Consider the following 118,037-nt stretch of genomic DNA (forward strand, 5'->3'; position numbering starts at 1 on the left):
ACATCCTTCACAAGAGCATCAGCCTTGTCGGCATGCAGGGAATACTGTATTAAATCCTTCAAAAGATTAGGATTAGTGTCTTTGATTGCAGGATCAGCAGTGCCAATCAAGTTTGTGGAGAATTTTATCATCTCAGCAGATATTTGATCATATGTTTCCAGCCTATTACCATTTTCGTCAACGAGGATGCGAATAGTGTCTTTTTGTTTTAAGAGTGATACTTCAATGTTTCAGCTTCTTCCAGATTTTTTAACTCATTTTGAATGAGCAACTCCTTTGCAATAATATCCTCTCCTTTTAAAGATTTAAGTTTATGTTGCTATAAATCTAATTTCTTTTGTTTAACCCTTGCAGGAAGGTCACTGTACCAAGACTGGTTAAGATTTTTAAGGTTGATTTGCAGTCTCTTTAACTTGGTGAAAAGTATTTGCATTGGGTGCCCTTGAGCTGGTCCAAGCCATGACTGTTTGACCACTTCCATAAAACTAGGGTGTTGAGTCCAATAATTGAAGAATTTAAACGGCTTTGGTCAGTCAACTTGAGCTTCTTTTATGAGCCATACTTGAGCAAGACAATGATCGGAGATGCCAAGGGCTTGGAATTCAACATGCGAGTCCTTGTAAGTGGTCACCCATTTAGGATTAACTAAAACTCTATCGAGCTTCCTTACAAGATAGGAACTCTGTTGTTTGTTGCTCCATGTGAAAGAAGGGCCAAAGAAAGGGTGATCAATCAGATCAAGATCAGCGAGAACTTCTTGAAAGTCTCTCATGTCAGAAGTATATAAAGGGCCAATTAGATCATAGTCAGAACTTTCATTTGAGTGAACAATTATGTTAAAGTCTCCACCAATAATCCAGGGAGAAGTGTCAACAGTAGTTTCGAGATCTCGTAATTGCTTCCAGAGAAGTCTTCTTGCAATACCATCATTGCTTCCATAGACTGCATTGATGACTAGGTGAGCATTCTGATATAACCCTTTGATTGTCATGCACTGGTTTGAAGAATGAACAATCGAGAAGTCCAAGCCTTTTTTCCAAAGGATCCATATTCGACCGTTTAAGGCGTAGTCGTAGTTGGTATATTCATTCCAGGTAGAAAATTTACTGCCAAGAATAGTTACAGACTTTTCTTCCTTTATTCTTGTTTCCAACAAACAAAACACATCTACTTTATTTTGGTTTGCTCTTCTAATTATTATGTCTTGCTTTTGAGGATTGTTGAGTCCTCTAACATTCCAAAAAGCTAGGATCATTTTGATGGAGTATCCACTTTGCCCCCTACACCTTCAACACACTTTGTTTTTTCAAGTACTTCTTTCTTTTTTGACTTAAGTTCCTTAATTAAGGCAGTCACTCCTTGTGAAGAAGCACGTGGTTTTCTTTGGATTTCCACTTGAGTATAAGGAATTTCCTCAGAGTCGTTAAGAACTTGAAACCTGTTTGTGGAACCAGTTATCCACTTTTAATTTATCTTTGGCAGCCTTCCACGTCCTCTGTTAGGAATTAAAAAAGATTCACCTCTGTTCTTAATGGATGTCATATTTGAGTCTGAACAGGTATTCTCCAAAATAGAAAGGTCTTGTTGAACCTCATTTTATTTTTTGTTTTCCTTTGCTTGAACATCAACATTTTCTTGATCATCTTTTCCAGTAGTTACAGGTTTTCCTAGTTGTTCTTCTTTTTTACATTATTTCCATTGGCATGCTCCTCAGCAGCAGTGTTGGCTTCATTAAATTCCTCGAATGAGCGGGCTTTTTTTTTCTTGCATCAATTCAATACAACCGACTGGAGGTTCAGACTCTACTGTTGTATGGTAATTCTCTCTTTTCCTCCAAACTTGAGTTTTTGCAGAAACAAGATTATTGGACTGCATACAGCTTTTCTCGTTACGGCCGAATGTTTTACAGTGATTACACCTAGCATGCATCCAAGGTACGTCAACCTTGATTGAGACCTTTGCTCCATCTTTTAGCTCCACTTCAACGTATTTAGGAATAGTGTCGTTTGCTCCTATTTCAATACAGAGCTTAGTATATTCGAGATGAGTTTTAGTTGCAGTTACTGTATCCATAGAGAGTGGAATTCCTATTGCACTTCCTATGTAACTAAGGCCTAACCGAGAGTATAACTCTAGAGGAACATTATGTAAATGGACCCAAATAGGCAAGCTTGAAAGATCAAAGTTCAATTTTTGAAGGTTCGGTTCCAATCTCTTTAAGATAAGCGGTTTGTTCAAGACATGTCAGGGGTCATTTTCACGGACCCAATCACGAGCAGTGACCAAAGAGAATGAGAAAACATATAAGTTTTTTCCAGTGATACTTACCTGGACTCGTGCGCCTGCCGTTGCTTTCCTCCATAGGCTGTCGACCAGTTTTTGCATTGAAGAAAAGCTCGGGGCAAGACCAAGGAATTGGCCCACAAGTGAAAGATTCCACTCATTGATTCATGCTTCTAGCACTTCTTGTGGGGGTTGAACTGTTGTGGTTCCATCGCAAACCCTAGGTTGATAAAATTCTAAATTTTGGCCTTCATAACACCCAAATAACCTTCTCCAATCCATAGGTTTTCCGCGCGTTTTGGCAAGGAAAATATGTTTACTATCTTTACGAAGGAAGATCACCGGAAGAAGAGGGAGAGCACCGGAGACACGACTGAGAACCCAGATTCCGTTAGTCCTACTAACGTGCACCTAGAGAACACTCTTATCAAGAAGATATAAAAAGCGTGTAGGAAAACTAAAAAAAACTCTTTTACCATTTAGATTAAAATTTAATAAATTGGATTTCTGATGCCAAAGCTAAAAGAATATAGGTAATGACGTCGTGGAATTTTATTATTATAAATAGTGAAATGACGGTGTTCAAGTACATGTACATCATAACAAATAGAAACAAATTTTGTCGTCATTGCACGAAATTAGACCAGATTGGTTGCATAAGAAATCTTATTCGTTAAGAATTACAAGTCAAACAAAATAAATGAGAGGGGATCTTCAACTATTTTACAAGTCAAATAAATTTTTTTGACTAACAAAATTTATCATTAACCATTATAATTTAACATGATCATTAAGTTCATTAACATAAACGGCTGGCATAACAGTCCACTGTCATGTAACATTATATTGGGGTTTACTTTTTAAAATAAATAAACAAATAAAATTTTATTTAATTCTAAAAATTATAGATTTTTTTAAAAGATTAAGTTATGTAAAAATAAATATTGAATTTTTAAAAATCAAAACATTGACTATAGAGTAGAAAGTGTTAAATTTTAATTAAATTAAAAGTATTAAAAAACGATACTAAGTTTTAGAGTTTTTGAAGTCTATGAATATACATTTTTGTTATATATATGGAGGAATAAAAAGAAGTCATACAAAGCATTATAATCTAAAAAAAATAAGAGTAATAAAGGAGATTTTTTTGTTTAGAGGTACTTTCCTTTTTTATTTATTTGTGTGTTTGTTGTTTCGATTTATCTCGTATGTTAAAATCAGGGTAATAAGTAAATAATTCTAAAACTTAGGGGTTGTTTGGTTCGGGGAATGTGAGATTCTCATGGGAATAGAATCCACATTTTCCCGTTTGGTTGGCCGGGAATCTCATTTCCGGTAATGTTTTATTACCAATAGTAGATTTTTAGGGTATATTATCAGGAATGTCATTACCCTTTTTCCCTTAGGTATTGTTGGATTATCGGCGTTTTGGACTAAAATGTCCTTAATTTTTTTTTTCAAAAATATCCTTCTTCTGTCATTGAATAATAAAAATGCTACGAAGGTTAAATTATAAATTTAACATTAAACTATTTTAGATTTACAAAAAAGTCTATAATTAAAATTTTATATGAAGTTCAGGGGTTAAAATAAAATTTTACCCTTTTATTAAACCTTTTTATATTTTCAATTTTGTAAAAAATTATATAAATTTTATGAATTTAAATTTTTAAAGGAAATATATAAATATCTTATAGTAATATTATAGTAGAATTCAACTTGTTAAAAAATAAATATATAATAAGGATAATTTGGTCAAATATACATTCCAATAATTTTTTATTCCTTTAATCAAACACGGTAATCTTACATTCCTGTTAAACCAACCAAACATCAAATATAACATTCCTAGTAATCATATTCTCTGATAATCTTTTATTCCCACTGATAATCTTACATTCTGTAAACCAAACGTACCTTAGGATAATAAACTATAAAGAAAGTAGAAAACCATTGGTATCGACCATTTAGCATCTTTTCAAGGTTAGATTAATCAAACCAATTATTCGACAAATTTGTAGGATGAAAAATTCCGATTTCCATCCCTGTGGAGTTCTATGTTGAACATTTAAAAATATATGAATAAATATTAAATTTTATTATATTGTTTTATGTAAAATATGCAACTATAATAATAAATGATCGTAGATGAATGTTGAAAGATTAATATGTAAATTTAGTAATTACGTGTTTAATTCTTTAAAACTTTATATTTTTCTATGTTTTATTAACTGAATTGATGTTATTGAATTTGGTGACATTAAAATTAATCAAGAATTTAAATATGTGTATAAATATAAATACATATGTTTTAACATGAATTTAATCAACATAACCATTTGAAAGTTACTTTATATCCTATTCTTGGTAGTTCATTTCATAAGCCTCTAACATGTAAAAATCACATAGTATTAGAAAAGGAGTGATACACATCATTACATTTCATGTACCAAAAACAAGTTGAAGACAAATAATCATACCTACCGACTAGTACCGAGTACCGACCCAGATTTCAAAATGTATGCAATTCCAAATTTCCAACCAAAAAGAAAATAGAAAAAGAATAAAGGCATGTCACGTGTGATTCAGTTATATATCTCTCAAAGTCAATTTATGATGTAAAATGGAATATATATAGAGAGAGAATTACATAAGATTTTAAGTTATAAGACGAATTTATAATATTTAAAGGATATATTTATAAAATTTTAAGAAATAAAAATGTATTACTAATAAAAAAATATTTAAAAATTTTAAAATATATAAAATTTTATAATTTTAAGAGGAGACTATTGCTCTTGCCAATCATCCATCCTTTACATACACGTTTATAGATAGTGCAAACTATAGCGTAAAGCACTTTATCCACTTAAGCTGTCCTGCAACAACGACAGAGCTTCAGAGCATTTTGCAAGGCATTTGATTTGGTATTGTCGTGGAACTATTGTGGATTTGGTTGACTTTACAGCATCTTGGACCCTACTGCTTCATCTCTATGTGTCCATGACGACCGAGTTACGACAGAGAAGAGTAAAGGACAATTGAAATCAATCACCTGCTTAAGGGAATTTTGATTTGGGCATTTTCTATGGGCTTTGCTTAGGGTTTTTAGTTTTTTTTCTTCTCATAATGTTAACTATGCTATGGCCTTTCTTTTAACTCAATTCACGGTCTTCCAAATCCCAAGTAGTTCATTTATGATCCACTCCCTAGTCTATTCACTCTGATACTCTCAATAAGGCCCAATTCACCCCGATTCCACGCTTTTTTTCAGGATATATCATATTTGGTACCTACTCTAACAAAATTTTGCAACGATTAAAATAATTTTATAAATTTTAATTAAATATTTATAATTTAATATTAAAGTTTAATTTCTTGAAAGAACAATATCACAAGAATGATTTTAGTAAAATGTGAATTCAGATACTCTTATAGTCCTCCAACCAAAGATTGTCATCTTACATTCCTATAAAAAAATCAAACAAGATAAATAACATTCCTAGAGTAAGATTACATTCTGGTAATCTTATTCCTGAAGATAATCTTATATTTTGTGAACCAAATTCTCCCTTAGATTTCATTGGTTCCTTAACCTTTTTGATAGAGCAAAGGATCATGTATTACTAGTCATATAACGAGACATCTCATTCAAGGATATCTCTATTGAATGGATGAAGGTATCTCACTTAGAGACATCCTTACGATATCTTTAGCACCAATCTAGTTGTTGAGGAATCCAAGAGGCATACATGTTTGTATAGATAGAGATATCTCACTATAAGGATAAATGGTGATTCACTTTTTCTTGATTCGAGTGAAAATTCATATATCTCATTAGTTGGCATCCTAATATATGAAGGTTTTAATATTATCTTAATGCTTTTGATAGCAAAAGAATTACAGAGTGGTTCATCATTTACTGATTCGGACAGAAAACCACATAAATTAATCAACTTATCATACCTTACGGGTTAACGACTCTAGTTAAGAAACTTCTATTACTGCATGGATGGAGGGTTCCCCCCCCCCCCCCCCCCCAATTTGAGACATCCACATATGTCAATAGCAGTGATCTAGCAATAAAGGATTTATTGACATTTTCGTGGTTCAAGTGTAGATCTTTGAGTAGATGATTTACGACACTATGGTTATCAATGCTTCTTTGGAGAGTTATGCAATTCTTTATTTTTTATTTAGGTGAAGAGCTGTAAATTTTAAAGTTATGACTAGAGATGAGTATAGATTGGGTTGGGTCAGGCTTCTGGTCAACTTAACTTAACTCGAAAAATTTACATCATCCATCTGAAACTTGATCTGATTCGGGTTTATGGTGACTTTACCCGACCCAAATCAAACTCGACCTTTTTTTTGACATAAAACTCGAATTTGACATGACATGACCCGAAATAAATAAATTTATAAAATATTAATTTTATTCGATAAAAATAGAGATTTAATTGGAAAAAATAATATAGAGAAGGGTGCTATTGATAAAAATATTAAATTTATATAAGGTATAATCACATTAATTTTTGGGTTGGGTCATTCCAGAATCTCAAACCCAATCCGACCCGAACATATTTTCTAAAATTCTAACCTGACCCGAATATATATATATGTTTTTTAAAAACATGACCCAATAGAGTCAAGTCAGACCCCGTCAATTTCGAATCACATACTCATACCTAATTATAACTTTTTAATATTTCAAACTTAATTTATTTCAGGATAAATTTACTATATTATCTCTAATAAACCGTTTCAACATTGATTCATCATTTCTTATTTGGATGGAGAGAGATATGTATTTACAATTTCAATTTCACATGGACTTAATACAAGGATTTGCAGTTTTCACACATTTGCAATCATTCGAAGTTTCAAAATTATTGCAACTGTAATTTTTATGCATGCGATGATCTAGTAGTTCATTCTTTCTGAATTAAATATTGGATTACGAATCTCATTTGATCGAGAGCGCGAGTGCTACAGTCGTAGGCGTTCGACCTATCCAGCTAAATTTATATAGTTGAGGAATCTCAACCCTACAATCATGGGACCCATCTTAACCTTTAATAAAACATATATACTATTATTTTTTAACATACAATTACAACATTCTCGTAATAATAATTGTTGTTATATTAAGTTATGTGCTTTTTATAAGGACTTATTGATGTGTGTTTGAGAACAAAAATCTTCAGCCCCTTTTGTGTCTCTCTTTATACTCCTCCAATCAAATTTTTACACGTGTAATTTTTTTTATTTCTTGGCAAAACTTCTGTAATTCTAAAAAGATTTATTTTCCTGTTTTACTTCATCTTCAACCTCCAAATCCATTAGAGGCAGAATTATTTTAACTTTTTTTTTTCTCACCGTTGGTAAGTTAACTAAATGGCAGTTCTCTATGAAGGAATTAAAGTTAACAATGCCTATCAACATTCTTACGCATTCGCTCCTCTCACTCTTGTCTCTAACCGAGGCGAAATCACCCTCAATTATGAAGCTTACGTTCTAGGGAGATTTCAACTCAGTTCATCCCAATATAAAATTTGTTAGGATAGAACGTAAGGTGCAAATTCACTTGATAAGCAAGTAGCGAAACATGCCAAAGACGATTCTCAAACCGGGGAAGCTCCTAAAGAGAATTACATCCATGTTAGGGAAAGAAGGGGCCAGGCTACTATTACTAAAAGTCACAACCTGGAAGAAAGATTAACTTATTACTGTTTCCATATCGAAAGAACAACGTTTCGCGTTCTTAACTCCGTATCGAGTCCGGTAATCTTCATGATTGCAGGTAAGAACTGAGAAGGAAAAGATAAGTTAGAGATTGCAGCAAGGTAACTATAGGATCATGGTTTCATAGTAGACTCTTTCTTTAAAACGAGAAAGGATCTCGATTATTCGATGCGGTTTCGTTGTTTCAGATTACTAGGAAAGATCTGATGCTTGATGAGATTATCAACTATGTCCAGACACTGCAAAACAGGTTGAGGTTGGAAAGCATGACTGTTACTTGGATCCAGATATGCTATATTTCAGTGACTTACCCCTTTCTTATTTGCAGATATGGTGGGGGGGGGGAAAGTTCACATAGTTCTGTGTTGAAGATGAAGTAAAATAGGAAATTAAATCTTTTTGGAAGATTACATAAGTTTTGCCAAGAAATAAAAATTACACGTGTAAAAAATTGATTGGAGGGGTATAAAGAGGACACACAAAGGGGTAGAGGATTTTTGTTCTGTGTTTGAGGTTGCATGTCTCATCTTATGTCTTTTTGTTGTATTGTTGAGGAGGCATTCACCCATTTTACGCTCCTCTAAATTGGATTGGGGTTACATGTACACATCTCGCCGTCCTCTAGGTTGGTGCCTTTCTTAATTGACATTCTCTGCTTATCCTCTCCCTATTACAATGCTTGCATGTCGATTTTGTATGTTCTCCTTCGTGCCTCTCATCGGTTCTTACCTTATTCGAATGACATATTCCTTTCAGTTGCCTAATTGATCTCATTAGCTCGAAAATAGCCTCTTGTCCTTGCACTAATTGATTTTACTTTTAGCTTAAAACGAGGGTGTTGTGTGTTTGAGTTGTATCGTGACTGATTCCTTGAACTATAAGTGTTCTCATGTTCACCTTACCAAATATTGATGAACAATATATAGGGTGATGATTCATTATGGTTTAAAAGGTGGGAAATGTAGAGATCAGTCAATTATTTAATGATTTATCTCTTTTAATTTTGACGAAGAACAACTAATCAATCAATGTTTGTTCTGAGAGTTTTCTTTTCTTTCTTTTCTCTCGTTACTCTCTATCATATAAGAATTTATTTTATATACTTCAAGTATATAAAAATCATGTGACATAATGATGCCAGAAAGAAACAGATTTCATTTGGCATGTCTTGTGTAGCTTATGATAGTCTAATCCTCCAAACATATTAATAGTCTTGTAAAAAGACGGTTGCTCTAGAATGACCCCTCTCGAAAAAAAGGTAGCATGTATGTTAATCAAGTTAATAATATTTTTGAACCTAGACAACCCTTTCTTCGATTAAAGAAGTGATAGTATTATATAAAAAATAATCTTATAATAAAAGGACCTAACGTTGCATAAATAATCAGTATGAAATAAAGAAAAAAATGGCAAAGAAAGGGCCAACCCCAACGATCACTGCCCTGCAACAAGATTTGGATATTGTAACATGCATCTTCCCTTTGTAATGTATACAAACAATGGATATTATCGGATATCACTATTTTAAATACCTCACACCAAACTTTGTTGTAGGCTTTGCCTTGACGTTCAAATTTAGAAGACAAGTCTATCCAATGGAAGTTGTGTGTGTAATATATAATTGTAGGTCTGAGGTGGCTTTTTCTGATACGTACACTATTATGATTTTCTTATCAGTAGGACAAATTTCAATTTCCAGCTCACCGTCACTATCATTCAGTCAACATAATAAAAGTAGTTCATTTATTATTCTTTTTATTTTTATATAAACGATACTCACACACCTAATATTAGTTTCAATTATTATTTTTTTATCGTCTTTCTAGTTTCAGGATTCCGCCTTGATTAGTCAAAATCAACTCATATCGTACACTTAGTTTTAATGGATGTATCTTTCAACATAGATTTTCTGTATACACAAGACCTCAAACTTGAGACCTACTTAAGTAATATCAAACTACTTACATTCGAATCAACCTCATCAATAGTTTCATTTATTATTTAATTATTAAATACATTTACTTGTACATCGAGTTCCATCGGTTTAAAGTTTAACATTAGTAAAATATTTGAATTGATCAACTTTATTAATATTTATATAATAAAAAAATAAAGTATATAAATAGTCTCCTATTATAAGACATTGTTTTAATAAGTTTTGACTACTAAAAGTTATAAAATTATTCTTTGACTATAGGATGTTGTTTTGTTGAGTCTCCTGACTATTAAAAATTATAAAATAGTTAATTGACTATTCATATATTCCAAACTCACTATTTATTGTTGAAAATTGACGGTCGTCTTGAAATATGATAAAATTATATTTTAATGATATCTACTGGCATCGCCGTTATTTCGAGCACTGACTCTATGACATAATATTTCAAGCACTAACTCGATGATATAATATAAACATATATTCGATCCATAAAATATAACTCAAATAGTTATGGAATCAAATTTTCATCATATCCTAGTGAACATGTTAACGTTTAACTCAGACGACAACCAATTTTTTAACAGAGAAATACGAGTTTAGAACATATGAATAATCAGGTGATTATTTTATAACTTTTTTATAGTAAGGGGACTCAATAAAATGATATCTTACAATCAGTGAATTAATTTATAACTTTTAATAGTCAATAAATTTAATAAAATAATAACATATAATCGAGAAAAAATTTACATAAATATTTAAATTTTCTGCAAAAATATAAACCTAACATTTTGAATTTATATAAAAACCAATTGATGTACGATATCCAATTATTCTTCTCGGCACTAATTATTTTTGCGACCAATCAGTTCTGTAATTGAAAAAGTGCATGGTTTACTTTATCGGTAGTAAAGTAATTTATTTCATTTATTCTGAACCAATAGTTGTGGATATGGCGCCATGCAATGATTGGTTTGCGAAGATAAAGAACCTGCGGTTCCTGGATTCCTCAAGCAGTTTCTTACAAATGGCGAACGTTGTTCCCCACTAACGTAAAAAACAACATTGGACGAAGAAACTACCCCACGGTAGAAATCAGCTGTCTCTCAACAATCCCCTCAATCTCAGACCACTGTTCTGTCTCCTTTGCAAATTAGTAGAAGCTTCTTCTGAGATGGAAGATGATGATCCTTTTCTCTGCCTCCAGTCAAAACCTCAACTTCGGTCCATCCTTGAAGACGACCACCATGGCTTATGCTTCAAACGCACACAATCAGAAATCCAAGACCACCCACAAACTCTTCCCCCTTCTCACCTCGCCTGGTCGAAGAACCACGGTTCTCTCCACCGCTGTAAAACGGCTCCGGCCATGGCCGTCATGCGTGACCTGAAGCCGAAAACACCCCAAGTTCCGAAACCTCAATCAGAGTCCAGCACCATTATCAGCAAGCCGTATTCTATCCATTTACTTGTTACTCGGTGTCGCTATCTACTCTTTCAACACGGATGAATTCTCCGGCATCGAGACTCACCCAGTTGTCGATGCTCTTTACTTCTGTATAGTCACCATGTGTACGATCGGTTACGGTGATAACCCCCGTAACCCCCGCTACCAAGATTTTCGCCTGTGTTTTTGTACTGGTCGGTTTCGGTTTCATAGACATATTGTTGAGTGGGGTTGTCAGTTACGTTCTCGACTTGCAAGAGAACATGATTTTAACTGGGATTCACATGAAGAAATCGCAGCAAGGGTTTTCGGCTAGGAATTACATTGTGGATGTGGATAAAGGACGGATGAGGATAAGGCTTAAGGTTGGGTGGCACTTGGGGTCGTGGTGTTCTGTATTGGAATTGGAACCTCGATGTTGTACTTTGTGGAAGGCTTAGACTGGATTGATTCGGTTTACTTGTCAGTCATGTCGGTTACCACAGTCGGGTACGGGGATAGGGCGTTTAAGACTCTGACCGGAAGGTTGTTTGCCGTGTTTGGCTTCTGATCTCAACGCTGGCTGTGGCTAGGGCATTTTTGTATTTGGCTGAAGCAAGGGTCGACAAGAGGCATCGGAGGATCGCCAAGTGGGTGTTGCATAGAGAGGTCACTATTGAAGATTTGCTAGCTGCCGGCATCAATAACAACAATGGTTTTATAAGGTTGGATTTCAATCTTTCTAGCTAAGATTCATGACAATTACTCTCTGTTATCAATCACTTGATTTGTGGTTCTTTCTGGTTGCAGTAAATCGGAGTATGTGATATACAAGCTAAAGAGATGGGAAAGATCGGGGAGAAAGATATATTGCAGATATGCGATCAGTTCAGCAAGCTCGACCCAATAACTCTGGGAAAATAACTCTTCCCGACCTCTTGGAAAATCGCTTGTGATATTCTGCAGATAAGCTTAGGAGCTTCATTGGATGGGGAAATGTATATAAAGTGAAGCTAGAATATCTCAGTTGTATATTTTTTTCTAGCTGCTATTATGTGAACAGAAAATGGAATTAGCTAATGACAGAAAGGGCAGCAACATGTTTCTGATTTCATTAGTGTCTCAAATCTGAATTGTGAAGTAATTCTTTGTTGCTAATGTAATCGTTATCCATAAGTAAAAACAGAAAGAGCAGCGGTCACATTATTTAATATTGGCCCTCTTCTTACAAAGGTTGTTCCAGCATTTAATCAGCGAGGATGTCTGGACATGCTGCAGGAGGACGAACTATGTAATGCATTTCTGGTTCTTTACCAAACCACACTAACAAAGAGCATCTATCCGTCACTTTGCTTCACGAAAGGAATATGTTATTTGGGTCTCCCATTGCCTATTACTGAGCTCCAAAATACTTCGAGAGTCCATACATGTTTACTAACTTAGAAGTATCGTTTAAGAGTTGAACGGCACAAATTATCACATTCAGCCTGACCTTTCCGGTAGCCAAAATCCCAGACTAGAATTAAGCATAAATCTCCCAAAGTACTGCTTGTAGAGCAAGGAGCAATTCTTTTTATTTAATACATATCAAAGCCATCGGTTAAGTAGGAATCGTTCTCTCCTTCCTGATCTGCTCCATTACATAATTTGGAGGTGAATCAAATCTCATCTCCCCAATCAGACCATCGCAGCTAGCTCTTGCTAAGCTATTTGCAACCTTTTTTGATTTTGTCCCTCATGTCGAATCTTAACCTCCAATGCATGTTGTAGCAGTTTATGAATAACTTCAACTATTTTATTCTCTCGAGTTCCATCAGTTAACGCTCTAAATGCATTCAGGCAAACAGTTTCCACTATGAGCTTCATGATCCTTGACCTCCATGCATGTTCCAGGACATCATGTATAGCCCAAATCTCTGCAATAAGAACCGAGCATTTTCCAAAGCTGCGTGTAAATCCATAAAGCCATCATCCATGCTCATTTTTTATTACGCCACCGCCTACCGTTGCCTCATCCTCAGCTCGTATTGCACGATCAGCGTTCGCTTTAGTCTATCCTAGGAGACGTCTACTCGTTTCCATTAAATTTTCCTTCTCCACAAAACAATCATTCAACAGGGATCCACAGTGTTCTTAGAGTAGGCACGTACTCTCCCTAAAATCCGAACTTTCTTCGATTATTTATTTTATTGATGGTACTTATCCTGTACAAAAATTTTGTATTATTAACATAGGTGTGTCCACCTTAAAAAAACATTTCGCAATCTGTCACAATTCAACGGTCATTTGTTCCTTCTTTTCCACATGTTCCAACATATGATAAGAAAAATACACCCAGTTATTTCCATCCTCTAAGAACACTTCCGGCTTTGTTAAACTATTCTTCGGCCAATCTTCCACCTCAAGGATATAGAATTCACCTCTCTTTTATGATTTATATCGGATTTCAAGTTCTTCTAGCTCACGTGCATTGCCTTAGAACATAATGGGCATCCTCACATCATTGCGATAATATGGCAGCCTTCATCTCTTGTCATGTATCTACGCACTCTCTCCTTATTCAAGTAACTGATCATGCAGAATCATTCAAAGGAATACTCGAATTCGTTTCTATATTCATTTTCATATATTAGCATTTTATATGCAGAGCGCTTTTTATCCCACCGCCAACAAGGTCTATACTCTCCTAGACAGGTATTTGGTGGGGCAATCTTATTAACAACCGAATAAGGAAAAGCTAGATTAGGAATATGAGTACACCAGCATATGAAGTGTAGTACATTTCGTCCTATGAGAACTTGAGAAGTACTCACAAACTTGTATTTTCAACCGGCACTCAAATTGCTAGTACAGTTCAGTTTAGTACGTGTAGTACTGTTTTCCGCCGATCCTGTTGGACTTGTTACATAAATACCGCTAATAACAACATAGACTCAGACCAGTTTCCTGGTTCACTAAAAAAGGCCTTGTGGCTCATGAGTTTGTCACAAAGATAGATTGGGACCTTAGCCCCAGCCCGAGGTCAATTGTGCAGTGCCGGTTCGGTTTGGGGTTTGAACGAGACAAGGTGAGGTTGCGAGATAGAAAAGGAAGGGAACAGGCTGAGCATGGATGGCTCTAACCAACAGCTTTCTGTTGTTTCTCCGCCCATGCATTGCCTTTCCCTGGCTCTGCCTCCTCCTGGCTCTGCCTCCTCCATTTTCTCTGATCCCTCTTTTCTTCTTTTTATTTTGTCTGGGATTATTTTATAGCTTTCATTATAATAGCCAACTGATTGAATTTGGATCCAGATTCCATAACAGCTACCTCTTCTGAATCTGATTGCACCTTCATGGGAATGTTGTAATATCTACTAAAAAAACGAGCATGTTAATCAGTTGTCATGATTGTCATCGACGAGACAGAATCAGGTGTGCAGAATTGGGAAACCAATTGGAGATTAATTCTTTTAGATGCAATTTGATCGTTAAATTAGTTTATCCGTAATTAGGTAAATGTGAATTATTGTTGAATTTTTTTTATTAATTTAGGTAAGTACAATGTAATATATGTTCAAAGATAACTCTCAACTATTTGATATTAAATGCTCGTACTCCTGAGATTCCTGGGACCTCAAGGAATAACAACAATTCCTTTACCACGAGGTTGCTAAGGTTCGTGCATTATTTTAATCCCTTTATTATTAAAAGAAACATTTTAGTCTCTATTAGGGATGGGCACGAGTCAGGTTGGGTTGGGTATCCGGTCAACCTGGTCCGACCCAAAATATATTCTTCACCCGACTTGTCTTTTTGAGACAAAACTCAAATCCGACCCGATCCGAAATAATATTTATAAAATAAATATTAATTTATTAAAAAATAGATATTTATTTGAAAAAATAATAAATAAAGAGGTATTATTGCAATTATCTATAAATATATAAGGTGGAATTATTTTTTTCGGGTCGGGTCAGGTTTGATAATTTTCACTCTAAACTCGAACCCGACACGACCCAGATATAACTTCTAAAAAATTTACCCAACTCGAACTCATTTTTTTCTAAAACTCGATCTAATAAAATTAAATCAGATCAAACTCGTGGAGTTCAAATCCATGCCGAACCCTAATCTCCATACATTTGAAAATGTGAACAATTTAGTCTAACAATGTAAATCTACTCTTAGTTGAACTGAAAACATTGACTTTAATATATATCGGGTCTAGCTACTTTTTAAATCGAGTAAAGTAATCATTTTCAAAAACAAAATAATGGAATTTATATGTATTTTAAAAGTAAGCAAATAAAATCTAGCATGGTGTTAACTTTTTATTATTATTAGTATATGACATATGTACAATTTTGAACGAATACTTTTTAAAAAGAAAATCGATAAATTTATCATATGATCAAAATAATATAAAACTTTAAAAATATTAAAATCCAATAAAATTTATAATTTGGAGAAAAATATAAAAAGGAAAATTAAAAAATCAAATATTATCCAAACTTTAGTAAATATAATTTTAAAAAATTTAAAAATAAAATAATCTTCCAAAATATTTTTTTTTAATTAATCTTAGATAGTACAAAATAGTATATGTTCAAAGATAACTCTCAATTTGATATAATGCTTATACCTCTGACATTCATGGTGCTCGAACTTAAAACTTCAAGGAATAACAACAATTTATTTATTACTAAGGTCATTGGTTCGTGCAAAATAAAATAATAAATAAAAATAATCTAACGTTGAACTAGGAGGATTGTAAAAGTTTTTTTCAAATAATTACAATAAATAAAAGTAGACGAACACAATTTATAATCTTAAAGGTATGTTTTATTTTTATTTTATAAATATCTTTTCTTTTAAAAAATAGAAATTATTCAATATGATTCATTCTTTGAATATTTTTTTTGAATTTATTTCTTTTATATTTTTATAATCTATTTTATATTTATTTTAATAATCTTTAGTATTTTTTAATTTTAATAGTTTTAATAATTATTTTAAATATTATACAAACTTTTAAATTTGATAAAGGTATCTAATCATAATTGTGTACCTACTAAAAATATTGATGTCATAATGATCGTTCTTGTTTTTGTTCTAATTTCGAAATATAAAAATCAAATGATTCTTTAATGATCAATTTATTTAATTTATAATTTAATAAGGATCTAAAAATATTTAAAATTATTATTTTAATTAAAATTTTAAACTAAAATGTTATTTTTTTCAAGTGTTCATGAATCAAACTATCTCTTTTAATAATAATCATAGATGGACTAAATGAGTTTTTTTTAATAAAACAGAACTTAAAAACTTCAACCGCAAAGTTTGTCTACGTTTGAGAATTAAGGTTGAAGCAATAAAGTAAAACAGATATACAAAACCTGTTCTCTTTTTAAGATTATTATATATTTTAAACTTTTTTTATATAAAAATCTATTTTCGTCGTTTATAGTTTTATAAATTTATTTCCTTAATATAAATTGTGTATATGACCTTAATTCGATCCATCAGTCGATTATTTTAAATTAAAATTACAAACCCATTATACTACTTTCGAGAATAAGCTTAAACCAATAAAAATAAATTAATTTACCCTTATTCCTATATATAATTGGGTAAGGGGGAGATAAGATAGTAGGTTGTCCTCAATGCCAGGTTGAGAGCAGCTTCCGTGGGAGACCTCCAAATTATAAATTACCTTCCGTTAGACTCGATCCTACGACCACAAAATTAAAAGTTTTGTGCTCTACCAACTGAGATGGACGGTCAATTTATTAAACCAATAAAGTAAAACAGATATACAAAACATGTTCTCTTTTTTTTAATTATTAATATGTCTAATCTATTGATAGAATATTCTGAATTATAAGGACGATCTTAAAAAGAAAAACGGATCTCTTTGTTGATCTTGCGTGTCCTTTCCAAGCATTAATGCCAAAATCTTAGCGTTATAAAAAGCTTAAATGAATACAGTAGATAAGATAAGATGAGCGTTATAAAAAGTTTTAAATCTATTTGCAGACTCTGAATCATTAAGGAGATTGATTACATCAACTTAGCATTCATACATTAATCAAAAACACCGCCACCAATAACAATCTGCTACCATAAACGAACACTGCCCCGGTGATCAATTTATGTCCAATCGTACCGGTAGTCTGTAAGCCAAAATACATCAGAAAAATGAAAAAGGATTAGAGCATATTAAGAAATCGCAGAAAAGAATACTGCATGTCATGTACTTGTTATCTTCATTGGTCCAGCATACGGATCGATCTTCTTCGCCGAGACTATGGTCAAGTTTGCCCGACTCTATAAACTGCAAATCCTCCAAAAGAATGACATAATGTTTTTGCACATCTTCTGCACTTTTTTGCCCTCCTACCATGGCTGCAACCGCTTCCCAACGATGCGGGTGTTGCTCGTCGACCACCGCTAGAGCCAGCTCAAACAACTTGTTCTCCTCCCAGCTCCACCCACAAAATACCTTGGGAAAGTTATTCATTTTGTCACCTCTCACAATACCCTGTTTTTTTTTTCTTTGATTGATGGGGAATAAGGAAGAGTTCAACTTAACAATTGATTCGCATTCCAGGATTCATCGAAGAAGAAGACCTGAAGATGAATCTTTTGCAGGAAAAACTTAAATACAGCACAGCATGCAATTTTCAAGGTAATTAACGCCAGCAATGGGGAAAATCTAATGATTTTTTTTATTATCTTAACCTAATCAGCCATCCATTTTCACGTTTTTCCAAATTTCTACCTTGAAAGAGACTTTTGCGGGGAAGATCAGATATTGCATGATATTTTTCCAAGTTCCCAAGCAATTGTGGACATATTTTAATGGACAGAAAGACTTGGTTTTGGTTAAAAAAGAGAAAATTATGTCATTTTCAGTTGATTGGACACGATCCCAACCAACTCTTGCTTTCCTAATTTGTGTTTTTGATTTATCAAGTTTCTTAGCGAAAGGGTAAGGATTTGCTCTTCCTTTTAATACATAACGTTCACCTCTCTCCTTCACTTCGTACAACAAGGGATATGAATTTCGTCCATCCTTAACCATATCAACACCCCTTTGTCCATTGTCTTACAATACTTTCTCTTAAAGATGACAGAAGTAGTTAAAATTTTCATATAATTTAAATATTTATTTTATATTTTTAATGATAATTTAATTTTGAATAAATTATGTTTTTTGTCAATTAATTATTTTTGTGGTTATATTGTTTAAATTTATATTTTAATTTGATTTTAATCATTCATCGTTAAGAAATAAATAGAATTGATAATATGATAATTTTTTATTTTTTCAATGTTGATGTGGAACTATCTTACGATTATACTTCAGTATCACCGTTAATTTTTTAATGACGTATGATCAAAACGTAAGTTTATATATGATTTTAAAAAGAAAATAGTTGGACGATGAATACGAAATTGCCTTTTTAATTATTTTAAAATTTTAATTTTTTAATAATTTTTTTTATAAAAAATCAGGCTTTTAATATAAAATCCAATGAATAAATATATATTATAGTGGTTAATAAAATCTCTTGTTTTAATGGAAAAAATAGCCAACGTTTCTCATCTAGTCATATTCGTTTATGTTTCTGTTTGATAAATTGAATATAAAATTTAGAAAAAAAAACGAAATATTAAGTAATAAATATTTAAACATTGAGCTTATGATATAATAAATTTTATTTTGTGATGTCATTAAAATTTAAATATTTATTTTTTAAAAATAACTATTATTCTTTTATAAAAAGGAATACATTTTATATTGTTTTAAGTAATAAAATATAGAAATATATAATTAAAATAAAGCAATATTAATATTAATGTAAGTAAGCAATATAATTTCTTTAATAAAATTTGATTAATCTACTAAGCAAAAGATAGTACAAATTTTCTCATATTTTTTTGGTAATTCATCATGTGATTTTATAATTTTAGGAGTTGGGGGATCGCAATCAATGATATTATGTCTACACTATTTAAAAATTGAATTGTTTTCTGTACTGTAATGAAATTATATATGATTGATTTGTAACTGTTGGTTACTTCTGTTAGTGATTATTGCACAAGATTATTTTGTCAATCAAATTAATTACATCAACTTTATAAAAATACTTTGCTTTATAATATAAATTATAACATCTGTCAATATATATTAATTTCGTTAAAAATAATTATAATTTATGTTCAATTATAATTATATATAATTTGAAAATGACATACATACCATCGTCTTTCATGTTATTTTTGTAAAATTAATATATTTTAATTGATGTTAAAACTTATGTTGTAATTTTTAATATGATGTTTTTTATATTAAAACATTACAAAATATTTTAAATAAAAAATGGTATATGAATATGAAATTTTGATATAAAATAGAAGATGAGTAAATTTTACCCATTTCCTAAAAACAATTTCAAATTAGAAGAGAGATGAAGATTTTTTTTTCCTAATGGATATTGAACCTATAACTTAAGAAAGATGAGAGATATAATCTTAAAACTTTTAACTATTTACTCCCAAAATGATTGACTACTCGTATATTTTTTAACAAAAGAGATTTTGAACGAATTCAAATTTGAAAACCAAATAAATCAATGGTCTTGTCCAACGAAGCCCAATGCATAGCTGTTCCGACAGAGCTCTTTCAATGAGATGGTAAGTAATAAAATCATCAATTGGATGTTAATGTTACAACTCTGCCCTTATGCTACTGATTCTCTTCGAACATTCTATATACATTAATGTAAACAGCCCCGTTGAATCCCGAGGATGCAGGCACATTAAACAGCACCATTTTTTATTTTCTGCCACTCTAATTTATCCAATCCGAAGTTGCAAGAGTCTTTTATTAGTCGGTCTGATTTTCAATTGTTGGAAGAATAAGGGGAAAATAAGTAGTGATCCAAGTGTTCATTCACATAGCATGATGCAACTAAATACATTGTCAAATAAAAAATAAAGTATTTATATGAGGATGATTTGTTGCTTAAAATGCCATCATTATAAGAAAATTTCTCATACATTTTTTTTTTTGCAAAACGACCTGAAAAAAGAAAGAAAAGGGAAACTAATAGGAGGGAATCATGTGTATGAGATTAGAGACATTTGGGGAATTTGCTCATAGTTATAAGGAGGCAAGCCAAAGCTGGGTTTATTAAGACCGAGGCTTCTCCCATTTGAGAGGCTTCACAACTTCCCAGGTGAAGTCTGGGTCGTCCCTTCCAAAGTGTCCATAAGCAGCTGTCTTCAAAAACCGCCCATTGCCACCCCTCTTGAGATCAAGGTTGATGGTGATCATTCCAGGCCTGAAGTCGAAGTTCTCCTTCACAATTTGGAGGATTTCCTTGTCTGGAATCTTTCCAGTTCCGTAGCTGTCTACGAAGACAGACTAGGGCTCAGGAACACCAATAGCATAAGAGACTTGGACGATGCACCTCCGTGCAAGTCCATTGGATACAATGCTCTTGGCAGCCTGCCTAACAATGTAAGCACCACTCCTGTCCACCTTGGTAGGGTCCTTTCCAGAGAAAGCACCCCCGCCATGGGCTCCCCAGCCACCATACGTGTCAATAATGATCTTACGCCCGGTGAGACCTGCATCACCGTGAGGACCACCAATGACAAAGCGGCCAGATGGGTTAAGGTGGAAGATTGTCTTCTCATCAAGGTACTTCTCAGGGATGACAGGCTTGATAACATGCTCTTTGAGGTCAGCAGCAATTTCATCATTTGTAACAGTTTCGTCATGCTGGGTGGAAATGAGGACGGTGTGGACACAAACCGTAACCATGGCACCCTTATCATCATTGTAGTACTCAACAGTCACTTGGGTTTTACCATCAGGCCTTAGCCAGGGGCAGGTGCCATTCTTCCTAACCTCAGTAAGACGTGCCCCAAGTTTAGTTGCAAGGACATGGCTAAGGGGCATAAATTCCGGGGTTTCATCAGTGGCATAGCCAAACATATGACCCTGGTCACCGGCTCCAATTTCTTCTGGGCGCTTGGTAAAGTGGCCATGCACACCCTGGGCAATGTCAGGACTCTGCTGCTCAATATTGACTAGGACCTTGCAGTTGTCGGCATCAAGACCCACATCATCAGAAACAAATCCAATAGAGCGGCATGTGTCACGGACAATCTTCTCATAGTCTACATTGGCTTTGGTGGGTAATCTCTCCGAAGACCATGACCATGTTGGTCTTGGTGCATGTTTCACAAGCAACCTTGCTGTCAGGGTCCTGGGCAAGGCAAGCGTCGAGCACTGCATCAGAGATCTGGTCACAAAGCTTGTCGGGGTGACCCTCATTTACGGATTCAGATGTGAATAGAAAGGTCTCCATTCCAACAAGCTGCATATTGCAAGAACACCAAAGAATCTTAATTAGCTTGGTAGGCCAAGCGAAAATGCTGCTGCTAATAACAGAGGAATTAAAGATCAAAAATAAAAAAATAAGAAACCACTGATTCTTCATGCTTTCCTGGAACAGCACCAAAACGGTAGAATTAGGCATTAAACAAAATAGCACCATGCTTTCTAGGAAGATTATATTCTTAGGAAAGTCAGCACCGTGAACAATAATTTAGAAATATCATACTTTTAAAACCATGAACGTTGTTGCAATTTCACAGTTATGTATCTCACTGCAATATCTCACTTTCAGAAACAAGTCAAGTATTTATGGAATTATCGAACAAGTTTAGCAGACGTGTGATCGGAAAAAGACAACTACCGACAGACTAAAAAAAACTTGGCAAATAAAAAGGCCACCGGAGTTTTAGCTTGCACAGAAATGATTGACAGACGCATCTCACCGTTCATAAGTTTTAAACTCAATTTGAAGATCGAAAATAATGTAAAATTTGCAGATCCAGTCGATCCAACTCAAAACCGAATCATCCAAAAACAATCAAAGCTTTACTCTAAAACGAAATGTACATTAACTTCCACAAACAATCTGTATTCAAAATCTCGTATCTTTAAGAAAATATACATACACACTAAAAATCGATAACAAACAGAAAAACCGCACAGATCTGAAAACAATTCACCATAACATCAGCAGAAAACGATACAGACACAGATAATACAAAATTAAAACACTCATTTTCCTTTGCCACTACAAGCAACAAAGCGAAATCCCCGAAACAAATACGACAGATGAAACCAACAGACAATAGAAACAAAACCTCCAGAAAAATAGTGGAAGAGGCAACCTGTGATGGAGAATTACCGCGTACCTGAATTTTAGGCCTAGAGAGATGGAGACTGTTGAGCTGAGCAGAGAACTAATGCAGCGGAACTCAACGGCACAATGAATCTAGCCTCGAACGCGGCGATTTATAGAGAAAACGAATTTATCTTACCGGTTACCAGTTTAGTCAGTGTGGATTATTTTTTATATTTTTCGTGTTGGGTAGGAATTTTGGTAATATCAGCATCTGGCGGCTGATAGGAGAGTGTTGGAAGACCAAATGTAGCCGTTGGATGTCGAGGGATTGTTTGAGTGTAACTTGGGAGGGGATTTGGTTTTGGGGTTGGTGGAAGAAAAAAACATTTGGTTCTTTATAGTGAAATTATTTAGCATAGTTTTAATTGTATTTTAAATTTTACAAATAAAATTAATAGGATGATTAAATGATTTATAAATTTATTAAAAAAAATCTAAAAATAGTATACAACGTAGTTATCATATATTTCGCCAATAGATCTGTGTATTACAATTTGAATTATAATTTTAGGTCTTAAGGGTGTTTAAAAAAGATTTTAAAATTTAAATTATTTAAAATTTATTAAAAGTTCTAGTGTGAGATGAATCGTGGTGTTACGACATCATAAATTCTTATAGAAAAAATCAATTATCTTAAAGTGCTATAGATTTCTCTTATGAAGAATTATTGAGCATAATATTATAGGTCTATTTATTTGAAGACTTTTTCAAGATATTTATGGAATTTTTTAAAATAAATCTCAAAATTTTAGTAATATTTTAAAAATTGGGTCAATCACCTTCCGGTGATTGGATTGGATGGGCTTGTTTTGAGGCGTTTGCCTTGACTGAGCCTAATTGTTTCTGTTAAGTGTTTATCATCTATAATTATTTGTATTTATATCCTTTAGTTTATTTGGGTGGTGCGATTAACTCCTCCCTTTTATTAATTAAAGCAAAACTACTACTTGTTACTGTAGGTTTCTGCTCCCGAAGAGTAGAGTTAATTACTTGTTTGATTTTTAGTTGATCCTTTGGGATCTTTTCTTTTGGAGATAGAAAAGTGTCATGTGATGTAATGATTTTAGCAACGTTTTTCCAATGTTAAATAAATTAAGGAGTAAGGTGGGGGGATTGGGGTTGGTAAGTTTTCAACATTTGAATACTAATCACCTTCTTTTATTCCACATTGGTTCACCAACCAAAATGAGCAATGCATTGGCCCACTAAATGACGTGGCAACTTAGTTGGTGCAGGTGGGACATGGCATCCTACGTCACCTAGAAACTACCAACCAACTCTCCGAAGGGTTCTCCGTCAACATATATCCACCATACAATTATTTGTTTCGTCCCATTAAAATCTTCTTAAGCTTTGATAATAATTTGAATGGAGTGACTACTTTTTCTTGTGTTTTATAGAGTTCACGATATTATTATCTCGTTCATTTACTTTCGCACCTCCCCACTATCTTAGCTGCAAACACCCACCTAAGCTAGGCTAAGGTTTATCTTCGAAGAATGGTTGGACCAAGTAGACAAGAAATGCCAAGGATAGTGGTGATTGCTTGCCATTTGCCTACACTCGTAGCTGACAGATGCATCACATTTTGCGAAATAATTTTTGACAATGGAACCACCACTCGCTGAGTATCCCCCGCAGCAGTCAAAACAAGAAAGGCTTCGTTTCTCATATTGTGGGCATTGGAAAAGGGTAGTAGACTTTGCCCATTCTCAGATGATTAGCCGAATCCATAAACAACGATGAATACAATGGTTTTGGTTTTGATAAACGATATTGGGCTTTGGAGCAAGTCTACACTTTGTTATTGCTCATAGTTAGCCCACTTCAGACACGGAGAAAAGGAAAATAAAATCCAAATTGTGATGGGCATGACAACCTTTAAATCTTCAGTCTGACACTCTCCCAATTGAGTTATTCTGTACCTTGATTTTTCTTTCAACATAATATTTATATATTTTTTGAAACTCGATCTTAATTTGTTTCCGTTATCAGAAGATTTAATACCTTTTCGGATTTGATGAACTTTAACCAATTTTTGTGACAAGAAGATAATTCATGGTTCACACACCCCTTAAGCTATCAATATCTATGAACTATCATGCAAATGTGTAACATGTGGTTAAACTTCTAGTTTTTCCAGCTGTTACTCAGAAATCTTACATCTTTTTGGGCATTGTAATAGTAAAAGAAACATGTATCAAACCCATAATCTTCAAACTTTGTAAATAGGGGCTAATTAACCCTTTCTGATTTTGAGTATCAAGGCAGATATTTCTTTAAAGGTAGTGTATGTTTTTCCTTCATGATATTTAAGAGTAGCTCAGCACCTTCTTGGCCAAAGATTTGTTGGTTGTATGAACTTCTTGTACAATCCTTAGAACCCGGCTTCTCGAGGACGGCTTCTGCCTGTGTGTTGCAGGAACATTTGATTCTGATTCCAAGTATCCACCATTAGCAAGATTTGGAGTTGATGAAGACTGGCTTATCCTACTTGCATTGCCTGAGCTCGTTTGAGAACTAGATTTTATTAATATACCCTCTGTTGCGGGTTGAGTCGGAGCCTTTGCATGATTTGAACTCATGTAGCTCGTTTGTGCAGCTTCATTACCGGTAACGACCGATGAAGCATCTGCAATGTTTGTTGTTTTACCATTCTGGCTTGAACTACTTGATGCTTCCATGGGCCTGCAACTTGTTGCTACCCATGCTTGAGATGAATTCTTTTTCTTCCTATTCTTCTGGCACCGTTGGTGAGCTTCCTCGGTGTTATTTTCGGGAACCATGGGGAGATAAGAAAAAGATGATTCTTGAAAAGGTGCACCCCTAGAGCCTGCCCCCATTGCTCGAAGATACGTTGACGATGATTCAGAATACATAGTAGATAATGATTCAAAAGGCTGAACAAGTGGATCAATATTATTTGTGCCACCTTGAGTACAGACCACCTGCACAGTAGATGATGCCGAGGGAACATTGGCTGTCCCCAAACTTGCCTCAGTGACCATTGAAAGTTGATAGCCATTATCATACAGTTGAGGCCGAAAATTTGTCTCCCTTCCGTAACCATTATCTTCATTACTCAAACGATTCTTAAAGCTAGTTGGTAGCTAAAAGAAAGTACGATCAATTAACAAAACAACAAAGAAGTAAACAAGGCATGTACAAATGAAAGCATACCAGTGAATGAATTAGGATTAAATTAACTAGTCTAGACTAGAGTCTATTCATTAGAAGTATGATCATGCTACATACTTGTAAAGCATCATTACGCTGTGCACGAGACATGCGACCTCCATGTGCAATGGTATTATGCCTCTGAAAGGATAAAAATGAAAAATATAAGGTAACTTTATATGAGAAAAGATAAGAGGTGAGCTACACCAAGGAAAAACAAAATTTAAACGCCCCAAGAAGTTACCTTTAGTTCAGCTACAGACAGAAAGACAATAAACTTTTTGGCAAGGCAAGCCTCATCCTCACATCGGTAATGATCTTGGCGAAAATGAATCTGTGGCAGACATTTTACAGAATTCCATTTAACCATAAAACTAAAACAAAAGTACAAAAAAAGCATAAGATGATCACATAGAAGTCGTCTTGCCTCGAGGTTGTCGTATTTCTTGTAATATTTATGTTGTCCTGGATGCAGCCTGCATTGAAAAAGAATGTGCAACAATAAGTCCACTTATAGTTGTGTCCTAAAAATCGAATACCTCAGTACCTTTGGCATATATGACATGTATAATGCTCTGTGGACAGGTGGAGGCATAACTCACTTTCCCCATAGAATGGGGTCTTGCAGAACTCACAGTTTGGATGCCCCATGAATCCACCTCTCTCACTCTCGGTTCCATCCACCTCAGAGTCACCATTTTTTATATGTCGGTCCAACTGAGCTCTAGAATATAGCTTTTGTTCAGATATAAACACCTACAATTACATCGCCCAAAGGAAACAAGTGAGCAAATCGATGCATGCAAACAAACTATATATAATGCCACACAATGATCACATTTTCATTCATTAGGAAAGTGACCTTACCTTCCGTCCTTCCAAACACAGGCTGCACATAATCAGTCTGTGCATATGAAACAAATGACCTTTCAAATGTTCGATGTTCCTAAAGTTCCCCTGCCGTTTCACTCTATCCCGGGACTGATCGCATACATTACATGAAAGCCTGCACATTGCCTTGATCACTTTGTAGTGATCGACATCATCGAAAAAGGCTTGCGTATCTTCATGGTACCAGTATAAACCTGTCCGCCCTTCTCGTGCTTGAGATGGAAATACAGACAAGTCACTGATGTTTCTCGTGTAATCCCCTAAAGCCTGAACCACAAGAGATTTCCTGATCATCATTCTCGAATAAAGAATCAAAAGAATAGCTAATTAAACAGAAAGAGGGATGCTCCAAGTATAACCTTGGTAACGAAGATGACATTGGATTCAGTCTTGCAGATACAGAAGCTGCGTTCGTTGCAGAGGAAGCGGAGACGAGCAACGCACGTGGAACACACATCCCGATGACCGCAGGTGCCGAAGGCAACCCATTCTAAATTGTCAGCACACACTGCGCAGCTGTCGTCCATTTTATGTTCTTGCCTTCTTGGATTGGATAATGCCGTGAAGAAAAGAATGAAAATAGAAAACACCACGCTTTGTTTTTGCAAAGAGAGAAATAATTCAGCTTTATTAAGAGAAAGAAGAAGAAAAACATAATAACTTGAATAAGTTAGAAGTAGCTAGATTTCGTTATAACAAGGCTTATTTTCGCTTGTTAAATGTAACAAACAATTAATCAATATTTACTTTAAATAAAAGAAGTATCAATTAGAAAACAGATAGCTTTAATGAAGAATTTAATATTAAAAGGAAATAACATTTTATTAAGAGAAATTAATAATTAATCTGCTGAAGTTGGTACAATGGTATGGCGAAATTAAATATCAAATAAGGTCAGACGGTCCAAAAATAATGAATTAGTACAATATCCCCTCCCCTTCTTCATATACAAAGAAAGAAAGAAAGAATGATCTCACAAAAGCATAAGGGAACAATTTTGGGAGGATTGAATTTTTAGCTTTTACAATAAGTGCATACATGCCATAGCAGGGGATATGGACCACAGCAAGGGAAAAGTACCTGCAAATGGCCATTCATCAGATTCTTGCATAAACAGGGAGAGAAAACTTAATTGAACTGTGTTTGCTTCCCACATTACCATAAAAGAGCCTATGGCGTATTAAGCTCGAGGAAAGGATACAGCCACCTGGGAAAGTAGCGGCATCTGTTAGGTTTCGAAACCCAAACTTAGTGAAACAGATAGAGAAAAGGAGCATACTTACCATGTAAAACCGCAGGCATGAAGAACCCGTTGCAAAACAACATACAGACAGCTCCATTGAACAAAATATGCAAGCCGGAACCAAGGAAATGGCTAGCACAAAAGAGACCAGATTTGTTTAATTCCAGGTCCCCTGACTACACTGAATTTATTTATTGGAATGTTGTAATACTTACAAGGCTATTGAGAAGGGTGTCAAGGATAAGAAAAACAACGTTCAAAGAATGCATGGAACCCATTAACTGTCCAGGAAGAAATAAACAAAAAGCTTGCGATCAAATTAAGACTTTTCCATAAATGTAGCATAGATAATCTACATGAAGTCTAATCTTCATACTTACCATGTGAGTCCAATAAAACTGGAACAAGAACACACGAAAATACGATATCTGTCAGAACGACAGCACCTGCACAAGCATGCAATGAAGCAAAGCAAGTGATCAGCTGACTACAGTGAAAGAAAGACACTACTCGTATTGAAACACGTCATGGAAGTGTTATCTATGGAAATTATAAGCTTTTCAACTGACCTGATATATAGTTTGCATAAGATGTCCCCCAAAATCCTGCACTTTCCTGAATCTCCTCCTGAGCATAGCGACTCTGCAACTTGATTTTGTCCCTCGCATCATTTTCCCTAACAGTCGCAGAGTTTTGAATTACATTTTCTTCCACATCCCTTTTCAGAAACTCGTCACTTGCACCATTTTCAGGAAGAGGTGTATTTAAGCACACACAACATCCGTAAGCAGAGAAGACGGTCCCCAGCTACATAAAGAAAGTGCATTCGTTAAGATCTATGAAGGTGCTACCCTACACCACAAGAAAATGGGATTCAAGATCTTTAATCCTTAAGTACCGCAAAATAGACCATAACCAATGCGAATATCCACCTGCAGATTTGTTGCATCACCAGATTAGCTATCACATACGCTTATGACTTTACTAAAGGAAATGAAATTAAGATGAAGGTGAAGCCTTCTAGTACTGTTAATGCAAGGAATGCAGCCAAGAAAGAAATTTGTGAGCATATAGCATTCTTAGAGAAACAAAAACATGAGAGCAAGTTTGGAGATGATCTTACTAAGTGTAGAAATAGAAAGCAAAAGCTCCTCTCTCTCTAAGACAACAACCTCAAACAGTATCCGAGCCAGCATATGAAAACAAAAGCTCTACAATATAGAAGGCAGCAGGGATTGAGCTTTCTCCACTGTGGCTTCCATAAATCATTGAAAAACAACGGCTCTGTTTTAACTTTGCTGATGACATATAAAGCTAAAACAGATGGAGCGACGATGATAAGTGCACACACCGGAACTTGCCATCTAAGCCAGTACCCCAGTCCTTCATCGTTCGAATTCATCATTTATTGAACTGTAAATTGGGAATATGGAAAAATAATCGGAGTTTGGTGTTCAAGGTTTTCTCAGATCTCTCTCAGACAAGGAAGATTAGATGTTGGTTAATGGTCATTAGTCAAAGGCAGCAAAGGCAGCAATGGCAGGTAGCTTTAAGTTATGGCAGTTGACTATTGGATTTCTAAGTTTGCTTCGAGAAATCAATAAAGGCCCAGTTCATTTCTTTCAGATTATAAGGCCCATCCAATTGGACTGTAGGAAAAGGAAAACGCAGAACTTGGATTCGGCTAGACGATTGATATGTTAAATATTGTGTAGAAAGACGGGCATGGGAAAGAAAACAAATACGCTATCAGTTGCATAAAAAGTCAACGTAAAGGAACTCCCTCGGTGTAGTAAACAAAAATGGAAGCATCCCATACGAGTGTGTTCCACGACAAGAATGCTGTCATGATTACAAAAGAAGCAAAACGAGTCACCAATAGCCACCCAGGGTGCACCCCTGTTCAACAACTGCTCCATAGCTGGTTTGAGCCAAAGTGAGCCCTTGGTGTGCACGTACGAAACCATTAGCATCTGATCGAACCTCTATCAGACACTCCTTCCCCCGTGAAACCCATAAGGAGCCAATGAAGACAGCGGCCACAGTGCCAAAACAAACGCAATAGTACCAATATACGACTAGTGCTGCCATGGTCAAGACCCGGACTTTGGCCTTTCTAGATCAGTTTCTTGCCCTTTTGCAAATGAAGACAATTGATGTTACTCATGTTAGAGCTTCGGGGAAGAAGTGTATCTAGTGATTTTCACCGCAAGCCGTCGAAGACTAGAAATTTGTTTAGTAATTTAAAGGAGATTTAGCTATTGGGCTTTGATGGAGAAGGTAGTTTTGACTCTGGTTAGAGACACGTTTTGATTAAAAAAAAGTTTGCAAATACAATGAATAGTTCAAATTTGACAACAAGGGGAATCTGATGAATAAAAAAAGGAAATTCAAACAGTTTTCATCGATATGTCAAGTTTGATTAAGAAACCTGTGATATTCGGTCAGTTTCTGAAGATCAAAATTGCTAATCACCCATCAGTTTTCATGGTTTTGACTTGATCGAGCTAGTGTTCAAATGAATGGGAACTTGTTTGTTGCACTGAATGAATCCAGACACATAGTGTGAAGATGATGATGATGATGACTGTTTTTAGTCTGGTTAGATTCTTTAGCCTAAATGATGTCTTTTGGTGTACAGGCAAATTGAAGTGGTGGTGAATCCCGACGGTGATTGCAGTGGCTTAGATGTTTGGCAGCACCTTTCTCATCATCAATTCTTTTAAACGACAAACTTCAACTCAAATCCTTGTCAATCCAGCAAAGACCATTATTGCCAACCTACCCAAAAGCTCATTAAATGGCAATAATTACTTGTCACCGCATGCCCCATCCCTCAAATCTACGCTCGACCGTACCCAACCATGATTGAAATGTCAAATACTGGAAAATTGATTGAATGAATGAAACCGCCTCCACATGGTCACATTTTGTGGGTGCTGACCTTTGTGTTCATATATTTCAAAGGGATTAATGGACTTCCAAACGTGATTCCGATGGGTTTGAAGTTTTAACTGTACCCTAAAATTTTTAATCTTCAAAGGAACGAATTTTTAAAATTAAAAATAAAATTATAAAAATGGAGATGTGCCAGTAAAAATACAAAGGCATGCATCTTTGTCCAATTCCAGGCGACATGGGTTGTTGGAATCTAATTAATTATAAGGTTTTGTCTTTGGATGAAGCAAGATGGGAGACATCTTTATCTCATTTCCAATCTCAATGTGTTTAGGTTTTGATGATTACTTGTTTACTGTTGCCCACACCCTCCCTTTTTCCTTCTCATTTCAGAATTATGAAATATTCAAGTTCAATAATAGATCCAAAAATAATTTTGAGGTAATCATACATATTTATTTGCATGCATAAATAAAATTTTAGAATGAATATAATTAATATAACAAATAATTACCAAATAAAATTTTAATTTTAAGATGGATTAGTATTCACTCTCACACCTTAATAGATTCGCTACTTTTGAGGCTTTAATTATTTGTAATCATTTAAGGTTAACGTGTAAAAATGGTTCCCCAATTATAGGGTGTTGCTTTGTTGACTCCCCTAACTATTAAAGGTTACAAAATGATCCAATGAGTATAGTACATTATTTTGTTGAGTCCGCCGACTATTAAAAGTTACAAAATGGTCTTCCCAACTATTCATATATTTCAAACTCGTCTTTTTATGTTAAAAATTGATAGTGTTTGAGTTGGACGATAAACTGCTGATTGTGATGTGATAAAATTTGATCTCATAATCTCAAACGACTATACAACTCAAACGATTTTGGGATCAAGTTTTATCATATCTTAGTCAGCAAGTTAACGTTCAAACCATACGACAACCAATTTATTAACGAAAAAAAGATGAATTTGAAACATACGAAAAGTCACGTGACCATTTCATAACTTTTAATAGTTGAGGGACTCAACAAGACAATGTCTTATAATCGAGAGATCATTTTATAACTTTTAATATTCAACAAACTCAACAAAGACAACATCTTGTAATCAAGGGACTATTTTTATACTTTACTTTAACCATTTTTCCATTTCTTTATTTCTACATTCACAAGTTAAATTATGTTAATAATCTCTATACTATGCGTCATATTCTAATTTTTTAGTTTTAGCTTCTATATTTTTATAATTTAAAATTTTTATTTTAAAACTAAAATATGTAAATAATATAATTAAATTATAAAAATAAATTAATAAATTGAATTATAAAAATTAAATATATAACTTAGGTATATTAAGATAGAGTAATAGTAAAATTTAACTTCAGATATTTAATGACTATTATTTGTGTTAGGACCAAACTTTTAAATTTTGAATATTACAAACACTACAATATCATATCAAAATTAAAAAAATGAAATTGTAACTTATATCTAATACAATGTCTAATAATAAAATTTAAATAATAATTAGGTTTTACTACGCTCTTTCTCATGTGAAAATAAATTATATTAAAATATAGAAAAAAATACTTCAGATACCACTAGACTTTGTCTGCCTACTTGTTTATACCACTAAACTTTCAATTTATCAATTCTAACACTGAATTTTAGTTTTACATTTAGTTACATCATTTTGCCGTTAAGTCAACAATAGGACAATGACAAGGCTAAAGATTACTGACATGACATGCCACAACGCAGCATCATTTTGGCCCGACTAGTCTGATGCCTAAAACAATGTTGTTTTAGACATTAAAATTTAAGAGTGTATTGATTTTGCCACCGATCATTTAAACCATTTTATTTTTTAGCACTGCACTTTCTTGTCACTGCTGACGGCCAAGCATTATCCTTCATTAGTCATATTTTGTGGCAAGATCAATATGAAAACGTTTGAATTTCATTCCTTTTTTTTTATCCCTATAATTGGTTTTTCATTAAACTCACTCAAAATCGACGAAAATATATTTAAAAGTTTGACGTATTAATACTCCGGCCTCTTTTAATGATCACTTGATGAAGCTAATTTTGATGTATGTAGTTCGTCGTTCAAATTTTATCGTGAAAGACGGTCAGTGACGGACAATAATTAGCTATCAACGACGATAAAAAAATGTAGTGCCAAAAAGTAAATTATTTAAAAGTTTAATGGCAAAATCGATATAAGCCTAAAGTTTAGTGTCTAAAAGGACATCGTTTTAGGCATCAAAACAATTACATCAAAATTACGTTGTTTTGGTGTGACATACTACGTCAGCAATCGTTAGTCATGTAATCGTCTTGTTAGTGACTTAACAACGGAGTGACATAATTGAATGTAAAATTAAAATTCAATTATAATTGATAAAATTGAAAGTTTAGTTGTATAAACGAGTCAACAAGCAAAGTTCAATGATATATGAATTAGTTTTCTCAAAATATATTTATCAAAATTTTCTTAAAAATCATAGGTAAAATGATAAATGTTTTGTATTCAAATATATTAACTAGTAATTTTTAATTTATTATATTTAAATATTATATATAAAAAATAAAAACAAAGATGACATTAACATAATTTATGTTATACCCTTATTGCTTAAAAGATTATATTATAATATTCAATAATAATAATAAATTAATAATTTTAAACTCTTTAATTTCTAATAGTTTAATGCAGATGAATCGGCAACACTAAATTCAGTCGAACTTAAAATATATACTGCGTGGAAAACGGGAAAAAAAGGCGTGCCTTGAATAACGGTAAGGTGGTGTTTGTTTTCACTGTGCAAGCTCTTCAAACTACTTATGTCTGTGTCGCGCAGACCACGCGCAGACATTAGGCTTCGCAGACTGTTTGTTTTTTAGAAGACAGAAGCTCTTTAAACGTCTACACGAGCTCTTCTCGGTGCAGACTTAGTTTTATGTCTTCAAAGGTCTTCAAACCTCTTCAAGAACAATTATAAAATATAGTTATTTATTAAAATAATTTTAAATAATTTAATAAGGTTATTTATTTTAAAATAATTTATTATAAAATAATTACTTTAAAATAAATTATTATAAAATATGGATTGATTTATTTTAAAATAATTTATTTTAAATAATTTATTAGTATGAATTGATTTATTTTAAATAATTTATTAGTATTGATTGATTTATTTTAAAATATGGATTGATTTATTATTGTAGTTGTGTGGATTGATTTATTTTAAATAATTTATTAGTATAGATTGATTTATTTTAAAATATGGATTGATTTATTTTAAATAATTTATTAGTATGAATTGATTTATTTTAAAATATGAATTGATTTATTTTAAAATATGGATTGATTTATTTTAAATAATTTATTAGTATAGATTGATTTATTTAAAATATGGATTGATTATTTTAAAATATGGATTGATTTATTTTAAATAATTTATTAGTATGGATTGATTTATTTTAAATAATTTATTTGTATGGATTGATTTATTTTAAAATATAGATTGATTTATTATTGTAGTTGTATGGATTGATTATTTTAAATAATTATTAATATGGATTGATTTATTTTAAAATATGGATTGATTTATTTTAAATAATTTATTAGTATGGATTGATTTATTTTAAAATATGAATGATTTATTTTAAAATATGGATTGATTTATTTAAATAATTTATTAGTATAGATTGATTTATTTTAAATAGTTTATTTGTATGGATTGATTTATTTTAAAATATGGATTGATTTATTATTGTAGTTGTATGAATTGATTTATTTTAAATAATTTATTAGTATGGATTGATTTATTTTAAAATATGGATTGATTTATTATTGTAGTTGTATCGATTGATTTATTTTAAATAATTTATTAGTATGGATTGATTTATTTTAAAATATGGATTGATTTATTTTAAATAATTTATTATTGTAGTTATATGGATTATTTAAATTTCAGTATTGTAAAACTAAAATTATTTAAATCTCAGTATTGCAAAACTCTTTTTAAGTTTAAAAAATCAGTTTATTTATATTTCAGTTTATTTATATTTAGTTCATTTTAGCAGTCTGCAACGTTAAAAAACAAACATTCTTCTTCTTGCAGACTGCAGACTTTTGGTCAACCTCTTCTGCAGATGCCTGCAGGTGTGGTCCGCAGACTGCAGACCTTTTACCTCTGCAAAAACAAACACCACCTAAGTGAAATTCCAGTAAAGTCCAATCATCATAGGGGCACCAACTTAGGTGGTGTTTGTTTTCACTGTGCAAGCTCTTCAAACCACTTATGTCTGCGTCGAGCAGACTACGCGCAGACATTAGGCTTCGCAGACTGTTTATTTTTTAGAAGACAGAAGCTCTTCAAACGTCTGCGCGAGCTCTTCTTGGTGCAGACTTGGTTTTATGTCTTTAAAGGTCTTCAAACCTCTTCAAGAACAATATAAAATAGTTATTTATTAAAATAATTTTAAATAATTTAATAAGGTTATTTATTTTAAAATAATTTATTTTAAAATAATTTATTTTAAAATAATTATAAAATAATTTACTTTAAAATAAATTATTATAAAATATGGATTGATTTATTTTAAAATAATTTATTTTAAATAATTTATTAGTATGAATTGATTTATTTAAATAATTATTAGTATTGATTTATTTTAAAATATGGATTGATTTATTTTAAATAATTATTAGTATGGATTGATTTATTTTAAATAATTTATTTGTATAGATTGATTTATTTTAAAATATGGATTGATTTATTATTGTAGTTGTATAGATGATTTATTTTAAATAATTATTAATATGGATTGATTATTTTAAATAATTTGTTAGTATGGATTGATTTATTTTAAAATATGAATTGATTTATTTTAAAATATGGATTGATTTATTTTAAATAATTTATTAGTATAGATTGATTTATTTTAAATAATTTATTTGTATGGATTGATTTATTTTAAAATATGGATTGATTATTATTGTAGTTGTATGGATTGATTTATTTAAATAATTTATTAGTATGTATTGATTTATTTTAAAATATGGATTGATTTATTATTGTAGTTGTATGGATTGATTTATTTTAAATAATTTATTAGTATGGATTGATTTATTTTAAAATATGGATTGATTTATTTTAAATAATTTATATTGTAGTTGTATGGATTATTTAAATTTCAGTATTGTAAAACTAAAATTATTTAAATCTCAGTATTGCAAAACTCTTTTAAGTTTAAAAAATCAGTTTATTTATATTTCAGTTTATTTATATCTTAGTTCATTTTAGCAATCTGTAGACGTTAAAAAACAAACAATCTTCTTCTTTCAGACTGCAGACTTTAAATAAAACTTTAAAAAATATTGTTGAATATGTATTTTGATATAACATTAAATTGTACAATTGATTTTGGACTTAATTGAATTTTGTCAAAAATTTATAAAAATAATTTAAAGTTTAAATTAACTTGAAAAATATGTTTTTCAACTTAGTCAAATATTTTCAAAAATATACTCAATTGTTTTCGCACTTTAAAGTTGTGTTTTCAAGTTTTTTTTTTGGCTCGAATGATCAATGCATTGGTAAAATGATCAATACCTTTGACCAAAGGATCAATCTCCTTGTAAAAGGTTTGATCCTTGGATTCCAGAAAGTTTGGGATCGATCCCTTCACAAAAGGATTGATCCCTCAAGAAAAATGATTGATCCCTCGATGAAAAGGATCGATTCCCTCCCATAAAGAATTTATCCCTCACCAAAAGGATTGACCCTTCCCTTAAATGATTGATCCCTTTCTTGCAAAGGTCGAAATATTTTAAAAAAAAAATTAATCCCTTTCATAAAATGATTGATTACTTATGCATTAAATGTTATTTTTGGTTGTAGGTAACGACTATAATGATCCCCAACCAGTGGCGGATGCACTAAGCCCCCATAGGGGCCAAGTGCATCCCATTATTTTAGAAAAGTAGTTAAATTTAACTTAATGTGTTAAGGAAAAAAGAAAAAAAAATACAAATTTTGTATACCTATTATTTTAGAAAAAGAAAATTAAAATTTTGGACCACATTCTTAAATTTCTGGATCCGCCACTGTCCCCAATGGCTCCAAACGGCTAGAATTGATAGATAATGTATAGATTGAAGGTTAAAGCATCCCAAGGTTAACAAGAACCATATTGAACAAATATACCGACATCAAAGAAGTCATTTGTGCTTAATTTATCAATCTTTTCATTGTAATACTTTGCCTTGTGAGATTTTCATTTGTTTGCTAAATTTGTAATTACTATTTGAGAGGGTGTGTATTCAAGATTTTGGGTATAAACCTCGAAGTGTATTCAAGTTTTTGAGTATAAACCTTGAAGTGTTGCAAGGTTACAAATTATCCTTAAAGGTAAGCAAATCTAGTGGATTTGATAAATTTTTAGTGTGGAAGATAATGTAGTAGAAATAAATTATTTTTCGAATTGCTTCCACTAAATTATTTGAAAAGTCAATTCATCTCCCTTGGCGTATTTCGGTTGATCGATAAACAAATATTAATATTTAAAAAAACTCAAAATTCTTAAAAAATCATAAAAAATGAAATTTCTTAATTTAAGCTCCTATTATCATCGTCAATTATCTACGACCATAGTTGTTGTTGTCGATCACCTACCCACTCATCGTCGACCACTAATTGACCACACATCTACTTTGTCATCTTTTAACCCCTATAATCTCAAATCCTAAACCTTAATTATAGTACGAATCAAACGACCTCAATTGTTAAAGAATTTATTATCCCTTGAGATATTGAGTTTGAGCTCCGCGTATATCAAAGATATTATACTTTATTGTTAAATGATTAGGAACAAATACTACTATGTATTTATATATATAAAAAAAACCCTAATTATAATAATCGCCGACTGTGTTCTTACACTTGAATTTTTCGTTGATTTAGATATCACATCAATGATGCAAGCGTTGGTGGCTTAATTTTAAAATAGTGCGCCAAAAAGCACGTGGATGCATAAAAAAAATGCTTCTTGAGTAAAAGACGGAACGATGACCCAAAAGTTCATATAGGCACATCTTTTTATAATTTTTTTAAAGAGGTGCAAGGTAAATAACTCCGTACGACATTTTAATATACTATTAAGATGTTATTAAAAGTATTAATTTCGTAACTTAATTTCTAGTAGAAGAAATAATATCTTAGCTAATGTTTAATATTAATATTTTTTTATAGAAAAATTAATATTTTATGTAATTATTTATCAAAAATATTAAAATTTCCGATAATAATTTTATTTGAGCGTATATTAAACTGCTACCTTAGACATCGCTAATAACATTTGACGACTTAAGTGTCCCGAATTCTTTTATTCAGTTTTATGGTGGACACGTTGTTCCACGTGGCAATCATCTATGATTGTAGAGGCAAAAATAGGTGTAGGATCTGTCAACTGTCCATGGCCTTTGTAGCAACAAGATTCATTGAATCACCGCTTTGAACTTCGTATAGAGATAGGGACGTCTATGAGTGTCCGTTATTCTTTTGTTCAGTTGTGTGATGGACAAATTATTCTGCATGGCAGCCATCTATGGTTGTTGAGGAAAAGACAGGTGCAGAGTCTGCCAAATATCCGTAGCCTAGTTAAGCCAAGAGCTTCCTTAAGAGTCTACAAGGATTATTGTTCCAAATTCATCAATGCTTTTGTAGAGTGCTAAGCATTATTAGTTTTCTTAACTATCAGACGATACACATAGATCAATGATATATATATAAAGTCATGAGAGGTAAAATGAATATTAGGATATAACTGCGTTTTATCTATAAAAGGAATGCTGCTTCACCTGCACTTAGGCTCTGAATATTCTTTTCGTTTCAATATGTATTGTTCTTAAATTCCAGGGACCCTTTGCGTCTCTGTGTCTTGCATCTTTTAAAACTAATGTTGGTGGCGCAAAACTGACCAAAGATGCTTAAACGCAAGGGTGAAACGGATTGAAGTACCGAACACAAACGTGAATAGGCTTGAACATAAGGATGGCGCAAGGGTTCTTGTTTCGACCGACATCGTTAGGGTTTCTGTCAAACAACGACATTGGGATTTTGGCCAATCGGCGGTGTAAGTGGTGCCCAATTAACGAAAATATTTTAAACACTAAAATGAACAAAAAAAATTGGACACTTATCATTTTTTAAGATTTTAATATAATTATATTGTTTAATAATGATAATAAATATTACCTTTATGTTAAAGTATTTCATAATTTTAATTTCGTTAATGTATCATTTCATTTTCACTGTAAGATAATAAAATAACATATTTTAAACATTATTTTTTGGAAAATAAAATCAACATGTATTTTTAATATTGAAAGATTGTTTATTAAGGCCCAACAAGAATTTAATTAAGATAGATCACTAATATTTTCTTTGTTATCATTTAAAGTGTCTGACCACTAATGACAGTTAAAAAAATCATTAACTATTTAAAATATGACACTTAGCAAGTTTTATAATTTGTTGATTTTTTTAAAAGACATTTAAATTTGAATTTTATTCTCCATGTTTCACTAAATGTCCATTATTAATTTTAAAAAGTAAATTTTTTTAAATTTAGACTATAATTATTTTAAATATTTTAAACATTGAATTTTATAAAATATATATTTAAAAAATACTTGATTTAAAGTTTTTAAAATATACTTTTATATTTTTTTCAATTATAAATTATAAATTATAAATAATAATAAATTAAAGTTAAAAAATTGATAAAATCAACAATAAATAGATTTAATGTGATAAACTGAATAACATTTTTTTAACTTCTTAAGTAACATTATTAGTAATAAGAAATTTCAAATTTTAAATAAAGTACATATAATAAAAAAGGGAAAGTCACAACTAAAGAGAAATTGATTCAAGTTATAAGTTACTTATTATCACTTAAGTAATATTTTAAATTAGAATTTTTGTGTGTACAGAAATTTTTTATTGAAAGACTAATTCATTAAAGTTAAATATTTGACGTGGATAAATTCAGATTAGTAAATACGCATTCTGAAAACCAGAAGAAAAAAGATTCATGAATAAATCCACCGGAATTACAGACCTGTGAAGGGTAGGGAAAAAAACAAATTCAAAACTTGATGGACCACCCCAGGTTTGAACAGTCAAAAAGAAAGGCTTTACCTACTGTTGAAATCAGAGCATATTTAAAATAAAAAAATCTTAAAATACGCATAAATGTCAGGGCTCATCACTTTGACCGTCCGTCATTAACAGCTCCCACTGCTACAAGCCTCCCCGCAGGAAAAGAAAGCTCAAACTTATCTCCTCCGAGAAAAATTAAAAAACGCCGCTTCGCCGTTAAAGATCCATTTCGAGATCCGATTCATATGCCCGTATTATTCATCTCATGCTTCCCACTCACCTAACTTTTTTTCTTCCCAATCGGTAATTACTCTCTTTCGTTGTTTTTTTTTTTTGGTTGCGAATCTAATAGTTTCCGTTTTTGGCTTTTCGATCAATATTTTTCCCGTTAGATTTGTTTACTTTTTGTTTCATTTTTCATCACCTTAGATCCTTCTTTCCTTCTAAGTTTTCGGATTTTATTTCCTCGTGTATAACTTTTATTCTCTGAGTAGAGTGTTTTATTCTATAACTTCATGTGAAAAATAAACTATGATGAACTTAGTGCACTAAGGAAGAAAAGGATCTGTGCTTGATCTGACTTCGTGTAACTTTTTGGTTTAAATGTGTTTTTCTATATATGTTAGCTTATTATGATCTTCATAGGATTGTAGCTGTTTTTTTTTTGTTGCCATGCTATTTGAATGTTAGAGACGTTGCTGATTTCTTTTGAGGGAGTACCGTTGACATTGTTTTATATGTTTTACAAGTAATTTATTGAGTTGCTTTGCTGGTTTAAATAGGTGTTTTTCAACAGAGGATCTGTGAGATTCTCGTTTTGATTTTAGTTTAGTCCAATGGCATCGGTTAGCATAGCACCTACTTCTGGAGTAAGAGAACATAGTGGAAATACAGTTGGTTTTGAGAGATTGCCTAATGAAATGAATGATATGAAAATTAGGGATGACAAGGTATGCTGATAATTTTTCTAGTTTGTTTCGGTAATTGATTGTCGATCTTTCAGATCGATTTTACGAAACCTGTTACTATGCCGCAGGAAATGGAAGCAACTGTAGTTGATGGGAATGGAACCGAGACAGGGCATATAATTGTCACCACTATTGGTGGTAAAAATGGCCAGCCAAAGCAGGTTAGTTCAATTTTATAAGTTTCTCCTCAATAACCGGGTTTTTTTGTCTTGTTGTTTTTGTTTTTTTAACTTAAGCTGCCTCTCGTTTCAGACAATAAGCTATATGGCTGAGCGTGTCGTTGGGAACGGATCATTTGGGGTTGTCTTCCAGGTGCAGATTGACTTCATCCTCGTTATTCATTTATGTGAGAGAAGTTCAGATTCATATTCTAAGTTGAATTTTATTTATGTTGTGCTTCAGGCTAAATGTTTAGAGACAGGCGAAACTGTTGCTATAAAGAAGGTTCTTCAAGATAAGAGATATAAGAACCGTGAATTGCAAACCATGCGCCTCCTTGACCACCCTAATGTTGTCTCTTTGAAGCATTGTTTCTTCTCCACAACTGAAAAAGATGAGCTCTATCTTAATCTGGTGCTCGAGTATGTTCCGGAAACTGCCCATCGTGTTATCAAACATTACAATAAGATGAATCAAAGGATGCCACTGATATATGTGAAACTCTATTTTTACCAGGCATGATATTGGTTAAATATTCACCCTTTTTTATCTTATTTCTATATGACAAACAAGAAATCCATGTTAATGTGTAATCCAAATAATGAATTGGAATTGTCCTTGTCTTGATGCAGATTTGCAGAGCGCTTGCTTACATTCATGATAGTATTGGTGTTTGCCACAGGGACATAAAACCTCAAAACTTATTGGTATGTTGTTATTCACCTTGTTAAATTCGTTCTATTGGTGTTTTAGTACAGCGCTATCAGTTCTTAAATCTGATTATTAGTTGAGAAACATTACCCAGAAACAATGGTATTTCACCTTAATGATCTAAAAGGAGCACCAGGAGTTTGGCGAGGGAAAAACAATCTAGCATTCTAGTGTATGCATACTAATATGTTATAGTGTAAAATCTGAAACTTATGTTAAGGAGCTTTGCTGTTGCAAAAATTTAATCGTAATGGGTCTTTTAAGATTATATAAGCACTATTATCACCTTTACTTAATGTTTTCATATTTCCACTTGATTTCCCTTGTTGTCGAGTGAAAAAGTGTTGTTATTCACTTTGAGGAATTACTTAATTTTCCCATCTTATCTTTGTTTGCATATGAGGTTGGGTTTATCACTATGTAGTATTAACTCCTATTTTATGAATACACTCTCATTCATTCAATGGTTTCTTGTGACAGGTCAATCCACACACCCACCAGCTAAAACTTTGTGATTTTGGAAGTGCAAAAGTTTTGGTATGTACAAATTAAAATGTTAAATCTTTTCTTTTGGTTAGAAGCAATCTAGGTGTTCATATGTCTAATTTTTTGGTCTTACTTTTCCAGTTAAAAGGGGAACCAAATATATCTTACATCTGTTCTCGGTACTATCGAGCACCTGAATTGATATTTGGTGCAACTGAATACACACAGCCATTGACGTCTGGTCTGCTGGCTGTGTTTTAGCTGAGCTGTTGCTTGGACAGGTAGATCATTTTCTTGCCTGTATTTTTGTTATAAATATGTATTTCTCCTTATATTAATTAACTAATTTCCCATTTCAGCCCCTGTTTCCCGGTGAAAGTGGAGTAGACCAGCTAGTTGAAATTATTAAGGTAATTTTTTGTTCAAAATACCATTAACTGCTTTAACAATATCATTATTGTAAAATTGTAAAGTAATCGTGAAGGATGGAAGATATTAACCAATCCAAGTTCTTTCCTTATTCGCGGCACTTACATCCAGCATTCTAGATACTGGATTTCGGATTTATCCTACCATTCTTTCCGGTTTGATTACCTTTTCTTTTTAATTTTTTTCCTGATTTGTTTGATTGTGATGCAGGTTTTAGGTACCCCAACGAGAGAAGAAATAAAGTGCATGAATCCTAACTACACAGAGTTCAAATTTCCCCAAATTAAAGCACACCCATGGCACAAGGTAGTGGCGTTGAGATGGCATGTCATTTCTTAACTTTGTGAAATAGTTGATGTCTAATATGATATTGATCAATGTATCAACTAGATATTCCATAAGCGTATGCCTCCAGAGGCTGTGGATCTTGTTTCACGATTATTGCAGTACTCACCTAACCTTCGAAGTACAGCTGTAAGTATCAAATTGGTTACCAAATCTCTTATTCTTTTCTCTCTGTGGTCTGTATTCTTCATTTTAAATTGAAAAAAAGAATCAATTATGAGATTCCCTTAGAAGTTGTATTTCATATTTAGGTAATTATTTGTGGGGCTTAGATCTGACATGTCATAGATTCTGCATTTGATCTTTTTCTTCTGTTAACTTTAGTGTATTTGAAGTTGCTAGATATTTCCTATATGTGTACCATGTTATGATAATTGTTTTGTTTTCCTATACAGATTGAGGCTTTGATCCATCCTTTCTTTGATGAGCTACGGCATCCCAACACCCGCCTACCCAATGGACGCTTTCTTCCTCCGCTATTTAACTTCAAGCCTCATGGTAAGAAACAGACCAATACTCTGCTTTGATGCTCCGTCCATTTTAAAAATTTGTTATTGAATCATGCAACTGATGATTGTTGCTGTCCCGCCATATCATTTTCAGAACTGAAGGGAGTGCCTGTGGATATGCTAGTGAAGCTGATCCCCGAGCATGCAAGAAAGCAATGTGGCTTCCTTGGATTGTGAGGCAAGTTATTCCTTTTCTTGATATTTGCATCTTGCAGAAATGGCGTCTATTGTAATATCATATGGGAGCCATGTTATTGCATTTTCACCCTCAATGTTTATTTGGTCCCTCATTATTTTTTGTTACCAATATTTGTGTACTTTCGTTTTACTTATTGTATAAAGGAGACTTGAGATCGTCTGCTATTATAATTCAAAATGTTGTGAATACTATTCTAAGCGTTACCTAGAAACTGCATTTTGTTCATGTTCGTCAACAATTACGGTTTTCTCTTTTGCTTTTTCTTTTCTACTTTATCGATGGAGTTTCTTTTTCCTGTTTTACCGAATGATAACAACCCTTTGTCCCTCTCCCAATCCCATTACATACAAAGAACATCAAATAGTCATTATTTATTTATTCAAATAATGACCCAAAACAATGACCCAGAAGTTAGTTATACATACCTAAACGTGTTGTATGTTTTTAGAGATTGTGCAACTATCAATTTACCAAAAATGATCATCCAATCTATAATCTTTAATTGACTATTTATTTCTTGTGTATTATCTATCTTTAATTGACTAGCCATTGCTAATGCCATATTTTGCAACAATCAATTTACCAATAGTGATCATCCAATCAATATTTTGGTAAAATGATTAAAATAATATATTCCTATAGTTAGAGATTTCCCCCATTAATGCTGAGGTTTGTAATCTAGAAGATTGAAATAACACTATTACATTAAAACGAAGTCAAAATATTAGTTTGAGGAGGTTGAAGTACTTTATTTGAAAACTTAAGATTACTATAATATTATAATTTTTTGAATTTATTATGTAAATCGAAGATAAAATTAAAGATTTGGTAGAGGTGGGCTAGAGCCCCTCCACCATATAGAATAGCCCCGTCTCTTAGGCTTGAATACACTTACAAATACGTTTACTTTTACATTCAACTTGTCATATCATTATTCGTCTATTTTGCTTGATGATGTCTGTTTTTTTTTTCTTTCTAAATTCAGATCATACATGATAAAATATTGCAGTGCAGGAGTTGCTATCACAGTTTTCATTTCAACGGAGATTGTGTTACATTCTTGAAGGAATTGTGTAGATGCAATCACAAACTTCTTTTCAATGCTAAGTAGAGGCCATAATTATGCCATTCACTTTTCTGAATGTGCAGATACTAATTCTCATACTTTTCTTTCATTTTATAATTCATTTAAACCATAAATTGACTGAGGTAAGCTTAATTGTTTTCATGGTATGAATAGACGTTGATGGGATCTGCCGTTTCCTTTTCCTTTTATGTTACTTGAGTCTCTTAAATGTTCTTGCCAACCCAAAAAGGAAGAGTTTTCAGTAATCACAGCATTGTTCATGATTGAATTCATGTGGTTCATATAAAAGCAGTTCTTTTTGGTGTAAAACTACTGGTATTCGACTCATCGATCGATTAATTTAGATCATTTTGTTTCATTGAGAGTTTTCTCGCTTTGTTATCAACCACATGCTGCATTGACCACGCTTGGTTCATGGTCAACTGATGCGTCCAATCTTAAAACTCATATCACTTATGGGTTTTCTTCAACATTCATGATGTTTTTGGAAAATGGATCAAAAGCCGAATGATTCAAATAGTAAAATCATATTTGGAACTATTGAATGAAGTCATGAAACTGTACTCAAAAGACAAAGATACTGAAATCATTCCCATTGTCCATCAAAGTCAATGCTTTTGAAAACAACACCACCATCCACATTTTCCCCTTCTGCATTTGAGAATGTATGAGTAGGACCACCATATCTGCCGTTTGGTTCAATGCTTCCTTGGAAACAAATTCTGGCCTTTGCTTTTTCTTCTTTCAAAACTATTCCTGAAAAACCCATCTTTTCATCTCTATTCTGTGTTTTAAAATTGTTAGACCGGAGATAGCCTTTCGAAAATTGTTAGTTCTCTCCGCTTGCCAGAATTTTTAAAAAACCCGCATCTCCTAGGCACATGAGTACACAGTGTATAGACAAGATAATACTTTTAGCATGTTTGATGAGTGCTCAGAATCGTTAATATCTGTTCGTTATTTCTTTGATTTTGTGAAGTTATTGCTGCTGATTTGGTTGTGTTATGTCTATTTTCGTGCAGGTCTTTACTTTCCAGAATTGGTGATAAAACGGGCGAATTATGTATTTTTTTTATTATTTGGTCACGGCTGGAGACTTGGGCACGACTCTGGGTACGACGTGGTCTGACGTGGCAGTTTCTAGAAGGTCCAGTCAGCGGCGATTTCTAGAAGACTTCGTCTGCACGCCTTCTGGAAGATTGACGAACATAGTTGCATTAGGAGACTAGTTTAAGTTTGAATTTAAATTTAAAAACAATTATCTTTTGTATTATTTTATTATTTTATTTGTTTATTCTTTAGGCTTTGAGAGGTTATAAATACCCACTTGAGATAAGCCTAAACTCATCATTCGCAATACATTCTTCTTTTCTCTCTTGGTTTTATAAAAGCTTTTCTTTTTACTTTTCAAGTTCTTTTCATTTTTCTTATTTTCAAGTTTTGTTTTTATGTTAAGTATGACTTTTGTCATGCTTAGCTAAACTTTTCATAAGCCGAGAGCTGTCGCGATGATTCAATTCCAACGGGAGAATTGAAACGGTCCTTTAATATCTTCGGAATATCTCTCTCAATCTCTGCGTTTATTTTTCAAAATCAAAACAGTTTTCAAAATCAAAGATTGACTTTAGTCAAGAGGTTGTTGCGATTAAACGTGTGGGAAGAAGATTCGACTTATAGAAAGCAATTCGACTTCCTGGGAACACACTTGGCGAGATAGCTTCGCCAAGAGGGATTTGAGATCGGAATTGACGGTTATAGAAGCAACAATCCGAGTCGGACGCCACGAACTTAAACGGTAATTGATCTACAACAATTGATGTTGTTAGAATCAATTACCGAAGCCGGAATCAAAGATTGCCTTGGGTATTCGGTATACAAGATAGAGTCACAAAGATAGCCCTTGTAGACAAAGTAACCGACGTGAATCCCGAAGAGAAAATCTTATTCGATGATCTACGGAAATTGAGTCAAAGCGAAGCTTGAGGCTATTTTCACAGTATTTATTCACAACCTTATTTCTCCTATTTTTACTTCAATTGCTTTATTTAATCGTCTTTATTACTATTTAAATCTCATTCTACCCAAAACCCCCCATTCTACTATCTTTCACGCATGCCATAGACCAATCAAACATTAAATTAAGAATTTTCCAAGTCCCTGTGGATTCGACCCTACTTCTCTACGCTACGAATTTTCTTTTAATTATTATCCGAGAAGAAAGAATTTATTTTGACATCAAAACGACAGTTGTCAATGTCCATATAATTTATCAGAATAAAATTCAAGAGTTGACGATCAAATTTATTTAATTTGGTGATATATTAATAACCATAATGATTCTATAATTGATACCATCAATTAAAGTCACTATAAATACTCCTTAGTCTCGACTAAGAGGTCCATCTCACTTCCATTCTTCGGACTCTTATATCCCCTCAACATGCCTTCAACTCTATTATAAAAAAATATCAGCCGACAACTATTTTTCACTGACCATGGCTCTTCACCTAAATCGAAAATGAATGAGATAAATCAACTAAATTTGTTCCCATCAACAAAAATGTTGTGTTCTGTTTTTGTTTTTCTCGTGCTTTCATAATTGTACCGAAAAGTGGACCTATTCTGTTGCGTTTACTTTAGTGGGAATGACAATGAAATACAGTTCTTTGTTAAGGAATGGCGATTATGGATGCTTTATGATCTGGGCTCAGTAAACACAAAATGTTAACTATTATGTATAATTGTGGCAAGAACAACAAAAGGAATCTCTTGTTACATATAAAGTTGGGATTTAAAGAAGGAATAGGGGAACTTTTTACAACAGCGCCTAATCCAAGCCCATCGACAAACTGAAAATAAAGACGGGGAAATGGAAAAAAACCATTTAAAACACACACATTAAGAAATATTATCGAAATATTCAATAATATTCACATTAACACGATCCAGGGTTAAGAGGACTCCTCCCCAGGTTAGATGGTTTCAGTTCCCCAGTCCTTGGACTGTGTGACTGTGACCCCTTTCCATTGGCACTAGGGCTTCTTTCTCCTCTCAGCTCACTTAGACGTGGGCTATGACACGAGAGGTGCGGGCTTTGACGGCTTCTCGGGTCATTTGCTGGCGTAGCGGTCGAGCTTGTGATCTTAGGCTGCAAGTATGCCTGAATTCACCTCGGCTTCTTGTAATAACTTCATCTAATATCTCACTGTCCACTGCATGGGATGCTCCATGTCCCAGGTCTGTCTCCTGTAAGGCAAAGTTTAAATGATTAATACAGCAATGGAAAATGAGGAAAGTTTGATTGTAGGAGACAAGTATCTTACTGTGGCAAGATTATATGGCAGAGCAGGTGCCTCTTCATACTCCGCGGCGTCCAAATCATAAAGATGCGCCCCTTTGAAAAACTTGGGCAGGATGTATTGTCTTACTGGAACTAAAAGCATGATCATCAAGGGAAACATGACACCGGCAATCGGAACCCAGGTTAAGCCGAAACATACGAGCAGATATGCAGTTTGGAAGATGGTAAACATTGCAATTGTCTTGAATGGGACAGTCTCCACAAACGTTGTTGCTGCTCAAGGACTCTGCAGGGAATAGAAAAACATCTCTTTGTTTATATAAGATGGACAATGGATACTTTAAATTAAAAGTGTAAATGTGTTTTGAGTATCTTACTTGTATCTTCTGCTTGGTGCAGTGAAGAGCAATAAGATCCTTTCCCAAAATTGGTACCGGTAAGCTCTCGATAGCCATGAAGGCGAAGTAACCCCAGAGGACTGAAGTGGGGATCATTTTAAGGATTGGCATTGCTGCAACACATCCTCCTACCATGGTCGACTGAAGCAAGTTGCTGAGACGCTGCTCTTTTACTTCAACTGGTAATAGATCATCAATCTCTTTCTCGATATCAAATAAAGTCTCGTCGATAGGGGCATCGATGTTGCCTGTACATGTAGCAGCTTGAACGGTCGATTCTTTTAGTTCATGTAGTCTGCTCACAAAAGTACAGTTGGTGAACTCATAATCTTAATTTTTTTACTTCATTAGTTAATCATGGATGCAATCTTACCCGAGCTGCAGGCTCCTGGTGAACTAAAGGTGTCTGCATTGTTGATAGGCTTCTTGCATATTTCCATACAATTGCCCCAAGCTAGCATTCTCTTATACTGTTGCGAGCTGTTGCAACCAGTCGATTACGAAGCAGCTGCACCATAAACCGAAAATCAGTCTCTGTTGCTCATTATATAAAAAGTTTTAAAAAATCTCCAATTTCGCCTATTCCGAGGGATTAAAGAAGAACTATACTTGATATTTTAGAGTAGCCAAGCTCTTGGTATGCATTGGAGATTGTGGAATGACTCCATTTGCCGGAGGGATGCCAATAAGACCACATAACAATGTCTGCCACCAAGAAACAAGCAAATAAACGAAGTGTTTGAAGGGCAAATTTTAGATTAAGGAAAGAAATTAGGAAGAACTGCTTACCAAGAATCCCAGAAGAAGTAAGTCATAATGGTAACAAGATGGCTTTCTCAGATTAAACTCTTTCTGCTGCGCAAGTTGAGATGCTACACTATGGTCAAAGTAATAGAGCACTGCAATCATTGTGGCCGGAATGAAGGCTCCGATAATATAGACAACCGGAACATTTACCATGTCCTGTCATTTTTTTATGTCAAGTTCTTTGTGTTAGTTCATTAGTCCTGTAAGAAGACAGATTGTAGATTGTGCAGTATTGATTGGCAATTGTACTTGGTTAAACGTGCCTTGATAACTGTCCAATTTGTATAAGCACCAGGGGACCATGGATTCGGGCTGAAGAGACGACGTGGGACTCCTTTCGGAACACTTCCGGAAGGTATGTAAGACACAGCTGTCCACACAAGTACCATAAGTGGCACACCATAGTCTGCTATAAAGCTTCTAAGCCAACCTGTCAAAACCAAAATCTTCTTTTAAGTTCTCAAAAGCAAATGATGCCATATTTAAGAAGCAAAAGGCGGTCTAGGAGAATTAACTTACCTGTCCCATAGCGCCATGACCGTGCTTTTCGGCTTCTTAAACCGGAGAAAAGAAGGCCAAATGACAAGACCAAAGCAAACATCCCATTGGCAAATCTCCATGAAGGTAAAATTCTGTCAATTTGGAGTTTTCATGTCGCGGAATGCGGAATTCTTCCACGATACCCTGTATATGAGATTTGTTACAAGTAAAACAACTTTAATCTGGTGTGATTTACAGTAGAAAAGTATCAGCAGATGAAGAAAATTGTTCTTACTTTGATAGCTTGCTGCATAAACAACATAGCTATAAGCAGACCAAACAGTTCGCCCGCCACACGGGTAAACCTGTTGATAATGGAACAAGCTCCCAAGATAGACAGTAACAGCAAGCCTGCAGTCCACACACACCCTACAAAAAGAAAAAAAACCCAACAGACAACTTTGTCAAATATAGCAGCAAATGCATAAAATATAATTGAAGAATCTTGTTGTTGGAGTGCAGACAAATATGTTCACATGGTATGGCTAATTGTTGAAGAAATGAAAATAGTTTGCAGCTCACCATCCAGTCCATGCTAGAACAGGTCCCGACCCAAATCTGGTATGTCTTTAGCAAAGTTGAACATAAATGTATCATAATGACAGTTGGCTCGGCAACTCCTAATATCAGCAAAGGTTGACCTCCGATTATCGAGTGTATGATCCCGCAAAGCGCCGTGGATGCCAAGGTTTGAACTGCGGTGAGAACACCATCTGCAGATTGCAAAAGAGAAGATATGAATTCACATTCAACAAAAGCGGAGATTTAAGATTATTATTGTTGGCAGTGTTTAGAATACCAGTATTTCTCTCAAGTTGTTCACCGAATGAAATGACGGGGATCGCAGAAAGAAAATGTAAGTGGTGGGAGCCAAATCCTGTAATAGAAAACACAGTTTGTTTGATCCGTCAACCTCAAATGCAAGGCGAATATTATATTTATGTGTATATATATATATATACCTGAAGCCTGCTTTAAAACCACCAGTCCAATCTTGCTTGTAACACATTAATCTGCCCCTCAAGTCATTTTTTATGCCTTTTAAAGGCACAAAGGTCTCCTCCATGGTTAGTTTTATCTATATGAAAATCTAAGCAATTGGCTCTTTAGTTCCCTCTCCTTCAATAATCTTCCACTTCAGAATAAAAGGAAACAAGATTGAAAGACAGTTGAGAATATTCAGGAATATCTGGTAAATTACATGACTTTGAGAGCTCGAGAGTAAAGATCAAAGCTTTAGCGGAGATAGGCGATGTTCATGGTTTTCCCGGGAAGAAGAAGAAGAAGAAGCACCGTGTGGGTTTGAAGAGCTTCTGAGATTCAATGTTTGGAGTAGGAAGAGGAAAGGAAGGATCCAAATATATAGGGCCTTGAATAGTGGAGGTGCATTTGGTGCAGCAGACAACCATGTTGGTGGACATGACGATATCAGATAAATTATTAAATAAAATTTATATAACAATTGTAATCATAGAAACAAAAACATGAAAGGGATAGATATTCATATGGAGAAAATTAGAGTGAAGTTGAGTGCCATTCTTTTGACAGGACGGTGCTCCTCTGTTACGCTAAGGTCGTCCATTTTTTATGGGTCTAGTCATTTCATTAGTCTCGGCTGGACCCAGTAACTGTTTTGCTGTCAAGTGTCAACAATCTGAATTACAAAGGATAATTAGCTTTCGAGAAATTATTTACGTGCACGATTTCAGTACACCATATCCATAATCAACTACGTATAGTTTGATGAAGAAAAAAGACGATATGTTACAAAACTACAAAAAGAAAAAATTTGTGTTACGCTAATATCATATTTCACTTTTTCTGGTATAAATGATGAATAACAATTAATAGCCTCTTCTATATTTAGTTATTTTATCTACTCAGACCGTCACCTCTCAAATTCCAGTGCTGAAAGAAATATTTAAAAGATGTGGGATTTTGTACAATTTGATTTGTTGCTTTGAGACTAGAGCAAGGCTCGCAATTTAATTAGTCAAACACTCGAAACTCAAATATGCATAGGAACTCATAAACATAAAAAAATAATTAACAACTTGTAATATAATATACTAAATTTATGTACCCATGAACTACATTCGATCTTAGGGAGCGTTTGGATGGGGGAATGTAGGATTTCCATGGGAATGAAATCCACATTCTCCCGTTTGGTTAGCCCGGGAATTTCATTCCCGGTAATATAAGATTACCAATAGTGGATTTTTTAGGGTATATTACCGAGAATGTCATTACATTAATTTCCTTAGGTATTGTTGGATTATCGGTGTTTTGGACTAAAATACCTTATTTTTTTTCAAAAATATCATTCTTCTGTCATTGAATAACAAAAATTCTACAAATATTAAATTACAAATTTATCCTTAAACTATTTTAGATTTACAAAAAAAATCTATAATTAAAATTTTATATGAAGTTCAGCGGTTAAAATAAAAATTTACTCTTTCATTAAACCTTTTTATATTGTCAATTTTGTAAAAAAAAGTATATAAATTTTATGAATTTAAATTTTTTAAAGAAAATATATAAATATTTTTCAACTTGTTAAAAAAATAAATATATAATAAGGACAATTTGGTCAAATATACATTCCAATAATCTTTTATTCCTTTAACCAAACATGGTAATCTTACATTCCTGCTAAACCAACCAAACACAAAATACATTCCAAATAATTCTATTTCCTGATAATCTTACATATTCTCTGATAATCTTACATTCTTACTGATAATCTATATTTCGTGAACCAAACACACCTTTATTGTTTATCTGTTTATCGTCTCTGTCGTCCATGTGCTTTTGAACAACTAATTTGTCAAATAAACTTAGAAAAGGTCAAATGTCTATGTAATATTTCTCTCATAAATTAAAATGGGGTAACCAATTTCATGCATAATCCAACATGTTAAACTACTTTATCATTATAATTTTTTTATTAATATGATATCATCATAACTAACAATCAGTTAGTCTAATGAGATGAGACACTAGATTTTTTAAGGTCAGGATTTCGAATCTTAACATTTTTTAATGAAACAAACTAGATTAGAAATGTTGTCCTTGTTAGCCAATCAATAAATTGGATACTAATGATTAAAGCATGTAAAATTATTAATATAGAGTACTTTATTCCAAATAAAAACAACCAATACTAATGATGAATTATTTTTATAATTTAATAATTAATATTCAAACATCACTAACAAAAAATTAATTTTCCCATCCTATAGAATTATGAAATTAAAGTCAACATTGGAAGGTGATGAGACTTTAATTTGCAACGAATGAAATGAGTTTGATGGATGGTGATTTTAATATATTTTTCAAAAAAAAATCTCTGTCTTAGTTCTCATAATCAAACTTGCTAGAATGTATTCCCCCTTTTGCTTCTACCCACTTATAGTCATTATAATAAAAAAAATTGTTGCACTGCTCTTTCACCTTTACCTTGAACCATCTTATAATTTTTTAATTTTTTTTGCAATAAATACAGAATTTTTAATTGTTTATTTATTATCTTATTGTTGGATACTTTTATTTTAGCTTTTGAGGGTTGCAAACACAGTTGTCGATGCTGTTTTGATGTGCTCTTATGGGTTGGTACTCTTGGTCCTATCATAAATTAGTCATAAAATTTATATTTCATTTCATTTCAAATTTTGAGCTATTCCGTATATTTATATTAATATGTATCGTTTTATAAGATTTCATATTTTAAAATAATTTTTAAATTTTTACATATTTTTAGAGTCTCGTTAAAATAAAATATAATAATAATTATATTATTAAACATATTTAAAATCTTTAAACTAAATTTATACTTTTCTAAAAAAATATACTATGTAGCACTTGAGATATATTTACAAATACATATCATTTATTTTTAAAAAATAAAAATTAAGTTATAAATATATATGTACAATAATTAAAAAATAATAACTTAAAATGATATTGTATATATACAAAGAGTGGCAGTTTTGATACTTGTAAGTCAAAGATAGACATTTTTCTTCCCTAATTTATTTGATTATTCATTTGAGTCGTGTCGTGTCAATTATTATTTGCATTGTATGGTACTGTATCGTAATTGGACCATTGAGAGTATAAGTTATAAAGCATTTAGCCCTGTGGAATATTTCTTTATTAGGTACGAATATGATAAACACTCGATACAGATATACAATGGTGTGTATTTATATATAATTTATTAAGATTAATTGATTGACATTATTATCAGTTTAATATAAAAGAGGAAGTGAGATTGAACTGTTTAAACATTTAATATTATTTAATTTATAGATAAAAAAATTTGAGGAGTCTAGACATTATATTAGAAAAATTGGAGAAGCTCAAATTGTTTAGGCATTTTAATATATATATATATATATATACTATTTTTGTCTAACCCGAACTTAAGACTCCAAAAACCATTTATTTAACTCTCGTCACGACCTAAACTCGAAATCTATTTAGCATAGAACCTTTTCTAACTAGTTTGGAGACTAAACCTGTTCAAAGGCTCAAACTAAAGCCTAAACAGTCGAAAACTCAAACGATCAGAAATTTTAATCTCATCCAACCGCCACTCATATCTAATCTATCAATAACTCCGGTCAAACCTTCACCCCCACTCATTTGCCCTTCAACCTTTGATCCCTAAAAATCTGACTGAAATCTCTAAAAAATTAATCGATATCCTATTCAAACAGAGAATGAATCAGGAACAGACGTAAATTAAACAACACAGTCATAATTTACGAAAGTTACACCCGACTACCAAATATTTGACGTTAAAGCTACGCTATACTACCACGAAGAAACACACAATATTCAACACAAGTCCCTACATAGTTACCGAAAATCAAGAAAAGACAAGTAAAAAAAATCTTTTGGCCGCAGCTACGCTGAGATAGGGGCATCTCGAAGATTCGAATGGTGGAAGTGACCTCCAAGACGAGAGAACGACATACTTGAAAGGCATCTGATGACGACGACAGACGATGTCATATCGGAAGAAGGTAGCTCGAACATTTTATCTCGGCTATATAGAGCTTGGAGGTTTTGCCAACGAAACAAATTTTAGGGTCAGACTCTGGGCGTTAAAACTAGCATTCCTATGAATTTAGAGTTTGAGTATTCATTATTCGGTTTTAATTGAATTAATTATTTTAATCAAAATTTAATTTGATTAAGCAGTTGGTTAATTAGATGTTATATCAATTAATAATTATTTTTTCAAAATTTAATTCAAAATCGATTAATTGTCCGTCCAGCTCAGTTGGTAAGAGCACAAGGCTCCTAACCTTGTGGTCGTGGGATCGAGTCCCACGGTGGGCAATTCATAATTCTGACTGCATAAGGTCTCCCACAGAAGTTGCTCTCAACCTGGTGTTGGGGGCAGCCTACTATTATACCTCCCCTTATCCCATTACAAATGGTAATAATGTATATTTTAAGCACAAACTCATTAATAATTAAGATCCGAATATTTTTTTAACCATACTAGACTCATTAAATTTTAAAGATCTAATCGAGTTTAACCCAAATAAAGTAATCTTTTTTTTAGATGAATGTATCATTATATTCCAAAAGCATTCAAACTGCAACACAATAACTACATCAACAAGCAGAACAAATCAACTCAAAGAAAAAAAGTATACCAGCTGCCAAGCTATATATATATCTCTATTACACGACTCTCCCTATCAATTTGCTTACTCCACAGCTTCAACTTCCCATTTCCTTTACACAATCTACCAAATCTACGACAGTGACCACTCTCCCAGTAAATAACCTCTGATCCTTGCTTTTCAAATCACAGCAATAAAGCCATTCCAAGCCAATTTTAGCACCCAATAGTGTAAAGCCAATTTTCAAATCCTAGTCCATTACCGGCTTATTTGCTTGGCAAAGGCACAAAATACTACGCCAAACCATCCGAGAGATCTCACACTCAAAAAATAAGTCATTCCTGTCTCACTACACCTCAAGCACAATCCGGCAAGACCAAAAGAAATGAGTCTGCTCCTGGTGGACAACCTGTCCAAAATAGCCATCCAAGAAATAATAGAGTTCTTGGGAACGTGCCTCGAGTGCCAATCGAGTCTCTCCCAATGAACCTTCCCCTTTTTACTCCGAATTTCCTTCCAAATCATAGAAATAGTAGACAAAGATAAGAACTCTTGAACAGAAGTTGCTTTGCCTCGAAGCCGCAGCAAAGCCCTCCAAATCCAACAGCATTGCTGAGGACAAGTAATACTTCAAAAAGAATTGTCATTAATTAATTCAGTTTTAACTAATTCGGTTTCGATCAATGGCTGAATTAATCATTTGAATATCCCTAATTTTAAATGAGATCAGCAATCGAAAGGAGATGATACACATTGACGGCGGATGAACATTTATCGAACGACAACCGAGTTACAGAGATGAATAAGGGAGAATTTTGTTAGATAATGGGGAAAAATGTTTTTTCTTTCTTTCTTTATTTTGATTTTTGAGTTATATAGTTACAGTGGGTGGGTCGTGCCAACCCGAGAAGGATCTACGTCTTGACTCGCAGGTAGATCCGACCTGAGTCATATTTTTTGGTCTGTTTTCAGTTTTGGTTTATTTACATGTTTAGTCCCTTGGATTCGCATGTAATTTGATTTATTCCATGTTTACATATTTTCTTAGTTCATTTAGGTCCAACCATATTTATGAAACTCCAAATTAGGTCCTTATATAATTAATTTATTTAGTATTTGAACTTGAGAAATTAGTTTCATTCAGTTAGGTCGTTAATTAGTTAAATTGTAATAATTGAGCCTAATAAGTATAGTTACTTGCAGCTAAGTCTTTAATTAACTAAATTAATTAATAATTGAGTCATAATATGTATAGTTTCCTGCAATTAGGTCCCAGATTTATAACTTGGTTATGGATTCTGTAGTTCTGATTCTTTTCAATTAGGTCCTAAAATTGAAATTAGTTATTAAATTTTGGCCAACAATTTCTAAAATTACCTAAAATTGAAATTAGTTATTTTACACATTCACGACTTTCCAGTTCAGCATAAGAAACTTTGATACTTACATACAATTTCATAAAACTCCATTCAGTGTATACAAATGCAATGTATATGCACACACACGTACTTATTTCATATATGGTCATAATTAAAAAACAAAAATCGTAGCACCGACGTTGTCATTATAAGGGAGAAAAAAAGGATAACACAGTATACACACAAAAGAGTATGCTATGCGATATAAAATATATTACTTTTGGATTCATATGTTCCTTTTTTTAATAGAAAAATATATTACATGGAATCAAAAAAAAAAAAAGCTTGAATTTCAAATCAAAAGCATCTCTGTCAGCAACTATTTCTCTTTAATCAATAAGGTTGAGATTAATATTATATAATAAAATTCAGATTCTGCACTACTAAATACTAATCATGGAGTTGGAAAACATTTGGCCAATTGCGGTCACTGTACGTGCATATAATATTGATAGTGGTGGTTTGAAATGGTGGGTCTAATCCTAAATAAATTTTTGGTCAATGAAAATACCTAAGCAATTTGTCTTCGCAAACTGAATTTGCTTAATTAATTAAAAGCCCAATAAATACACTTTTGATTTTTGTATTATTTGTTTTCCCCCTTTTATATGAATCAACACTCGTCTCTTTTCCCTTTTGGAATGCAACACTTCAAAGGCTCTTTCATGACACGTTCGGCATGTTTAAGGAAAAGAAATCAAATTATAAAAGCCCGCTTAAGCTTCTTCAAATTTAACTACAAAACAGCTCCATTGGTCGTAACCTCTCCTGTCTATAAATACATTTGAAACAACATTATTGAGACCTCTAAATAAATTATAGATGCTGCATTTCTAGACAAATTTAAGTGAAAACAAAACAAATTAGGAAATGGTTTTATGAGAAACCTTTTAGGGGATTGAGATTTTTTTTATGTAAATTTTTTTATAGGTAATTTAATTAAAATGCGGTGATTTTATTATTGTACATCAAGTAAATAACACTATGTTCATGCATGCACATCAAGTAAATCATAAGGATGCTTCAATCTTTACATCGCTTAGTTTTTAAGTATTTAAATATAATATTTTAAACATATATTCATTGAGTGATTGAAGACAAGATTCATACATACACGTCTATAGTTTAATAATATGTTTAAGTTATTTTATAGTTTTATTGCAACTAAATAAGATTAATATATAATATTTTAATTTATATCTTAATTTTTAGTTTTTTTCTCTAGTAGAATTAGTTGATTTTTACCTATAATGATTAGAAGGTTATTTGTCGACCCCTTCCATTCCTTCATAGTCCTTCAAACACCTTATCTTCTTTCTTTTATTCTCTTTCTCATCTATCCGACTTTTTTTTTTTGCAAATATATTTTTTATATTTGTGTTTTTTTTATATTTTCTATAAAAATGATAAATAATTTGTTTCTTCGTGTAATATGTTCTAATCATATTTTTTTGTAAGTTTTTTTAATATATATTCTAAACAAATTATTATTTAATTTACAAACTGTACCTACTTTATTTTCAAATAAACATTTAATTTATATTAAAATAAATTTTTAACATATAATATAAAAAATAAGGGTTTACTTTAAAAATAAATTAGTATTTTTAAATATTATTATTTACCTTTAATATATATATTAAAAATTTTATTCCCTCTCTTTTTCCCTTTAATATTCATACAAGGGTCAAGGGAGTATTCCTTTAAAAAAAACCCTTAAAAAAGGGTCAAGGGAGTGCTGCTAACTAATGATTTTGTCTACTTTATTTGGCTCTCATAATTGAAAATTGTGAGGCAGAGACAAAACCACATAGCAACAAAAGTTTAATCAATCATTTCTCTATATTAACCCATCAAATTAAGAAGTGGTAGCTCCATTAATGCTGCTGCTGCTCTTGTCTTTTGCAATCCCAAACCAAACATCTCTATGGTTATTCTGAAACAATGGGTCCTTATTAATATATAGTGGGTAAAGTATTTAAAAGACATCTAATCGTATTTAAATATTAAATTTATTATAGATTATAAAATTATTATTAAATTTTATTGAAATATTATAAAATAATTACTAAATTTATTTAATTTTTAAAATTATTATCATTTAACCATTTAACTGTTACAAAGTGATAGTATTTTTTTCTTGAGGAATTACAAAGTGATAGTAAGATATAGATTTAGGAGTTAAAATATCATTTAATCATCATATTTATTATCATTTAAAAAGAATTGTATTTTCTCTTCCGCCACCAATCGAATTGGTGCTATGATTGCTCCTTCATGTAATATCATTTTAAGGTTCGAATATGAATTCTTTCTTTAAAAATATAATATACTAGATTAGTGAATTGGTTTATTTAAAATTTAATAATTCAAGTTAAGTCATTTTAATATAAAACTTTGACTTTTATTTTTTTTATCTCGACGTTGTAATACAAGATTCCAGAATGTGTCAGTTCAGTCACTTTTAACCGATCATAATTCGTTGCATCCACTCGTAACATTGCTACTTTTTATCACTATGATCAGGCACTGTTTTCTAGAGACAAGTCTTAAATTGATATTCATCTTCCACTGCCACTAGAGTCTCGTATATCTTTTTCAAAGCAACCGGCCACTGAGTCGAATCACACAACTCGATGTTTGGATTCCACAAGTTCAAAAAAGTACATGTTATGATTGCTTCTCAACTACAAAACACCACCTTGCCTTTCACACCAGTGATTTGTTCTTAACATGATTAAACAGACTATTATTCAAGCTCTCCACCTTCATTTGTGGCGTAGAATAATGGCCTGGTCGAAACCACCCGGTTCGAAGCTTCACTGTCACGAACTCCTCCTTCCCATTGTTGCAGATGGTTGAACAAGGCTGGCCGCACCTTCTTTTTTATTATTATTGAAAATATTTGGAGGCCCCTCCATAGCCACAACAAGCCAAAAGAAAATGAAAACCACTAAGCCAAAAGAAAATGGATCCTCAATCTAAATCATGACTTGTAGCAAAAGAAAATGAAAACCACTAAGCCAAAAGGAAAAGGCCAAAACTTTAACATATTTTTTATACTTTCTCAAGAGTTTGTACTTTATGGCGTATGCATCTACGAAGACAATGGTTGCATCTTTAAGAGCAGTTCTCGTTTCTTTTTAGATACTATGTAATCCCTTTTTTTTAAATAGTATGGGGTAATTATAAAGTAATATATGTTCATAATTTTTTTTAATCATTGATAACGTACACACCATGTAGACATAATTACTCGAATATAAGAATTCTAACGAGAATAACGCTTTCTTTAACCGTGGCCGTCATTGCAACACTAGTCTGAAAATGAGGTATTTCATCACCTAACCGTCTAGTGCTTCTATGGAAAAATGTGATGCCATGAGGAAGGCCGATAGGGAGGCCGGTGCCATCTTATACTCCTCCGGTGTCCGAATTCAAATCAGCGAAATGGATAGTAAGGGGTCTGCCAGGGCTGCACTCTGGAATACCAATAAGAACAAGGAAAATCCAAATAAAGACTGCAGTTTGCCGGCATTGACTTTCTGTCCGGATTGCCTAGATCGATCCATCAGTGCATAGAGTCAAATAAATTTGCAAATGGAAATTTTTAATAAAGAAATGCTTGCTTCCAACAGTTTCCCATGTGCTTTGAGTACACATTACACTGTACGATTAGACTTCACATCACATGGATGAAGGTAGCCATGCTGATCAAGCGCAGTAGGATTTACAAGATTTTAGAGGCAATGTCCAGTATTCAAGTTTTCAACTCGAAGGTAACCGTTATGAGCACAAATTTCTCAGTACATTATTGTTAGGCACATAGACAAAACCTGAATTTCCTCGAAGAAGCAGGGACTGAATCTTGGGCCGTCCGTTTGATTTGGTAGTATAAATTTGGAGATATATAGCCATCCGATTGATTCAAAAACGTGGGTTAATTATCAGTTCCAAACATTCCTTTTATGGGCTTCGTTTCCCTTAACGTAGATCTGCTGACCCATTTAATGCTTCTTCTGTCTTCAACATGAAGCGATTTCTGAACAATACAAAGATTCCTATTTACATCATCCCTCTTATCAATACTCTTATGAGCAAACTTAACTCTCGCAATTCCACAAATGTAGTCAAGAATAACCCCCAATCTCTAGCAACATTCGTGAATTGTCTGCTATTTTTTTCCTCCTAAACACAGTAAACAAGTGTATTCCTAGCAATCCCAAGGATAAATGGGATTAGAGATTTACCCTTAAGAAATAAGGAAGCTATTTTCAGTTTCTTATCTCAGATCATCACGTTCTTGGAGAGATTACATAAGGCCAGTATAACCTTCCAATTTTTTTGAGCGAGGCAACGTTAAAAAATAAGTGATTTCTGGTTTCTAACCGATCACAGAACACACATTTTCCATCCACATCAATTCCAAATTTTAAAATTTTTATTTAGAGAATTTTGTGAAAAGTAATTAAATGAATAATCACCTATTCATATATATATGTCACTTCACAGCAATTCATAAAATTAATCTTAATTTTATTGTGAATATAAATTTCATCAATCAATTTTCTTTTTATCCTTACTTTAGTCACTAAAATTTAGAAATATTTAATTTTTTTATTGAACTTTTAATTTGTACCTATTTAGTTCACTCAAGTATTAAATTAAAAATAGAAGGATGATATGACAATCATGCCATGTGTATTGATATAAAATAATTTTTGTTGATATGAAATTCATATCATTTTCTCCGAAGATAAAAGTTTGGGTAAACTACATCATTCATCATTTAACTATCTTTTAATTCTTGTTTTGGTCTCTAAAGTTTCAAAAATTTCAATTTATCCACTCAACTTTCAAATTTTTACTATTTTGATCACTCTACCTTTAAATAATTAACGGTGTTACATAGAAACCAACACCAAAACGATGCCATATTGAATCCCTAAAAAAATCAAATATGAACCAAGACGACATAGTTTTAGTTCTTTATAAAATGCTATTTGTTTTTTCTCCCTCTCTTTTTCCTTCTCTCTCATTCTTGTTCTCCCTCTCATTCTTCTCCCTTTCTCTCCCTAGCAGTACGAGACGAGAAAGAAACTACGTGCTAGGGATATCGATCGTGGCTCCACCTTCCGACAAAAGGAGTAGGTGGTGGTTGCTCGTCAGATCATTTCAAGACCCAAAATCATAGTTGACCATCAATCCATTGAGACCATGGCTGGCTTCTGCCTTTGTCTGCTGGTTGGGGTTTTAACAACCAATCCTAAACCTCTGAATCAAGAATACCGACTCTTTAACTCCTTTTTTATTGGGCTTTTATTGGATCACGCCTTTTTTACTTTTGACCCTTCATCTAAGGCCAATGATAATACTTTCAAATTGTTGCATTGTTCATGGAACCTGCAAGTTTTTTAATATAACTCCTCCAAACTTATGAGTCACAAAGCAAGAGAGATAGAGAGAAGAAGATGACGCCTCTATACAACAAGCAGCAATAATAATTTGTTGGGTTTTTCTCTTTCGCCCCACATGAAGATGGAGCTATCAATTGATCCCCAACACCATACACCATCATCATCACAACCCTCATCATAGTCAAGCTTCTACAGCTGAAGCTGATATATCTGACGTTGTTCCTACAAGCTTCTATTTGTCTTCTCACATCAATGGTTCTGGAATCTGCTATGGAGTTGGGGATAGTGAAGGTTTTCAAGCATCTTTATTTGTTAATATCACTTTAGTCAAATGGGTCACCATGCACCTTGTATACTCTCTGCATATTATTTGTATGAAGGTTTGTTATTATAAATATAAGAGGAATTGATTGACCCAAAATTTGATTTGATTTTTGAAGAAAAAATTACACTTGATCTGACTCGATCTAAATATATATAAAATTTCATTTTTATTAAGTAAAATAATTACCTCATTAAAAAATAATATAAAGAGATTTATTATTTCAATTACTTCTAAGTATATAAAAAGTATAATATTATCTTAGGGTCGGGTGAAGGTTTTTTTTTCCAATCCCAAACCCGGCCCAACACCATTCATCAAAAACCTGATCCAAATGTGAATTCTAAAAAATTAAGGGTAAACTACATAAATAGTCACTCGTATTTGAGTAAATTTGTTTTTATCCATTGGTGTTTCAAAACTAATGATTTGGTCACTAACGTTATAATTTATAACAAATCAATAACTCGACGTTAACAACTATTATTGTGAATGACTAAATACTAATGTTAAATGATTTACATTTTATCTAAATCCTCTTATATAATAATATAAAAACTCAAAATTCAAAAAAAAGTAATTTATGATAGGTCAATTGTTAGATAATTCATGATAAGTTAACTATCTTATATTTTTATTGACGTAATGAGAATAACTATGTATCATATACTAACTAAAAATACTCTAAATTAATTGAAGCCTATAAGAATAAATTGTTAGAGAAAATAAATGTAAATAATATCTAAAGCATGATAGCTGTGTTGATTTCAAAGATACAATCTTTTGTAAGAAAAAGTTAATAAAATAACATAGATGATTATATAATAGAGGCGAGTACTTCTGTAGAGACTCGAAACATAACTAATAATACAACTAAATGAGATTTAAGTATTTAAAAATTAAAGAAATAAAAGAATCTCAATAAATTATGTTAATACAAGAAAATAATGAAACTATAATAAAAAAATTATTGATAATGTTTTGTATATATAACTTGCATTGAAATAATGAATGGAGTTAAGGATTTTGAATATAAGTATACGGAAGGGTATATATATTGAAATGGTTGATTAATATAGAAAGATGATATTCAAGTAAAATTAACTTTTAGAATGTGATATTTTTAATCGTTTAGTTCGAACATATACAAGTGTAAAACAAATGAGATACGAATAAATAATTTTATGAAACAAAATGCTTCAGATGAAAATGTAAGGTATAAAGCACAATTTGAGTCGTAATCCTTTTGAAACTACTTTGTAGTGAATGTAATTACTTTTATTTACTAATATGTTTTTATTAATTTAGGGTAAATACAATATAATATATGTTTAAAGATAATTAACTCTTTGATATTGAACGTTCATACCTCTAACATTCTTGGTGCTCGAACCCTGAACCTAAAAAAATAACAACAATTCATTTTATCACTGAAGCCACTGGGGTTTGTGCTTATATATAAAGGAAATAATAAATACGAAGAATTAGGTACATGTCTAATAATTATAGAGATCCCTATGTAATAAAATTTGTCCATAAAAGATTTAAAATATTTAAAGAAAATGTAAATTTAAGATGAGAGAATTTATTAATTTTTTTAAAGAGATTTGAAAATAATAAAATTTAAAAATTAAAATAAATCATCCTACAAAACATATCTCCTTAAAGCTTCCTTCCTTTTTCGTTTTATTTATAACAAGTAAAAAATAATTGGTGTTTGGAAAAATTATGAAAGTTGCCATTTATTCAAAGATAAGGTCAACTAAATCGATTCTCATGCTTTTAGTTCCATTAACATTTGACTGTTTGCCCTGCCAAATACCCATTAATATTCAATGATATGCCTTTTAAATCAGCTATATTTTAGGCCGTTGCCCACTTTATTTTTTTTCCTTTTTTGGGCTGAAATTACATGAAAATCAAACAAAATAAGAAGATATTAAAGTAAAGCAGTAGTAATTTTATTCATTAATATTAAACATTTTTTATTAACAAACAGTTGAATTTTACTTAAATTGATGAGTGGAAGTAACAGTATAAGAATGAAAAATAGGTTGGATAAGATTGAAGTGTGCAAGTCTGCCATCAATTTTTTTTTACAGAAAAGAAAAAACTTATAATATATATGAATAGTTGAATGATAAGTTTTTAATTTTTAATTGTCGGTGGATTCAATAAAATAACGTCATATATTTATAAAATTATTTTATAATTTTTAATAATCGAAAGCTCAATAAAACAATATCTTATAATTGAAAGATCGTTGATGTATGTTAGGGTATAAGAATAATAAATAGTTTGGATAAGATTGAGGTGTGTGTAAGACTAAACGCAATGGTGCGAACATTCTGGAATAAATTAATAAAAAAATGTGGTTTGACACTTGACTCCCATCTTAGGGACAAAAAGAAATTCGCAAAACATTACTTGGTAATCAAGCTTTCCTTTTTACCCTTTTGACCTGATGCTTATCTTTGATAGTTCATCTATTTTAATAGATTTTTTTATATTATATTTTTTTAATTAACTATTTTTTTAATTATTCTTACATTGCAATCAAATAATAAATTTTATATTATATTTAATAGATATACATATTTATTAATAGGAATAAATTGATATCATTGGTCGTTGATAGTTCATCTATTTTAATTTGGACGAAAATTGTAATTGAAGAGAGAATTGATGTTTTTGTAGGTGAGAGAATTGATATAAAGACGAAGAAAAATAATCTTATACAGAGATCGTGGAAGTTCCAACCTCTCTCTTAACCGTCTTGAGAAATATATATAATGACCATCATTTAATGGTGTCAGACATATAATAATTATGAATATTTATACGTAAGAATGATTTTTTTTTTTGTGATTAAAGTGTTTTTTCGCCCATAAGTATTGTAAAGTTAAAAGTGTGTTTTTCCACCCAACTACAAAAAGTTAAAATTTTCAACTTTTACTGTAGACGAACACTTTTGAAATGAAATTACATTTTTTTATCCTTAATCAATTTTAATTAGTTTTTAAACTAATACAAATGTACACTTATATATTGATTTTTTCCATTAATTTTAATATTAATTGTTAGATATAAGTTTTTTCCTAAAATTTTGAGTGGTTATAAGATAATATATGTTTATAATATTTTTTTAATCATTTAATATTGATTGTTAGATAACATTCTTTTAACCACTAATATCATTCAATAATTCTATAGTTAGATATAAGTTAATGTAACTTTAAAGATTTTTTTATACATAATCATCTAAAGTTTTTTATTAGATAAAAAATAATATTTTATCAATACTTATGTTAGTATATAATTATTTTATTTTAAATTTTTTATGAACATGTAATGATTATATTTTTATATAATTTTAATATCTAACATATATTTTATGTATTTAATTAAATTTTACAAATAATTTAAGCTTAAATGAAAAAATAATTAACTTACGTCAGTGTAAATAAATATTGAGAACTTGTTGAGATCAAATATTTTATAAGCATAATTTATAATTCAAGACATATCAACTATTTAAAATTATGTAGACATATTTTATTGATGTAAAAAAAACATAATTCGAAGACTACTTGTTCGTTTAAGACAATAATTTATATTAATTACTTAAAAATATTTAAAATTTATATTTTATATATCAAAATATTATTAATGAATTGCCATAAGTTTTTATATTTTTATTATAATTTAAATTGTTTTATTTTATATATAATAATGTTAGTAAATTTAGTTATCATTAAATTAACTTATTTTTAATTTAGAATATTAGGTCTAAATTTGATATTTTTTTCAAAAGTACTTTTTGATAATAATATCAAACACAAAAATTTTAGGCTTTACTTTTTCAAAGTCACTTTTTAAATGCACTTTCTAGAAATTTTTTTGAAGGTAATTTCATATTTACCTAGTTTTCAGATTTTATATTTTGTTTTGATAAATCATGTGAACATGTCAGATGTCTTATCTTTATATTAAGTTCGACGTGAGAGTATATGTTCAGAAGATGTCAGTTCCTTGATAGTTTCGATAAACAGAAAGATCTGTTTGAAGACTTTGTTTGATGGAAAACTGACAACTTCTGTAGATCATGTCCGACAAAACCTTAATAATTTCTTAATGTTATCTCTAAAGGCATAAAATATTCTAAATCATAAATAATTTTATTACAAAAAGCATTATATTTCGTAATTCAAACAACCTTAATATATTTAATCGTTAGTGGAGTAATGCTTAGCCCGTAAAAAGGGGGTTAGATGAACCTAAAAAGGTTTAAGGAAAGTGATGGGTATTGGCCCATTAATTTCACACGTTGTAAACCGCAGCTTAATACGATGAAACTATAGGATGTGTCATAATAAACAAACACAACTTGTCGTCATCATCATCCTTTGAAAAAAACACACTGGGTTTTATACTCCATATTAAAAATGTTTTGCCCAGTTGCGTGAGTGTAAGAAGGGGGTGGAAAAGTCAGACGGTCAACTTCAAGTCAAATCAGAAACTAATGAGTCGTTGCGCGTTCTAATTACGAGAATAAAAAAAATACGCACTGCTCTCTCTCTATATAATCGCTCTACCCTTAATATCCTATAGTAAGTAAGCTTTAATCTCTTAGATTCTTACCCTTATTTGATCTAACCATTTCTCAGTTCACAAATGGATATTTATGAGGGAGGTTTAATATCTGAAACTCCACACATTGACATGGATGTACGGAAAGGTCCATGGACCGAAGAAGAAGACTTCATGCTCAAATCACATGTCTATATTCACGGCGAAGGTCGCTGGAATTCAGTTGCTAGTTTATCAGGTTAATCGATATACAGTGTTATAACCCCATCATTTTTAAGTTATTTTCATATGATTTGTTGTGATACTGAGATGATATATGTGCATAGGATTAAAAAGAAGCGGCAAAAGCTGCAGATTGAGATGGATGAACTATTTGCGACCGGAACTGAGACGTGGGAACATTACTCTCCAAGAGCAGCTACTGATACTTCAACTCCATTCTCGATGGGGCAACAGGTTTTTACTTTGACTCCCATTTTTGCTTTCATTTCAAATTCAACAAACATATGACCGAGACTTATTGGCTGGTTTTAATCATGAAGATGGTCCAAAATCGCACAACAACTGCCTGGAAGGACCGACAATGAGATTAAGAACTATTGGAGAACAAGAGTCCAGAAACTGGCGAAGCAGCTTAAATGTGAAGTTAACAGCAAACAGTTCAGGGACGCCATGCGTTCCGTTTGGATTCCCCGTCTAATTGAACGAATCTGTGCTTCATCCCAACCCCCCTCAGTTCAACCTTACACCACCACCGCAACTTGCATGGATAGTATCAGCAGCACCAGCACCTGTCAAATCATCAGCCATGCAGATACAACAATCGGGCCGGTCCAAGTTGACCCGAGTATCTTGCCCGAGTTATCAGGCACTTCATCAGACTCCCAGGATGCCCAAGTCTCTTCCGTTTCAGACCTGGCATATTGTTGCAATCCACTGAGCGTTTCAGACTATGCTTACAACTTAGAAAAGGGGTCGGGTTTATGGTCCGAATATTTAGCGGGCACATGGAATATAGATGATTGGGTTGGATTAGAGGCGACAGATGTGGAGATTCGATGACGAGTGTGTGGAATGAAGAGAATATTTGGTTCTTAAGACAGCAGCTTTATGATGACGATAATACGAATAAGTTCAGTGACGCATAAGGTTTTATATATTAAAAACAATTTCTCGACCCTGTTACTAAAGTTGTACGGCACCCAAGAATTTTTGTAAATCCTTGTACTTGTATGTATAAAATTATATATATCTTAATTTAAATAAGAGTTTCATGCTTTTTTATAATTGAATTTTATGAGTTACAAATCTTATAAAAAGATTGAAATTTTATTTTCTATTTTAGATATTTAGTTGAATTTCACTTTTGAAGATTACGTTGTTCCTATGTATGGGACAAGGTGTATAAATGGTTATTAAATTATTTTAAGATCAATTTTTAAAAATTATAAAATAAATATAAAATTCTTGTCAAAAGATTCACCTATCAAAGTTAGATGCGCGATGTGGGTCAAACTCATTTCCTCAAACTCAGGACTTCTAGCGAGAATAATTTTCTCTTTTACAATTGAAGTCACTTGATGAGTTCCCATTAACCACTCTTAATTATTTTAAGGAGCACGAACCCCAATGACCTATGTGGTAATTAATGAATTGATTTTATACCTCGAGGTCTCAAAATCGAGTACCAAGAATGACAGGGTACGAAATATTTAAATAAATTATAATTTTGATTTGTTTTTTTACAAAACATAAGAATTAAACAACAATATAAACCAAAATATAATGAACAATTTTGGACCATAAATGAATTTCTTCAACAACCAGGAAATTGCTAGCTGCTAGTTCAAAGGAGATGAGAGTTGAGTAGAGAAAGTGCAATAGTTCCCAAAGATGGGGTGGGGTTACAACTGAGCCGAAGTTGATATATGCCGAAGAGTATATGAAGACAACAGTTGCCTCTGGGAGAACTTGGCCCATTTTGTGCAGCATGCGCGAGAAGAATGATTCCAAGTTCCCAAAGACAAATGCGTTAGACATTGCAGGAACGACGTTGAGGGTTTTATCGTCTCGCCCAGTATGTTTAAGGGTTCAGAAGATAAATTGTGGTCTTAGCTTTGAAGCCATTGAATGGAACATCTACCCACTCAAGTTAGATCATTTTTTTTAAAACTTTCTACGGCAACACCAAAATTAATGTAATCATATACAATATATATGTTGCGAAAGACGACTATCGGATAGAGCAAAATCGCAACTGATAATTTGAGAAAATAAAAATGAAGATAAAAGAGACACAAAATTTACGTGGAAAACCCCTAATAATTTAGGGTAAAAACCACGGGCAACGGTAGAAGAATTTCACTATGAGAAAATAGGAATTATAACCTCTCTCGATCTACCAAGGAGAAAACAATGATAATTCTCTCTAGATAAAAAGGAGAAAACAACTCTCAAGAAACTCTCTAAAATCTCTCTAGTATTGGAAGAAAGCTAGAATGCTTTGGGATGATTTTGAAGCTAAATGAGCTAGGGTATTTATAGTTGAAACTTAAGGACTAATCTTATAAATACCCTAGCTCATTTAGCTTCAAAATTATAGCTTCAAAATCCAGCAATGTCTGGTCTTGTGCATATCATAGCGAACATTAAACTTCCCACTGCTGATGCATACGATACTCGAGACATCTTCATCCTCTCTTCTTCACTGCTAGGACTCATACTGGAGGATAATTTGAAGTTAATAGGAAGAGGGGTAGAAATTGGCTTACAATCTTGCATGTTGAATCGTGACAAGATCTTCTTCAAGTAATTCTTTTGTGAAAGCCAAATCTTCCTATTACTTCTGTCTCGGTGAATTTGCATCCCTAGAATCTTGTTTGCTGATCCCAAGTCCTTCATTTCAAATTCCCTAGCCAGTTGTGCCTTCAATTCTTCAATATGATCTTTGTTGGGTCCTGCAACCAACATGTCATCCACATACAACAGTAATATAACAAAATTGTTATCACCAGACCTCTTGAAATAAGCACAAGGGTATGCATTAAGTCTGTTGTATCCAAGGCACATAATGAAGGAATCAAATCTCTTATACCAACACCTCGGCGCCTGCTTTAGACCGTACAGAGATTTGTTCAACCTGCAAACCAAGTTCTTCTTTTCTTTTTCTTCAAAACCTTCAGGCTGGAGCATGTAAATCTCTTCTTCAAGATTTCCATGAAGAAAAGATGTTTTAACATCTAGCTGCTCTAGATGTAAGTTCAATGTAGCACACATTGCCAATACTACTCAAACTGTTGTTAGTCGAACTACAGGAGAAAATATTTCATTGAAATCAATACCTTCTTTTTGAGCATATCCTTTGACCACCAGTCTTGCACGATACCTCTCAACTTGATCGTCACCATTTCGCTTGATTTTGAAGACCCATTTGTTACCAATTGGCTTCCTTCCTTGTGGTAGTGGCACAAGGTCCCATGTATTATTTTTATTAAGGGCTTCAATTTCTTCTTGCATCGCCATAATCCACAGTGAAGCATCTGAGCTGTTTATTGCCTCATGGTATGTTGATGGCTCACCGTCCTCTGTTAAAAGGCAGTATGCAATATTACCTTCTATAACATAATCTGAGTGCCAATTGGGACGTCTTCTCACACGATCTGATTGACGAGTTGTTGGAGCTTCAGAACTCTCTGGTTCTTGTTCATCATGTGCTGGTTCTGCTTCAGAAGAATCTCCTTCTTCAAACTCTTTTTCCACATGTATCTGAGTAGTCTCTGACTTTTCAGCACTATCATCGTCTTCTTTTCTTTGTAGTTTATCTTCTAAAAAGATAACATCTCTACTAATGATCACTTTGCGGGCAGTGAGATCCCACAAGCGATACCCCTTTACTCCATCAGCATACCCCAAGAATTTGCATTTCCTGGATTTTGGATCCAACTTTGAAATTTCTTGGGAGTTGTACATCACGTACACTATACTTCCAAATATATGGAGGTTTGAATAATCAGCTGGTTTTCCAGTCCACATCTCCATTGGTGTCTTCAGCTCTATTGCAGTTGATGGAGCTCGATTCACCAAATAACAGGCGGTATTGACTGCTTCTGCCATGAATGATTTTTCTAGGCCTGCATCCCTCAACATTGCTCTTGTTCTTTCTAACAAGGTTCTGTTCATCCGCTCTGTCACTCCATTTTGTTGAGGAGTGTTCGCCACTGTGAACTGTCTTTTTGATGCCTTCTTTCCTGCAAAAGTCATCAAATTCTTCGCTTGTGTATTCTCCTCCATTATTTGTTCTGAAACACTTGATCTTATTTCCAGAATCAAGTTCCACCCGTGCTTTGAAGTTTTTGAAAGTTGAAAACACGTCTGACTTCTTCTTAATAGGGTGCACCTAACATCTCCTGGAGTAGTCATCAATAAATGAGACAAAGTATTTTTCTCCACCTAGGGACGTTACTGGTGCTTGCCATACGTCAGAGTGAACCAATTCTATAACACTTTTGCCTCTAGAATTTGATGTGTTGAATTTCAACCGGTGCTGCTTACTTGTTATGCAATGCTCACACAAAGTAAGTGATACCTTTGTTAAGCCTGGAAGTAGATTTTGCTCCACAAGGACTTTCATTCCTTGTTCTGACATGTGTCCAAGTTTCTTATGCCATAACATTGCAAAATCTGAACTACATGAGGCAACAGAGGCTTCTGCTTCTAGCAATGTCTCTCCCTTCAGCATGTACAAGTTTGCAACTATCTTTTCACCTTTCAGCACCACAAGCGCTCCACGGAACACCTTCATTATTCCTTTCCGTGTTTCAATCTTGCTAGCATTATTATCCAACAATCCGTAGGATAATAAATTTTTCTTCAGGCCTTTCACGTGCCGCACATCTCAAACAACTTTAATTGTTCCGTCATACATCTTCAATTTGATGGTTCCCACGCCAACGATCTCTAAGGCATGATCATTGCAACTATAAACAGATCCTCCTGAGACAGGTTCATAATGATGGAACCATTCTCTTCTTGAGGTCATGTGATATGTTGCTCCCGAATCAATGAGCCATATATCTGCAAATCGTTTTCTTCCTTCCACGGTGGTTGACGCTTCACAGCATAGAGCATCTCCATCATCTGAAGTGTTTGCGGTATTGCCTTGTGGATTGGAGTTTTTATTTAGACTCCAACAATCCTTCTTCAAATGACCATTCTTTCCACAGTTGTAACACTTTAAATTCTTCTTGCTCCTCGACTTCGATCTACCATGTTTGTGACTGCTGCTTTGGCCACGTTCTGTTGATCTTCCTCTCATCGTTGTCATCGTTGTCAACGCTTCTGCTTGTTGCAGATTTACTTGTCTGTCTTCCTTGTTCTTGCGCCGATTTTCTTCTTGTAGAACAGCAGCTGCAACATCATCAAATATTAGACTAGTGACATTACTGTTTGTCAAGTTGATGATGAGTTGATCATACGAATCCGGTAGACTTTGAAGTAGAAGTTCAGCACGTTCTTGTTCTCCTATTTTACAACTTAAGGATGTAAGCTGAGAAAATAAAGTATTCAGTGTATTTAAGTGCTCCGTCACTGAAGTAGATTCTGGCATACGGAGAGTGTACAATTTTGTCTTAAGGAAAATTTTATTGTGCAGCGATGTGGCCTCGTACAATTTGGTGAGATGGTCCCATATCTCCTTAGCTGTCTTCTTCTCCTCGATGCTTGACAATACTTCATCTGCTAATGTTAGATGAAAGTTTGCCATAGCATTCCCGTCCATTTCGATCCATTTGTTGTCATCTGTGAAATCCACTGGCTTTTCACTGATAGTTGCTAGACAACCGTCTTTCCTCAGGATGGCCTTCATCTTCAATTTCCACAATGAGAAATTTCTCCCATTGAATTTTTCAATATCAAATTTCGTTGACATAGCTTCTATTATTGATAGCTCCCACTATTTCACTATCGTGAATATTTTTTTAGAACCTCAAAGAATGGGTAATACCTTCTTATTTTCTTATGTTGGAGGATCCACCTTTTGGTGGCAACCACAAAGACAATAAGCAGATATTACACACTCAAATCTGGCTCGGATACCAATTGTTGCGGAAGACGGCTATCGGATAGAGCAAAATCGCAACTGATAATTTAAGAAAATAAAAATGAAGATAAAAGAGACACAAAATTTACGTGGAAAACCCCTAAAAATTTAGGGTAAAAACCACGGGCAACGGTAGAAGAATTTCACTATGAGAAAATAGGAATTACAACCTCTCTCGATCTACGAAGGAGAAAACAATGATAATTATCTCTAGATAAAAAGAGAAAACAACTCTCAAGAAACTCTCTAAAATCTCTCTAGTATTGGAAAAAGCTAGAATGCTTTGGGATGATTTTGAAGCTAAATGAGCTAGGGTATTTATAGTTGAAACTTAAGGACTAATCTTATAAATACCCTAAATTACAATGACTAAAATTAATTATCCCATTACCCAATTTCAACAAAAATTAGGTGCCTAATTTTTGACTTGACAAACCACCATTTGGTGCCTAAATTATTTGACTTTTAACAATATACCCAAATATCAAATTATTCTTTTCCAAATTGCCAATTTTCAACGCAAACTGCTCTCGACTTACACCGAGTTGCAATTGGCGTAACAAATAGCTGACTGACAACATTAGCAGTGATGCCAATGTTGACATCTTAATTAGACAACAAATGTAAGTATTTTGATTTGTAATGCAAAATTAGATTATAGAGAATTCTTATTTAATGGGACTTGATCTTTCTCTTTTATAAAGATACTTTGTTTAATTAAAGGGATATGTTTTTATCATCTTTATCATGAAGATTTGGAAGCTGATTCTCATGAAATTTATCAGCTGCATTAAAGAGTTGCAATCCTTCATGAAGTTCAAGCACTTTGAAATAAAGCTATACTGAAAAGGAATCTCTATGAGCGGAGAGATATATATATATATATATATATATATATATATATATATATTGTTAATGTTTTACTGCAAATACGTTTTAAAACAGAAGAAAAGAAGACATGAAAAAGAAGAAAGGAATACAAACAGTTTTTGAAAATATGATGGAGAGGCTCCATGCAGTACACTCTCATCATTCTAACATTTTCATTAAATGGATTACAAAATACAATATAGCTTGAAATAATAGATCTGTCAAACATTAGTGTAAAAGAAACACTTAAAACAGACTCGAAAACAACTAAAAGACATCATTACAACTAATACACAACACGTATTTGTTTTCCAATATCATACTCAAAATACATCAACATATACTGCATAAAGACTATTGTCCTTTATGTAATTATTTGTTTATTACTTCTTGTAAGAGGTGTTTTGTTCTTTAATAGTAAGGTGTTTATGAGAGCTTACTTATCCTGTTCTTTATGGTAGTTGTTAAAACCTTAGTAGGTTACAAAATTTGAGAGATTTGGTTGGGTTTGAATCATGTCTTGTACTAAGAGTTTGATAGTGGATTTATCTTCAAGTAAGGCTCCGTAAATGCACGAATTGTTCTAAACCACGCAAACAAATTTTCTCTGCATTTTGCTCACCTGTTGTTGTTCCAATTCTACATCCAGTTACAGACCGCCTTGCAACTCAAGTAACAACTAAGCAATAACCAACATATTTTCTCCAGTAAAAGGCCAAACATATCGTCCATTTACTTCAGTGATAAGTCCTTAAGCTTGTTCTCTTAGTTACATGATTTTCTTTCAATTTCAACTACTGTTGTATGGAATAGAAAACTGATGCAAGGGAACTCTTTTATTCTTTTCTTTCACCTGTCCGGTTTCGGGAATAAAATAGCTGTTTGACCAAAGTTAAGACCCAATTTTTTTTAATACTGTGGCTCAGGCCTAAGATGGATTTCGAATAGTTTAACGCAAGGTTTATTATTAGCCTAACAGCAAAGGCCCCAGTCCCCAGCAGGGTCCAATTTGTTGAAAAACTAACAACATTTCCTGCAAGAACCAGGGAAATTTTATAGGAGCGAGAAGGGTCAAAGGATAGACTCTGACCCTTCCTTTAAGCTTGTTCTCTTAGTTACATGATTTTCTTCCAATTCCAACTACTGTTATAAGGAATAGAAAACTACTGTTAGTTTTGATGCCGTTATAGGATGCTAAAGAGTGATAGAGTTATTAATATACATCATGGCAGTCATAGTGTTATATTAATATACATCTCTGGTGCTGGGCAGCTATTTCTCAGCAGCAGTTAATACCATTTCTATGCTCTTAAAAGCTGGTTTTTCTTTTTCCTCTGTAAATTCAGATGCAGGAACAAGATTCAAGCATTTGCCTCTAGGACCATTGCTACTCGTTTTTCATATACAATACCGTCAGCATTCAGCTTGGTGTAAGTTGTCTAAGTTGCAACATATTTTATCAAATCTGATGGATTTCTTAACTTCAAGTTACTGAAAAAACTAATTGATTATGTAGTTTTCTTTTTACTTGTAGGAAAAAGGAAAAGAAATTAGAAATATGTATTCTCCCTGAGTTACTGTAATATTTATAATGTAATAAATTTCATATCATCAATCGGTACAACAGATGCAAACCACGGCAGTAAGTAACAATAAAACAAAGACAACTTGCCTGGGAGAAAACTTCTTTATTTCTCTCGTGGACTAATGTTCGGTCTTCATAGTTCATATTCAAATATTTTGTCCAATTTGTGCGTGTACGCGACCAATATAAGATTATGGAAAAGTCGGACAGTCAAAAGCCGAAGAGAAAATTCACAAAATGGGTCGTTGCCAATTCTACTTTTGATCACATACATGCCCCCTTTTCCCCTTGTTTATTATGATAAACAAGAATAAAAAGAAATAATTGTTTACTTTTTGTAGTCAATCCCATCTTTGCCGCTTTCTGTATAATATCCCCTCTGCTCTCACATTCCTGTAAGTTCATCCTTTGTATCGTCAACAATAAACACAAAGTCATAAATTTCTTCATCTTCTCCAAATGGATGTTTACGAGAGTGGTTTCGTATCCGAAACTCCACAAAGTGAAGAAGTGATGGACGTAAGGAAAGGTCCATGGACAGAAGAAGAAGACTTCACGCTCAAGGCGTATGTTCGTGTTCATGGTGAAGGTCAATGGAATTCGGTTGCTCGCTTATCAGGTTTAAAAAGAACCGGAAAAAGCTGCAGATTAAGATGGCTGAACTATTTGAGACCAGAAGTGAGACGTGGGAACATCAGTCTCCAAGAACAGCTATTGATTCTTCAACTCCATTATCGATGGGGCAACAGGTTTTTACATTTTGAGTTTTGACTCCCATTTTCAATAAACTTTGTGAAGAGTTTAGCTAAACTTATTGTTGTCTGGTTTTGATCTTGAAGATGGTCGAAAATCGCACAACACTTGCCTGGGAGGACCGACAACGAGATAAAGAACTATTGGAGAACACGAGTCCAGAAACAGGCAAAGCAGCTTAAATGTGACGTTAACAGCAAACAGTTCAGGGACACCATGCGTTACGTTTGGATTCCCCGTCTAATTGAACGAATCTGTGCTTCATCTGAATCACCCTCGGGTCAACCCTCCACCACCGCCTACAGCAACATAACCACCGATCAGATCACCTATGAAAATACAAGTGGATCGGTCCAAGTCGACCCGAGTGTCTTGCCCGAGTTATCAGGCACTTCATCAGACGTTTCGAACAACCGAATAGCTTGCAAACCAGGTCCGGTTTATGCTCGGAAATTTTGTGGAATATTGATGGTGGAGACTACATGGAGAGTGTGTGGAATGAAGAGAATATTTGGTTCCTAAGACGGCAGCTTTATGACGATGATTTGAATTAGCTTACCTGACGCATCATTATATCAAGCTTTATATTTTAAACCTTTTTCACCATTTTGTTGGCATCATATAGAGTATCCAACAGTAAACACCACAAAATCTGAAGATTTTGGAACGTAAATGTTTCACGCTACAATATCCAGGTTGACATAGAGCTATAACATTACTGTATATGCTGAAAATAATACCATTTGCATTGCTCAATTATGTTTCTTTTTTCCCTTTTATTTACTTCTTAAAAAATATATTAATATAAACAATCACGGGATAGTGGTGTGATAACACCGAAATTTTATATTCAATCAAAATTGATTCTTTAATCAAATTTTGAGTGATCAATCGTTTTGGTTATATTTCAAATTTAATAAATGTAATTTAACTTCATTAAATTCAAGTATAGAAAATGTTTAATTAAAAATAAGTATATATTTTCTATATTCAATCGTTTTCGTTAATTATTAACCATATGAGAAAAGGTAAAATAATTTTCAATCTTCTACATTTACAGCTTTCGTCGCCTAACCCTTAAAAAGTTATAAATATAGATGATTATAAAATTATATTGTTTAGTTAAAAATATTGTATTTATTTTTAAAGATTAAGAGTCAAATTGATCAAAACCATAAACATAGTGATTGAAAATTTATTTTATCTTTATAGCTATCAGATCAACAATTAATAGTAAAACTGAACACAAACTAATAAAGAGCAAAACTTTTGAATAAAAAATAATACAAAGATTCAGATCTGCAAAAATATAATATAATGACTAAAAATATTTATAATAATATTTGAAATTTTTTAAGTCGATTCGAGTTTATAAAATTCGAGTTAGTCGAGTTGTTCGAGTTTATGTTTAAATTTATTGTAAATATTTATAATAATATGATACTATTTGATTATAATTTAAACGATTTCCTATAATCAAATACAATACATATATTTTTTCATATTTTTTTCATGTGATAAATATATATCATACAGAGATGAGGAATCCGACTCAAACTTAAAATATTCAATTAATTACTAAAAAAATTGGAGTTATTTGAGCTCTATTTTATAACTTAACTCGAAATTTAAATTTTTTAAGTCAAGTAAGTTTATAAAATTATGAATTGAGTCAATTTAAATAGAATATTTTTTAATTGATTTAAACCAAAAAAAATTAATTTTTTTAATCAAATCGAATAGCGTTTACTTTCGTATTTGGTTATTGTTTATCTCATTTTTGGTACAGCGTTGAAATTGAAGAATGTTCTTTGGGCTAAAAGGATTTTCAGACCTGCAATAAAAACATGATAATTCATGGATTTTATATATTGAGATAATTTCCCCATATTTAAGTTAATCTAAGATAATAAATAATATGGAGACTTGGAGGAATACCTCTTTATTTATTGTTGATCCAGAGAGTACTTTTATATTGTATTCAATTAAGATAATAATATGATGTAAAAATATTTATTATCTTTATAATCCTATTTGAATTTAAGATATTTATTTATGTTTAAATCATATGTTAAATAAATAAACATATAATTTACATAAAAATTAAAATAAAATATTTGATAATTGGCTTTAATATGATTATGGTATACCAATTATCATTGTTCTTTTAAAACAAATGAAATACAAGAGCCAAGTGTGTTAAGCCTACCAAGTAAACGTTTGATTTTTTCTTTGAAGGACTTGTTTCTCTATCACCAATGCCGTCACCGCTTACGTTAGCAATGATGATTTTATTGTCTTAATTAAGATATACATATATTATTTTTTAAAATATTTGTTATATTAAATTATTTTATTTAAAAATTTAAATTCGAAGAATCATATCTACAAGGTGTACACTTGTTGTCAATAATTAAAAAAATTACGAACATATAATTACCTCAAACCGTTTAAATATATATATATATAGTTTCAAACCTATTATGAAAATTGGAAAACCATTGCTCGAGTCTGTGCAATTCATAAAAATAAATAAACATTATATACATGTGACAATGTATTTGGATATCTGGAAGTGTAATTATTAAGATTACGTTCTTTTATAATAATAATAAAAAATTATAATTCTCTAAACGTATTCAATTGCTAAAGTGTAATTGCGTAGTACAATTCAATAAAATTGATTATTTAAATAATAAATAACTTTTTAAAGATATTATGATTTAGTAAACGTATAATTATTTTAATTCTCATTCATATTCTTAAAATTTGAAGAATGTAACAAATTTTGTTGATTATAATGGTTACCTAAACATATTATATATATAATTACAAATAAATATACACAAATTCAATTATTTTATAATTTTAAGATAATTTTACATTATATTTTTAAAAATATATAATTAAGTAATTTTGTTTCATATATTAATAAGGATACACGCTATAGATGCCACCTATAATTTACAAGTTAAATCCGTTATAATTTTCAAAATTATATCAAAGTCATTCGAATCATATCCAAAGTTATCAAGATTGTATCAAAGGCTAGTAAATAATAATTACAAATGTCTTCCTTCTATTTAATAAGATTGAGATTTTAGTTTTTTTTTTTAATCATAAGAGATATAGACGAATGTTATGTAGCCGTACAAATTTTGGGACTAGAAATGTCCCTATCAATAAGTTTATGGATTATGGAGAGAAGTTCGGTAAAGGTCATCGTTGAAATAGCCGTGGATCGAAAAGTTTGGCTAAATTATCAGCAGACTAGTTGATTTCTCCCAATCAACAAGTAATGTCTAGTTTATACGACTACCAACTTTTTACGGAAAAAGACGAGTTTTGTAACTTTTAAGAGTTGGAGAACTCAACAAAGCAACGTCCTATAGTCGAATGACTATTTTGTAACTTTTAATAGTCAGGAGACTCAACAAAGCATCACCCTATAGTCACAGGACCATTTGTGTACTTTACCCAAAAAATAACTAAAGACTAAAATTATTATTTTTCCTTTCGAAGTATGAGGGCAACAAGTGTCGTTACTGGGGGTATAAATGAATCATGCAATTGAACATTATGAAATTGAACATGTTTGTTTGTCTGGTGCAGTCTGTTCATGTTATCAGATACACGTATGATATGAGGCGTATGAAAGATATTTAACTGACCCTGTATGTATCAACTTGAGGTTGCAGCTCTTGTTTTTATGTTTCTGCGAAAATTTGTTTCCGTTTTTGTCTGTTTGAAAATTTGAAATAGTCTTGGTAGAAGGTAAAATCGGGGCATGCATTTGTGCTTCCATTGATTCAGTTGGTCTGGTTATTTCTTTTTCTTTTTCTTCTTTTTTACCTTGATAATTAGAAATGGACTAAGGAAGAGACAGATCAATTGTTTGACTTGTGCGAATGGTTTGATCTCCGCTTCATCATTATAGCTGATAGGTTTCCAACGCCCTGTACTGTGGAGGAACTGAAGGATCGTTATTATAGTGGTACTCTGTCTAATTTCTGGACTACCTATTGTCAATCATTCAAATACTTTCTTGCTCTTCTTTTCACAGTTTGGATCTCTTTAATTTTGTTTTAATCAATCTTTGAGATTTATATGGTTTTCGTGTTGAGTATGGCTCTATCTTTATGTAGTGTCTCGTGCCATTCTGTTTGCTAGGGCTCCATCTCCTGGCGAAGTTGCAGGGCATTCTCTTGCTAATTAAGGTCTGGTTTCAATATAATGTTACTCTAGAAAATTATTTACTTTCAATTGTTATACAGTATCTCTGATATTATTCTTTGGGTATAGGAACCTTACAATGTTACTCAAGAGATTGAACGCAAGCGTGCTTTATCAATGGTCCTCTCTCAAACAAAACACCAAGAGCGGAAAGATGCTGAGGTGCATATTTTTTTCTTTGGAACATTTTACTTCTGTTTATCATGTGATTTTCCCTTCATTTATTTGTGTATTGTTTGTTGGTTGAATAACTAGAGTTCTTCACTGGCCTATGGTTTTATTCTGCAGGTTCTTGCTGAAGCAAAAAGAATAGCTAAGTCGCGTATGGCTGCACGGGTATGTATCAGCTGAACAAGCTGCTATTGTGGAAGTTGCAATTGTCATTGCTGGATTTCAAATATGATGTCCCTGAATGTCACTTGAATTTTCAACTGAAGCCTAAAGGCATAAGATTTCCAACTTGATTTGATAGTCACATGATGTTGTATGCTTGAGTTGGAATACAGCTGAAATCATAGGGTTCTGTGTTTTTTGTGTTCTTGCTGATGTTATTGCACCTGGATTTTCTAGAGTCTAGAATAATATAGCTTTCTAATGTATATACTGTTCAGGTTGCTGAAGAACCTGATTTACCCGTCACCTCAGATATTGTTCCTGAAAGTGCTGAGAGGGCTATCGGTCCTGGAGATACTATATCTCCATCCAATGTTCAAGTTCCTGCTGCACCTTCTACCTCAGTAATTGCTGATAATTCTTCTACTCTTGCGTCCTTGCATATGGTATGTGCAGCATGTGGTCTTCCGTTTTCTCATCTCTTTCTCTCTCCATCAAAGAATAAAAATAAAATTCAGAATGAGAAATGACAACTGTTATCAGTAAAACTTTTGACTTATACTATATGTTCTCCCTTTTGATACAGTAAAACTTCCAATATTTTTATGGTCTGATTAGTAATAAGGCGATTACTTCTTGGAAATTCGTATGGAAGAAAGCTTCTGTTGATTTTCTAAAATTTGTTACTGGTTCTTTTGCTCTTGTAGGGTTCTCTGACTGCTTTGATATAATTTTCAGCTTTGGGTATATTTGAGAACATATGCACTGGAGCAAATGGTCCAAGCTGCAAGCTCATCTGCTGGAATTCGGACCATCAAGCGAGTTGAGCAAACCTTACAAGACCTTGGGGTTCGTCTCTGCTCCCTGAAATTTTAATTATGTGCATGTACGTTCTTCTATCAGTTATGGGTGGATAATGTTGTATTAAATGTATGATGACCAGACATGAAAACTCTTTCTATAATGGTTGCTTATTCTAATTGCGATCTCTACACATGAAGGTTCCTCTATGTGCGTGTAAGTTTTTATCATAGGATTTCATATTACGAACCTGTTCAATCTTGATTTCTCAAATTGTAAGGTCTTTTCATGTTTTTAGATGAAACTGGTTTTATTGGAGATGGTGTTGAGATTCAGGATTCAATAAAACGCATTTTTCTCAACTTGAGTATGCTAATTTGTGATTTTTGCCATTGTAAGATTACCCTGTTTTATTACTTATAATAATTATCATCAATTTAGGCTGAAATAGATCCTTTGCTCCTTATTTCTAGCCATTTGCTTGTAATTCAATTCTAAATCCTGCAAACATTCTTCATTATTTGCTTTAACATCTTCCTGAAATTTGTTTAAATTATATTAATCATTTACAGGTTAAGTTAAAGCCAAAGGTTCCAGCAAAGGCAGTCTGTGCTGAAAATCTTGAATTAAGAAAAGAAATTCTAACGCTGCTAAATCTCCAGAAAAAGGTATTTTATATTCATATCTGAAAATTATTTGTACAATGGTAGTCTTCTTTGTGCTGCTTTTCTTATAATGTAAAGTCCGTTTATGCAGTGGGGGTTGAACCATGTTGAGATCTATAGTTAAACAATTCCTGCAAAGTTATTGTGTAACTTTGCTCAAATAGTTCACACTCCAACTCCACTTACCAAATTTATTATTTAAGAAAAAAAGAATGAATTTAGTCATGGTAATTCTCATTTTCATATGGGTCCTGAATGTTTGTGTACAGAAGTTAAGCCATGGCTTTAAAAGTTTACAAATTATGATTGATTAGAGTAGTGTACAGTATTGTAAGTGGTGTGCAGTGTGCTGCTTTCACAGTTTTATGAATTCTGCGTCTTTTTGACAGTTGCAATACAAGGAGGCAGAGGGTTCATCTTTCCGTGATGGTTCCTATGGTGATATGCCAGGCACGTTGTTATTGTGTCAATGGTTCAAATATTGAATTTTTTTTTGGGGGGGGGGGGTGTCTATCAATCGAGCAGCGATCACAACGTGCTGCAGATCAGGACCACACGTTTGTCCCCAACACCATTAGTTTTGGAGGTAATATACATATATATAATTTTCCTTTATTTCTTTTATCCGAGATAGGTGAGTTTAATGGTTTTGATTACTTTCATATTTGATGGTAATTCCAGGTGATAGAGGTGTAAAAAGGGAGCAAAAACGAAAGGTTATATATTATTTTAATGCCTTTGTAATTTTTCCCTATGTCCCAAGTTTAGAACTTATCTTGTCTTACGATGTGTACATGTGTACTGTAGGGAGCTGGGGCCTTGGAGGGCATCCGAGACTCCATCTTCACCAGCAGCAGGAGCTCATAAAAGGCCAAGAAAAATGAAGGCTTCTGATCTGTAAGAAAGGGTGAGCACTCAAATTGTATGTGGCCTCATATAACCAATTGATGATATTGTGATTGGCCAAATTCTCAGCGGCCCGGTTATGTGATTCATAGCAAGTTTTCGGGGTTATTAGGAGCAGTTGCAGGAGCTTCATAGTACCATTCCCTTTGACCAGGCTTTTTGTAATTTTTGCTGTTAAGTAGGAAAAGTTCAATATATTTTTGAATGATGTCGCTTAAAGCATCAGAATTAGAAAAACCCATTTGTTTAGTCACTGCTGATTTCGGGAAATAAAAGTATTTGATTCTGTACATGTTTAGACTTCTACGTAGGATCTGCCCTCGTTATTTTCGTACCAGTAATTTCTTCTTCTTTTCCTCAAAAATGATTTATATCGAAAATATGTATGTGGTTTAGGGTTTAGTTTTAACCGTTTAACACATTCTTATTTTTTTTTTATAATTTGAAATGATTACGAATTAATATATGTTTAGAATTATTAAAACCATTGATAACGTATATACACATGTAACTACTTCAACTTAAAACTTTTAAGGAGAATAATATTCTCTTTTATCATTGATGTTGCTTGATGGGTTCAACTAATACAATTTATTGTTAAAATCTCTGAATTAATACAACAGCTTAATCATGTAATAATTTAGTTGAAAAATGATCAAAATATATTTTCTTTCAATGATAACAAAAAAGATTAATGCAAAAAAAGTGTGAATATCAATTATAATAAATGTGGAATATTCCAAAATAAAATAAAACTTTAAAAGAGTCGTGACTCATAATAAACCTGCTACGAAAATGGCACCATTTACTTCACACTGTTTCCCTTTTCATTTTTTTTTCTGCATAAATTAGATTAACATACTCAACTGTTTAAATGCATGTATTTTTCACAAATATCGACTTATTTTAACTTTTATAAAATTTAACAACTCCTCGATTGATCTTCGTCTCATTGGCCACGACACAGATTTTAGTGTTAGTAATTGATAATTTTTTATTTATTATATTTTATCTTTATTTTTCTTTTGTTTTTATTTTCTAATAGCTTTGTCTTTATGATACGTTTTCGTTCGTATTTATGATATTTTCCTCTGCCTTTTGACATGTTTTTGATCATTTTTATCGATTGTTTGATCGTTCTTTTTATTTAAGTTTGTTAGGGTTTGATTTGACCTTATCAACTGATCAATATTATGTTTATTTGTTATTATGTTGATATTTTCTACTTTAAACCATTTAATTAGATTTGAATACGCGATTTGAGTTCGGTGATATTTTTCTATCGATGGTTGACTTTGATTTGTGATTGACATTGGTCTTTCAGTAGTTTGATTATATATTGTAGTTCGTTTGTCGATGCAATCAGGTCTTCTCGTATCTATATTTTATTCAAGTTTTTAGATGAATTTTTAACATTTTTCTTGTATGATATCAAATGACTAAGTCCTTAGGTTAATGATTATAAAAAATATAAAAATATTTTTAATTTACGTTTATAGATGTATACCTTCATTATAATTATAAATAGTTCTTTTTTTTAATAAAACTAACAACTTTTAATTGTTTGTATAAAAAAACAAGTCCTTAATTAGTACAATTTGAAAAACACATTAAATTATGATCGATTATATATAAATATATGAATATATATATATGTGCAAATAACTAATAAAGCATTTACTATCAATCAAATAGAGTGTACAATCTTAAAAGTTATACAACGGAAAAAAATTGTTTATGCTAGCAGTTAGTGTTTATTTACTGTTCCTTCATTGCCTGCCAAGATCAAGTACTTATCTCTTCTTGTAAGCCTGGTGCAACTAAATCCCAGTGCCTTCCCAATCTCACTCTGCACATGATTAGCCACGTCGAACCTCAATGTTTCGCTGTTATCGGCACAAGACTGCACGCCCGACACACCAGCGAGGACCTGTACATTGTAGCTTGGACGTGGGTTCGTGATGAAGAAAAGTGGGTCCAAGCATTTCATCCCTCCAGCTGTTGTGCCATAGAACATGCTAACATGGCTGTCCATGGCAACAGGGACTATATTATCGCTCATCTCAGTAAACAAAGGGCTGAACCTCAATAGATAAGGCTCTCTACACGTGGTTCCTTCGGGGCAAACAACTAGGTCCCCCTGGTTTAATAGCTTTCCCATCATCTTACCGTCTCGATCACGATCCCTGGTTAATCTCACGGTTTTTATCGGCGCTAAGAGCTCCGACAGCCTGCTTAAGCTGTAAGTGACGGCGGCGAGATCTTTCTGTAATGAAAACGAAAGGTAGAGTGGATCCAGGAGTGTTCTATGGTTGCAAACGTAAAGCCGGCCTTTGGTTTTCCGAGTGATGTTTAAGTTTTCGAGTGACGGGTCGGAAGAAAGGGAGAGTTGGAACCCGGTGTAGGCTAATATGGGGACTGAAAGTTTATGGGGAAGAATTAAGGCAATAATGGCTCGGATGATTGAAAGGGTGAACCCAAAGGGGAGCCACATGAACATGGTGAGTGTGGCTAATGGTGTTGGGATGAAAGCTAGTCTCCCATCGTGGAAAATGAGTGGTTTCATGTACTCCTCTCTTGGTACGTGTTGCCAGCTTCTTTTGTCGGCTCTTCTCACCAAGTAGATTTCCTGTTGCACCAAACGCAATAAATCAGCAACAGATAACCAGGGAGTAAGTCTAGTAGAGCTCTGAGTAAAAGAATGTCAAAATTACATTGCAATGAGAAGACAAATGATATTGAAGTGATTCCTTGAAGCTACTGATGCCAATAACATCACGATAACTTCCCAGACCTGCTAGGCTTCCGATAATCGTCTCCAAAGCATCTTTGCTTCTTTTCTTCTCTTCCATGACACCCAAGAAGTAGCCACCGAACACCTTCATCTCTCTTCCGACGACACAATCAATCCCCAGATAATCCCTCAAGAAACTCTCGACCATCACTCGAGGAATGTTACTGAAACCCACTTTTTTACCTCCTTTCTTCAACATCTCCAGTGTTTCCAACGCGACATCCTCCAGGAAAAACTTGGGCAAAACAGCACTTCCGACTCTGAAACTCTTTGTTTTTATCCCAAAGAAGCAAACGAATACCATTATATTCAGCCCCATTTCTTCACTGACAAGGCATAGAAATGGATATAAAACAAAGAGAAGAAAAGCCCTTAACAACCCTCCGGCTTCGAAGGCCACGAGCATGAAGTAAGGGAACAGAGATGAAGATTTCAACAAAGCCTCTTCGACACTAAAAACCACCAGGGTTTGGTCTTTTGATACATTTGACGATATGTGAGCAAAAGAAGGGTACTTGTGGTACAACATTTGACCTTCGTTTGCATGAAGATTGCTCACGTTTCTGTGGAGAGCTTTGGGGGTTTTAGCTGGTCTGAAGACGACTCGGTAGAGGAAAAAGAAGAAGGAAAAATAGTTCATAAAAACTTGGCCATTTTTTTCAGTTCCAACAAAAGGTATTCGTTGAGTGAAGATGTACATATGTTTACCTCTATATATAGATCAGTTCAACACGGTTTAAGCCGATTGGCCCACTGGTATAAAACTACACGGTTATGACTTATGAGAGGGAGTCCAAGTTGCAAATATTGACATGATGCCATAGGAGAAATCAATTAATGATGAGCAACTGGACTAGTCAACAAACGGTGCTGGACGTGAGTTCTTAGTTGGAAATTTTGAGTAAATTGAAAATCTAAAAATTGAACCAAGAACATGCTGCACCGAGGATGAAACAAAGGATCCCAACTAAGATCGAGCTTTGGCAATCAAAAAATGAGAGGAGCCGTGGGGTATCAGCGATGACCAGAAATAACGGATGACCGTCAAACAATCACTTTCAAAAATGATATTAGTATGCCCAGCATCTACCACTAGTCTGAGAGCCCAAACCAAGGCCGTGAGTTCCGCCTCGAAGCAGTAGCAACCGCAGAAATAGGTGCTGAAGCAGCCACGAGATCCACCCCCTCCGAGCTACGTACCACAAGATCTGCGCCAGCCGCCAGAAGCACTAGATTGCGGACAAATAAGCACCATCAAAATTAGCCAAAAATTCAGTGACAAAAATGCAAGTACCCTCAAATTTAGGTGACTATTTATATAGTTTACCCAAAAAAATCATTTTTTATTAATTCTGGATGACTACAAGATATAAGATATTATCTATTCAATCTCTCTCAATCATTTAACATTAAATGTACATACTCCTGATATTTATGATACTCGAATATGATACTTAAAAATTAAAAAATTAAAAATTACCTTATAGGAATAAAAGTGTTAATAATTTGAAAACTAAACTCATTAAAATTTTAATATATTTAATTATATCAAATTAAAATTGTAGTAACATATAATATTATATATTTCTTTTCAAAAAAATCTCCTTAGTTTTGTTATAAACTGGTAGCAATCGATATTGACATGACAAAATCATTTATTTCGAAGAAAATAATATTTTATTGTATAAAGTTGACCTCGACAAAAAGTTTTTGTGACTAAGACTTTGTGTGAGTATATTTTAGACATACTTTTTTAGCGTGTTAAAATTCAAAGTACTAAAATCCAAATATTATTCTTAAGCCGATTATAAACTCTTTTTTTTTTTTTTTTGAATACAAGAGAAAGAAACTGTAATTATTGTATACGTATAGCAGGTTGCCCATTGCCCATGCGGAGATCATTCTGTAGCAACATGCAGACTGCAGCAGGAGGCTGGTAGAAAACAAGATATCCAAAGGGATACGCAGATTGCAGACTTCTAGAAACATGACGATGCAATAAATTTAAATCTCGCGACAAGAGCATGACGATATGCGAAATCATTGATGACACCATTTTCGTCTTCTCTATTTGCTCAAGTAATGACCGTGTCTCTTTACTATTCGTTTCAACAATAATCTTTCTATTCCCCATCTCCCAAGCAGCAATCAGCTCTTCGTAAATCTCCCAAAGCTTCGTCTCCAAGCCCGAACAAAGTGATACAAAAATATTACATGATATAATATAAAAATAAAAATATATTTTTATATAGACATAATTTCAAAAATAGCCCCCAACATTTATTAAAATATCACTTTGGTCCACATTCTTTTCTTTAGCATTTTGGCCTCTAACGTTTCACTTTTGAGCAAAAAGCTCCCTCTATAGATAAAAATTATTAGTTAACACACAATTAACTCTTCAAAATATGAGTTTTTTAACCTAAAATCAAACATTGAGGGATAAAATGCACTAAAAAAAAAGAATAAGGGACAAAGTGATTATTCTGTCAAATATTATGATCTTTTACCCTAAAATAAAACATTAGGGGGCCAAAATGCTAAAAATAAAAAAGTGGCAAAGTAGCCATTTTGATAAATGTTGGGGGTTGATTTTGACATTATGCCTTTATATAATACTATTTAAGAATAGAATAATTATAAAAATAATGTTTTTTAGAAATAATGAATGAATATATAAGATTTTTTATATTTTTATATTAACAATCACTATCCAATTAATTAATCAACTAATTCGGATCAAGTATTGCAGAGGCAAAGTTGACCCCCCAACTCAGTTTACTCAATTCACAAATACCAAGATTTGAACCCCTGCCCTTGCTTAAAGGATCTAGTGTCTCGTCTTACTAGATCAACTCAGTGTTGGTATATAAATTTTTTTATATGTCATTACTATTTAAGTGTAGAAATGCAAATAAATTTATAATTATAATTTAATAATTATAATAAATAATTTAAATATGAGATAAATTAAAATAGAATAAAGTATAAATACGACACTATAAAAATAACGTGCAATAAATATATAATTGGTATGAATCTTAAAAATAATTTAAATAAAACAGATCCACTTACAATATAATCACTTGTAGATTTAAAAATATTTTAAAATAAATTTATTGGGTGGTCAATGGTAAAAAAATGTTATTTTTTTAGAAGATTGGAATTCGTGCAATTCCATCTATAAAATATGTATACATTATTATTAAGAATTAAGTATATAATCCTTTTTGTTTTGAATAGTTAATTAAGTATAGAACCTAAGTTGACTTGGCAATGATTGATAAATTAACTGTGGTGACATTGATGTAAATATGTGGGCCAACTTTTTAAATAGTGTCAGTTTGTGGGTCAACTCTTTGAATATACATTATGTAAAATCAAAATAAAAAATATTTTTCTAGCTGTATAAACTGGCCAGTAAGCTAATGTAAAGATTAACCCTTTTGGCTTTTACATATATCATTGAAAAGTAAATCACAAATAATTAAATAATTTATTTAAAAATGGTATCATTCTAATAAATTATTTAAATAAAATTATTATGACCGTGTCACGAATATAATATGTCTCTAAATTAAGTTATTATTATAACAAATGTTTCTTTTTACAATATAAAAATATTTAAAAATAATAAATAAATACATGACATAAACACAATATATAAAATAATTAAAATGTAATATAAAAAAGAGTATAGATATAATAGGATGTAGCATATAGTGTATCAATGGACACATATATCTTTAAATTGTATTGTGTGGTCAACAATTATTTTATTTAGCATATCACATATTATTGTCCCTGCATGCGTCCTTGGCTGTTGAGATTTATGGACATGTTATGTTGTAACTTTTATGGCGTTTCTTTCATGAATGTGAATGGAAAGGGACTGTTTAACGGATACCCTACCATAAACAGACTTGTTTGTTTTCCATTGGTGATTGTGTTCACTCGATAAAGCGGTAGATGAAGTACAAACAGTAAAAGCGACCTTGTTTGACCAATTATCCGTCTGGAAAATGTATTTTTGTGTTGAAGAAATAAACAACGTTACGTTATGCTCTCAAACGAAAGGGACGATATTTAATGCTGTTGTGTACCTTAATTGACTACTTTTTGTTGTTTCATACGAACATGGTTCCGGCTACGTTTTGCTATATCGTTACAACTAGACTCAACAAAGTTAAAGTTGATTGTTTGCAATTTGCAAGCAATTATTATACCTTAAAAGCCTTAGGAATGCAATTGCTTTGGACCGCTTTTTGGAAATAAACTGCAAACATTATTCTTAATTGCTACAAAGACCGGGAAGCTCCTACTTTTCCTGTCACAATTTTCTTAATTAAGATATCAAATCAAAGCCAGCCCAATCCATGACAAAGGACCCCGAAAGGTCCAAAATGCCCCCGGAACTGCTTTTAATTTAAGAATTGGCATTTGGGAAAAGTGTGGTTGAAATTGATTCTTCCGGAATAAAATGGATAAAATGTACCACTAGTCATCTAATTGTTGAGATATTATTTTGGCCATTACGTGCGAAATCGCTAACCGCAATGATGGTATGGTTTTTAATTGATATAATAATACATTTAACTCTTAATATTATCGTATTATTAGCGTATAGTCTTTGTATTTATACCTTTTCAATTTGGTCGTGGGCACCCGGTGCTCGAGATGATGCACATATCCGCTATTCTGTTCGGCTTGCCTGCCGGATATGAATCGGTGATGGTTGTCATCACCTCAAGCTGACAAACATACAGCATACAGGGTGCTTATGGTATCGTCATTGACACCAAAGCTCACCAAAAAGAAACAATCCTGTGTAGTTGCTAGTAGTATCGCAGTACAAAATCAAACACATCAACTTCAAGACATGTCGAGGCACACCCAAGCTGGAATTATGGGGTTTTATGAACAATTGCCACAATATCAGTGGAATTCTGGAATTCAGGGATAGAGATCGTGGACGATTTAAAGGGTCCGTGCGTAATTACTAAATGCAATCATTTTCTTCTTTGACAAGTAAATGTATGTTTTTTTTTTTAATTCTATCACCACCAGTCAACACATCCTAACAATGGCTGGTTAAACCCCATTGACTACTAGATATTCTCATGCAATAAGTTACATTACTAACTAGACTGTACAATAACTGGAGCTAGGCATTCAATTCATGAATACAGAAATCAGCATAGCTCGCAATCAAAATTTTGTTTACGTTAGTTAGACCGAGGAAACCATTGTACATGACTACACATAATACGGCATTGGCAACTCCGGCAGCTATTTTTCTGGTTTCTTCCCAACAACTGAATCAGAAACCTGCTATTCTAACAAGCTGCATCATTTACAAGTAACATTCGGAAAATCCATCATTGCATTTTTTTATATCAATTATCAGCATTCAGAAAAAATGGACATGTCTTTGAACTGATCTTATGAATGAATAACTTATCCATATATATATATATATATATATTAGGAAGAGGAGAAAGTGAAAGGAATATGTACCCGGGAAGATCGTGATCGTGATTTCCGGTCATAGGAAAGCTCTTGTAAAACTGAACAGAAATCAGGCCTTCACTTGAGCCAACTGAGGGTGAAGGAGACCCCTCTGACATCACACTTGCACAGCGTCTGATACATATACCTACAAGCAAAGCAATGTCAGGCAGATCCCAGAAATTGCAGCTTCACAGAAGGAAAATTTTGGATTGTGAACCTCAAATTTTGCATACAAAATCGATAGCAATTGGCTGAGGCATAAAATGCTTATGAACATTTTCATAGGAAGGTAAAAAGAAATTAGAGGAGCGAAAAGAAGACAATCTTCGGGGCACCAATCTGAGCTGAAAGAATGCTTCTTTGTACTACCTCGAAAGTCGAAACATTCAAAACAAGAACTGCAAAAGCATTATTAATGAAACTATAGTTTGTCTACGACTCAAAATTTCAAGCTAACGGCTATAAGAATTGGTGACTAAGCAAGTCAATAACTAGGAAAGGCAACCTTAAGCAGTGTTAACTCGTAAACAATTTCTTTCAATCCTCGTAAACAATTTCTTTCAATCAAGGTTGCAAAATAATCACTCCATTCACAGCTCAAGAACTCTAAATTGAAAATAATATTTAATGCTTCTATAATAAACAACTTCACATGGCATTCCAGATATCCTTTTTATAACATTTTCTAGGCTTTTTTGTCTTTCCAGGCAAACAAATCAATATACAGAGAGTTGATGTAGCAGTTTTGATTTTGCTTTCATTTTACAAATGATTTTGCAATACTTGGGAAATCTTGGAGAAGTTGAAATTGTATTACAATGTCATAAGACTAAACATGTCACATTGTTGAAGCAGAGATACTCAACAAAGTTAAGATTCGTAATCTATGTAATAACACAAATTGAGCTTATTCAGCAAGCTAAAGCTAAATCTTTCTGGTAATTGGAAACAATGACAATGTTATTTGAGAAAACTGGGAAATGAAATGGTAGGTTATTCAAATTTGAAGTAAGCCAAGGTATCTTGTTATTTCCCATATTCGTACTGTACAGTCCATGATATTTATACCAGTAATTTGGATAGGAGTCAATTTTTTATGAGGATGAGAATAATTGTTAAACTCAAACGATGTCAAATACCTTGAAAGAATATGACAAAGCAAAAGAGAACTGTGATGACCATAGCAAAAAGGCTAGTGCTTGACGATGAGGCCTTTGCGTCCTTCATCCTCTTCATTGTTTTAAGCCGTTTCATCCTAGCACGTTTTCTCATGGCAAGTTCTGCAATCTCCCTCACCAACTTCTGGTCAGCAGCATCCAACAATGGACCTTTTGGAGGCCGTGGTGGTTTGGGTGATTTCCTAGTGTTTGTCTTCTTGCACTTCGCTTCCCTTAAGTTCTTCACTGCCAGCGCCACAAGTTCACGATTCTCTTCTCCTTCCGAATTCTTGTCCATCAAGAACTCTACATTCTCACCCTCAACTGCCCCGAAATTCAAAGAACTACTACATGAGTTTATGCCATTTTCACCCTTGACTATTCTATCGAAGCTCCAAAGATCACGCCAAACTCCACTGATATTTCTCTTTGTTTGTAAACTTGATGAACCATGATCTCTTATTCTTTAATCTTCACTGGTAGTCCCACCACTTTCGAGATCTACTTCGATATCTCTTTCTCTTGCAAGCAAGGGATCCATTCAAAATAAAACCTCTAATTCTTCCTGAACCTAAGATAATTATATTCCCCACTACTGGTAAACTTACTACATTCTATCCCCGTCTACATGAATAAACCCTTCACTATATCACACAGGGTAAGTCTCACCAAATCAAAATCAGAACAGTCCGCGCCACAGTCCAGCTAGACTTTGAAACTCTAAGCAAGCGTATAATCCTGCATTTGTCAATGAAATATCGAATGTTAGTAGCAGAATATGCACGAAAACAAAGGATCATTCAAATGCTAATTCGAAGGGGGAGAATGTACCAATTTTATGAATCGTGAATGGTTAAAGTTTTATCATCCGATACCCAAAGGAACAAACTAAAAGATAAAAGCAATTAAACAAGTGATTATCATTTTAATTCAGTAAAACTTGAATTTTTCTTTTTAATTTTCTAGACAATCAGATGTGAGACAACAATCAGCTCACGGCCTCTACGTTATAATGCAGTTACAGAAACAGATTAACAAAGGGGAGGAAATGGAAACCGAAATAAACCCAGAAACTTATACCCCTTAAGATAAAAGCCCAAAAAACTGGGGAGAATAAACCGCCGACTAAGGGGGAAAAAACACACTTCATAAGAAAAGAAGAGACATACATCAAGAAGAAAATCAGAGGAGAACATGGAATGTACCACGTTAAGTGAAACGAAAAACAGCTTCATTCGATGTCCGTAAACTGAAATTCCTTCGTTGAGTTCGTCTAACCTTATTTACTTACTCGTACGATTAACTAGGTACTTTTTAAAGAAAGTGGCCTTTATATTTCGAAAAAAATAACAAATATTAATATTTTTCTTAAAAAGAAAATCTTTAAAATTATAGTAAACCACTGAAATTGCAAGCATAAAAAAACCAAGAAACGAAGGAAACAGTTGTTGGTTTTGTCTGTGTATGAACGTGTCAGCTACTACGGGGATGGTAACGGGCAGTCTAGCCGGTGGAATACGTAATAATCCTATGCTTTTATTTGACTATTCAAAAAAAGAAGAAAAAGATTCAATCAATGTCCAAATTGAAAACTATATTTTTAAATAATTAAATCGTCAATTAACAATTAAAATTTTAATGGTCCCAAGATTCCTGCATTCAGCAGAAAATATAATTGAATGGAGAGGAATAAAAGCATCTGTTTGGAAAATATTTCAAGGTTTTGGTCGGCTTGAAGGTCAACCTTTAATACTAGCTCTCAACGCGTTTACTGAATAAATCCACTAAAATACCTGCAAACCCGTTTCTAATACTAGCTCTCAACGCGTTTCCAATGTAAATGTAAAGCCTATCCGGGTATTGTTTTTCAAGCTTTTCGAGGCCAAAATATTCTCTTCCAACTTCAACCACAGAGGGGTCAAGTTCCCATCCATGTATTCTCAATTCAGGGTATGATTCAAGCATCAAGCGAGCTGCGGAGCCTGCCCCAAAACCTAGAATGCCAACAGGTCCAGGGGGTAAAATGGGAGGCAAAGTAGCAAAAACGTCGAAGTGTTGGGGAGTGATTTGAATAGGAATGAAATGCTGTGGATGTTTCCTGGGGAATCGAGGAGTAGAAGCCTAGAGCCGGCAAAAGGGTGGTCGGCTCTTCGAGAAACTTGTAGCACACGAATATAGTTGTGCCTCGTTTTGAATTTGGCAATGACTTTGACATCATCGATTGGGATTCCGTCATCTTGGGATCTTGTTTGTGGCTTGCACCGATGGGTTTGGACCGGCTTGTTGGATGCTAGAGGGAGATGCACCAGTTTGGGTTTTCCAGGTATTTTTAGGGTTAAATGGTGCAATGAGTGGGAAGATTTTAGAGTGTGGAAGGTTAACAGAAACGGGTGTGAAATAATCAGCCTTTGGCCTTGGCCTCGAAGCATCATTACTTGGGGTGATATCCTCTCGTCTCGATAGTTAGCAGCTATTGTCTAGTGCCCTGCCTAGTACCCTTATCATTGAATCCCCTTGGTTATATCTTTGGTTCTTGTTTTATGGGAACTTCCTAACGGGATATGTTTCACCCTTTGGTAACCTATGAAATAATCGCAGTTTAAGGGTAAATGTACTTGTTTATTTTCTTAGCCTAGCTCAAAGGCCTAGGTTAACCATACTTTTCAGCTCCAGGCATTCAAGAATGTAGCTTTCACAGCTTCATATCTAAAGCTTCCCTTTTTACTAGGACAAATTTTCTTCACTAGGATAAAAATGACACCAATTCCAACTAATCCTGCATTTATCAATGAAATATCGAATATCAGTAGCGGAAAGAACAACATAACAAATGCCAACTCGGAAGGACAAAACGATAGCAATTAGCAAATTTATGAATCGTGAATAGCTAAAGTTTCATCATAATAAAAGAAGTTTAAAATTAAACAAAATTGTTATATACTAACTCCCCAGAAAACCCAGTAGGCTTGAACATTGAATTATTTCTAAATTTTCAATCCTATCTATTGGTAATCAGAAGTGGGACACTAATCAACTCCCACCCTCGTTATATGCAACTCCAGAGCAGAAAACTGAAACCGTAGTAAACCCAGAAATTTATTCCCTTCAAAATAGAAAGCCCGGAAAACAAGGGGAAATTCGCCGCCGACAAAGGGGGTGGGGGCAAAGCAGAGACATGTAGAAGATAGAAAATCAGAAGATGAAAACGGAATTTACCTTAAACCAATAACAGCATAATTTAATACGATGTCTGCGAGACCGTAAACTGAAGGAACTCTTCGTCTATTTCGCCTATTCGTTCGAAAGTTCTTTGTAGTTCATGTTGAATGAGGTTTCTAAAATACATACACTAGGTTGCCGCTAAGTGAAGGCTAAACGAATAGAAACCGTTGGATTGGAGTTGGAGTCAAAGGGTATGATATGAACCATTGGATTAAATATAAGGTAAATTATTCAGATAATCGGTAAATTATGATAATTTTAATTTGATCATCTTCTTATTAATTTTCTTCGACACTTAGTTATTTAATGATATTAATTAAGTTATTTATCATTAATATTTGATAAAGAAATTTGATATCATAATTAAAAATTAATATATTTATATATATAATTATTAAGATAAAATATATAAATAATCTCCAAAATTTTAAGATGTTTGTATTTTGGTCATACAACTTTTAAAAATTACAGTTCAGTCACTAAAAATTTTAATTCGTTCTTCAATAAAATCCTTACCTTCCGTACATGGCAGTTACCTCGTGTTATCTTCTTATTCTTCTCCTTCTTTTAGTTGTTGCTCCACCAGAGCACAACAACAAAACTATTTTCGGCATTTTTCTTGTGCACCTTCAACGACGACAAATCGATATCACACTGCTCGTCGGCTTCGTCGTCACGAATCACAGTTCGCGTTTCTCTTCTCTCTTCTTCTCCTCGAACAACGACGATAAATCGAATCCCCCCGGTAGAGAAATTATGTGGAATGCGTTCAAAGTTTCCGACGTCGATGATTTGTCGTCGTTGAAACATTCAAATTCAAACTCTTCCTTGGATTTAATGATTTTGGATTTTGTTTTTTTTGAACCAAGATGAGTCCATGATCTTGGAGATGGTGATTCGAGTTTTCAGATTTGGGTCTAAAAGCTTAGTGATTAACCGACGAGCTTCAGGTGAAAACCATGGCGGACACTTGAAATCTCCTCTGTAAAATTTTCTATACACCAGATCAAGTTATCGTCTTGAAACGGTACGAATCCGACGAGAAGAACATAAAAGATAACATCGGGGGCGACATAAGCCGACGTTCCACAACTCGTGTGTAACAACTCATCTTGTTTCAAGTGTTCGGTGATTGTGAAAGCATTGAGACCAAAATCCGTAACTTTCAAGTTCCCATCTTCGTCCAACAGCAGATTCTCCAGATTCAAGTCGCGGTGGTAAACGCCGCAGCTGTGACAGAAATCGACGGCGGATTGGAAGTAAACTCTCGCCATATCTTTCTCGAGGCGGCCCTTGGCGACTTTCGTGAAGAGTTCTCTGCCGCAGACGAGTTCCATGGCGAAGTAAATCTTGGTTTTGCTCGCCATGACTTCTTGTAATTCGACTATGTCGGGGTGTTTCACCATCTTCATGAAAAAGAAGAAGATAACGGGAGGTAACTGTCACGTATTTTATTGAAAACGAATTAAAAGTTCAGTGATTGTATTATAAGTTTTAAAAGTTAGATGATCAAAATATAATTGTCCTAAAAGTTTGGGGACTATTTATATACTTTACTCTTATCATTATTGTTTGATTATTTTATCAATTTGATTAGAGATTTACATCGTTTTTTATTTATTAAAACTTATCTAACCATCGCTCAGTGCTAAACAGCTCTCGTCTCCCCTTGCCTTGCACTAAATTTATGGGTGTTTAATCTACCATCAAAAAACATTTAAAACCCATCTATCCTTTTACATGTCAACTTTTCTCTCCATTTAACACCAAGATGAATTCGTTCAAGGCAAACTACCCATCCGGTTAAAGATGAATTCGTGCGAGTGCACCCCCAACCCGATCGGAATGATAACGAGAACCCAAAAGGGGAAGAAACTTATTTTTGTTTGCAATTATGTTGAAGTGCTTAACTACTCTCAAGGTGTTGGATCCAACATTTGAAAGGATTTTCAATGTCAATTTACAATGATGTTGTATTGTTATCCTTATCATTCCTTCTCTGTTCTTTATTACTTTGGTGTACTTTATCCGATGTTGATCTTGCAATTTTTTTTAAACCTTATAAATCTCGGCAGAACTAAATGTTGCAGTTTCCACTTCTGGATAGTATATTTGCTACACAGCATAAGGTGAATGATTCGAGAATTTGTTCAGATCCCATACATGTTGGAAATCAATATGTAGTAGCCATCATTCTCGGGATCAGACTTGCCTTGCTATCCTTATATTTCTTGCTCCGCTGGAAAATCTCAAGTGCTGATATATTTTATCATAAATAGATAATTACTCTATTTCATTGTTAATAGATACATCTTATCATAATTACTATAAAGATTATTAAAGTTAAATATATTTATTTAGATTTCATTTAATATATTGTAATCATTAACTAATTATTACATATATTACTGATCAGGTAACATAAAGTTGTGAATGTAGCATATTGTATTATAGATAATAACATGTAATCGTAATTAGAATTATATTAAATAATAATTAGACTTAAATATATTATTTTTATATTACCACAATTAATATAATCGTTATTAAACTTAAATATCATTTTAATATTTTGGCAGGAACGGACCGAGAGAGTTGTTAGGGATAATCACTTCTTAAAAAATTTAAATTATCATATATTTTAAATATTTTTCTTGTATTTTCTATTGATAATCTGTTTTATCCCCTCTTAATATTGTATTAATTATCACAATATATTACTATCCGTTAACATCAAGTTATAAATATAATACATCATAGTAATTATTATAACACATCATCATAATTAGTTGCATATTGTAATAATACCTAATATAGATCATCATACTTAAATAATCTTCACATTTGAATTTCATTTTAATATATTACAGTAATTGCGACAATATTTTACAAATTTGATAATATAAATTAATACAATATATCATAAATATTAATATATTATTAAAAAATAATAACATTTTTAATAAATAATAATATAAGGTAGCATGATACACCGTGATCTCATTTTCGCCTCAACTTGGATGTTTCTATTATAGAAGCTCTCCACAATTACATTGGTCCCGAGACTAATATACCCAATTAGAAACTCACCAGTGGGTTTTCAGGGCTTGGCCCATAAAAATGGTAAATTTGTGTTTAGTACTATTAAAATTTGTATAAATGTAATTCAAGTATTTTTAATAAAATTTCATTTTTAATCATCATAAATTTTATATTTCAATTTAGACCCATCAATAATCTATGCCAAATCCCAGGAGCATCACAAAGATTGTTGTTAAAAAAGTCCCTGGTAATCAAAGTGCTTATGTTGAAGGAGGAAGCTTGGTGAAAATGTATTTACTTGTTCAAGAGCTCATAAATGGGGCCATCTCAGATCTTCCATTATTATCTTTTAATTTCCTCCTCTGTTTTGTTTCTCCCAACCCTAATATTTATGTCACTTGTGAAAGCTGAGCAAGTTCCAAGCCTTACTCATCATTGTTGCCATCTGCATTTTGTAGATTGTAAACATTGTTTTTCCCAAATGATTTGAGCAAAATATGTACTAAATGTTTCAATGGAATAATCCAGAAAGAGTTGAGTTGCAGAAACAACAAAAGCTGCAAAACGATGGCCAGTAGCTTCAAAAAAAGTAAAACCAAGTTACAGTTTTGTTCATCAAGGTCGGGCAACAGGTTTCTTGTCAAGCAAGAAAAACCACATACCAGATGAACTGATCTCATTTTCATCTATTCCTCCTTTCAACCAAAGTCTTTGGGGGTAATTTTTTTGAAATAATCATACGTACTCTACTCTTCTTTTAGCATAAGGGATGAGACAAGGTCCTGAAGCAGGCCGTGGTCTTTAAGCAAAGACGGTCCTGAGCTGCAAAAACGCCTCTCATGGAGAAAACTGGGGTTTAAGGAAGAACCATTTTGGCCGAAGTTCAAAGGAGACAATGCATTGGCAGCAAATGGCTGGTGATAGTGCGATGGAGTCCTTTGCATTGCCATATCAAAAGTACTCGCTACGGCACCAAGACTTGAACGCGGCATGGTTGGGCTGGGATGAGTGTGTTGGCCTTCGTAAGTGGTTATCACAATGCTCGGGTCACTGAAAGATCTCTCCACTCTTTTCTTCACCTTACATGAGTTGGTGGTGCAACGATAATAACTCCTGGTTGATATTAAACAGAAAGAAAATTAAACGGTGGAAGTTGTTTTCTGAGATTTATCTAAATTGTTGAAAATAATATAAAACCCAGAAAAGAAGGATTAAAAGGTTTGAAGTTAGTACCTAGGAAAGGAACTGTTTTTCACAGCTTTTTGGCCGTACTTTCTCCATCTGTACTCATCTTCCAAATGATCAACCTCGCTCTTTGTCATGAAGGCGAATCTCGGCTCTCTCTGTCTCTTCTTATTTGTCTTCTTGGGTTTCAACCTACACCCACCATCACAAACGCCAAAAAGAAAGCACATCATCAGCTTCAAATCACTTTGATGAAAAAAACAAAAAACCCTCATATCTTTCACAAATTAGTTTTTCAAAGAGTTATACTCACCGTTTCTTGGTCTTTTTCTGGTCTTCTTCCTGGTCGTCCACTTTAGTAGGCTCATCATTGACAGCCTCAGTTGATGCCGATGAAATCGAGGAAGAGTTTGGAGTTCTGGGGGAGGAGACTCGATCTTCGTCGAACAAGGATTATGTAGCGGCCGGGTCAGTAATGGGGTTTGTTGTGTCATATCAAATAAAGACGGGTGCAAGTCTTGAACACCCAGCAACTCCATAAACCCTAATGGCATCGTCTCTTCTTCGCAGCTGAAATCAAACACTCTTTGTGACGGGAAACTACTGGAGATGTAATCAGAAAACGATGAGTTCCCCAACATATCCTCCATCTTCAGACCTCTTTTCTCTCCACGGAAGTAGATCAAAAACACCAAAAAAGTTTGTTCTTCATCAAACAAACAACTTGCAATCTCACAAGGGAAAGAGGGAAAGGAGTAAGAATAGGGATTGATGTGATTGATTAGGTAAGTGTGAAAGAGACTCAGGTTTAGAAATAAAGTGGATGGGACAATGGAGAGAGGGAGGGCGAGAGCGAGAGAGAGAGAGAGAGAGAGAGAGAGAAGAGTGAAGAAGAGTATATAATATGGGAACAAGAACAAAATAAAGGATTGACCGGTGTAAAGTAAACTAGTTTGCAGTGTGAACGGAGTTCTTCTCCACGTGAGATTCTTACGCGTTAAAACTCGCTCCGTCTTTCATGGTTCGTTTTAAATATTTATGTTTTAGAATTAATTTACAATGACAAACTAATTAATTAAAACGAAAAATCATCCCTTATTAGCCGTGCTAATTAAAAAAACAAAACGTAATCAACTTGAAAGATTAAAGAGTTCAAAATTACTGGTTCAATAATTGGCACGCACGTGAGATATTAAGTTACAATTAAACTTTGTATTATTTTAATATGAACAAAGTGATATTGGTAATAAGATAATTTGTTATTATTTATTGATGTATTAAATTCGAATACCACGAATATCAAGAGTTTAAGTATTCAATATCAAATAGTTGAAAATTATATTTGAACATAAATTATCTTCTATTTATTCCAAATTAGTTAAAAACATTGTAGTATTTTGAGACAATCACTTTTAATTAAAATTTGTATACTAATATATTTTATGTTTTATGTTATCCTTGGAAGTGATGATGAACTTAAGAGGTTCTAGAGTTTGTAAAATTCTAAATAAAGATAGATATATGATTTTATATTATTAGATGTATATTTTAAATTTTAAAAAAAGAGTAAACTTTGAAAATTATACAAAATAAAATAAATTATTGATAATAAATATAAAAATATATTTAAAATATATGATCATTTAAATTTTTAAAAAAATTACCATTAGATCTATTCCTACCCTAAAATATATTGCATGAGGTTATACTGATAGGAGCATGCATGGTTACATGTTTGAAGTAAGGGCATAAAAGAAAAGCATTATGCTGAAATATTGAGTCGGTGATGATGGCTATCTTTTCTTTTTTGGCAGACAACCATAAACCCTAAGAAAAGAACATTAGCTTATTCCTATATGTAATAGGATAGGGATAGGATAAGGTAGGAAAGAAGAACAAAAAGGATAAATCAGATTTTTCTTTATTTATTTTTGGATCCTGGAATGGCAAAAAGAGTGCATGAAATCACGTGCGGGGTGTAGCATGACATGAGGCACAAAACAAGGGATCCCCCGTTGCCACGCCCACATAATTTGCGTCTAATCCTCTTCTTAACCCAAAAAATATTATTACATAAATCTTATAACAGTATCGTTTATAATCCCAATTAATAAAAAATAATTTTTTATATTTTCTCATATAAATATGAGATTGGATGATTAATTAAAAGTTAGTTATAAATGAATTACTGACATAAAATAATAAAATAAAATAAAAAACTTTACTTATTAAAATCATAAATAATATGATAAATAAAGTTCATATTTTTTTTGTCAAGGATTAATTTACCACCTTATTTTCACACCTCATCTTCTCTGACTAAATATTTCCTTGCAACACAAATATGTGAGCATTTTCTTTTCATTACTATATACACGATTCCATGTTTGTGTTGGTCGTAATTTATATTTATAGATACTGTAAATTGTGTTTGATGATTAAAATTAGTTGACCATATTCCCATATGTAATGGGGTTAGGGGAGGTAAGGTAGTAGGCTGTCCACAACGTCAGGTTGAGAGCACTCTATTATGAATTTTCTTCAATGAGACTCGATCCCACGACCACAAGGTTAAGAGACTTGTGCTCTACCAACTGAGCTAGACGAAATTTATTATTGCATGAAATTCTCCCTGAATCCACTTGTACCTTTCATTAACTGTCTTCGGTGTCAATACCATATTATATATTCACCTTAATTTAATAATTTAAACTTTTCATTATTTTATTTTAAAATTTTCAATAACTTCCGATAACTGTAGCAGTAAAATTTTAATTTTTGAAGCAACCTATTAAACCCACAGAATGGTCTCCATTATCGGCAGTCACAAGTTAAAATTCTCATACATGTTTGTTTCATGATTCAGTTTTTATACATTAAGATAACATTATAGCCCACCTAATAGTTAACTTCAGTAAAAGTAAAAAAGAAAGAGTCAAAATTTTGATTTTTTTTCCCACGAGCACTAGTTTAAAAATAAAATAAAAAACAATTCCCTCTCTTTTCTTTCACCGTCTAGACTTTCTAGAACACTGGCCTTTATAATTTGATGCATGGACCCTCCTTCCACTATTGTATCTGACTCGTGAATGAAAGTAAAGACTTGTCTTCTTATTTCTTTTTCCTCGACCCCATAAGAAGATTTTTCTTTTAAAAAAGAGAAAATAACTTCGGTGACCAAAAATCTCATATAATATACGATTTTAATTAATTTTTTTTGGATTTGTCAAAATGACTAACAAAATCGCAATGCGATCGCTAATTCGCAACGCGATCTCCATTATCGCAAATTCGCGTTGCATTTTCGCAATGCGATAGTTGAAAATCGCGTTGCGATGGTCTACAGTATCGTTGCGATTTTCCCAATTCGCAATGCGAATAAGTAAATCGCAACGCGAATTGGGAAAACCGCAATGCGAATAAGTAAATCGCAACGCGAATTGGGAAAATCGCAATGCGATACTGACTATCGCAATGCGATAATAAAAAATCGCAACGAGATACTTACTTTCGCAACGTGATACTGACTTTCGCAACGCGTTAATACATAATCGCAATGCGATTTTCAAAGCGCCATTAGTATCCTGGCCAAGTATTTTATTTTTAAATTCCAAACATGAATATTAATATATTGGAACACTGAACTGTTCACAGTATATCCCGTAATCGCAACTCATAACCTAAAACCTAAAATCACAACTCAGTCTCATCTCCATCTCTCACTCTCTCACCCATCTCCGACGAAATCCGTCCCCATCTCCGGCGAAATTCGTCTATCTAAATCTCTCAGAGCCACCCTCACAATCAGAAATGGAAAATCAACCAAATCAACCAACGAGGGTTAGTTTTTTTAATTATTTTCTTTTTGAAATTTTTGCATTATTATTAGGTTTTTCATATTGAAATTGATGATAAGTTTACTGGTAATTTCAATAATAGATTAACCATTTCACTTAGATTGCTTATTAAATCAACCAAGAATCGCAACGCGAAATGCAAATCGCAACGCGATTTTAGTTTCGCGTTGCGATAGTCATTTTCGTGTTGCGATTTTCATTTTCAGAAACTATTCTTCTTCTGCAAATTGAAACTTGAATGAATTGCATTACTTCAACCAAAAAACAAAGACAAATACGAAATTCACAGTGTTGCATATTTAAGTTTGAAGAATAAACTACTACTATTTATGTTTAATATTGTTTTTGGTATATCTTCACAGTGTAGTTTTTGGTATATCTAATTTAGTATGTTTATTGTTTTTGTAGAACTTTTATTCGGCTCAATTGACCTTGAGAAATAAAGTCAGCCTGGCCAAAACAATTGCGTCGAAGCTTTCACCTGCACAAAGAAAAATGTTTGAGGATACATGCTTCGGGCCATGGCTGAAAGTACAACATCCCGGTGGAGATGCGATGTTGACACACCTGTTTCTTCAAACCATGACTAGCGATCTACCAGAGACTATACAACGTCGTGATGAAGAGATATGGTTTGATTTTCCACCGGCGTATACGTGTTTTGGGCGGGAGGAGTTTTGCTTAATCACCGGTCTACGCTTCGGACACGATGATGTAGGTCGGTACACTAGACACATTACCCGCCCATCATGGCTATCCCGGGTTTTTCCTGAGCTGGAGAGGCCGAGTCTACACGTAGAAGACCTGACAAGATTTTTGAATAATAAAGATGGTTTTACTCGGATGGATGACGTCGACGTTGTCCGAGTATGCCTTCTAATTCTTTTGCATGCCGGCTTTTTAGGCAGAGAGGCCAGACAACCTATTCCAAATGATCTAATCAAATTGGTAGAAGACCTAAATGCGTGGAACCTGTTTCCGTGGGGCTCGTATTTATGGAAAGCTACATGGAATAAGTTATCGTCTGCCTTGGATGATCGAAAAAGTTTGCATGGCGATGGTTCCAAATACACTTTGACAGGCTTTATTTGGGCCTTTAAGGTAAGAATTTTGATATGATGTTTCCAAAATTATAAGTAATTATTTAACAATTACTAATGTTTGTTATTATATTGTTTGTAGATTTGGATATTTGAGGCCTTTCCCGCCATGAAGACATATGCAATAAAAACTTCAAATGATATTCCCAGGGCTATTTCCTGGAAGAGGAAACGGACCTTGCAATGGGAAGATTTACTACGGTATACGACAATAAATAATGTAAGTTAACATAAATACTACCATATGTTTATAAACAAGTTATTACTAGTACACGTTTAACTTTGTTTGAGCTTTTATATTGTTAGGAGGCCAACACTCCTCTACAGAGGCTGACACCCACGGAAGCTGAGCTTGCCACTGATTGGTGGCAAGCTAGTAAGCGTTTTTTTGATGGAACGGTTGATGAGCAGCCTCCACTTCGGGAGCCATCACCTCGCCCAGAGCTATCACCTCACCCAGAGCCATCATCTGATCGACCCGGCTATACACCTCCACAACGACAACCATCACCTATTCTGTCACATCATCGAGCCTCTTCTCCACCATCACCGTAAGATAGGCGACCGGCAAAGATGCCACGACGTTTATCTCCCTGTTCTCCACCTCCACCTCAACGAGATGAGTTAGGGGAGTTACGTGATGAGGTCAATGCCTTGCGTGAGGAGGTCGGTACTTTACGCAAAGACGATGGTGCATGGCGTGTTGAGGTGTCTACATTACGCGGTGAGGTAGCCGCTCTACGTGAGATGGTAGTATCGTTGCAGAATGAGGTTCATACTCTACGCAACGAGGTAAGTTTAAGATTTTTCATACTCGTAATTCATTCGGTTGCTGCCAATACTGCTAAACTGTTTTTGTTAGTATTTGTTTTTGGTTTTGTTTTTGTCTTTTGGTTGAAGTAATGCAATCCATTCAAGTTTCAATTTGCAGAAGAAGAATAGTTTACTTTCGCAACACGAAAATGACTATCGCAACGCGGAAATGGCTATCGCAATGCGAAATGAAAATCGCAACGACAAAATCGCAATGCGAAATGAAAATCGCAACGACAAAATCGCAACGCGAAACACAAATCGCATTGCGATTTTCATTTCGCGTTGCGATTTTGTCGTTGCGATTTTCATTTCGCATTGCGATAGCCATTTCCGCGTTGCGATAGTCATTTCGCGTTGCGATTTTAAGTTTCGTGTTGCGAAAGTAAACTATTCTTCTTCTGGAATGTTTATCCTTTTAAATGTTTATATAAGTGCTTACTTCTGGAATGTTATCTGAGCATTTTGTGAACTATGATAGAATAATGATTTGGGTGAATACAATGCTAGTTTGAAACATATTTGTCTTTGTTTAATATCATGTCTGTTTATTTACTGATTTATGTATTAATTTTTTTTAGCGGCCCGATAAGGTGGATGCTTTACGTCGGGTTTTCCTTGCACGACGGAGTTCACGCATCAGACGGCGTGGACGTGCTATTACGTCTCCGTTCACCCCAATGGTGCGAAGACTCCGCAAGAAGAAGCCCGACTCACCGGTCATCCCTCAAGAGTCCCCTCCAATCGTTCAAGAGGCCCCTATTCTCCCTCAAGATTCCCCCCCACAGTTCAAGAGGCCACTGTCATCGTTGAAGATGTCCCTCCCACCATTCCAGAGCCCGATTCACATGGGGTAATATATCGAAGTATTGAGAAACCCCCACCGGTTTCGGACATGATGGATGAGAGTTGGCTCTCGTATGAGTTACCGGCTAGTACACTTCTGGTATCTGAAGTAGAGAGGAGACAACTACCGGAAACAATTATGGATAATACCCTTTGGGCTAAGACCGCAGTTGATTTTTATCTACATGAGCGGAGCCAAGGGTGTTACACTGACATCAGCAAACTCAACGATGAAATGTTTTTGTTGCTTGATCGGTCTTGGTGGGGTGTGCTATTAGGGGTTGAAGACAGTGGCTATTTGGATGGGGAGGTAAGACTATATTTGTCTTATATATGATTTTGATTAATTTGTTTAAAAATTAATGTAATTCACTAATATATGTATTTTTTTATAAAACAGCATATCGATGCGTGGGTGTCACGTCTACTAATAATAAGGAAGCTTAGGAAAAATAAAAAAAATTCGCTATATACAATAATGCCGACGGCTTTTCACGCAGTTCACTTGAAGAATCAACGAGATGAATCATTTTTGTTGGGCAATGGACAAGCTAAACTTTATCCTGCATGGTGGGAGGTCGATAAGGTTAGTGTTTATTTTTTAAATTTTTTAAAGGTGTTCATAAATAAGTGCGCAAATAAATGAATTATTACTTATGATCGCAGGTGTTTATCCCTGTTTTGGAACGTCGTCACTGGCTTCTCGTCCAACTTCAGCTCCCATCCCTGAAGATAATAGTGTATGACAGCATGATCAATTACATATCACTGTCTGATTTGAGAGATATTTTCAAGGGATGGAGCTCTCATTTGGCTAAATTCTTGGATGGGATTAAGTATTGGAGTCATTCTGGACACAAGAAGCCAAAGAAGTTCAATGTCACAGTTGTGAGAGACGAGACCGCCACAGCAATCTCCGGGAGCCAGAGGGGATTGTGGTCCTCTCGTATGCCTTTGCTTGACGCGTTTGACGACGGGAAGCACAGAGTTTTTACCTCCCACCGATAGAGATAGAGCTGCAGTAGGCTTGTGGTTTCGGCATTATATGGCTAGAGCAATATATTCGAGACGCTGCCTACCTGCATCCGCGTTATGAAAGTGTACATTGTTAATTGGTAAGTCAAATGCAAGTTTTGTTAACATATATACTCCTTTTGGTTTGAAAATGTTTGGTTAAGTACCTAGAATTCAATAATTTGCTGTTTGTAGGTTTTAGATGTGTAGGAAGTCTTGTTTGAGCAAATGTTTGGTTTATGCAGGTTAATCCTTAAGTGAGCTGCGTGAAATGGATGTACGGGGTCACAAAGTTGTTGATTTATTGATTCAATAATTGATGAAGAAATAAGAATTATTATTATTTTTTGATTGTTTAATTGATTTGTAAAAGATGATTTGTAAATCTTGATTTGTTTAATTGATGTGTACATAATTTGTGTTGAAATGTAATAGTTGATTTGTTGATTTTCAATCTGCTTTATGTTGAAGGCAAAACAGACTATCGCAACGCGAAATGGCTATCGCAACGAGAAAATCGCAATGCGAAATGAAAATCGCAATGCGAAATAAAAATCGCAACGAGAAAATCGCAATGCGATTTTCATTTCGCATTGCGGTTTTCTCGTTGCGATAACCATTTTCGCGTTGCGATAGCCATTTTCGCGTTGCGATAGTCAAATGAATGTCTAATAAGTGATGACAACTGAACAGATCATAGCAATGTTCAAACTCAAGTTACTAATACATGCCTAACTGAAAATGTTAAAAGTGCACACATAAAATACACATAATGCAAGTTTTGTTAACATATATACTCCTTTTGGTTTGAAAATGTTTGGTTAAGTACCTAGAATTCAATAATAATTGTTAAAAATTTATGCATGTTAATCCTCGTTGCCTTTTTCATTTCGCATTGTGATTCTATCGTTGCGATTTGCATTTCGCATTGCGATGGTCAAATGATTGCCTTTCGCAACGCGATTCTGACTTTCGCAACGAGATAATACAGAATCGCAATGCGAGTTTCAAAGTTCGCAACAAGTTTTAGTTTCGCAAGCCAAATTTTTAGTGTATATATATACGCAGCAGCAACAACTCATAACCTAAATCCCTAAATCGCAACTCATTCCATCTCCATCTATCACTCTCTCCGGCGACATTCGTTCCAATATCCAACGACATCCTTCTCCATCCGGCAACAGGTCTTAGTTTCGCATCTCGTTTGTTTAGTTACAACCATGAAATCATCTAATGTTGATCATGTTTGGATAGATTTGTGTTTTGGAGGGTCATGGGAGAATGTTCATGGTGTTTTACAATATATGCCTTTACCCATGAATCTTCAACTAAAACTGTCATTAAAGAAGTTAACTTATGAAACCCTAATGTTACGTGTTTCAAAGAAATTGAATTTAGAGCCCCTAAGTGGATTTAGGCTATCTTATCAGAGAAATGGTAAAGTTTATTTGTTAACCGACAATGAAGATGTTGAACGATTCATTGCTTACATTAATGTTTCAAGTGATGATGTTACATTGTATGTTGTTGAACCTAGAAGTAGTATTGTTGGGTCAGTAGCGGGTAGTAATCAACTAAGTGGGGGTCAAAAAACCCACAGCCTTTCTCTAATCCAAATCCAAATCAACTTTCAGCACCAAATTCCGGTTTTCGTATTGACCAATTAGACGATGATGAGCCAAGAGAAAAAATTGTGAGTACTAGTCAGTATTCGAAATTTGATCTTGGTCAATACCTGGACTTTGATATTGGTCAATACACGGATTTTGATGATGTTTCAGAAGAAGAAACAGACCCTGCGTGTAATGATTTTGATATTGGTCAATACCCGAATTTTGATGATGAAACACCCGTTGCCGAGGAAGATGTTGTTGATGATAATGAGGAGGAAGTTACGACTGTGAATGAACATGTTGAACATCCATTCTGTAATTCATATAATCCTGAAGAAGAAAAAGAAGAAGAAAAAGTCCCCGAAGAAAAGAAAATGCCACGGGAGTATAACTGGAATATGCCAGAATTACTTCAGTTACCGGAAGAAGAGTTGGCAAAGAAAGCAGTTGATTGTTACACAAAAGTTATTCGTATCAAGAAAGATGATTGTTTTGATACAAAGGAAGACTTGAAGATAGCTTTGTATACGAAATGTGTGGAAGATGGCTATCAACTAAAAGTTAACAAATCAAGCAAAGATCATTTCGAAACAAGGTGTACGATTGACAAAAACTGTACGTGGCGTATGATTGCAAAGAGGATAAAAGATTGCGCAATGTTTCAAGTTAGGACTTTTATTGATAAACATACATGTTCAAGAACCCAAGTTTTTCCTCACCATAGACAGGCAAACAAAAAGGTGTTGGGTGGTTTTCTGGCTGAGTTAATGTTTTTGAATGGCAGGGTATATCGGGACATGAAATTATGACTGACATGAATGATCGGTTCAAGATTAGTATATCATATTCTCAAGCTTGGAGAGCCAAACGTTATGCCTTGGAATTGTTGAGGGGGTCGCCAGAAGCATCGTTTGCCCAACTACCGGCTTATTGTCACAATTTAAAGCTGAAAAATCCTGGGTCGGTAACTCATATCAAAACAGATAGAGATGGACGCTTTGAGTTGCTGTTTATCACCATTGGTGCTGCGGTTAGTAAATCAATATAATTCTGTTGACTCATTTCTGTTAGTTACATGTATTTCACATTTAAATGATTATATTTCTTGTGTATATTATTTTGTAGATTCGTTCGTTTATTACTTGCATGCGCCCAATTATTATAGTTGACGGAGCACATTTGAAAGGTCGATACCTTGGAGTAAACTTATTAACAGTAGCCATGGATGCTAACAATGGGATATTGCCAATAGCTTACGGGGTTGGCAAATCTGAAACCTCTGATTCATGGACATGGTTTATGGGGCATCTTAGGGATTGCATAGGTCCTATTAGCAATCTGACAATCATATCCGATAGGGCAAACTCAATTGACAACGCTGTTAGAAGGTGTTTCCCAGATGCTTTTCATGGACTTTGTGGTGTTCATTTGTATAGAAATCTAAAATCAAGGTCTGCTGGTATAAAAAAGCACAAATGGACATACTGGAAGGCTGTAAAGGCTTATCGGGAAGTGGATTTCAATAAGCATATAAACTGTTTAAGACGTGTTTTGCCTCAGTGTGCTCAAACACTAGAATATGTCGGGTTTGAAAGATGGTCAAGAGTACATCAACTTGGAGCAAGATATGGTTTCATGACGTCTAATAGTGCAGAATCAATTAACGCTCTAAGATGTCTAATATGCGAAATGAAAATCGCAACGCGAATTTAATTTCGCGTTGCGATTTTCATTTTCGCGTTGCGATTCTCTCGTTGCGATTTTCATTTCGCATTGCGATAGTACTTTTTGCCTTCAACATAATGCAGATTGAAATCAACAAAATCAACCATTACATTTCAATCAATTAAACAAGCACAAATAAGAATTATGTTAACATCAATTAAACAAATCAACTTTTACAAATCACCTTTTATAAATCAATTAAACAATCAAAAAATAAGCAATAATTATTTGAGAAAATAACACTTCTACTATTGAATCAACTTTTGCAGCCATACATCATTTTCACGCAGATCACTTCTGAGATTAACCTGCATAAACCAAACATTTGCTCAAACAACACTTTCTACACATCTAAAACCTACAAACAGCAAATTATTGAATTCTAGGTACTTAACCAAACATTTTCAAACCACAAGCCTATAAACATACCAATTGTTTATGGACATTTTTATAACGCGGATGCAGGTAGGCAGCGTCTCGTATATATCGATCTAGCCATATAATGTCGAAACCACAAGCCTACTGCAGCTCTATCTATATCGGTGGGAGGTAGATACTTTATACTTCCTGTGATCAAACGGTCCAACGCCAAGCATACGAGAGGACCACAATCCCCTCTGGGTCCTTTCGTTTGTTGTGGTGCGGTCTCGTCTCTGCTAACTGTAATATTGAGCTTATTTGGCTTCTTGTTTCCAGAACGAGTCCAATAATTTATCGCATCCAAGTATTTAGCCAAATAAGAGCTCCATCCCTTAATAATATCTCTTAAATCAGCCAATGATATGTAATTTATCATGCTGTCATATACTATTGCCTTAAGGGATGGGATCTGAAGCTCGACGAGAAGCCAATGGTTACGTTCCAAAACAGGGATAAACACCTACAATCATAAGTAATAATTCATTCATTTGCGCACTTATTTATGAATACCTTTAAACTCAATCTAAAATAAACACTAACCTTATCGACCTCCCACCATGCAGGATAAAGTTTAGCTTGTCCATTGCCCAACGCAAATGATTCATCTCGTTGATTCTTCAAGTGAACGGTTAAAAGACGTCGGCATAATTGTATACCGTGTATTTCTTTTATTTTCCTTAAGTTTCCTAATTATTAGAAGACGTGACACCCACGCATCGATATGCTGTTTTACAAAAAAGACATATATTAGTAACTTACATAAATTTACAAAAAAAAATAATCAAATGAAAATATAAGAAAAATATAAGACTTACCCCTCCATCGAAATAGCCATTGTCTTCGACCCCTAATAATACGCCCCACCAAGACCGATCAAGCAACAAATAGATATCATCATTGAGCTTGCATATGTCAGTGAAACACCCCTGGCTTCGCTCATGTAGATAAAAATCAACTGCGGTCTTAGCCCAAAGGGTGTTATCCAGAATTGTGTCCGGTAGTTGTTTCCTCTCCTCTTCAGATACCGGTATGGTACTGGCCGGTAACTCATACGAGAGCCAACTTGAATCCATCATGTCCGGCACGTCAGAGGGTTTCTCAATAATCCTACATATGACGCCATGTGAATCGGGCTCTTGAATGGTGGGAGGGACCTCTTCAACGATGACAGTGGCCTCTTGAACGGTGGGAGGGGACTCTCGAGGAATGATAGGGGCCTCTTCAATGATAGGAGTGGACTCTTGAGGGATGATAGGCGAGTCGGGCTTCTTCTTGCGGTGTCTTCGCACTATTGGGGTATACGGAGACTTAATAGCACGTGCACGCCGTCTGATGCGTGAACTCTGTCGTGCAAGAAAACCCGACGTAAAGCATCCACCTTATCGGTCGTCTAAATAAAAATACAAATATCAGTAAATAAACAGACATGATATTTAAACAGTGAAAACAAAGATAAATATATTTCAAACTTTCAACCAAAAGACAAAACAAAGACAAATACTAACTTCACAGTGTTAAAGTAAAAAGTTTAGCAGTTTTGGCAGCAACCGAATAAATTTACTAAGCAATCTAAGTGAAATGGTTAATTTAAGTGAAATTACGAGTAAATTTATCATCAAGTTAAATATGGAAAATCTTAAACTTACCTCGTTGCGTAGAGTATGAACCTCATTCTGCAACGATACTACCATCTCATGTAGAGCGGCAACCTCACCACGTAAAGTAGACACCTCCACACGCCATGCACCATCGTTATCGCGTAGAGTACCGATCTCCTCACGCAAGGCATTGACCTCATCACGTAACTCCCTTGACTCATCCCGTGGAGGTGGAGAACAGGGAGATAGAAGTCGTGGCATCTTTGTCGGTCGCCTATCATGAGGTGATGGTGGAGAAGAGACTCGATGATGTGACGGGATAGGTGATGGCTCTCGTTGTAGAGGTGTATAGTCGGGTCGATCAGGTGATGGCTCTGGGTGAGGTGATGGCTCTCGAAGTGGAGAAAGTGGAGGCTGTTCATCATTCGTGCCATCAAAAAAATGCTGACTAGCTTGCCACCAATCAGTGGCAAGCTCAGCCTCCGTGGGTGTCAGTCTCATTAATGGAGTGTTGGCCTCCTAAAAATATAAAAACTAAAACAAAGTTAAACGTCTACTATTAATAACTTGTTTATATATGATAGTATTTGTGTTAACTTACATTATTTATTGTCGCATATGGTATTAAGTCTTCCCAATTCAACATACGTTTCCTCTTCCAGGAAATAGCCCTAGGAATATCATCTGAGGATTTTAATGCATATGTCCGCATGCTGGGGAAAGCCTCGAATATCCAAATCTACAAACAATATAATAACAAACATTAGTAATTGTTAAATAATTAATTATAATTTTGAAAACATTATATAGAAATTCTTACCTTAAAGGCCCAAACAAAGTCTGACAAAGTGTATTTCGACCCATCGCCCCGCAAACTTTTGCGGTCATCAAAGGCAGACGACAACTTAGTCCAGGTAGCTTTCCATATATACGAACCCCACGGAAACAGATTCCATGCATTTAGGTCCTCTACCAATAATATTAGCTCCTGAGGAATAGGTTGTCTGGCCTCTCTGCCTAAAAAGCCGGCATACAAAAGTAGTAGAAGGCATACTCGGACAACATCGACGTCATTCATCCGAGAAAAACCATCTTTCTTATTAAACAATTTATTCATGTCGTCGACGTGTAAGTTCGGCTTCTCTATTGACTCATCAGGAAAAACCCTGGATAACCATGATGGGCGGGTGATATGACGAGTGTACCGGCCTACATCATCGTGTCCGAATCGTAGACCAGTGATTAAGCAGAACTCCTTCCGCCCAAAACAAGTATACGCCGGTGGAAAATGAAACCATATCTCTTCCTCACCACGTTGTATACTGTCGGGTAGATCACTAGTCATGGTCTGAAGCCACAAATGAGTCAAACTAGCATCTCCACCCGGATGCTGTACTCTCAGCCATGGCCCGAAGCAGGCTTCTTCAAACAATTTTCTTTGTGCAGTTGAAAGCTTCGAAGCAATTGTAGTGGCTAGGCTAACTTTATTCCTTAATGTCAATGAAGCCGAAAAAAATTTCTACAAAAAAAAATAAACATACCAAGTTAGATATACCAAAAATTACACTGTTAAGATATACCAAAAACAAAACAATAAACATAAATAGTAGTTTATTCTTGAAACTAAAATTTGCAACACTGTTTTTGTCTTTTGGTTGAAATGAAAATCGCAACGAGATAATGAGAATCGCAATGCGGAAATGACTATCGCAACGAGAGAATCGCAACGCGAAATGACTATCGCGACCAGACAATCGCAACGCGAAATGAAAATCGCAACCGCGAAATAAAAATCGCAACGCGAAATAAAAATCGCAACGCGAAATAAAAATCGCAACGCGAAACGAAAATCGCAATGCGATTTTGGTTTCGTGTTGCGATTTTTATTTCGCGTTGCGATTATCTCGTTGCGATAGTTATTTCCGCGTTGCGATTTTCATTCTCGAAACTATTCTTCTTCTGCATTACTTCAACCAAAAGACAAAGCAAAGACAAATACTAACTTCACAGGCTAAACAGTTTAGCAGTATTGGCAGCAATCGAATGAATTTAATAAGAAATCTAAGTGAAATGGTTAATCTATTATTGAAATTACCAGTAAACTTATCATCAATCTCAATATGAAAAACCTAAAATAATGCAAAAATTTCAAAATAAAAATAAAAAAACTAATCCTCGGAGGTTGATTTTCCATTTCTGAATGATTGTGAGGGATTTTTGACTGTGAATGGTTGTGAGGGATTTCGCCGGTGATGAGGACGGAAATCTTCGGAGATGGGGACGGATTTCACCGTAGAGAGTGAGAGATGGAGATTGGGCTGAGTGTTGTGTTTTTGGGTTTGAGGTTATGAGTTGCGATTACTGTGGACGGTTCATTTTCCGATTTATTAAGAAAAAATTCGTGTTTGGAATTTGAAAAAAAAAAATACGCGTTAATACGAATGGCGCTATGTAAATCGCGTTGCGAAAGTCAGTATCTCGTTGCGATTTTGTATTATCGCAATGCGATAGTAAGTATCGCATTGCGATTTTCCCAATTCGCGTTGCGATTTACTTATTCGCATTGCAATTTTCCCAATTCGCGTTGCGATTTACTTATTCGCATTGCGAATTGGGAAAATCGCAACGATACTGTAGACCATCGCAACGCGATTTTCAACTATCGCATTGCGAAAATGAAACGCGAATTTGCGATAATGGAGATCGCGTTGCGAATTAGCGATCGTATTGCGATTTTGTTGGTCATTTTGGCAAATCCGAAAAAAGTTGGTTAAAATCGTATATTATATGGGATTTTTGGTCACTGAGGTTATTTTCTCTTAAAAAAATCCAAAGTTAGTGATGAGAGAGCGGTGCACGTAGGCGTGGAAAGTCATAATATAAAAATTTTTTTGAAACAAATATTTAAGTTTTATTTTTAAAATATTCTTTTATAAAAATAAATATATAATATTTCATTTACCAACAATCATTAGGTCTAGTGAGATGAAATATTAAATTTCTTAAATAAGGTCAAAGATTCGTTTCATCTGACATTTGAGAATGAAGCAAACTGAATCAGAAGAATCACTTTCATATTAGGCCTCCACAAAATATAATCCGAATTATTCGATCAATAGATTGAATAACAATGTTTAATTTAATATATATATATATATATATATATATATATATAATGTTTCATTTTATTATCATTTTAAATTTAATTATTAATATTTATAAAAAAAACTCAATAAATGCGTAAAACGTAACATAATTTTTGAAAATTTTAATTTTTTTAATAAAATAATTAATTTCTATTTTATAAAATGATAACAAAGCGACTAATAAATTTGGAATAAAAAAATGTATTGAGAGACTGATTTCTTTGGTGGTGTAAATACTAATTGGGCAACAAAGAATGGGACAAAATCTCCAAAATTTAATGGTTGGTTTGCAGATATCTAATATCTTCTTGTTGATATTCGAATCCTATGGAGAACGTCGTTGGCTGCATCTTCTTTTACCGTCTCCTTATCTGACATCAGTCTAAGCTGCACAGATGGTTCCGATGGCATCGACTTTTGACCATGACCAAAAGCAAATATGGGCAGTATAGTTTATAAGAAACAATGAACCAAGCAATTTTGGATATCTCAACTTAATTTGCGGCTAACTACACCAATAATATGATAGTGGCGGTGAGCTGCAACATAGTCAAACTGGTTTCCTTATTATCATAATTTTTAGCAAACGATGAATGAAAATTCAATAAAAATGTTTCCTTTTCAAGGAGGTTTTTTTTTAGCAGTGCTTCCATATATTATAGATTCAATCCCTTGTAACAACATTCGCGTATATTCATTCTAAATCATCCAGGAAAATTCAGTATTTTATTGTCCATAGTTTCATGTCTCATATGTTTGTTTTATTCTAAAGCCTGAAAATAATGTCGGAACAAATTTTCCTTTATAGCTGGGAGCAATTTAAATTCAATTCAGCTGAGTTTGGCTACTTCGTTCATACATTAACATCTACAAAGCAATAATGATCTCATCAAAGTGACATGCCCGAAGAAGATCTTACTATCATCCAAATTAGTTTCTCATCTACCAAAACTTCGGAGAAAAAAATGAACCTTTTAACAATCCCTTATGAGCCATAAAGTCGGGTTCTTCAACATGTCTTCTTTCTCACAACAGGCTTCCGCACTTCTTTCTTTGCAGTTGTCATAAAACCCGGCGTTGGTATCCCCGTTGCAGCCTGGTATAAGTCCTTGAGTCTTTTCAAGTAGACGGTAGAACATTATCAAAGATTATCCGTACAAACATGAAATCTTAAAGCATGTAAGGGGGATGAATGGGCTCAGAATAAAAAAAGACATAACTATATTCAAGTTACCTAGGAATGCTGAGAAAGAGAATGATCACTGAAACTCCTACAATTAAAGGGAATACTGGTGCAGGAGTTAGTTCCTGTAGGTATGCCCGACAAGTCAGAAATTAACAGAACTGTTCGACAATAACTTAGGGGCTATTTGTTTGGCTCTGA

At 33.6% G+C, this 118,037-nt stretch overlaps 7 protein-coding genes, 3 long non-coding RNA genes, 1 other non-coding gene and 6 pseudogenes across 17 annotated transcripts; 8 read left to right on the forward strand and 9 right to left on the reverse strand.

The window, feature by feature from the left end:
• The first annotated feature begins 9,294 nt into the window (after positions 1–9,294).
• Positions 9,295–39,793, forward strand: LOC120153477. The gene is made up of 4 exons (XR_005518799.1): positions 9,295–9,306; positions 21,483–21,582; positions 22,873–22,878; positions 39,782–39,793. It is a non-coding gene; the product is annotated as an uncharacterized LOC120153477 (long non-coding RNA).
• LOC120153474 lies at positions 11,037–12,538 on the forward strand (annotated as a pseudogene).
• On the reverse strand, positions 17,475–18,022 carry LOC120153475 (protein RADIALIS-like 3). The gene is made up of 2 exons (XM_039165422.1): positions 17,632–18,022; positions 17,475–17,547 (listed from the first exon to the last, which is right to left on the reverse strand). Exons 1-2 carry the CDS (start codon positions 17,892–17,894, stop codon positions 17,520–17,522), a joined length of 291 nt encoding a protein of 96 aa, XP_039021353.1. The 5' UTR covers positions 17,895–18,022; the 3' UTR covers positions 17,475–17,519.
• LOC120153473 lies at positions 20,464–22,705 on the reverse strand (annotated as a pseudogene).
• On the reverse strand, positions 24,794–27,409 carry LOC120153472 (E3 ubiquitin-protein ligase HEL2-like). Of its 2 annotated transcripts, XM_039165421.1 has the most exons (7): positions 27,075–27,409; positions 26,692–26,982; positions 26,372–26,580; positions 26,069–26,300; positions 25,903–25,965; positions 25,259–25,757; positions 24,794–25,150 (listed from the first exon to the last, which is right to left on the reverse strand). In XM_039165421.1, the coding sequence occupies exons 1-7, from the start codon at positions 27,240–27,242 to the stop codon at positions 24,960–24,962; spliced, it is 1,653 nt and encodes a 550-aa protein (XP_039021352.1). In that variant the 5' UTR covers positions 27,243–27,409; the 3' UTR covers positions 24,794–24,959. The 2 variants fall into 2 exon arrangements, with proteins under 2 accessions (XP_039021352.1, XP_039021351.1); XM_039165420.1 differs by having other exon boundaries at positions 24,794–25,757.
• On the reverse strand, positions 27,584–29,555 carry LOC120153476. Of its 2 annotated transcripts, XR_005518798.1 has the most exons (8): positions 29,082–29,555; positions 28,857–28,890; positions 28,528–28,765; positions 28,339–28,404; positions 28,174–28,239; positions 27,999–28,090; positions 27,875–27,922; positions 27,584–27,795 (listed from the first exon to the last, which is right to left on the reverse strand). It is a non-coding gene; the product is annotated as an uncharacterized LOC120153476 (long non-coding RNA). The 2 variants fall into 2 exon arrangements; XR_005518797.1 differs by lacking the exons at positions 28,339–28,404; positions 28,528–28,765; positions 28,857–28,890; positions 29,082–29,555 and having other exon boundaries at positions 27,595–27,795; positions 28,174–28,290.
• Positions 39,794–40,160: 367 nt separating the features above from the next.
• On the forward strand, positions 40,161–44,053 carry LOC120153390 (annotated as a pseudogene).
• A 3,642-nt stretch (positions 44,054–47,695) lies between these two features.
• On the reverse strand, positions 47,696–50,444 carry LOC120153540 (annotated as a pseudogene).
• Positions 50,445–55,253: 4,809 nt separating this feature from the next.
• On the forward strand, positions 55,254–55,327 carry TRNAR-CCU. Its single transcript has one exon. It is a non-coding gene; the product is annotated as a tRNA-Arg (tRNA).
• A 12,109-nt stretch (positions 55,328–67,436) lies between these two features.
• LOC120153384 (transcription factor MYB108-like) lies at positions 67,437–68,529 on the forward strand. The gene is made up of 3 exons (XM_039165342.1): positions 67,437–67,605; positions 67,694–67,823; positions 67,910–68,529. Exons 1-3 carry the CDS (start codon positions 67,452–67,454, stop codon positions 68,427–68,429), a joined length of 804 nt encoding a protein of 267 aa, XP_039021273.1. The 5' UTR covers positions 67,437–67,451; the 3' UTR covers positions 68,430–68,529.
• A 7,816-nt stretch (positions 68,530–76,345) lies between these two features.
• LOC120153385 (transcription factor MYB78-like) lies at positions 76,346–77,330 on the forward strand. The gene is made up of 2 exons (XM_039165343.1): positions 76,346–76,668; positions 76,759–77,330. The coding sequence occupies exons 1-2, from the start codon at positions 76,379–76,381 to the stop codon at positions 77,192–77,194; spliced, it is 726 nt and encodes a 241-aa protein (XP_039021274.1). The 5' UTR covers positions 76,346–76,378; the 3' UTR covers positions 77,195–77,330.
• Positions 77,331–80,314: 2,984 nt separating this feature from the next.
• LOC120153387 lies at positions 80,315–80,889 on the forward strand. Of its 2 annotated transcripts, none has more exons than XR_005518785.1 (3): positions 80,315–80,346; positions 80,537–80,666; positions 80,818–80,889. It is a non-coding gene; the product is annotated as an uncharacterized LOC120153387 (long non-coding RNA). The 2 variants fall into 2 exon arrangements; XR_005518786.1 differs by having other exon boundaries at positions 80,322–80,363.
• A 91-nt stretch (positions 80,890–80,980) lies between these two features.
• LOC120153541 (SWR1-complex protein 4-like) lies at positions 80,981–81,779 on the forward strand (the record flags this gene model as incomplete). The annotated part of the gene is made up of 3 exons (XM_039165473.1): positions 80,981–81,067; positions 81,194–81,241; positions 81,517–81,779. Coding segments are annotated over 3 exons (387 nt in total), but the record flags the coding sequence as incomplete, so codon positions are not given.
• A 3,560-nt stretch (positions 81,780–85,339) lies between these two features.
• LOC120153382 (probable glycerol-3-phosphate acyltransferase 3) lies at positions 85,340–87,119 on the reverse strand. 2 transcript variants are annotated; one of them, XM_039165340.1, is made up of 2 exons: positions 86,325–87,119; positions 85,340–86,239 (listed from the first exon to the last, which is right to left on the reverse strand). In XM_039165340.1, the coding sequence occupies exons 1-2, from the start codon at positions 87,102–87,104 to the stop codon at positions 85,358–85,360; spliced, it is 1,662 nt and encodes a 553-aa protein (XP_039021271.1). In that variant the 5' UTR covers positions 87,105–87,119; the 3' UTR covers positions 85,340–85,357. The 2 variants fall into 2 exon arrangements, with proteins under 2 accessions (XP_039021271.1, XP_039021272.1); XM_039165341.1 differs by having other exon boundaries at positions 85,340–86,231; positions 86,317–87,119.
• Positions 87,120–91,614: 4,495 nt separating this feature from the next.
• LOC120153386 lies at positions 91,615–93,737 on the reverse strand. 3 transcript variants are annotated; one of them, XM_039165344.1, is made up of 3 exons: positions 93,055–93,737; positions 91,922–92,060; positions 91,615–91,732 (listed from the first exon to the last, which is right to left on the reverse strand). In XM_039165344.1, the coding sequence occupies exons 1-3, from the start codon at positions 93,368–93,370 to the stop codon at positions 91,630–91,632; spliced, it is 558 nt and encodes a 185-aa protein (XP_039021275.1). In that variant the 5' UTR covers positions 93,371–93,737; the 3' UTR covers positions 91,615–91,629. The 3 variants fall into 3 exon arrangements, with proteins under 3 accessions (XP_039021275.1, XP_039021277.1, XP_039021278.1); XM_039165346.1 differs by having other exon boundaries at positions 91,645–91,748; positions 93,055–93,736; XM_039165347.1 differs by having other exon boundaries at positions 91,665–91,760; positions 93,055–93,735.
• Positions 93,738–96,923: 3,186 nt separating this feature from the next.
• LOC120153542 lies at positions 96,924–97,700 on the reverse strand (annotated as a pseudogene).
• Positions 97,701–99,979: 2,279 nt separating this feature from the next.
• On the reverse strand, positions 99,980–101,230 carry LOC120153383 (annotated as a pseudogene).
• Positions 101,231–118,037: the final 16,807 nt, after the last annotated feature.

Source organism: Hibiscus syriacus, unplaced genomic scaffold (assembly GCF_006381635.1).
Source record: "Hibiscus syriacus cultivar Baekdansim isolate YM2019G1 unplaced genomic scaffold, ASM638163v2 tig00111100_pilon, whole genome shotgun sequence".
NCBI classification, from domain to species: Eukaryota; Viridiplantae; Streptophyta; class Magnoliopsida; order Malvales; family Malvaceae; genus Hibiscus; species Hibiscus syriacus.

Coding starts and splice junctions, on each gene's coding strand:
- LOC120153475 (XM_039165422.1), bottom strand. CDS start 17,894: ATGAATAACTTTCCCAAGGTATTTTGTGGGTGGAGCTGGGAGGAGAAC. Junction 17,548..17,631: donor TGGACCAATGAAGATAACAA/GTACATGACATG, acceptor TTTGGCTTACAG/ACTACCGGTACGATTGGACA.
- LOC120153472 (XM_039165420.1), bottom strand. CDS start 27,242: ATGGACGACAGCTGCGCAGTGTGTGCTGACAATTTAGAATGGGTTGCC. Junction 25,966..26,068: donor TGTCTGTAGCTGAACTAAAG/GTAACTTCTTGG, acceptor TTATCCTTTCAG/AGGCATAATACCATTGCACA. Junction 25,758..25,902: donor AGCGTAATGATGCTTTACAA/GTATGTAGCATG, acceptor ACTTTCTTTTAG/CTACCAACTAGCTTTAAGAA.
- LOC120153384 (XM_039165342.1), top strand. CDS start 67,452: ATGGATATTTATGAGGGAGGTTTAATATCTGAAACTCCACACATTGAC. Junction 67,606..67,693: donor TTCAGTTGCTAGTTTATCAG/GTTAATCGATAT, acceptor ATATGTGCATAG/GATTAAAAAGAAGCGGCAAA. Junction 67,824..67,909: donor CATTCTCGATGGGGCAACAG/GTTTTTACTTTG, acceptor TTAATCATGAAG/ATGGTCCAAAATCGCACAAC.
- LOC120153385 (XM_039165343.1), top strand. CDS start 76,379: ATGGATGTTTACGAGAGTGGTTTCGTATCCGAAACTCCACAAAGTGAA. Junction 76,669..76,758: donor CATTATCGATGGGGCAACAG/GTTTTTACATTT, acceptor TTGATCTTGAAG/ATGGTCGAAAATCGCACAAC.
- LOC120153382 (XM_039165340.1), bottom strand. CDS start 87,104: ATGTACATCTTCACTCAACGAATACCTTTTGTTGGAACTGAAAAAAAT. Junction 86,240..86,324: donor ATTTGTCTTCTCATTGCAAT/GTAATTTTGACA, acceptor TTGGTGCAACAG/GAAATCTACTTGGTGAGAAG.
- LOC120153386 (XM_039165344.1), bottom strand. CDS start 93,370: ATGGACAAGAATTCGGAAGGAGAAGAGAATCGTGAACTTGTGGCGCTG. Junction 92,061..93,054: donor CTTTGTCATATTCTTTCAAG/GTATTTGACATC, acceptor CTTTGCTTGTAG/GTATATGTATCAGACGCTGT. Junction 91,733..91,921: donor CACGATCACGATCTTCCCGG/GTACATATTCCT, acceptor TTAGAATAGCAG/GTTTCTGATTCAGTTGTTGG.